This window comes from Mytilus edulis, chromosome 5 (assembly GCF_963676685.1).
Source record: "Mytilus edulis chromosome 5, xbMytEdul2.2, whole genome shotgun sequence".
NCBI classification, from domain to species: domain Eukaryota; kingdom Metazoa; phylum Mollusca; class Bivalvia; order Mytilida; family Mytilidae; genus Mytilus; species Mytilus edulis.
In genome coordinates this window covers 38082649-38201438 of record NC_092348.1, presented here as the reverse complement: position 1 = coordinate 38201438, position 118790 = coordinate 38082649, and the positions used below count along the sequence as shown (strand labels likewise).

The 118790-nt window shown below is 31.5% G+C and overlaps 6 protein-coding genes across 11 annotated transcripts; 2 read left to right on the top strand and 4 right to left on the bottom strand.

Moving 5' to 3' along the window:
• Positions 1 to 4515: 4515 nt before the first annotated feature.
• LOC139523610 (fibrinogen-like protein A) lies at positions 4516 to 9634 on the bottom strand. Its single transcript, XM_071317756.1, has 4 exons — positions 9288 to 9634; positions 7324 to 7445; positions 5793 to 5889; positions 4516 to 4814 (listed from the first exon to the last, which is right to left on the bottom strand). The coding sequence occupies exons 1-4, from the start codon at positions 9574 to 9576 to the stop codon at positions 4618 to 4620; spliced, it is 705 nt and encodes a 234-aa protein (XP_071173857.1). The 5' UTR covers positions 9577 to 9634; the 3' UTR covers positions 4516 to 4617.
• Positions 9635 to 10528: 894 nt separating this feature from the next.
• Positions 10529 to 14878, bottom strand: LOC139523614 (fibrinogen-like protein A). The gene is made up of 5 exons (XM_071317765.1): positions 14505 to 14878; positions 14264 to 14376; positions 13022 to 13118; positions 12086 to 12250; positions 10529 to 10923 (listed from the first exon to the last, which is right to left on the bottom strand). The coding sequence occupies exons 1-5, from the start codon at positions 14809 to 14811 to the stop codon at positions 10676 to 10678; spliced, it is 930 nt and encodes a 309-aa protein (XP_071173866.1). The 5' UTR covers positions 14812 to 14878; the 3' UTR covers positions 10529 to 10675.
• A 4520-nt stretch (positions 14879 to 19398) lies between these two features.
• On the bottom strand, positions 19399 to 82070 carry LOC139523612 (deoxynucleoside triphosphate triphosphohydrolase SAMHD1-like). Of its 6 annotated transcripts, none has more exons than XM_071317760.1 (22): positions 82005 to 82070; positions 75723 to 75827; positions 63480 to 63747; positions 61015 to 61081; positions 59775 to 59841; positions 55514 to 55674; positions 49929 to 50044; positions 48927 to 48997; positions 37558 to 37701; positions 37121 to 37147; positions 34901 to 34948; positions 33391 to 33555; positions 32749 to 32840; positions 29171 to 29227; positions 28441 to 28633; positions 27836 to 27925; positions 27142 to 27246; positions 26384 to 26515; positions 23474 to 24303; positions 21437 to 23206; positions 20362 to 21359; positions 19399 to 20219 (listed from the first exon to the last, which is right to left on the bottom strand). In XM_071317760.1, exons 3-19 carry the CDS (start codon positions 63730 to 63732, stop codon positions 24178 to 24180), a joined length of 1914 nt encoding a protein of 637 aa, XP_071173861.1. In that variant the 5' UTR covers positions 63733 to 63747; positions 75723 to 75827; positions 82005 to 82070; the 3' UTR covers positions 19399 to 20219; positions 20362 to 21359; positions 21437 to 23206; positions 23474 to 24177. The 6 variants fall into 6 exon arrangements, with proteins under 6 accessions (XP_071173861.1, XP_071173859.1, XP_071173864.1 ...); XM_071317758.1 differs by lacking the exon at positions 75723 to 75827 and adding an exon at positions 25246 to 25284 and having other exon boundaries at positions 82005 to 82030; XM_071317763.1 differs by lacking the exon at positions 37121 to 37147.
• Positions 56838 to 57968, top strand: LOC139522588 (uncharacterized). The gene has a single exon (XM_071316052.1). The coding sequence runs from the start codon at positions 56838 to 56840 to the stop codon at positions 57966 to 57968; it is 1131 nt and encodes a 376-aa protein (XP_071172153.1).
• A 3494-nt stretch (positions 82071 to 85564) lies between the features above and the next one.
• On the top strand, positions 85565 to 93909 carry LOC139523609 (V-type proton ATPase subunit d-like). Its single transcript, XM_071317755.1, has 9 exons — positions 85565 to 85775; positions 87061 to 87232; positions 87744 to 87922; positions 88689 to 88768; positions 89594 to 89671; positions 90507 to 90683; positions 91574 to 91651; positions 92420 to 93113; positions 93244 to 93909. Exons 1-8 carry the CDS (start codon positions 85646 to 85648, stop codon positions 92579 to 92581), a joined length of 1056 nt encoding a protein of 351 aa, XP_071173856.1. The 5' UTR covers positions 85565 to 85645; the 3' UTR covers positions 92582 to 93113; positions 93244 to 93909.
• Positions 93910 to 102528: 8619 nt separating this feature from the next.
• LOC139523608 (cystine/glutamate transporter-like) lies at positions 102529 to 113783 on the bottom strand. Its single transcript, XM_071317754.1, has 10 exons — positions 113166 to 113783; positions 112061 to 112186; positions 110487 to 110586; positions 108439 to 108483; positions 106147 to 106270; positions 105581 to 105684; positions 104784 to 104880; positions 103791 to 103940; positions 103226 to 103403; positions 102529 to 102710 (listed from the first exon to the last, which is right to left on the bottom strand). The coding sequence occupies exons 1-10, from the start codon at positions 113635 to 113637 to the stop codon at positions 102658 to 102660; spliced, it is 1449 nt and encodes a 482-aa protein (XP_071173855.1). The 5' UTR covers positions 113638 to 113783; the 3' UTR covers positions 102529 to 102657.
• Between the last annotated feature and the right edge of the window lie 5007 nt (positions 113784 to 118790).

Genomic DNA, 118790 nt, shown 5'->3' with positions numbered 1-118790 from the left:
CAAATAAAAAGAAAAAAGAAAAAAAAACCAATATAATAAGGAATAATAATGAAACAACTAGACTGAAGTGAAAGGTTGTAAAGTAGAAATTTAGAATGTTAATTGACTGCTTTAAATCTTTGTGTTATTCTGATATAAGATTGTACGGACTCAAAATGTCTTTGTTTTGCTGAAAAGAAAGGTCACCGTCACCAGCTAAAAGAAGCTCAATGGATACAGCATAACTTTCTAATTTTGAAAACAGTATTTCTCTGGCTTCGTTGTGAAGAGCGCACTGTAAAAAATAGTGTATACTATCCTCAACAGGGTGGCCATAGCTGCATGCGGGACTGGGTTTAATATTAACACGATGTAAATCTGAATTTAAAGAACTGCACATATTTCTCAAACGTGTATGAATGATATTAATTTTCTATCCCCACAACTAAAATAGGAAGGTGGCTGTATCAATTTGGACTTCATCTTTCGTTTAAAAATATTTATGTTTTGGACGTACGTATGTCGGGGGGAAGGCTATTCCATTCAAAAGTAGTGGATGGGAAAAAGGATTTTCTAGTTATGTCTAGTCTATAACCGGGTACTACATAATTATTACTGTTTCGCAAATCGTAGTTAGATACTTGACCAACAAGCGGGGGCATTAAATCACAGAGATAATCAGGGGCAGTCTCATTATGTATAGAATAGAACATATTGAGCATTCTGGATTTTCTTCTGTTCACAAGCAATTGCCAGCCAGTTTCAAAATATATAGCTTCCCGACTAGCAAACACGGGCAACCCAGTTACTAACCTCCCTGCTTCTAACTGAACATGTTCTAAATTGTCGGCTTCTTGTTGAGTACAACCATCCAATAACTCACATGCATATTCCATAACGGGTCTTATAAAAGTTAAATATATACGAGCAAGATAATTTCTATTCAATACATATTTCAATTTTTTAAGAACATTTAATCTCGTGCTTGCACACTTTAAAATATTTTCTATATGTGTATGGAATTTATCATTGGAATCAAAAGTAATCCCTAAGTGTTTATGACAGGAGACAAATTCTACTAATTGGTTTTGAAATTCTATTTCAATATCATCTGGGGAAGTATGGCAGGAGAATATCATAGCCTTTGTCTTATTAGGGTTAAAGTTAATAAGCCAATCTTAAGACCATACTGAAATTTGTTCTAAATCGCTGTTTAAGACATCCTCTATAGTGTAAGGGTTATTGCTGGAATAAGAAAGAGATGTATCATCAGCAAACAATCGAGTTAGACTTGTCAAATTATCAGCTATGTCATTTACATAAATAAGAAATAGTAGGGGACCTAATACAGAGCCTTGCGGAACTCCTGCATTAGTATTATCAAAAGGCGAATAGGCATTTGAAACGAAAACGCTTCGTTTTCTATTTGAAATATAACTTTCAAACCATTTATACAGATTTCCATCAATACCATACGCTTTTAGTTTTATTAAGAGGCCACTATGCCATACCCTATCAAAAGCTTTCGAGGTATCACATAATATAAGAGATGTTATACAGCGATCATCAAGTGACATGCATATCCTATAATAAATTTCTATTAGCTGGTGAACCTTTTGATATATACATGTACCTGTTAAAGATACGGAAAATGAAGCAGCTGTCGAGACAGCTATTGTGGTAAGTAGATATTTTGATTTTTTTCAAAGTTTCAATGTTGTGTGCGCGTTTAAGTCCGTTTTTGTTTGTTTTTTTTAGGAAGGGGGAGGGGGGATTAGCTATATCCCATATCCCAAAAGTGCAATCCTTTCAATTCATTGCTCAAAATGAAAGTCACGTATACCACATTTTCATATGACATATATATGTTTTGCCTCCAATATCACGTTTATATTAAAATTCTGCGCGAAATGAACAAAAGTTTCCGTCAATAACTTTATAACTGCATTATCGGATTTAACAGTTGATACCTTTATCGGTAGATATGAGTGTTCATATTTCCCTTTTCCTTATAATTCAATAAATATAGCCGTCCATTTTTTCCCCTTTGATTCCCTTTTTTCTATTTTATACTGATATAATATATGATTTTAAAAATTTACTTCAAATGTTTTGATCAAATACCCATGTATTTTAGGACGTTTCTTTAAACAGTGTGTATGGTAAAGGATCTAAAATAGTTACAGTTTATTGTTACTATTGTTTATTGTTACTTTTGTTTATTGTTACTTTTGTTTATAGTTACTTTTGTTTTTTGTTTTTTTTAGCCTTACCTATAGTCTTAATACGAAGCACTTGACGGACTGAAAAAAACACACACAAATATGTATATTGATAAATTACATCAGAAGGCATAACATGTACATCATCACAGTCGGAACTTGTTTAATTACAAAGATTTTTATAGATTTTACAACAAATATTTTGTGCTTCAGAAAAATACATGACAAATAGGTTAGGCTAATTTTTGTTTTCATTTAATAGAAAATAACTTATTGCGGAATATGTTTTATTTTATTCTCCACTTTGCAGTCATTCTTTGAATAAGTATTCCTTGTAAGACAATTTAAAGCCACATCAACTTCAATTCTTCATTTTCGGGCTTTTGGCCAAACTATAAGAGAACACAAATCCATGTTTGTAAAAGAACTCCACGTTACCTAATTTCATAATACACAAAAAATCCCAACCTTTCTCTATTCTTATATAGCATTAACTGTTTAAAGGATGTCATATTGTTATAATTCAAAATTAAATTTGTGTTGTTTATAGTTATTTTCTGAGATATCGAAATTTCAGTGACAGTCATGAAGTAGCTAAAATGCCCAAAAAATATGGTATGATTAACAACGAGACAACTTTCCACAAGAGACCAACATGACTCAGATATTAACAAAAATAGGTCACCGTACGGCCTTCAACAATGAGCAAAGACCATACGGCATAGACAGCTATAAAAGGCTCCGAAATGACAATGTAAAACACTTTAGACGAGAAAACTAACGGCATTATTTATTAAAAAAACTAAATTTTATGATATACTAGTATGTAGATATAGGAAGATGTGGTGTGAGTGCCAATGAGACATGCAACTCTCTATCCAAATAACAATTTATAAAAAGGTAAACCATTATTGGTCAATGTACGGCCTTCAACACGGAGCCTTGGCTCACACCGAACAACAAGCTATAAAGGGCCCCAAAATTACTAGTGTAAAAAAACAATAGCATAACATCACAACATAGAAAAACACACGTTAAAATATCAATTGGCAGACTTAACTCAATCAAAAAACATAAATTAATACACATATGTAGCTGTTTTCCTAAGAACTGTTAATAATATATGCATAAAAAGAAATGTCATAAGATGTTGGAACGTTTCGTAAATAATTCATCGACATAACTTCATTATATGCTATTAGATATATGTTTTAAGTGTCAATATCAATAAAACACTTTCCAGTTACGATTATCTTTCCATTTTTAAATACCATAATTACGATTATCTTTTTTTCCGAGTTACGATTATCATCCCGAATTTTTCGACGGCAATTTTCAAAGCGCTTAGACTAATCCAGTGCACCTTTACGATTCAAATATGATGTACTGGTATAGATAAACCTTGCAGCTGAGTAACTATTGACAAAAGCATGCTACATTTAAGAAAAATGAGTGTAAAGATTTTACCTATATCTACCGTCGCCATATTGGGATAATCGTAATTGCAGTTACTATTATCTCTTTAATACCAGTGCAGTTGTTTTGACCAGTGTGTCGATTTTGTAACCAAAAAAATGGCTTACTGACATTTGAAAAAATTAAAAGGGTCTTCCAATTTCTATTAAAAGATATTGTATCCTATATTTGCATTTTTATTATTTGTCTAATATCAAAAAAATAGAATCTGCCAATATTGTGATAAATAACCTTTTATGAACTACTGAAGTCTTATGTGAAAAGAAAAATATTGTTATGGGGCAAAATATTTCACCTTGTATCATAGGAAAAAATCAGTAAGAAGTCCGAACAAATTCCTTTATCTAACATAAGTACATCCTAACATTTTTTTATGGAAATGTTATTGTAATTTAACAAATTATGATGTATAAAACACCATGTCGCTTTTACACCCAAATCATGAGGTAATTTGTATGTTGGTCATATACTAATAATATGTTATAGCGCACGACAGAAATTAACAAGATTAACAATCAGTCATGTTTTAGTATACAAGCCAGACTGATTAATAATCGAACGCATCATATTTATTTTAATTATTACTAAACAAATGTGCTGTTGAATATCCTGTTCTATTGTAACCGTGGAATATATCTATAGTCTACGAATCATCATAGACGTTGCCTTTAGTGAATAGTTATGACCTTTCCATGTATTCCAAATTACACCATTCCAAGTTCCAATCTCTGGAATTTCAAATTTATAGATACAAATCTGCTGTTGAATGAGAAAAAAAGAATTACGCTTTGGTGTTTGGTATTATTTGGTTACTTGAAATATAGAAAAACAACAATACAATGTTCATATAGGTGGAAAGTTAAAAAAAAAAACTGTTGGATTGTGCTTAATTCACAAACGAGTAAAATATTTCAATATTATTTTCAACAAGAGAATCTCCTTACCTGTAGAATAAAAGCTTATTATACCTACCCGCATTCCCACTATAGCCGTAGACATTTATTTTGTATTTTGACGTTTCATTGCCAATATAGAAATGTTGGTATTTAGCATAGGCTTCATTGTTGTCAAAGTCATAGAGGTCTATTCTCAATTCATATCTCCCTTGTGATGTCAAGGTGTGAATCTTGTCGTTACCTGCAATTAAATTTTGGTATTCACGTCTTGTATATGAATCTGGTGATATCTAGTGGATTAAAATACATGTCTTTCAATATTTAAATGGAAACTGTTAAGACATTTATTTATTTACTTAATAATTATTTTATTTTGCATGACGGTTCTTACCATGATGCATTCATGTGCAAAATATCAATAGCCTATGTGAATGCAAACCAAATTCCCAAACACGAAACTTATCATTTATTTTGACTCTTAATTCAAAGTTCAAGGTCACTGGAAAATTTTATTATAATTGGTTATCCAGCTTAAAACCAAACATTAATAGTAAACTTTAAATAATGGTTTGACTATGGCAAGATTACAATATTACTCATGTCGTCTCAGGGAATATATTATACCTATACTTGATAATAGCTACCTACCAAATACACAATATTTTTAATTTCATTATTTCAAACTCATTTGAAGCTATTTCATGACATAAAACCCTTTCTGTTTTTCAGTCTTTAAACGGTCAACACTTCTGCTTCTCTGGTACAACTGTACTGGTATACTTGCTTAGTAAGGACATAAAAAAAAAAAGCTGACTGGCAATTTGGGTTAAAAAAAAGCTTTCGTTTGGATTAGATATTAAAAAATTGCTTCATACATACACTTTTATTCTTTACTTTTGGCAACAAACTACATAAAATACATGAGAACGTGGATTTCGTTTTGATTCAACTAACATCAGTGAGAACTTTCAAACGCTTTTGGTGAAATTTCATGGACTGTTTAAAGATGTCTTTGATTCAAATTTCCATTAAAATATAAAGTACAATGCAAGTATACAATAAAGGTGTGTCAGGTAACATGTTTCCTTTTTAAACTGAATAACATCCAATGAGATTAAGGTATTTTTTTTGGAAGCCAAACAAAACCACTACTGATTTGTCACGATGATAGCATACGCGTTAAGCATTTAAAAAAGCTGTTAAGCAAAAACATACCTACCCAACCAAAATTCTCGATTAAGTTGACCAAATCCTGATTTGTATTTTGCCCATCCCAGATAGAAATCAAGATCACCACTCTCTCTTCTCTGTATAACCTGGTGAGTGTTTTAAGATATACTAGTCAACAAAAGACACGATACAAGGCAATGTATTTTCCACATATAATGGAATAGGACACACTGTACTGAGGTAGATAATTGCACTATAATTGGTCTAAATTTTACAGAGTGTTATTTTCTCAATTAAACCATTGATTTAAGGCCAAAATGCGAGAGAAAAAAATTAGGGTTAGTTCATTTTCATCCAAAAATTAAAAAAATCGATATAAGATCTTAAAACTTTTAAACCTAAACATGGTCTGCTACAAATGTTGAATGCCCATGCAAATATTTGAATACCTTATTCTCATCTTCAAAATTAATTATATGAGTGCTGACTTTTGTCATAAATTTCCACAACATAAATTTGCCTCCTGTGTTTATCCTATTTATCATATTTTATGATAAATTTTAGTTCAAACTTGTTTATCTTTTCTTTTGTTGACTAGTATATAATAAATAACTGCTAATTAATGTATGATTTATGATATAAGTTTAAAAACTATAATATAAATATTAACAGTGATTTCCAATTCAAGGCAATTTTTTGTCCGATGTAATTATCCATAAGGTTTCTTTACGTTTGTGTGTTTGTTCACTGATGGGTAATATATACTTATGAGGGGATTTATCAATGCCTCGTTTTGCATCAGATATATAGTTAATAACTATAAAGTTATCAAAAAATAAATGAATAATACATAGCCGAGACTGTGCAACAGCAGATTGTAACCCCGATAAAACACTGCGTAGCCATGAACAATAAAAGAACATCTCAAGATGCTCGCGATCGGCAGTACATGTACATGTAGATTTTAACAAAATCTTTTCGAAATTATTATACAGCAATACGTATTCATTGTTATGTTATTAAAATTGAACATGGGGAATGTGTCAAAAGGAAAACAACCCGACCATAGAACAAACAACAGCAAATGGTCACCAATAGGTCTTCAATGCAGCTTGAAACTCCCACACCCGGTGGCGTCCTTCAGCTGGCCCCTAAACAAATAAATATATACTAGTTCAGTGATAATGGACGTCATACTTAACTCCAAATTATACACAAGAAACTAAAATTAAAAATCATACAAGACTAACATAACAACCCTCTCCCTATACCTTTTTACACATTTTTAATTGTTTGTTTAAGTTGTTAAGTACGTTTACAACATGTACAATAGTTGGGTTTTTTTTAGAAATATTCAACAATCAAAATAGGATGTAAGAACATATACATTCATACGAAAGTAATGAATGTAGTGAGGAAGTTCGCGCCAGTTTTATTCTAAGTTCAACAGTTTTTAATGACGAAGTACAGAAACAGTTTACCGTTTATAAATCGTTCAGTAATGTTTAGTTCAATCCAATTCGAAGCACTTATTGTTATGTAAGACCCGTAGCAGTACGGATTATACTAATTATACATACAGTCCAACGGCCAGAGTCAATTGTCATCTCACAATAAACATCAAATGCTTCTGCTTTGTCTGGTTTTATCCTGTAGATACCACTTCGAAAATCCTTTGGAAGATCGCTGCAATCTCTAATCACTGAAACATAAACAAAACACCAATAATGTTTTACTTTTAAAACAAATTGGCAACAGTAGATTACCTAAATTTAAATATCATATGTCTATTTGGAATATGCCAAACACAAACATAATCAGTTATGCATTGCCAAGACATGATGTCATGATTAACTAACAACTATTGAGGAAAACGCATGATCGCCAACATTAACGAGAGCGTTTGTGTCGACAAGATTAAAGTTCCTGATGTAGAAGTAATCACATGCAATCTAACTCAAGAGAGACGAAATTGAATTAATCGGAAAATAAAGAATCAAGAAAATGGTTCTAATCAAAGAAAATGTCTCGCTAGTGCATTGCCCTGGTTCTTTGCCAATGTGTGTCCTCTTCTTGTTGGTTATTTCAGTTTTTTTTAAACTAAAAAGCCACTGAAAAAGCTGAAATAGTTATTTCTAATATAGGAAAACAGTTTCCCTGATGAGTCGTTTGTAGACGAGACGCGTGTTGACGTACAAAATTTTAATATTGGTATCTATAATGAGTGTATTGAATAGAAAATATAAGTATGCTGATGAGTTAGCAATCAAACAATACATATTCAAAGCGATATGTCTATGCAAAATGACAAGCTCGTGTTCATTCGCCTTGAGATAAGTATTAAAAGTAGTCAATAAATCACACAAAGACCCTAAAATTCATGCGCTCAGCATGAAAAATCCCATAATGACGAAATTAAATGAGGGCCAATTAAAACAACAACCACTTATCAGGTAAGGTAACTGACACCGAAAACATCACTCGATTTTCAACTTTTCAAACAATCTGATTTTAAACATGACCAGGTGTATAGTATTAATAACGTGGATCAGTAATATGTTGATTTTCGTAGTTATGTTTTATCTCTGTTCAATGAGAAAAACATAAATTATAAATAATTTACTCAAAACATGTGTGAGACTTCTTCTTTTGCAGGTCAAATCAATCAACGAATCGGAAGTTACCATTCCTTGTTTGACTTCTTTATCTAAACTTCTCTCCTTTATTTGTCCTTTTTATTTTATATTTTTGGTTCGAGTGTCACTAACGAGTCTTTTGCAGACGAAATGCGAGTTTAGCGTACACAATTTTAATCCTGTTTAGTGAGTTTATTCACACAACATGCTGAACACATGCGCAAACCAATCTATCAAGGTTACATGCTCAAGGACCAAAATCAAGTCGATGATTTGTCTTTGAAGACAATAATTTTGCTGCATCATATACTTCAAGATAACTTATTTTTAATTTCATAGAAAACAACAACAATCAATAGCAAAGCATAGCGTACCCATGCATGTTTGCCGCGATGAACAATGGCTGATTTCGATTGAGGAATTCATACGACAACACCTTTAATAGAACAAGATACGGGTTTGTACAACAAGAAGTATAAAGTGTACAGAATTCAATTCAACAAAACTAGGGAAATAAAATCTAATTTAATTTTCAATAAGACAATTAGCCTGTAGCCAATCACGTTTTTGTTGACTTTTTTTCATATAAAAAAATTTTAAAAAGAGAAATTTCACAGATTTCAATGCATTTAACTACTCGTTAAATCTTTTATAAATGGTTGCAGTTTGTTAATACTGTAAATAGCTAGCACTTAACATTCATGAGCCAAAACATTTTATAATCCATTCAAAATAATTTTGTCACTCAAATATTCATTTACTAGATATATTTTTGTTATTTGGTATTAAATGTTGTCGATAAAAATATCATGAAAATTGTCACCAATCATAACCGTTACAATATATTATATTGATTGAAAATATTATCATGTTCACAGAAATTAGTTCAAGAGGTTTTACTTTTTTACCTTTTCCTGTTTTAGTTCCGGTAGAAAGGTCTGTACTTTTTTCTTCCAATTCTTGAATGCGATGGTGAATATCTCCAAATTTCTGCTTGATTAACTTATCAACTTTTTCATTCAGTTGTTTCCCAAAGGATTTCAATATAGTTTGACTGATATCACTGGTGTTTAACAAAGCTACTAATGGTGCTCTTTGTGGGTCGTCTATCAAAGGTGCAATATACGTGCCATCTGGGTTTCCAAAACAAATGGAACTGATGGTGAGAACAATCAAATATCTGAATAGCATTTTCATTACAATTTTGCAACTGTGAAAGTACGTGCTTTTTGTTAAGGAAGATGATATTGAAGTAGGTACTTTATTGTAATATGAAACGGAAATTTGCTGTAATTGATATTGTTAGATGTTGTTGAAAACAATGTAGAAAATGTCAATTTCAATTTGTCATTATAATATGGATCGTAATTTTAACAAATTTAATGAACAAAGTCCACGACCTATACAGGAGTGCCTCTTTATTGAGTTCAATTTATAATCGATGTACTATAGTATTAATCAATTGGTGTTTTCATAATGTTCCTGTTATATGTACAAGGTGTCTTATGATGGTCGAGGATGTATGTAATGACATGAGTCAACGCCGAGGGACATAACAGCTCCCGATGCCAATATTACTGACCATGAATAATAACAGGTTTAAACACCCATTTGTTAAGTGGCAATGCGTAATACCTTAGTCCTCATCAAAGCAAATATTTTTATAGGAGAAATTGTATATACATGTTTTTAATAAAATTTTGTCTTAAAATCGTCAAATCTCTTATTCTACTCCATAGATTTTTCTTGAAGAAAATATATGTTGTTGATACATAAATTTCCGTGTTTTTTAAGTTTTTTTGTGCTTTCTATACAATATTCACCCATTTTGAAAGAAATCAACCTGCAATATTGCAGATAATTAAAGTTATGAATGCATTATTTTTTCAATTTACAGTTGTAGTTCAACAAGCCAAGGTTGTATGCAATTTTAGCTAAATCTGCGACAAAGCCCATTTACTGTTACTTGACCTTAAAAGAGTGTGATGGAATAACATGTAAATATAGCCATAGTTTAATTGTTGTCCTGTTCAGTGCAGCTATTCAAATTTTACTGTCTCGAGTGCAGATATTTCGTAACATACTTGTTGCAGTTTAGGAATCTTTGTTCCGTATTCATAAAAATACTATAAAATATATTGACAGCAAATTTGAGAAATTATTTTTATTAATCGCAGTTCTTTACTTATAATTCCATAATCATTCATTCTAGAAGACAAAAGAACAAAATATAAGTTTCGTTTAATTTTCCGTCCCATAATCCATGGTTAGTCTTTTTCAAAATCCCAACTTGAGATTACAGTCTTCGAATCATCATTTCAGTAGCTCTAAGTGAATGATTTGGACCTTTCCAGTTTTTCCAAATAATTCCCCTCCAAGCTTTTGATGGCGTCCTGATGAAATAGTGTCCATTGAGATGACTTTCAAAACAGTCTTGAAACCACCATGCACCAGTTACAATTTTGGCACAGTTCCCACGGTCTTTATCATTGTCCCTATCGAAGGTAGTGAAAGGCATTCCATTGTGGTAGTTCAAATTATCCCCTTTAATGGAAAATAGTGTTGTAAATAATAGGTATTTCTAATTTTTGTATATTTTAAAATATTCCCAATCTTGTTTTGTTACTTTTTGTCAGATATTCGGAATCCTCTAGTTATGTTTATATAGTATCAATAAAACAACTATTTTCCGCTAACTAATTTTTTCGTAATAACGTTGTGATGTATATTTTAAAAGTCATTTTTTAAATCTTATAAAATTCTTGTTAAGGTTTGTAATTTATATACAATCAATCATAAAAATCTCACAATATTGAAATTCGATCAGTTGATTTTTTTTCAAACTTGCTTCAATTAAATATTTGAAACATTCAGATAGAACTTAGTTAAGTCATAAATTAGTAGCATTGAATTGTTGAGAATTTTACTATGATATATCAACGGGCACGCAATTCTAAAAAATTGGATCACAGTTCAAATGGTTTCAATATTATGAAAATATTAAACAAAAAGTAGATACCAATAAAAGAGGGACGAAAGATACCAAAGGGACAGTCAAACTCATAAATCTAAAATAAACTGACAACGCCATGGCTAAAATTGAAAAAAAGACAAACAGACAAACAATAGTACACATGACACAACAAAGAAAACTAAAGAATAAACAACACGAACCCCACCAAAAACTAGGGGTGATCTCAGGTGCTCCGAAAAGTTAAGCAGATCCTGCTCAACATGTGGCACCCGTCGTGTTGCTTATGTGATAACAAATCCGGTAAATAGTCTAATTCGGTAGGTCACATTCATGAAAGGGAAAGGGATTGTAGTTACGACGTAAGGAACATATCCGATATCATTTGTGAAACGGTTATTCCATAACGGTCAACCAACTCGTGATGGCGTCCATAAAATTTACGAAGGGATGATTTCAACTTCACCATTTAGAACTCTTGGTTTAATAGCTTCCTTATGAGCATCAACCCTCTATCAAGAAAATCATGGTAGGAAATGCAAGCACGGGAATATCGTATCAATTGGGAGATATATACCCCGTATGCAGGTGCTGCTGGAATGTTGCTACTTAGAAATGGAAAGTTCACAATTGGAAAGCTGAAATCATCTCTTTTGTCGTAAAGTTTTGTTTTCAGCCGACCCTCATTGTCAATTTCAATAAGTAGATACTAAACACTTTACTTATAATACCTACCAGCACTACCACTGTAACCGTAAACATTGATTTTGTACTTCGATGTTTCATTGTCGATGTAGAAATGTTGGTATTTAGCATAAGCTTGATTGTTGTCAATGTCAGCGAGACCTATTAGCAGTTCATATCTCCCTTGTGACGTCAAGGTGTGAATCTTGTCATTCCCTGGAATTGAATAGTGCCCAAAATATTACACCTCTCTGGTATATTTATTTGAAAATCGCGTAAGAATAAAAACTTGTAAAAATTGGGGTAAAGCAATCTAAATCAGTATTAAAAAAAAATAACAAAGAAACACAAAAGGTATTTAGAAAACGCCTGATAAATCGAAAATAAACAGACAAAGCCTGGCTAAAAATGAAAGAAACAAACAGACAAACAATAGTACACATGACACAACATTTTATAACTATTATGATAATCAGTATCCGATGAATACAACGCCCGCTCTTACTTACTTGACAAAGCTGTTTCATAGAGGGAAATCGTAAGTTGTCATTTCATGCAAATAAGATAATATTATGGTTTTATAGTTCGACATAAAAAAAACATCTTTGCTTTTCAAAGTCAAGGATCAAGATCAGAAGTCGTCTTCCGTGGTACATGTTTAAAAACTTGTAAATGACATTAAACCCAGTTTAAGAAAGTTCAACAGACCCGCAAGGATCATTAATTCCTCGTCTTCTTATGGCACTAACTGTGTAGCTGCTGTTAATTTTAGCTAAGGTTTCTTAAATAAATTATGATATAAGTACCAAAGATATTTCTTGCCTAAAATCAGTAAACAACAAAGATTTGTCAGATTTCATTCAGTTTAATGAATGTAACTTAGGTATTCCATTAATGTGTTATGCAACGATACTTGTTTCATATTTTGTAAGGATGATTTCATGATCACTAAACAAGGTTCAATACAGTTAATCAATACATACTCACCTAACCAAAATTCGCGATTAAGTTGTCCAAATCCTGTCTTATATTTTGTCCATCCTTGATAGAAATCAAGATCACCACTCTCTCTTCTTTGTATAACCTGATGAAAATGTATCATGTTTTCTTAAAGATTTATATATTATTCTGCTATTTTACGTATGCTTTATTGTCCTTTTTTAAAGATCAATAGTTTGAAATTTTGAATTAAGCATTAAATTTTAAAACAACTAAATATATGATAAACGTATTAAACTGAACAAACCAGCATCAGTCCCTTTGCATAACAGTGCTGAACAAAAAAAAAACGGTAACCTCTTTGAATCTCAATGTAGAAAAATATGCTTTTGTATCATTCACTTAGTCATGGAAAATGCTTAACTTACCTGTGGGTATATGTAATAAGTTTTGCAAACGACCTGAGATTATTTATCCTGGTAAAGAATGATGATAAAACAGAGACAAAGTAGAATAGACTCTGGTCAACTTGTTAATCATTTATGTTTCAATAATACAGGGTTTATTCAGCTACTTATCAAAATTATTCTTATTCTCTTAGATAAATGAGGATGACCTTGCGTAAGTGTCTTTCTCGTTATTATACAAAAGGAGACAACCGAGAAGACCTATTGTCATTGTCAATACCATGTCATCCTCAACCGCTATACAACATATTGAAATGACCTCAAGTAATTTATAATAATAGTCCTGAACATGGTTGTCATAGTTTAAAACATACTCAAACAATCCATGACCAAGTCAGTTGTGTAGGTAATAAAAAAAGGCATAAACAGACTTATTACAGTCCGGAAAATGTCTCTTTTTTTGCTAATCGGATTGATAAAAAGGATAATTAGTCGTATTTAATGTGAACAGATTGTGGAAATCGGAGAAGAAAATAAACAAATCAGTTACCATGATGTTTATTTGAACTATACTTTTTTTTATGGATAACTGCCAATAATTATTTCGCCCATTACGCAATAATACGGAATCATTGTTCGGTAATGGAATATTTATTTCTCTTGAAATTAAAACGCCTCGGTTCAATCGTTTTTTAATTGCATGTAATCCTTTGCAACTGAAGAGGATATCTTAAAGATTCTAAGACGAGAAAGTGAAAATGAAATGAAATGTGTTAGATCTAACCTTCTTACAACAGGCAGGCTTGATATTTTAGTTAGACTTTGCACTCATACTATGCAGCAGAAGAAAAATGTATCGTGGATTCATATCTATTATACATACAGTCCAACCACCGTGATCAACTGTCATCTCACAATATACATCGAATTCTTCTGCATGGTCTGGTTTAATCCTGTAGATACCACTTCGGGAATCCTTTGGAAGATCGCTACAATCTAAAATGTATTACCTTTAATATTTCACCGTACAATTACATGAAAACTGTCAGTATACGGTGTATCATTTGATGTATTTACTATCATAGTCGGAGAAAATATAACAGTAAAATGAAATAATTGTTTACCTTTTCTATTCTCACTTCCGGATGAACGATCTGTCTCAGTTGTTTTACAATTGTCTTCTACCTTCTGTATGCGACGGTGAATATCACCTAATTTCTCATTGACTGAATTGTTCACTTTTTCGTTTAGTTGGTTCCCAAAAGATTTCAATATATTGTGACTTATATCACTTGTGTTAAGCAAAGCTACTAAAGGTGCTCTTTGAGTATCATCTATTAGTGGTGCAATATATGTGCCATTTAGGTTTCCAAAACATATCGAACCACAAAGGAGAACTATCAAATGTCTGACTAGCATCTTCGTGACCATTTTTGAACTGTATGTTATTTTTGTCAAGGAAGATAATATTGGAGTAGGTAATTTAAATTTGTATTTCCTTCCTCATAGATTTCAGAGATTTCGCTTGTGTATTTAATACACGGTGTTTACAAGGGTTTATCGTTATTGGCATCGGCCAATGTAAGACGACATTTGTTAAATATTCAAGGTGAGCCATGTTCTTTAGAAGTGTCAGATATTCGGTAGGGTTACACAGTCCAACAATGACGTAATATGGTATTCACACGCTTATCAAATTTTTAATTTGGATTCGAGCTTCTTTCTCATCCATATTAAAATTGATTTGTGTATATATACCATATAAGGTCACTAACGATCTTTGTAATATAGAGTTGTGTGAAACGGAAATGCTGTTGAAAATCATTGTATCATATACCGATCGATATTGTTACAAAGTATTTACTACAAAATAGAAAGTGTAAATATCAGTTCGTTTTATGACATGCATATGGGAGACATTTTCATAAAATTTATGAAATAATGCCAATAGACTTATCCAGATGTACCATAACCTTAACTGTCATACCAATTTCAATACACCATAAATTGAACTTTTAAAATATCAATTGTATCTTTAATTTAATACTCAGACATTGTATTAATTGGTTATATGTATTTTCGTAATCAAAGTTTCAATTATTTGCATTGTGCTGGTTCTGATATACTTGCAGTCCCCTTGCATTATTTTGCTATTTCCAAAGCTTATACAAATAAATACTATTGTCATATTTCCAATAACATATATGTCATATGTCCAAATGATGAATATTTATCTTGATATGCCAACTTTGGTATGCACAAAAGGAGTTATTCTGCAGAACTAAGAATTAATCTTACACATGGAGAGTGCAATAAAATCTAAATGAGAATAAACAATAAACAAATTAATCATCAACCAAACAGTCACCACAAATTCCAATGCATTTGATTAAGATTGGTTGACAACATTTATTTAAGATCCTTCAATAGGAGCGAATAACCTTCTAGGACGAGGAATAGCAAATAATCCAAGATACTCTTAGGAAAACGGGAACACGACGATTATAACAGAACCCAAGAAAATCCGAAATGTTTACGAATACCAAGTGGGAACATGTGAAAGACGTTTTTCATAATACACAATCAACAACTATATACGTGTGGACGCAAATGAATCTGTAAATAACAAATGGATCTTTTTAACATTACTAGAAGACAATATTAATAAAAGCATACCAGAAAACTGCTTGAAAAAAGATGGATGAAAACGGATTTCAATAAATATATGAAGGCTTTAAAAAGAACTAGCAAGAGAAGAATATATCTGGAGATAGAAATGTGGTGTCGCTAAGGTATAAAGATATGAAATGTAAAACCATGAGATACATTAGAACGTCTGGTTGGTAACTCCTAGTAACACCAAGATGTGAACCCGATTGAAATGCTGATTGTAACGCTTTTGGACGTAGAGAAAGCACAAATGGTCCTATGAATAACGCCCCGCAACTGAATTCTAAAGGCTACACAAAGACCCTTAAAGAGAGCAGGAGCTTACCCTAATTCAACAGTTGCAATGATCTTTTACCTGTAAAGACTTTAAAATTTAAGTCAAGATGCATCAACAGAAAACACCACTCAATATTATAATCACCATGGAAGGAATTACGGTTCTTATTGGTTAGTCTAAGTTTACTTTAATTTGCGATTCATGATATTTCGTTTACATAAGAATCATCAGTGACGCTCAAATCAAAACAGTTATTAAGCCAAACAAGTACAAAGTTGAAGAGCATTGAGGACCTAAGATGTCTGGCGTATTAAATCATAAGCCTGGTACCTTTGATAACTGTTCCCCTCGAATCATTAAGAACTTAAGCTTGCAGCTGTAATAACTCTTTAATTACAACTGATCTGTAGAAGATAATAGAATATTGGGAAAACACAATTAACGTGGAAAACAGTTAATGAGTGTCTTGTCTTTGAATTAAGATAAATGATCGAATCAGTGAACTATATGCCAACATAAGTTACAGAAACTAGAGGCTCTAAAGAGCCTGTGTCGCTCATCTTGGTCTATGTGAATATTAAACAAAGGAAGCAGATGGATTCATAACAAAATTGTGTTTTGGTGATGGTGATGGGATCTTTCTTTACTAAACAGTCTTGCTTCTTACAATTATCTCTATTTATAATGAACTTGGCCCAGTAGTTTCAGTGGAAAATGTTAAAAAAAAATTACAAATTTTATGAAAATTGTTAAAAATTGACTATAAAGGACAATAACTTCTTAGGGGGTCAATTGACCATTTCGGTCATGTTGACTTATTTGTAAATGTTACTTTGCTGAACATTATTGCTGTTTACAGTTTATCTCTGTCTATTATAATATTCAAGATAATAACCAAAAACAGCAAAATTTCCTTAAAATTACCAATTCAGGGGCAGCAACCCAACAACGGGTTGTCAGATTCATCTGAAAATTTCAGGGCAGATAGATGTTGACTTGAAAAACAATTTTACCCCCATGTCAGATTTGCTCTAAATGCTTTGGTTTTTGAGTTATAAGCCACAAACTACATTTTACCCCTATGTTCTATTTTTAGCCGTGGCGGCCATCTTGATTTGATGGACGGGTCACCGGACACATTTTTTTAACTAGATACCCCAAAAGATGATTGTGGCCAAGTTTGGATTAATTTGGCTAAGTAGTTTAAGAGGAGATTTTTGTAAAAGATAACTAAAATTTACGAAAAATTGTTAAAAATTGACTATAAAGGGCAATAACTCCTAAAGGGCTCAACTGACCATTTCGGTCACGTTGCCTTATTTGTAAATCGTACTTTGCTGAACATTATTGCAGTTTACAGTTTATCTCTATCTATAATAATATTCAAGATAATAACCAAAAACAGCAAAATTTCCTTAAAATTACCAATTGAAAGGTAGCAACCCAACAATGGGTTGTCCAATTCATTTGAAAATTTCAGACCAGATAGATTTTGACCTTATAAACAATCTTGCCCCATGTCAGATTTGCTCTAAATGCTTTGGTTTTTGAGTTATAAGCCAAAAACTACATTTTACCCCTATGTTCTATTTTTAGCCATGGCGGCCATCTTGGTTGGTTGGCCAGGTCACCGGACACATCTTTAAAACTAGATACCCCAATGATGATTGTGGCCAAGTTTGATTTAATTTGGCCGAGTAGTTTCAGATGAGAAGATTTTTGTAAAAGTTAATGACGACGGATGCGGACGACAGATGAAGGACGACGGACGCAAAGTGATGGGAAAAGTTCACTTGGCCCTTTGGTCCAGGTGAGCTAAAAAGGATAAGTTATCAGATCTTCAATGTGTCATGCAGTATATGATCTACAAAATGGATTTGGAAAGAAAATGTCATTTAAAAAAGCCAAAAGCCTTCAAAATGGATTTGGAAAGAAAATGTTATTTAAAAAAGCCAAAAGCCTTCAAAATGGATTTGGAAAGAAATTGTCATTTAAAAAAGCCAAAAAGACTTAATATCTGATAATATATTTCTCTATTACATTTGATAATGTTCTCGAAAAGGAAACAAGTATCAATGCCTGTTTCAAACAAGAGTGCACACGCTGAAATGTTTTGCCTGCTTTACTGACCATTGATATCATGTAGTGGGTTGTATTAAAAGAGAAAGGTTTTACTACAAGTATCAGAAAAACATAACATTTTTAAATATTCATTGCATGGAAATCAAGGTCAAACAGACATGTATACCTAACAATTATTCAATATACCAAATATAGTTCACATTTTGCTTATGGTTTATTGAAAAAAACACAAAAACTAAAAATTGTTAACGAAGTCGTTGCAAATTGTTTTTCAGCAAGGAGTTAGGCTCAAATCATACCTAGGGGCTGTCTTAAATTTGCAGTAAGGTGAGTATTGCTCCATGATGCAGGCCTCACTGTGAATTTGAGATAAAAAAAAAACAGCGCTGACCCTTTATTTTTTCTGTGAGTTTTATGTGTGCATGTATTGATTTTGTGCTATGACAGTATACCCCATTTCAATTTTTTTTCTTTCTATTATCCATGTAGTCATTGTTTTTAAAAGTGATTCTTTACATGGCCATTCAATCATAATTTCCTTAGTTAGAAATTGGGGCTGCATCCAACATATTCCTTTATTTTGATTTGTTAACCTGTAAATACTTCAAAATGGAGGGACTGCATGAACTTTAAAATGGAGGGATTGCATGAACTTCAAAATGGAGGGATAGCATGAACTTCAAAATGGAGTAAGTGGCATAATATTATACGGGTTTTATTTCTGTTTTTTCCAAAGATTTGCATCAGTAGCAGTAACAATTTCAAATTAAGCATAATACAGTTTGAACCTTTGTTTATTTATTTTCATATAGTATGAATATACACTGAGGATGCAGTATACTTTTGTAACAACTGATCCATCCAAAGATTGATAAAAACAAACCAAAAGATCAAAATAAAGATAATGCTATGTATCTCATAAAAGGCACATATATAGATGAAAGTGCAAGTGTAAATCAGGTTGACAAAAAACAACAAAAAGTTAATGATCTTAATAACATTTATTTAAGAATAACAATTACACACTAAGTTTGAATTGTTTTGCAAAGACTTTCTTATTCTTTATAAAAAAAAGCACCATCCATCTTTGCTTACAATCATGCAATAACTAGTTTTATAATGCTGTTCATTACAAGATTAACATAAAAATCTTCTTCTTTTTTCTTTCACTATTTAATAGTTTTGAATCACTGTGTACTGAAAACTTTTTCAAATATGTAAATGGCAGTGTAAAGTTTACTGACGTAAGCACAGAATTGAACATTTAAGGTAGATATTACAAGGGAGCACTTAATGTAATCAAAATAAGCACTTGATACATATACATTTTAAGTAAAACAAAAAGTAATTCTACACATGTCTACTCATTTTCTCCTACTGTGGCTTTCTAACTTTTGGACAAAAAGTCAGAAGAATACCCATTTCTAATACTGATCATTCTAGTTACATAATAAGACGGAAAACAAAGCAGAAATAAGTTGTCTGTTAAAAGCAAAATCAATAATGGAAAGGAAAGATGGTATTTATATATAGAATTCAAAATTCTTGATTAAGACTACAAAAGTATTGTAGGGGGAAAAGGTAAGATATATTCAATATAATATATTCACCATATGATCATAAATGACAAACCAATCGGGTGTTACTATCCATATCATTTATACCAAAAAGAGTATTTTCATGTATTTTTGGGTATAAGTTAACCATAAATAAAAATATCTGAATATTACTTAAATTTAATATTTAACAAAAAGTATAAAATTTCTAAAGCTTTGAATGCAGACATTGGCAAAACCAAGACATCAAATATCTAAAAACAGTGGCGGATCCAGAAATTTTCAAAAGTGGGGGCCCACTGACTGCCTAAGAGGGGCCCACTCCAGTCACGCTTCAGTGATTCCCTATATAAGCAACCAAATTTTTTCCCAAAAAGAGGGGGGGGGGGGGCGTGCCTCTGAAGAAAACAAAATCAAAGAAAATTTGTATTCATGAGAATAAGTATTCAAATGCAATAAAATGAATTTCCAACTAAGAAAATTAGGACGTCAAATAGTCTAGTCAATACTTTAATCACATTAATAATTAAAACTTACTGAGGATTTGAAAAAAAAGTATGAACTATTGCTTGATTGGTATAATAGGAAAAAAACAAAATAGCAAAAATATAAAATAATACATTTTATGTGAAAAAATTCAGCAACAAGTGTTTTACTAAATAAAACAGGCAAGAGACAGATAAAATACATTCAATTGAAGATTTTAGTACTGGCTTATACACAACTGAGTAATATATGCAAGTTAAATGTTTTTAAAATGACTACCTATAAAGAAATTAGTAAAATATATATACTGAAAAATTGGATTTTCTTTGTACAAATATTGAATACAGCACCAATACAATAAAGAAAATCAGAATTGCAGATAATTCTTATATATTTCTCAACAGATAAATGAAAAAATAGTCTATATACTGTGGATTCATTTATATTTGTGGGTACCAATTCACGTGAATCATGGAAGTCTTACATGTTCGTGGATCTTTAAATTCTTGGTTTAGCAGAAATCTGCATAAAATCCTATGGAAAATCTGTTATTTGTTTAACATATTATTTCGTGGTATCCAACAAATCATAATGAATACACAGTAGTCTATTGAAATTCATTAACTATTCATAACTCTTAATATTAAATTTTATTGAAAGACTTAACAGAACCAGTCCCCATTGGTTCATCAAAATTTTTGATTTCTACAATCTGCCTTAGCTCTACTAATTTCTCTTAATTACTTCTAAAAGGAGGTAATATAATAATTGCATGTGATGATCAAAGCACTTACAAAGTGACAGTAACCTAACAACAAAAATACCCATAAGACATCTAGAGGTCAATATACGCTATAACAATAGTCAAAGGTATATATAACACGTCCAGCACTACATTATTAAGACATCTAGAGGTCAGTACTCAGTATACGCTATAACGAAAGACAAATGTATATATACAATATGTCTAGCACTACATTATAACATTAGTATGTCATTATTTCTATTTATAAACCTTGTTAAACCAGTGGCTGATATAGTAATTCAAAGATATTTAAACACTACAGTTGATTCAAATTTGCTTTCTGAATGCCCACTTACAAAAATTATTTATGAAAAAAAATTTGTCCTGAAAGTTATTTAGCACCTCTTGATTCAAGTAAATAATGGATTTCAGTATGGCTTTGAAATATGACTGATATAGAATAGTATAATCATAAAATTATGAGATCAGAGGAAAGTTTATTCCTTGATCATGTCAATAACAATATATAATAATAAGCACCAGTAAATGAACAGGTTTTTAATAATATAAATGCTGTTTTGATATCCTTTGTAGATGCCATTGTATCCGCCCTACTTGACGTTTTTTTCAATTGCATATTCTAAAAACTCAATTAGAAACTGATTATGTATAATTGCAATCTACTTGTACAAGCTATTCATGTATAACTAGTAACTACCTTGAAGTCAATAAAAATCTAGCCTTTTTGATTATGAGTATCAAACAATTTTAGACTTATTAGAGACAAAAAATAAACACAATCAAAATACTATACCTCCAACATCACAAAACAAACAAAAAATTCAAAAATACATGCAATCCCTACTCTAAAAATAACTAAAAAGTATTAAAGCAAAATAAATTAATAAAAGTGTTTAACTTTGTCAAGTTCAAAAACTCCTTAATGAACTATAGACTGTTGAAAAATGGATGGCAATCAAACCAATGAATGATCCATTATAATGCGGTTATTTTGTACCGATGGATTTGATTGGATAACAACTAGCTTAAAGTTCTCAGTACGTTTATAACTCAGAAAAGTTGCCTTTTTCTGGAATTTTTGGTTCACCTAGCTCTGCCACTTGTCCCATGGCAAACTCAGGCTTACAATACAATATGAATATCTCCTTATTATTACCAAATATCATAATTATGAAGATTTTATGATATACATGAAACTTTCCCAAAATCAAGTGTGCAAAATGGCAAAAATACAGAAAAAAACTCTTTCATTGATTAAATGAAATATTGAAAAATAATAACTATACTATTGAGGGTTCTTGAGAAAATTAATCTGAACAATTTTTTTTTGCTTTCAAGCATGAACTGTGTATGAAGGTGTTTCACACTTTGATCAGTGATGTACTATCTATGAGGTTTGATGTGCTTATCGATCTAGAGTTGAGGAATAAAACACAAAACAGCATAACACCTGATGCAAAGACAATCATGGTTTATCAAAAGCCACATTTCTGTGTAACATAAAAATGCAAGTAACTAAAACTAAACAAACAGAATGAAGAAGAAAACAAGTTTCGCCATGCAGACCTGCTGTTTTAAACATAGATATGCATAAAACATAACAGTTGTATAAATCTTTAAAATCATGAGTTAAAAATAGAAAGTAACAATATATACATATCACAGAAAAGCACATATTGGATTTCTATTATGATTAGAGATACAATACTAAATATATGGATATGGTATGTTAATTTGCCCCTTTAACAAGTGTCATTTGAAGATAAATACATTAAGAATTTCCCCAAATCCTTTATATCAGCACGGACATTTGAGTTAAATATGAAATACAAACTACTTACAATTTATCATTAACAAAAACAATTATAACAAACATATCAAATTTTACTCATAAAGTCATACTAAATCAACAGTTCTTTAAATCTACTCATTCAATTTCTTTGCAGGAGAAACTTTACTTCATAAAATATAACCCAGTAAAACCTGCTCCTTAAGGTGGTACCTAACACAATAGGGAGATAACTCTGTAAAATCAGCAGAACGTTTTAACGACGTTGTGTTCTTAAGGGAAAACTAAGCTTCACAGTGATCAAAATAAGTGTTTGTCAATCTGCTATATAACCAGTGTAATTTTTCTGATTAAACGATTGGTTCAAATTTTTATATTTTTGTCAAAGGGTAAAAGTAAGTACTTTGTCAAAATTTTAAGAAAATTAAATGAGCCAAATTAATTTTAGTTAAAGTGTTGGATACCACCTTAACATAGTCTAAAAAATATGCTTTTAAACTTTGCAATATTATGCCCAGATATACTTTCCTACATCTATTTATCATTTTAAATATGTTTCAACTAAAAATAAAGCTAACTCTCATTACTAAAATGTTTCCTTAAATTCAAAACAACTAGCAAATTACACAAAACTTGCATTAGCTTTGCATTCTATTTCAAATTGTTTGAAATTCTACAGTTGTTTGTCTAGCAAACTATTACTAAACATAATATTATCTTGTCAAATTAGATATTAATCAAAAGTAAATTTCAAATCAAGTATGAAGCAAAAGCAGTTATAGGTTCTATTCACAAAAAAAAACTGTCTACATCATAACAATGCATAAATAGATAAAAGTATAACACAATGATTTTCAGAATGCATAAAATTACACATGTATAAAAATTGTCATATTCGTTTACAATGCAAGCACTTCAGATTTTGCCACATATGGGAATTCTGATCTTATTTAAATTAGATTTCTGTTCTGTTTACACATGAACAAAAAAATTATTACAAAAGAAAATTCATTGATACAAGAATTAAATATACATGTGTTAAAATATTCACCAAGTATGATATACTGATAAACATTCTATCCAGCAAAGTTCAGGGCTTAAGTTGAGACAGATCAACCTTGTTAAATAAATCTGTATAACTAAACAAATGCACTATGTGTGATATCCTATGTTAAAAAGACAATCTTTGTTTGAACTTTCCAGCAGAGACTGGTGTAGATTTAGATTCTGTGGATGTCTTCTTGTCTGGTGTTTCCATACCATTCATGTTTTTATCCGGTGTCAAGGAATCCTGTTTCTGAAGAAAAAGAGAAAAAAAGATAGTTGAGTCTTAAATTTACAAACCATATATACTCTGTTTTAATTTGTTAGAATATTGACAGTAGCTTATAATTTAATTTTGGATGTTACATGTCTTCTGATTGGCTGACCTTATTTTGTTATCAGCCCATAGACATAATTTAGTCATGTGACCGTGACGTCATCAACGTTTTTTCATGGTTTTCTACGGTTTAAAATGGAATTTAGAATTAAATTATAAGAAATGACTGTAATATTTTTCTGTCTATTCGAAATAACATAAAAAATGTGGTGCACACTGTTAAATAACCCGCTACGGGTGTTTTTTTTATGTTATTTCTTCATAGACAGAAAAAATATTACAGTCATTCCTTAAATAATTCTGTCAAAAAAATTTGTTTTTTGAATATCCAACATTTGGAATGATGGTTAGCTTTTTGAAATTTGTTTAACGTAAAAAAAATCGCATTCATTCAAACATTCATCAGGAAAAAATGCAAATAACATATTTAAAAGAATCATCTGAGGAAAACTTGTTTATGTGCATATTGGAAACACCTGATTTATCTCATTTAGGTATTATCCAGTAATATTTACATGGAATGTGTATTTTCTGATTCCCAAACCAAACCATTATAAAAAAAAATCAACTGGAAATTTTCTGACTTGCCCCAAAAATTCACAGAAATTTGAGCAGGAAGTTTTTCAAAGACCCATAAAATACCAAATTGTTTCATGGGTGTTTTTTCTGTTTGTTTTTTAACATTGTTATAGGGATGCAGATGAGAGTAATTTCTTATGTTTTGCCAAAAAAAATACCTTAGCAAAATAATTATTTGTTAATTCAACTAATAACAAAATGTTCATGCATCATGCAACAAAATGTTCAATATAAACATAAATAATTAAAACCAAACAAATATGTGAAATCATTAATTACCATATCAAGTTTATGCAGGGACTTCTTGATATACAACAGCTACAAATCAAGCATTTGAGTATTAATAACTTTCTATCCCAAGTCAAGAACATTGTCTTTAGTTATATCAAATTGCTTTTTTTTTTTACATTTATAGAATCAAGTACTCAGTTGCAAATACATATATGAGGAGGGATAGGACCATTACCAGGACTCCAGGATCGGGTGTTTTAAAGCTCGGGATTTCGGGATTGACCCTTTCGGGATCTGGGAATTCTTTTTTTTTGAATTTCGGGACCTCAGGATTTCGTGTTTTTAAGCCCAGGATTTCAGGATTTCATGTTTTTAAGCCCATGATTTCGGGATCAGCACCCCTCCTATCCCCCCTCATATATAAATTTGTAATAGACTTCAGTTTAACTTTTGTAGATTTTATAAGGAGATTTGGAACTGACATATTGTTAGATACATGTCTTTTGTTGAAGATTGTAAGTTGACTTTTATATGTCTAACATTTGACAAAATATTTAGTTATGAAAGTTCTTTGGATTAACAAAATTATACATGTTTGGCATGACACATTATGAGTACCTTGTACATGTTTTGAAGAGACTGAATAATTAATTGATTGAAGGAGGAGAGCAGTGAATAGATCTGCTGTTGGTGCCATCTGGTAACAAAGATAAAAGTTAAGGATGTACTTAGGTAAGGTTTTGGAATTTGTGTCAGATGTTCGGATTCCTTTGTGTTTTTCCATATATGATACAAGGTTAAACATTTTGCCCCATAACACTCATTTATCTTTTCATATAAGACTTGATAGCTCATGAAAGGTCATTTAACAAATTTTAAGCAGATTCTTCATGTTTTTTCTTTTGATTTGAGACCGTAATAATGCCAATGCAAATATAAGATAAAAGTCGGAAGTCACCCTTTTCCTGCCATATTTTATAAATCAAATATCTCGAAAAGGAGCTTCATACCCTATCAATATTTTTAGCTTATTTTGAACCTCAACTAATACTCTTCCAGCTTATAGTATCAATTTTAAATTTTTGAATTATTTAATTTCACCTAAGATCACCTAATAAATCGCCTAAGATCACCAAAGTATATCATTAAGAGTATACACATACAGTATCAAGACAGTTACACCTACCGAGAGAAGTCCTTTATCATTACACCATTTCTGAAAACAATCCCTGGCTATCTTTAGACTTTCTTCATCAGTTTTCTTACAATATAGTCTTATCAACTGTTCAGCAAAGACTCCAGGCAACATAAGTGAAACCTAAAATTCAGTAAAATTATGAAATGATATAAAATTGAGACTGTTTATCTCAAAGAGGTTGATGATTATAATAACTCTTGTAAAACATGTGCCATAAGAGAAGTATATGTTTAGTTTTGTCACCATCTTGGAAGCAAATTGAGTCACCTATCAAAGCTAATATTTGCTATTCTGAAAGTATCTCTTACTCTGAATAATAATGATATCCCATAATTTATTTTTATAAAATGATTTACAGGGGCAAAATTAGCCCAAAATGTACCTCATCCATTGAAAGACATTTAACCCTAGAGAGGCACATAATTCTTACAACAAGGTGACCACTTTTTCTTACTTCTTTATGCTATGTTTGATGGAGCAGTAAATACAAATTGAAAAGTCAAAGTGTGCATGTTAGCACAGAGTTTGATGTGACTTTAAAGTAGATTTTGTGCCTGTAATAAGTTACGCTATCTAATCCAGTTGTTGTTAGTTTATGAGTATAAATTTTGGAGGTTTTAAATGTTGGCGGTTGGTGTGCTCTGTTGCATTATCCTCTATTTTGGTTTTCATTTTTAAAGTATGACCAGAATATCGTTACCCCAAATCATTACTTCACACTATAAGCCATAATACCCTATACTTACATGATGTTTGTCTAATATAACTGCTTTAGTTACATCATTCTTATTATAGAATCTGACATTCTTAATGGGGTTTTCTGACTTCATTCCATAATCTAAGTACACCAGCTGTAAAAACAAATCAACAAAATAATAATACTTTTTGCAGTTAATTTTCCCATATGACAGTAAGCATCAGGTTGGCTTGGAAAGCAAATTTTGCATTCTTCAATCACATTATTTTTTTTATTCTCTATCAATTCTATCATTTAAATTTATTATTTGAATAACACATATATTCATCAAAGTTCATTCTGAATATGTTTGCATATATGGTGTGTCTATTCCAAAAGTAGCAAAGAAGGGGGTAAGAAATTATGCAGGTTTGGAAATAACTTTTTTTTTTATTTTTCCGATCATTTTTTATTTCATATTCCATATCTAATTTTGTACAACAAAGAGATGCTAACATAACTTGTCACATTACCCATGTATTTTGACATAAATATGGCAGACATAATTTGCTACCTGACTGCTTCGTCATATTTGACACAACTAACATGTATAATGACCTATATAATATTTTTATGGTTTTATTTATTTTAAATAGTGTACAAAGAAATATTTCACATGTACTCTTTTGTATATCAAATTTCCAAATAACAATCTCTAGTTCAACTGAAATATGTGACTGTATACTGACTTTAAAATAACTTACATGTACAACCAAGTCATGAGCTTGTAACATTTCACGTGAATCCTCGTCAACACATGACATAATCTCTGCTTTGATTTTTGTTACATCATCCTGCAAGAAATCAGACAAACAATAAGATAAAATCAACTCCAATAAGTCTCTAAACTCAACGGCATGATTAAAGCTATTTGTATAAATTATCCCAGCATAAACAGTTTCTTTGTTTTTCTTGTAAAAATAATTGGAGAATGTGTCCATGGGAGATGAGCATCCACTTGCATATACATTATAAAGCGACATAACTAGAATACCCCAAAATGAAACCATTCAAATTCAATCTAATCTTTGTGTTATGGTAATAAGCATTGTGTAAAGGTTTCTAAAATTTATTAGAGCCAAACTTAAGTTAGAAAACAGTACCAAATTTAGGGACATATGTATGGACAGACAAATGTGAGACTAAAATCCCCCATCGCCTAGCCATGAGGCATAAAAGTCTGTATTTAGTAAGATAGACTAGTGACCTTGTAGTTTTAAATAACCAAGCTATGAATTAGGAATCAGAGACAAACCATTTCTTCTATAGTGGTGTCAGATAAAAAAACATTTTTTATATTCATTCATACCTTTGTTTTTCCTTCAGTTGGAGTTGTTTCCCCAACACATTTGTATAACTGTCTACGCTCAATTCGTTGTAATATTTCTCTGGACTTGGCCAGTTCCTTGTCAGTGGACATTAGAATCACATGGAAAATACTGTCATTGAGGTTGGTATAGGCTACAGGGTCATCTATACAATCAGATAATCTTACAAGTTCTCTGCAAAATAACAGAGTAGTTATAGATTATCGTTGATCATCTCAACAAGATTGATTTTCTCACTTGCGAAAGCGAGAAAAGCAATCGAGTTGAGATGACCAATGATAATCTGTTTATCGCTATTTTACCTATGACGACGTTGTCAATTTCATTAGCCATGCCACATGCCTATAGCAAGTAGCATGATATGAAAAATTATCACAAAAAAAGATCAAAAGGAAAAATAAACTAAATAGCGATACTGTCAAATGAATACATGTAGCTGTAAGAATACAAATATCAATAAACCGGAATGGCGTTGAACTCTGCAAGGTTAATGAATAATTATAACAGAATATCCACAAATCATACAATTCATGAGCTTAATTTAGGAAATACCCTATGGCAGTAACTACTGTAGGTTATGAATGGGTATTTGTATTTTTAAAGCCAATATTTTGAGACAACCATTACAAATGATAAACATTGAAGGCATAAACAAAGACAACCCCTAAACTGATAAAAGATAAAAAGGAATTGATAACAAAAAAGTCATACCCATCTTTCCCTGGTATAATCCCTTTCTTATCTGCATGAATGAAGGCATCTGTTATCCTGAAATAAATCATATATAAATATTTGAGTAACAAATATTTGTTACAACATGATTTGTTGGTATTAAACTTGAACTAAAGATTGCAAAAAGTTAGAACAAATACAAAGGAACTGAAATTTGGTGCATTTTGTAGAATGTAGCTAGAGTTTGATTCTTCAATTTAAATTTGATATCAGTACCCATCATTTGAACTTATTATGATGACTCACTTTTTCAACTCATTATTGGTTTCAGTGCATATTTTGTATTCTTTATGTATAAATCAGATTAACTTAAAAATAGCTTTCTGAAGTATAAGGAGAACAGTAGTATATTTTCAACAACAGCGATCGGGAAGGAGGTACGCACTGCGCCTATAGCGCATATCGAATAGAAATGGCGCATAGAGTGTCAAATGTAAGGGCCCACGTGGCGCATGATATTTCTCACTTCATTTTCGTAACGTTTAGATATCGCCAAATGGATTTACGATCGTGTTTCGTGCCGCCATGTGTGTGCACACAACTGTGTAATGTTCCTCCAATTATAGGAGCCCCTATATATTTTTGGGACGTCTCCGGTGTTATCTGATGGTAATAATAGAACCATGCAGTATAACTGATTACCCGAAAAACGTAATTAACCATCATTCATGATATGTTTTTTAAAAACAACTTTAAATTTGAAATTTGGCTAGTACAGACGAGATTTTTCTCTAATCATAATCTTTTAGGTTAGCTTAGCTTACTATTATTTCGATTGAAAAACCCTAAAGCCTTTTATGATATAGTTTTTGTCTCCATAAAAGACGCTTATAACTGTCCTGGTCATTTTTTGGTCTTCAGCTGGTTTTGACATTTTGTAAACATGCCTTCAACAAATTGTCGTTTTGTTCTATCAATTAATGATATTCTCTACTGTTATTCTTGTCATTGTGATGATGTAATTTTAATACATTACAAGAAGTGCAGAGGAAATGCCAGAAACGTCCACTAATACGGAACGTCTGGAATAAGTATGGTATCGACGAAGACCCAAATTTATTGAAAAAAAACCATGAACATGAACAAGGCAACAGTACCAGTTTTAACATAGTAAATAAAGGTTATCTTAAATATTGTCCTGTTTGGAAGAATTTATTGTATATTCATTGAAATTGAAAAATATAAAATCACAGGAACAATATCCAAGATATTAATTAGAATCATAAGGGTAGGTACCACCACCTCTTAGCTGAATATATACACTTGTTTTACTGTAGTCAATTCAAATGGCCCACTCATTTGACAACATGGCCCATAATTTTTTTAAATTTTAAATTGGACATTTACCTATTATGGTCCAATATCCAAAATCTAGATACATGGTTAGATTCAGCACATCAAAAAACCCCAAGAATTCAATTTTTGATGAAATCAAATAAAGTTCAATTTTGGACCCTTAGACTTCAATGTGGACCAATTTGATAATCGGGCCCAAATAAAAAAAAATGTAAATACATGGTTAAATTCAGCATATATATCAAAGAACCCCATATATTCAATTTTGTTGAAATCAAACAAAGTTTAATTTTGGACCCCAATTGGGACCAACTTGAAAACTGGGCCTATAAAAAAAAATCTAAATACATGTTGAGATTCAGCATATCAAAGAACCCCATATATTCAATTTTGTTGAAATCAAACAAAGTTTAATTTTGGACCCCAATTGGGACCAACTTGAAAACTGGGCCTATAATCAAAAATCTAAATACATGTTGAGATTCAGCATATTAAAGAACCCCAAGGATTCAATTTTTGTTGAAATCAAACAAAGTTTAATTTTGGACCACAATTTGGACCAACTTAAAAACTGGCCCCATAAGCAAAAATCTTAATACATGTTTAGATTCAGCATATCAAAGAACCCCAAGGATTCAATTTTTATTGAAATCAAACAAAGTGTAATTTTGGACCACGATTTGGACCAACTTGAAAACTGGGCTCAAAATCAATAATCTAAGTACATGGTAAGATTCAGCTTATCAAAGAACCCCAAGAATTCAATTTTTGTTGAAATCAGACAAAGTTTCATTTTGGACCAACTTGAAAACTGGGCCCATAATCAAAAATCTAAGTACATGTTTAGATTCAGCATATCAAAGAACCCTAAGAATTCAATTTTTGTTAAAAACAAACCAAGTTCAATTTTGGACCATTTGGACCTTAATGTAGACCAATTTGAAAACGGGACCAAAAATTAAGAATCTACATACACAGTTAGATTCAGCATATCAAAGAACCCCAATTATTCAATTTTTGATGAAATCAAACAAAGTTTAATTTTGGACCACGATTTGGACCAACTTATTCCCTAAACTGTTGGGACCAAAACTCCCAAAATCAATTCCAACCTTCCTTTTATGGTCATCAACCTTGTGTTTAAAGGAGTAGGTTCAGTAAGACCACTTTTTGGCCCCAAAATATAGCAGTTTTACAAAATTGTTAAAATGTAAACCTTTAGTTATTTATTTGACAGTAGAATGCTTCTGCTACATAAATATGGGCTGTTTTTGACAATACAATGCACATATATCATGTACTAGCACCATTAAGTCATGCTAAATTACTGAAATCCTCATAATTCTAGCATTTTAGTTAAATTTTAGACGATTTTCGTGTAAAACGAAAGTGGCCGCATTCGTGTTCATCCTTAATATTGAAATGTAAGTTGTATTTTATGATAATACATAACATATAAAGGTTGAGGATGAACACGGATGCGGCCACTTTCATTTTTACCAAAAACCATCTGAAAAGTGACATTTTTCAGCATATTAGGTAGATTTTTCATATTTGAGCTTGAATTGGACCGTTTTTAATGACTAAATCTGTTAAAATCTTTCACATAAACTAATTAATTCAAATAAAATAGACACTTAAGTGTTTAAAAAGTGGTCAAAATCTTTCGTCAGATGAACCTGAAATTTGAGGCCAAAATCGGTCCTTACCGGACCTTCTCCTTTCATAGATTTCTATTAACTTATACTAAACTCATGGTGTGAAAACCAAGAAAAATGCTTATTTGGGCCCCTTTTTGGCCCCTAATTCCTAAACTATTGGGACAAAACTCCCAAAATCAATCCCAACCATCCTTTTGTGTTCATAAACCTTGTGTTTAAAATTTCATAGATTTCTATTTACTTATACTAAAGTTATTGTGCGAAAACAAAGAAAAATGCTAATTTGGGCCCTTTTTTGGCCCCTAATTTCTTAACTGTTGAGACCAAAACTCCCAAAATCAATCGCAACCTTCCTTTTGTGGTCATAAATCATGTGTTTAAATTTTATAGATTTCTATTTACTTAAACTAAAGTTATAGTGCGAAAACCAATCTGTCTTCGGACGACAACTACAACATCACCAATATACGACCGCAATAATTTTTGCGGTCGTATAAAAACTTATGTTTTCAAATTTGCTTCGTTTGATATGAAAAAAGGAAGGGAAAAAAAATAAGGGAATATGAATTCGACAATTCTCTGTGTGAAGCTACGACTTACATTGTTTCTATTGCATTGCAGACTCTATGTTGGTAAGCCCTTCTATGTAATGTTGCTCTAATCTGAAACATGCTGTAAAGTGTATCTGCTTCCTGAAAATATATTTAAAAACAATAATTTTAATTGGACAGGAAAAACAAATAAAGAATGCAAAAAAATGTGGCATATAACATTATATGAATATGACATGAACCATGTTATGGAAGAAACATGTTCTAACATTACAGATACAATTTTTAATTAAGTTAATTTTTAGTTGTTTTGGTTTTGAAGTTGTTCTGAAAGGCACAGAAATGTAATGGAGATTAAGTTCAGCCAATAAAAAATAAAAAGTTTAATGGCTATTCATGAATGTTATACTTATCTTTTTCTGCTATTTTCCAAAATTTAAGGCCTTAAACTTTTAATCTTTCTGAGCTAAGGATAGTGATAAAATGACTACATGTTTTGGATCTGAAGATATCGGGTAATAACTGCGATTAATGAAGGCAATACGGAGTATACATCAATGAGGCAGCTACCTAATAACACAAAACAACAAAAGTGACAATACCATTTGTCAAGGCTATACATTGTTCAATTATAAACCAGTAATAAATATTGGTCAACATTTTTAATCAAACATCAAACATATATTGTTACCTTATCTCTGGAACAGATCTGTAGTGTACCATCAACATTCAACACCCTTGAAAATTTCATAAATCTGTGGTGATCAAAGTTATTCTTTATCCCAAGACCATGACAGTCCCTGGCAAAGTAGTCCCATTTATCTACATCTATACCATTTCTTTTGTTTGCTACTATCTGTAAAACAATAATGGGTTTAAAATAAGTTATTAAGACCAAACCTATATAAATCTGGTTTAAACTTTTTAATACTTTTTGAACAAAAACTGCTAAATCTAGAATAAACACATCATGTAATGCTATAATTGCAGCTGTAATGCTTATTTATAAGAATGTGCAACCCATTCAGAACCCTTAAGGATGTATTCTTCTAACTTTTCAGTCTCAGTCAGTCTCGTTGAAATCTTGTTCTTAAATAATTTCGAAAACATGTGATACAAGTGGAAAATATCAATGAATTTAAAAAAAATTATAATCAAACATAAGTCTTTGAAAAAATTGTGTATTTACAATGAATGGTTTTGAGTAATCCACATTTAAAATTTTACGACCAATCAAGTCAGTATTTTTAGCAAAAATTTTGAGAAAATGGGTGAGGGATACAAAAAATGATTTTACAAGAATCATGTACATCCCATATCATTTTGGACTTTTTAATTTTCTTAGATATGTATTTTTTCAATCATTTATAACAAAAAAGTTGAAATAATATGCATTTTGTTTTTAAAACTGAGAAAAATCACAAAAATACAAAATTGACAGCATGTTAAATTTTACACAAAAGAGCGTCAAAATATGATGAAACTTTCTTATATTAACACCTACCTATAGTTTTTTTTAAAGTAAAATATATTCAGATTGGTCCAATTCATCTTTAGATAAAGCATGAAAAAAAAATTAATTGTGGAACTGTGATTTTTTCACGATAATAGCCCAAAAACAGGTAAAAATAGATGAAAAATGGGAAAATCATCAAAATTGGTCATTTTCAAAGGGCCGTAGCAAAAAAAGATGTGCACCACCATATGATTTTTTCTTCAACAATTAATTTATTAGTCTTATAAACCCAAAAATCAGGTAAAGAAAAAAAGTTTTAATTCTAGAAATTTTTGGCTCCTCAGAGGTGTTCATCTTGTATAGTTTCTTCTGAAATTTGATGCTCATCCTTTTGAGCAAAATTGTGCAGTAAGAGCTGTTCTCCAACCCATCCTATTTAAAATATGTCATTGTGGTTTGTATGTTATGTATGCAATGATGATGTGATGGTTTGTAAATATTAATAACTTTAAAATATGTGTGCTGCGGTCTTCTGTTAAACTGTAATGTGCATGGATCTCAAAATTATAATATTACTGGTCCCTTTCACAAATATATGTTTACAAATTAACTGTTATTAAAGCTAATTCCACATTCTTGTTGGCGTATAATAACACCATTCAACAAATATACAGAAACTTAAAACAATATGTTTGCTAGACAATGGTGTTGCCATTTTTGGTTGAATTAATTTATCCACAATCACCTCATACAAAAAGCCTTTCTTTTCTTCTCTACCTTGATAAGGCCATTCCTATAAAAACAAATAAAATAAACAATTACATTTCAAAATTCTATTACAATTACATCAAATCATCTTTATAGTCGATTTTCTAAAATCATATTTTACAAAACAAAAAAGTGCCAACAAGCACCCTTCCCTGAAAACAGATCTATGTTTGGTGATAATAAGCATTCTATATCATTTTCATAATATTTGGTTGTGGCAAACATAAGTTTATAAGTGGGACATAACTCTAAAACTTTGTCACACCACATAAATTCTAACTTGATCTGTATTCGGTGGTAGTAAAGTATTGTACTAAAGTTTCATAACATTAACTAAAGACAAAGTAAAGTAAGATTGCAATAACGATCAAATTGTTAATTTTTCCATTTATAAAGGGACATAACTTGATCAGTGTATGGTGGTATTAAAGGCGTATACTAGTGATAAAACATTTGGTTCATGAAAACTAAAGTAAGTGAATAGAAACTCAATTTTGAACTTACACTCAAATGTACAGACACTTGTTTATAAATGAATGGACGTACATAGAGAGAGTTAAGGGTTAAACTTTATGCATTCTCTATCACTGCTTATTAAAACAATTACAAAGAACATCTGGGAGATCTTTTTTTAATCTAACCCAATAAATTATCACATTCAATTAAATCAGTTTGAACACATGTTTAAAAGAACATTCATGTACTATGAAATCATATATAAATGTGTATACCAATTTGTTAATGTTAAACATTGACTTACAAGCTAGATTTAATCATGATATTCCAATACATCTCTTATTGAATTAAAACAAAAGTTTGATTTTGAATAATGAGTTTTGAAACACTTGATGACTTTTTACAATATGACATTGCAAATTTAAATAACATGGAAATCAGTCCTTTAAAGCAAGTAGAATAGCCAGATGTCTACCCTTAAAAATTTATAATTCTTATATGATTTGCATCTCTAAAAATACTTGAATTGGATTGGTCAATTAGAATTTATCTCTAAGTTTACACTTCAATAAACCATGTTTCCGAAACTACTTTTGTAATCTATTCATGCGCGATACACAAGCTTGCAGTGATCCCGGGATTTTCAGCAAATTGATATAAAAACAATTGCATAACAGTTGTGACTATTCTAGTGCATATATAACCAAAAAAAGAAAGAAATTTAATTCACTAAAGCTTCGAAAATGTATAAAAATAAAATTTAATAAAATTCCGTGAAATTTCATGAAGGATTTGGCGAATTTACGTGATGGCAAAACACGACGTCATACGAATGGAAATTTTCAAGGGAAATATTATTTCATTACGTGTCCGCTTCAAATTCGGATAACATTTATGAAGTTTTTGAGGTAGGTGCTATTTCATTTAAGATTCTGTTGTATTTATCGGACATTTATGGTTTTTAGAAAGTCAAGATGGCAGCGTACTCCTTAGTTACGACTTGCCATTGTGCTTTTGATGGTAAATATATATAGTAGCCATCAACAAAAAAAAATATTTATTAAATATCACAAATGTTCGGCTGAGGAATTATAAGGATTAAACACATTTTTTCTAGAGGTTATTGATGTGTAAACCGGGGCTCTTACTCACAAACTCAACATAAAAGTCCTTCGGACTTTTATTCAGTTTGTGAGTTAATCGCCCCGGTTAACACCTCAATAACCTCTAGAAAAAATGTGCTTAATCCTATAATAAGGGGTTGTTCAGTTTTCACCTTAAATGTCTAATCAATGCAATAAATTGTCATTGTTGATAACATGAATATTACTAACACAAATAGACCTATCCCGAATTTTCAATCTTGCCTTACCAGTTCTTGAAAATGCATTTGGTTAAAAAAAAAAAAAGAGGAAAAAAATGATAAGAATAAGAAGCATAGCCATGCAATTTAGGTCTCTACAAATATTTGATCGGAAAAAATAGGTCTGTATTTTAAATCTTTTAAAAAACAAAGTGCACCAGCTAACAGTTACCCATAAAATCAGAGCTAACCAATCCTTAATTTTTAATAGCACTGAAACTTCAGGTACTTTCATACATTGGAAGTGAAATTTAAATCAACATGAAGCAAAATGAATATAATGTTTTAAGGATGGAGAAAAAAGCAAAATCTTATTGATACTTTTTAGAAAGTTGCATGAATGTTTAAGCTAAAGATTTGTTTATGTTTTGTACTCACTTCTGTAACACCCTGTAACAGTTTTTCCTGTTTAAGTGAGCATGGAAAATGAATTTGTAATTAATTTTAAACATATATAATGAAGTGTCATACAGTTAGGAGACAGTAAATATTTCTAACCTTTATCATCTTTTTATGTGTTTACTTGGGAATATACCCAATTACTTCAGGACGTTTCCCTGAAGAAACTAAGAATTTTGTTGAATGAAATTACTTGATTTTAGTTTTTTCTTACTTTTAGCAATCAGGAGAGGTTGCCATTAAAAAATGTGTAATAAGCTTGACAAAGGAAACTTAGATTAAATTGGACAATAAAAATAACAATGAACAACAGATCAGTCTAACAAAGGAATGTTAAGGAAAATAAACTAAGATCTGAAATTTGTAATCATATATATATAAAGCAATGTACTACAAGAATGAATTAACAATCTTACATTTTTATTCTTCTTCAAGGGACCTGCAATCTGTTCCTTAACAAATGTTATATCCTGTTCTGTCAAACCGAATCTCTCAAACTCTTTTCTCAGTTCATTTTCCTCGATCAGGTAATCAAACATTTTTACAGAGGCATCTTCATGCTAAAATAAAGTCATTTAAGTTTCTAATTATTTGATGATAAAAGTATATTACCAACATATACATACTGAACTTGGGTATGGACTATTTTATAACAGGTCTTTTGGCTGTCTTTAGTTTAAAGTTTTAACCTCTTTTTTTTATCTTTAACTTCACAAGATTTTTTTTAACCATTTAAATAACTTGAACTATTTCACATTGATTGTGTTTGGCATTTAAAAAAAGTTCAAGATATACAACAGATTTTTAAAAGTAGAAAATAAACTAAAATTTAGTCATTTCTCATATTTTAAAGCATAATTTTGTTAGTTTTTTACTTGTAAATTCATAATCAAAATCACTTTTTTTTTATAATAGAAATATTAAGGACAAATATAGAAATAATGTCTACCATGTGTCTACAAACACAGCAAATATTAGAACGATGAAAAGTCTGAAAAATTTCTGGTTTAATAAATATCTTCCTTAATAGTCCATCAGCTAGTTTTCAAAAGCGCTCTAGTTAAGGAGTTTGTGTTACACCCCAGGGTACCGCGATTTTTTTTGATAGAATTCAACTTCATTATCTTATTGATAAAATACAAGGTGTTAGACTAAAAAAAAAGTGTCCAAAAGAGGTTTAAAAACGCCCTTTTAAATGGTACCTTCATTTAGTTTTCACGACTTAGTAATTTATATTTAAATTTTTTAATATAAAGCGATTAAAAAAAAATAAAGTATAGGTATAAACAACAAAAACAGATATGAAACTATCATATTTAATGTAACACTGAAGATTTTTTGTTTAAAAAAAAATTTAATTTACATTACAAACAATCAGATTTTTTTAGTTAAAATAAAGGCATATTTTCTCCTTTCATAAAGAAATTCGTAATTCAATTACCCGTATTTGTGAAATAAACTTAAGAATTGACCAGTATGCAACGTTTTAACTATTTGCAGTATTTATTTATCGTCTAAAATATGAATTATTCAATAAAACCTATGTACGTGCAAATACTGGTGAAATACCGGAAATCATCACATTACCGTCTTCGATTCAGTCGACAATCTATTCATACCTGAGTGCACACATTAGAACTTTAAGGTTATCAATTTGCAACCAAAAACAAACATTAAATTGTCGATTTATGATATTTTTGTGAGTCAAATTATTTTATAAAGTAAATGTGTAACAAAATATTTATGAAAAAATGACAAATTGAGGTTATTTTTTTGCATTCTGAGAAAGGTGCACTCTATCGAGCTCAATAAGGGTGTGTTTGATTACATTTAGTGTTTTAGCTATGTGGTGATTGAGTTAAAATTGTTCAGTCATTCAATCGACAAACATCGCTTTGAACAAAGGTCAAATAGTCAGTTGTTGAATTTGTTCAGACTTTTTACTTTCTTTAGCACAAAATTATGTCGATTTGACATACAATCTGCAGCTGGTTTCTTAACAAATGCTTTTCGTAATGTTTACATTGTTCTTCATTTAATTGTGTTTTTGATTATTTTTCTTTCCTTCTTACTTGTATATATTGCTTCACTATTCAATGAATTTACTCTTGTTTTATAAATTTTGTACATACTGTCAACTTATTTTGTTGCTTTGTTTGCATTCACTTTATTGATCTCTATTCTGTATATTTGTTGATACGGAGTACAACAAGGTTTGTTGACACTGTTCTGTTACCTTTGGAATTCTTCATTGTTTTCATCATTGTTGTGATAGTTATTCCTGTTTTTGCAGGGATAAATGTTATAGGTCTTTTGACACATTTTAATTGTTTTCTTTGTTTACAACTGTTACTTTCTTGTTATATTGATCATATTTCATGTTTTTGGCTCTTATTGGCTGTTTATTGCAAATTTGCATATTTCCCAAAGTTGTTCTGATATTACATAACATGTATGTTGGTATTTGTATATAGAATTGAATAGTTATAAACTGCTCTTGTGGTCTTTTAAGTAAATTACTACTTTTTTGATATATTGTTTACATTTTTTTAAATTTTTGGGTTTAATGAATAAGGGAAAATATGACAGAACAAACTTTTGTTTTAAATCCTAAACAAAACATTTATTTTAGTTGGGATAAATGTCTCTGTCATCGATCAGGTGAAAAGGGGAACCTGAAATCCTTTTCTGATAAAACTTGGACTACCTTTAAAGCTGCAGCAGAGTCAAGAAATGACAGAGTTTCAGAAATAATGAAAGGTAAATGGATAGATGGCCCTAAAGGTGTATACCACAAAAAATGTTATCAACTATACACAATGAAGCGGGACATAAAATTAACCCTGAAACGAAACACTTGTTCACAAAAGCGCAAACTTGAGTCCGATAGCGCTACAAAACATGCAATTAATGTTCCAGCGGCCAAGCTCCCGCGTAATTTTGATAAGTCAAAGTGTGTTATTTGTCTTCAGGACAAAACATCATTAAAAGACAGAAGAAGGTTAGAATCTCTAACAAAATGTCTCACTGATGAAGCGATAGAAACCATGAAACAAGCTTCTACACAGCAGGACACCAACCCTCTATTAATTAAACGCCTGGAATCGGGCTTTGACTTCTTCTACCATAAATCTTGTTTTAGGATTTTAACATCAGTTCTGTATAAGGAAAATGAAACACAAGTAGAGGAAGAACCAGACAGATTTACGTCTGCTATCGATATTCTAGCCAAGGAGGTACAACAAAACATTATACATGGACTACAGGTTTCAAATCTGACGGATTTATGCTCTCGTTTTAGAGAGCTTCTTTTAACTCAAGGTGTCCATGTGTTGAAGTACAACCCCACTAGACTAAAAGCCCGACTTGTAAATGAATTTGGTGATAACCTGACATTTTGGAGATCTGGTAGACAAAATTCTTTGCTTGTATTTTGCAGTTCTGTACCAACTGGTCAGATTGTTCAAACTGCAATAGAGTCTAGCACTCTGGTTCAAAGTAATGATACTTTTAATGCTGCAGTGGGAAAGGAAGATATTGTGACAACTGTTTTTTATGCAGCAAAAGCGATTCGTAATGTGATAAGTCTAGACTCAAAGTCTAATATTCCTTGGCCACCTACAGGAGAGTCTATAAGTGAAGATAATATTGTAATTCCAGATTTACTCTACAACTTTCTTGCCCTGGTACTTACCGATGATTCTACACATGCTTCCATTTCACCCTCAAAGCTTGATATTAGTTCAGAGGTGTTACATCGTCGGATAATGTCGCTTGCTCAAGACTTGATCTATTCTGTAAGTAAAGGCTACACCAAAACTCCAAAACATGTTGCCCTAGCAATTTACTTAAAAACTCAAACTGGGTCATCAGAAATTGTCAAAATCATCAATAGATTTGGCCATTCTGTGTCATATGATCAAGTTGAAGAAATAGAAACAGCTATTGCAGAAAAAAATGATCATGAATACTGAAGATGATATTTTCATTCCAAGTATCATAAGAAAAGGTGTATTTTCAAGTTTCTGTTGGGATAATAATGATCTGTGTGAGGAAACATTATCTGGCCAAGGTACTACTCATTGTACGAATGGTATTGTCATCCAAACAAGACCAGATTGGTGTGAGAATGAAGACGAAGCAAATCAAACGCCCCTCCAAAGAAGTAAAAACAGGTCCTTGAAAATCGTAACTGAAGAACAACCTGTTCATATTTATTCGAAAACACGGGTTGGCCCGAAAACAAATTTTAGCAAGCAAACACACAACAGCTTTCAATCTCTAAGCTTAGTATCTAGGAAAAAAGATTTCTGTTTTTTGCTCTGTCGAATGTCACTTTTAGACAATTTGTTTTTGCTTGATATAGATGTTTCCCAATGTATACCTACATGGACTGCTTTCAACATCATGACTGACCATACTAATGTCCCGCGAGCAAATAGTATTGGGTATTTGCAGGTAATTGACGCAAGTCCAACTGATTTAAACACCGTAACAACCGTACTACAGAGATCAGTAAGCGTTGCTGACAAACTCGGTCAACGCGATGTTGTCATAGTATTTGATTAGGCTATATACGCAAAAGCACTGGAAATCATTTGGCAGAAACCAGTTGAATTCGAGCGTGTGGTTTTACGAATGGGCGCGATTCACACTGCATGTGCTTTTATAGCAGTTATTGGGAAACGATTTGGCGATGCAGGGCTTGGTGATCTCCTGTTGGAGTCTGGAGTTATTGGGTCATGTTCTTTGACTGGTGTATTAGAAGGTAAACATTACAATCGAGCGCTGCGATTGCACAAAATTGTATTTGAAGCTTTTGAACGATTACGTTGGGAAGCATTTGGTTCTTGGCTTAATTCAAATGATGAGAATGAATTTCTCGATCCTAATTTTCAAGCATCTGTTCTGCCAATCTTAGCTCAAATCAGGCGAAATTTAACAGCAGACAACTTAAAAACCTTGCTAATGTCACCTTATGTTAGTAAACTATTTGAGGCATTTAGTGCATATTGCAATGTAAGTGAGGGACCAATGAAAAAGTTCTGGAATTCTTTCATAGAAATGGTTGAACTTTTATTGGTATTTATAAGAGCAACAAGGGAAGGTAATTGGGAACTTCATTTGGCATGTGTTGAAAAAATGCTACCATGGTTTTTTGCATATGACCGTCAAAACTATTCCCGATACATGTCAGTCTATTTGCTTCATATGCAAAATCTGCCAAATACACATCCTGATGCCCATGCATATCTTTCATCAGGTGGCTTTTGTGTTCAGAGAAGCTCTCATGGATTTTCTAGATCTCCAGTTGACCAAACAATCGAGCAAACGTTGAACAGAGATACCAAAACAAGAGGCGGCATTGTTGGTTTCAGTTTGAATAAAGGTTCTGTTAAACGTTGGTTGTTAAATGCACACGAAAGAGCTTCAATATCATCAAAATGTCGAGATTTGGCAGGAATGGTTAACCCTGAAACATCCACACAAAAAGAACTTGGCAAAACTCGAATGAAACGAGATGAAACTGACGTTTTGAAATTGGTTCAAACACTGCAAAGCTGGACAAATCCATTTGAGACATCTGAGCAGTTATCAGGCTTGTCCTCGGGTACTGTTGCTTCTTCTGAATTAACGTGCGACCTTCTGAACGCGTATGAAAAGGGAAAGTTGGCATCAGACAATTTCATCAGTGAACGGCTTGTTCAAAAGTCAATCGACATTTTCAAACCAATCAAAAGACAATCATTGCTTACTTTCTCAACAAAGGAAATAAAAGGTAAGCAGTTAATGGCTGATAAGAACAACAACGCATTGAAAGCAGATAGAAATCTTTTTGGTCGCCTGCTTGTAATAGCCCAGACAAGACAGTTGGATATGCGAGAGGTCCTCCAGTTTGAATTAGGTCCTCTTCCATGGTCTCTAGCAAACATTGATGGTACACCTGTTAAGACAAATAAATCTGTCCTGGCTGGTCTTTTAGAAAAGGGCGTTGAACAAATGCAAGCTATTCCTGAGGAAAGCATGTGGATATTTGATTGCATGGCAGTCATTCAATCCATCACAAGGATACCAAGTACTTTTTCTGATTTGGCAAATGTTGTTTTTAAAACCATCCTTTTAGTTTCAAAAAGAGCTCCCCGCATTGATTTTGTCACTGATCAGTATCCCACAATATCCATAAATCAAAGAGCTGAAAGCTCTGAAGAAAAATGACGCCACTGTCTCTAATATTGGGATAGTTTTTATGCAAGTCTTGATTTTCACATACCGTAATTAGTTTAACAATGCAACATGTCTCGTAAGCATATAATTGATATTCGTATATGTGTGTGTGTGAAGTGAAGGTGCCAACTGGCTGGTTTTTTTTTTAAGACAAATGAATAGGTCAAGACTACCTGAATTGTACAAATAAATACCGTAGAAAGGCTTCTATATTTCTCACTGGTACATAGGCTGAATCCGGGTCCGTTCGCGCCCATTCACGTTTGCACCAACTCATGTTCGCCCCCTTTCACTTTCACACCCTACATGTTCGCAACTAATCTTAATTGGTTTTGTGTTTAATAACTCTGTAAGCAAGTGTTTTCTTATAAGTATAATTGTTGTCATTGTCTCAAAATAAAGTGAGACAGCATTTTTTTTTTGTGTTGAATAAATCTTAATCATGTTTTGGATAGCGTATTGTTAAAGATAATAATAATCGTTTCTAAATAAAGTGGTATTTTGTCAACGTTTTATTTAGCGTTGAATAACTCTTAATCATGTTTTGGTTAGTGTATTGCTATACTTTGTTTCATTGACCTCTTTCATAATGAAGTGAGATTCTGACTATTTTTTTTCTGTGTGTTGAATAAATTTTATCATGTTTTGGTTATAATAGTGGATTGCTATATTTTGGTTCCTATATTTTATTGTTTTGTTGTTTCAGATCAAAGGGCTTAAAAACAATTATCTTTTGTGTTTTTCCTTTAAAATCTTCAATGTTTTACTCATACCAAGCTAAAAATACATTCAGTATTTACACCAAAGCAATTTAAAACAACAATCATGATTTTCCAATTATTCAACTTGAATTTGAATTAAAATTGGGCGCGAATGAGTAGAGTGCGAACGGACCTTGGGTGTGAACGTGCGAGGTGCGAAAGTGTATTGGGCGCAAACAGACCTGATACCACATAGTCTGAACCCCCTTCTCCCACAAAATATAATGTAAATTAAAAACAAATTGTTCAGAGAACAATTGAAGTCTTTCCACTAGAAAAGATCTATTTTTATATTGATATATGAAAAATCAGTTTAAAATGTTAGTTCCTATGGCTTTATGACGTCCTATTAACCTATGACCTTGACCTCAATTTTAAGGTCACAAACCATGGACCTTGAATCAAAATATCCTAGGTCTTTAATATGTTTGGTTAATGAGTACTACCACTTGACGCGTAATTTTAAATGTAAGATGGACAAAAACTCCCTTTTATTGTATGCGCAGCCTTTCAACCAAAATATACAAGTAAGGACATGTCGCAACTAATAATTTATGAAAAATTATTTGTCAAAATGTCATACAGTATTTGAAAAGAAGTGAAAATAAGCCAAAATCAAAATTTATAATATGACCTTGACCTTTGACATTGACCTCATTTTCATTTTTAGTACCAATGACCTCATGAAGACCCTAGGTCTCTATCAGTTATGGTTTACCAGTTGAAAATGCATATCGCTTGAATCAAATGAAAAAGGGGGAATAACTCTCATATGGAGTCCCCATAGAGCTATGGTTCAAACGAATATTCTTATCCTAAATATGTAACGAGCAATTTGGTAAAATAAAATCTTTTACGGTTACGAAGGAGAGGTGGCCACAAGAAAAACAGTGTTTGGGGAGATAACTCTTACAACGTAATGTATTTTGTTATAATTACATTTGATATATGTTTCATTATAATACTTTATTCTGATTGGCTAACTGCACATCACATGTTATTCCTCAAGCAATTGCATCACTCAATAAAACTTTTCATTCATGATAACACGTGGTCCCACAATAAAGTGCACAGATGAATTGAATAAAAAAGTTATAAAATTCGTGTTTTCATGATTCTAGCTAAAAAAAGTAATTATAAGTATTGAATGTTTCTTTTTGTAACCTCATAGGGTTGCAAAAGCGTTGACCGTGTGCACATTTTTAGAATGAAGCGCTTACGCGCTTCATACAAAAAGTACTTCGGTCAACGCTTTTACACCTCAATGAATTTACAAAAGAAAGCATTCAATACTTAAATGCAGTTGTAAATTTTTAAAGCAAAAAGAGTTAATACTAACTTTCACTTTTTTGGATGTTCATGTACATTTTGAATGTATTTATTTTTCTCAACTACATGAATTTTTTGGTGTATTTTTAATGATATATATGAGTAGTCCAAATAATTATTACGTCTGGCAAGGCTTTTTAAATTTTATTCTGGGACACCTTCCTATGACCACAAGGCTTATGTTAATTTTTTTCTGGGACGCCTTCTTAGGAAGCCTTCCTACGAACGTCTTAGGAAGGCGTCCCAGAAAAAAATAAAATAGCCTTATTGGATATTTTTATGCATTTTAATTTAACCAGTTAAGTCTTTTACAGGATTGTTTGTTTAATGCTGTTTAAACATTACTGAAAAAAAAACACCTTAAATTTGCTAATTATTTGGCATGAAAGTTTGATTTATTGAAAGGGACTCATAGTTTTTCATTTAATTTTAATAATTGTCTAATGGTTAAAACAATAGCTTTGTTGTTTACTTTTATACACAACAACATATTCACTTTGGTCTCGTTGTTTACCTAATATTCACTATGTACTTGGTAACAGTTATTAATTAATTGAATAGAAAATATTATAATAAATATTATTGGAAGCCGAATTGACGTCAAATAGGTGCCGATTTGACTAGATGCCAATTTAACCAGGTGCCGACTTGACTTGTACGTTTCAATTCCTCTGCGATCGTTTGCGGTATTTTCTTGAGAAAGCCTATTTTCCATCATCAAAGAGAAGAAGAAACTGCTTGAAATGATTCCTGAACGCTTCGTGATTGTTAAAATAAGTTTAATACACTCATAAAACAATTTTAAAACTTGCGATGTTTAAACAGGAAGTTTCAAAAGCACGTGTAAAAGAAGAAATTAACCGGTGAGAGTGGAAATCCGTACATAACATATATCACTATAGTACGACTTTTAAAGCAAAACAGTTTCATCCTTTTATAAAACAGTCTTTAATATACCTATCACATTAATGTTTGAAGGGTCTTAAGCTTATTCAAACCATATAAGTCGGTATGAAACACCAAAACGGAATGATAATAACCGATTACGTTTTGTAGTTTACAAAATTCTGGACTGGTTCCTGTCAAACTACAACACTTTCTTCGACTGTAGTGGAATACAAACAGAAACCAGTTAGTTTGTAAACTGGTTCCTGGCTGATTACTACACAATGCTCATGCATAATGATAACACAAGCACATTCCTCCAGTTTGTATTGAAATTAGTAAATACGAAACCAAGCGCGGTAGGCAGAGAAATCAGGTCGGCAGTTATGGAACAATGACTGCGTCATTTTCCAAAAACTTAGAACGGGATCGCAGGTCCTTGGGAGGGCAAATCATTACAATAATTTCGAGACCATCGCAATCGTGTCAGTTGGTAGAAACAAAGTTGCTCTTGTTGAATTTTTTGTGTCGGAATGGAGTAAACAATCCTATAGATTTGCACTTGAAGGAATTGACTTATTTGTTTCACATGGAAGTATGTGCCACAAAATTTCTGTTGAAAATGAAATAGTGACAAGTGTAAAATGCACTGAGCTTCTAAGCAAACAGGAAGAAGCCGACACAAAAATGTTTCTTCATGCAAAACACGCAGCTGACAAAGGTTACGATTCCATTGTAATAAAATCTCCTGACACTGATGTGGAAGTATTGGCCTGCTTTTTTCAGAATTGCATCAGTTCAAATATTATTATTCTGACAGGTACGTCTTCCAAATGCAGATTACTAAATGTGCAATCAATGTGTGCAAAATTGGGGGAGAATGTTTGTAGAGCACTGCCAGGATTTCACGCCTTTACTGGTTGTGATTCAGTTAGTGCTTTGTCTGGTAAAGGAAAAAGCAAAGCATTCGGTGTTTTGACACGTTCTGTGGAGTTTTCAGAAGGTCTATCCCGTCTTGGTGAAACTTTTGAAGAGGTAGGCGAAGAACTGTCAAAAACACTCGAGAGGTTTTTGTGTGCTACATATGGGTACGACAATAATAACATCAATGAATTTAAGATTCAGAATTTTTTGCAATGCAAAAAACATTCATTGTCATCTACTGCCCCCAACAAAAGATGCAATGTTAAAGCACATCAAACGAGCCAACTATCAGGCAAAGATTTGGAAATCTGCTCTTCAACATAACACTGTTCCATCACCAAACAACCATGGTTGGATTGTTAAGAACGATTTGATCAGCATCAATTGGCTAGACCAACCGCCAGCCTTAGATGCTTTATTGATACTGATAAGCTGTTCATGTAAAGCTGGTTGTGCCACCAAAAGATGTTCATGTGTTCGACAAGGTTTATCCTGTACAGATGGCTGCAAATGTACGAATGCTTGTAGCAACAAGCATAATCAAATCGTTGATATAGCTGACGATGACGACGAAGATGGTGAAGATGATGGTGATGATAATTCGGTAGATGCCATTGACGAAAATGAAGATGATTCTATGGATTGACCTTCTTCATGACCTTAAAATGTGGTGATTCTGCTGTTAAAAGAACTTTAATATAGATCTTAAAACCTTGGCAGTTTTTTATTTTTTTAGTACTATGTGTGTTTTTAATGACTGTGATGTACATTACTTATGTTTGTGTTTGTCATTGATTCCATGTTTTCCCCCTTTCTTACCTTTGAATTTTGTTCAACTGCCTTTAGTTACTTGATGCTCTGTTTCAATGTAAAAAACTATACCTTTTTCATCATGAAAACTAGTATGTATGCTTTGTTTCATTCAAAATCATGAATTGTTTATATTACCCTCCCCCTTTTTTTTCTTGGTCCTATACGATATTAAAATTAAATAAAAAATAGCCTCCGTATTAATAAGATATGATTCGTTCAATTTAATAAGAGAAATAGTACCGAATACTTGGTTATTTTTTCTTTTTTCTGTATATATGTGTTAAACAAAATTTTTGATATACTCTTAAATAAGATCCCTTTTAACCCCTTTTGGACACTTTTTCAAAAGTCTAACAACTCTTAAAATATTCTTCAGACATTACTCTTTAGATTTATCCAAAAAAATTGCGGTACCCTGGGGTGTAACACAGAACTGAAATTTCACCTTACCAGCTGATGGACTATAAGGCTTTACTCTTTCAACATTCTTTTCCAGATTTCAAATTTCTTTAACATTTACCTCAGCTTGAACTATTATCCTGAGGTCTTTTAAAGTTTGCTATCTGTTTTTATGCCCCATTTATGGGCATTATGTTTTCTGGTCTGTGCGTCTGTCTGTCCGTACGTCACAGGTTAAAGTTTTGGTTAAAGTTTTTGGTCAAGGTAATTTTGATGAAGTTGAAGTCCAATCAACTTGAAACTTAGTACATATGTTCCCTATGATATAATCTTTCTAATTTTAATGCTCCAAATTAGAGATTTTCCCCCATTTTCACAGTCCACTAAACATAGAAAATGATAGTGCGGATGGGGCATTCTTGTTTTTTGGACAGCTTTGTGGTACTTACCTTCCATTTCAAATCTGGCCTTACAGTTGGTATAAATTTTCCATCAAATAAATGTGAAAAGGGTCCATGACCTGCAAATATAAATTCAATCAAGCTTTAAAGAACCAAATGTTTTGTACAAACTAAACCTTTTTTATAATTGTAGATTTGTACATGTTATATTTCCTGTACATTTTTATTATACATCACAGTTCACAAAGTATCATTCCATATATACTCAAACCATATGTTATAATTCAACAAAAACAATCTGTCAAGACTCTTTTCAATATGTCTACATATATATTTTGTTCCTTTATAGATTGGCCTTTATCTTTGCAATACTTTATATTCGCAAATGAGATCACCATCCATGAAAACTAAAGATGTGAACAACAAGCAGTGGCGGATCCAGGGGGGGTGGTTCCGGGGGTTGGAACCCCCCCTTTTTTTTTTGGAGGATCAATGCATTTCAATGGGGACATATAGTTGGAACCCCCTCTTTGTCCTGGGTTGGGAACCCCCCTTTTTTAAATGGCTGGATACGCCCCTGAACAAGTCACCATATGCCTTTAACAATGAGCAAAATCAATACCTTTCTGTTCAGTAAGCTATATTAGCCCCATCATTATAATGAGAAAAATTCAAAAGATTAAACCTATATAATTGGCCTCATTTTGACATTACTTTGTGGTGTTCTTCTGTACACTGTTGAATATTTGAGCCATTTGATGTCCTGACGTAAAGTGTAGCATTGACAGTACATCAATTGAAAATGTGCAACATATAAGCATACAAATACCTGCATTAAACTCTAAGATCTAAAACCAGCTGTCAGAAACATGCACACACCAACGTACTGGTTTTAACAATGTGGTTCTGTCTATTTTTCCTTATAAACCCTATTAGCGGTACATTTTAAATTAATCATCTTAACATAATCATTCATATTCAATGTGTTTACTTATACAAATCATTTAATTTAATATATATAACAAATACAAAGACTTCTTAATAAACTACCTAAATCATGACATAGGCCTGCTATTTCTACACACAAGACATCTTTATTTGTTATGTCTAGTTCTGGCTGTCTTTTCTTCAAAGTTCGTGCTAACTGTCCAGCTAGATGACAAACACTGAAAAGTATAGATTAATACTCACTCTTAAAGAAATTGTATTAAAAAGTAAAAACATTCAAGATAAAATATTTATAAGTTGTCATCAACAGATGTATGTATACCAAGCAGGGTTTCCGCTGGCAATTTGCGAAAAAATAATAATTGTGGTGATTAAAATTCGTCATTGGCGAAAGAATTTGGCGAAAGAAATATATAAAACGATTTATTTTCAGCCATCTTGTTTATTTACTTTTTTCGGGTTTCTCTGACTTTACCGATCAGACAATACTCGGAATTCACCTTGAACTCGTTAAGATTTTGACAGAAAGTCAATAATCAGCTGATTGCATTCATAGATCATTCGTAGCTATCGACATCAAAGGACTAATTAATAAAGGTGTTGATTGTTATGATATAACAAAATGATATGATTAAATGGCTTCTGTCACATGTCACAAAAGGGAACTATTAACCACTTTGCGACGCACGTGTTTGAAGCAAAATTTTTACGCTGCCTCTCCTTCTTTTAATGATAGTCCAGAAAAGAAAATTGTTGTTATGACGAAAAATGTTCAAAAGCAAGAAAGGTCTCTGATTTAAAACTTTATCATTTAACTTTCATATAGATCATTGATTTGAGTGGGTACTCCAAAGTCGTTTCAGTGACACACTTGTTTCAAGCATATGGGCGTTTTTCAATAAAAGCGTATATTTCAGACCTAAAAAAAATGGAAAATCAACTAGTCTAAAATTTAATTTCAAGAGTTATTTCGAATACCTCTATTATAGACCTGTTTGTAAACAAAAAGTGCAATCTTAAATATTCTTTAAAATGATATTATTTTCATAATTTGTGTACTGTTTCGTAGGGGACTTTTGTCCCCTACGAAACTTCTTCTAAACACATTTTTTTTGCAATTTTTTAATGTTTCCTATAGACATTCCAGTTTGTTTACTTTAAATACTAGAAAAATCTCATTTTGTTCTGAATTGGAAAACCATTTTTATCGATAAAGATTAGACAGTACTTCACATATGAAGGTACAACTCATGTTACGTAGTGGACATTTTGATGCGTTTCGTAGTGGACAAAACCGTTTCGTAGTGGACAAAAAGTTTCGTAGTTGACATCAACCCTATTATATGTTAATAAAAACATAATAAAAGTTACATGAAACTAACCCTTGTTATTTGTTTTGCACGAATATAATTGAAAAAAGATTTAAAAAAGACTGCATGGTTTTTCTCCCAAACTTGTTTCGTAGGGGACCGTTTCGTAGGGGACGTATTCGCATGTTTTATTTTTTTCCCACAATCCCTATATTGCAATAGTTACAAGACTGATTGTATTCATCAAAGCATTTATTAAGCTGTACACTGATATTTTTTTCATAATTTTAAAACCAGATACTGATGTAGATTTGACCGGTTTCGTAGTGGACATTAACAAAAATACGGTATCACTCTGGTCCATTTGATGTGCTAAATTTTTCTTACCAGCAATTTAATTGCTGTTATAAAAGCATCACTTCTTTTGTAAGACCCTAATGTTTATATCTCTTGCAATCAAAAATTACATTGATTTTATAAAACTGTTTATTGGCAAATTTTAATGACTTCGTTTCGTAGTGGACATTTGGTGAGGGACATACCTTCTGAAATTAAAAATCCTTTATTGAAAGCTGTTTATTAAAATATGTTGGCTCTGAACATACTTTTGAATTATTAAAGAACTTATGTAAAGTAAAAATAACATTTATTTCTTCATTTTTTTACGATATTTTAGAGTATGAATGTTGAACAGACGGTCTAGGGACATGCCATTTTGGTTGTTTTGGACCATTCAGGAGTCAATATCTTATCAATCCCTCTATAAATAAACTGTTTCTTTGCTTAAAAATGTTAAATCTAATTCAATGTACTGACTGCACAAAAAATTACTTGCAAAGATCAAACACATTTTTTTTAAAGTGGCTGGGACAAGAAAATACGTTTTTATTGAAAAACGCCCATATAGTTTTACTTATTTACGATGGTCTAGAAAAGAAAACTGTCGTTATGAAGAAATCTATTCAAAAAGTTTGGCATGAGAGTAACCCTTCAATGTAATGACTACACCTTACAAGAGGGATCAATTCTTTATTTGTTTTGTTGTAAAAACGACTTCTTATTTAGGGGGGGGGGGGGGGCTGGAAAAAAGGAAAATTTTAAAAGAAAAATATATTGTGTTACTTGGCGAAAAAAAAAATAAAGTGGCGAAAAATATATTGTTTTGGCGAAAGAGGTGGCGAAAAAAATAATTGACCCAGGGGAAACCCTGATACCAAGTCTTTTGAGAACCTCAAAAATCCTAAAAATTATGAGACAATGAATTGTGGGTGGAACTTTGTGATATTTCCTGCCAATATGTTCTTGAAATTAAAGCCAGCTTTTTATTTGCAAAGGGTCTGTCCTTTTATTGTATTGTGGTGATAGAAAACTTTTAAGGGGGTAGTTTTGTACATATGCTACAGCCTAACCTAATTTCTTTTTATCTGTTGGATGCTAAACATCAACATATATATACATTCATCCATAACATTGATGGAAGCATTTTAGTCCATGATCCATTTTAGATAGCTTTTTCTGGACCACATGTCTAATAAGATATTTCAAATTCTTTTATTAATGTTTGTTATTTAATTTATTTACAGTTAAATTTTGTTTGGACCAGTTATTAGTATTATTTGTGGTACTCTTGTACAACCTATGAACATAGTCAAGTAAGAGAATAAAAACCAGATGCTCCGCAGGGCGCAGCTTTATACGACCGCAGAGGTTGAACCCTGAACGGTTGGGGCAAGTATGGACACAACATTCAAGCTGGATTCAGCTCTAAATTTGGATTGTGATTAAATAGTTGACACAGCATAGGTTTCTGACACAGAATGAATGTGGTCTAATGAACTTAAAAAAAAAAGTTTGCCTTTGAGCAATTCACTATGCTGTTGAATATTAATCCTCTCAAAAAAATGTTTGAAGAAATTTTCTTTTATTTATGAAATCTGAAATGAAAAAAATTGACCCTCCAATTTTTTTTTCACATCCCCCTTTCCCTTATTTCAAAACTGATCTCAATTCAAATTTCTAATGAAGTTTGCAACAATAACTACTCATTTAAATACATCATAAAATATTAAAATGTAAAAAAAAGTGCTTGTTATCACTGAATGGTAAAGATTGCTTTAATCTATCAGTTGGTAGTAAAAGTGAATATACATTGTATATTGTATAAAACAATGATTTAAGTTGATTCAACTACTATTCTGGACAAAGAAAGATAACTCCAATTGAAATCCAATTGGAATTTCTTGCTATTGCACAATATTGTGCAATTAGATATTTCTTGCTATTGTGCAATACTGTGCAATTGAAAATATTTGCTATTGCACAATACTGTGCAATTGAAGATTTCTTGCTATTGCACAATACTGTGCAATTGAAGATTTCTTGCTATTGCTGAATACTGTGCAATTGAAAATTTCTTGCTATTGCACAATACTTAATATAATAATTTTGGATCCTGATTTGGACCAACTTGAAAACTGGGCCCATAATCAAAAATCTAAGTACATGTTTAGATTCAGCATATCAAAGAGGCCCAAGAATTCAATTTTTGTTAAAATCAAACTTAGTTTAATTTTGGACCCTTTGGACGTTAATGTAAACCAATTTTAAAACGGGACCAAAAATTAAGAATCTACATACACAGTTAGATTTGGCATATCAAAGAACCCCAATTATTCAATTTTTGATGAAATCAAACAAAGTTTAATTTTGGACCCGATTTGGACCAACTTGAAAACTGGGCCAATAATAAAAAATCTAAGTACATTTTTAGATTCAGCATATCAAAGAACCCCAAGGATTCAATTTTTGTTAAAATCAAACTAAGTTTAATTTTGGACCCTTTGGACCTTAATGTAGACCAATTTGAAAACGGGACCAAAAATTAAGAATCTACATACACAGTTAGATTCGGCATATCAAAGAACCCCAATTATTCAATTTTTGATAAAATCAAACAAAGTTTAAATCTGGACCCTTTGGGCCCTTTATTCCTAAACTGTTGGGACCAAAACTCCCAAAATCAATACCAACCTTCCTTTTATGGTCATAAACCTTGTGTTTACATTTCATAGATTTCTATTTACTTATACTAAAGTTATGGTGCGAAAACCAAGAAAAATGCTTATTTGGGTCCCTTTTTGGCCCCTAATTCCTAAACTGTTGGGAACTTAACTCCCAAAATCAATACCAACCTTCCTTTTGTGGTCATAAACATTGTGTTTAAATTTCATTGATTTCTATTTACTTAAACTAAAGTTATTGTGCGAAAACCAAGAATAATGCTTATTTGGGCCCTTTTTTGGCCCCTAATTCCTAAACTGTTGGAACCAAAACTCCCAAAATCAATCCCAACCTTTCTTTTGTGGTCATAAACCTTATGTCAAAATTTCATAGATTTCTATTTACTTAAACTAAAGTTATAGTGCGAAAACCAAGAAAATGCTTATTTGGGCCCTTTTTGGCCCCTAATTCCTAAAATGTTGGGACTAAAACTCCCAAAATCAATCCCAACCTTCCTTTTGTGGTCATAAACCTTGTGTTAAAATTTCATAGATTTCTATTCACTTTTACTAAAGTTAGAGTGCGAAAACTAAAAGTATTCGGACGACGACGACGACGACGCCGACGACGCCAACGTGATAGCAATATACGACGAAAATTTTTTCAAATTTTGCGGTCGTATAAAAAATGTGAAAAATATATAAACATGCTGAAGACATTTCGCAACCATCATCTTTAGAAACAGCCAAAATCACACAAAGTTTAAAAGACCATTGAAAGTCTGATATTTTCAAATATCACCATAGCTATATAATACACCTGTCATCAGGTTATAATATCTAAGGAGTTTCTAAGAATGTAATTCATTAACAAGTGTTCATGTGGGACATTGAAAACCATGCACATAGGACAATAGAACATTGTTTAACCACAAATATATCATCTTGAGTTAAGTCTGCCAATTGATATTTTATCGTATGTTTTTCTTTGTTGTGATGTTATGCTATTGTTTCAGAAAAAGGGAGAAGGTTTTGATCCATTAAAACGTTTAATCCCGCTGCAAATGTTTGCACCTGTCCTAAGTCAGGAATCTGATGTACAGTAGTTGTCGTTTGTTTATGTAATATATAAGTGTTTCTCGTTTCTCGTTTTGTTTATATAGATTAGACCGTTGGTTTTCCCGTTTGAATGGTTTTACACTAGTAATTTTGGGGCCCTTTATAGCTTGTTGTTTGGTGTGAGCCAAGGCTCCATGTTGAAGGCCGTACTTTAACCTATAATGGTTTACTTTTTAAATTGTTATTTGTATGGAGAGTTGTCTCATTGGACTCACACCACATCTTCCTATATATCTATCTTATAGTTAGAATTACTTACCCAATACAATGTTCAAATCTGTTATGACCAGCACCTGGATAAACAAAATAACAAGCACCTAATTGTTTCAAATATCTCAGCCTCTGAAACTGTGGTGTATCAATTATCTTTACACATAGTGGATGGATTTCTGTGTGACCATGGACGGGATCATTAAATACCTGCAAATATAACGTGAAATCACTAAAAAGATTTTACAATATTAGTATTATCTTTCTTTTATCACATTCAAGACATAATTAATATATTGCATTAAACTGATAGTATGAGGATCCTTGGGAGACTTACAGAATGTATAATAAATCAGCAATTTAAAATTGAACTAAAATGATGGTGCTTTAAATCACAACAACTTGAACATTTCAAATTGTTTCCTGTTCTTGTCTCCATCTTCAAAAAAGTTAAACACAAACTTAGGGAGTTATACAAATCCCCAGAACTGACCAATAATTAATTATGAAGTCCATATGTCATAGGTGTATTTTCCCTTTCAGGTTTTTAAAACTATTTTTAGCATTCTTTATCATTTACCTATTTTAATTTTTAATCTTGAATAAGTTTGTAATCAAAAGATTGTATTCCATTATGATTATATTTATTTACAGTTTTCTTATTTAATTCTTATTGAACTTATCTTAATTTAATTACCTTCAAACTAATTAAAAATATTTGAATATGTTGAATATGTTTTTGAGAATAACAGTAATTGTTCAATTTGTTAATTAGGCAGACAGAGGTAATTTGATAACTCATTTTAATTCTTTAATTGTAATCTTTAATTAATTTATTATTCATATTTTAACTTTATCATTTCATGTTATTACTGGAATCAATTAGGAATTTACTTGTCACATTGAGCTCTTTTCAGTTTTGGTATAAATAGTTCGTAGAAATTCTAATACGGCACTAAGTCACAGTCACCGTTACAACAGTTAGAAGCGTGAAGGAGTTAGAGAGATCCTGCAGAGTACCGTCTTGTTCCAGTCTTGGTTATTCAACGATCAGTAATAACAGATTGCCTAGCGATCATCTGAAACATTGGAACGCCATCAACCCGACAACAAAGGAAAGACCAACAACTCATCTGATCAAGACCTTCAACCCTGGATCCAGTTCTATCTAAGAAATATAACTATTTGGACAATATCATCTTACAAGTGCATTTCAGACAATTCCAGCTAGTGATTATACAAAACTGATAAGACAATTCTTACGAACAGTGACATTTAAATTCTCTAGTGCATTTGTTTTGATTATTTGGAATTATCTTTGGCATATAATGTTATTTATTGCACAGGGAAAATAGAAAATAGACTAAAACGCAATGTATGCAAAGGATTTACATGGAAATATTTTGAATTCAGGGGGATATAGAGCCGAGATTCAAAGCCCGTTGACAGTAAAACCATCAACACGTCAGCATGTTCCACATTACGCAAAAATTAAAGAATACACTAGGTCCCATAAATGTGCTGATTGCGATAAACTTCATTTTGAGATTGAACAACTACAAATGCAACTTGAGGAGAGGTCCAGTAGAAGAACCAGGCTAGCAATGATTGACACAAGAGAATCAGCTCGTTCGGGTGATTACAGACATAATAATAGTTGGGAAGCCTCCTGGGCAGACACTCCAGATCTTCTGTCCACTCACAATAAAGGAAGACCAAGAGGTCAACAAACTGATCTAAAGGAAGAAGTAAAGAGACTGAATAGAGAACTACACCAAAGGACATTGGAAGTGAGGAATTTACGTGATCTACGTACAAAAACACCCACTGGTTCTACCTTACCAACTGATTTAGATGCAATGGTAGACCCTTTACCAGTTGATAGAGTGTCATCAATGTATACCGATATTTATCGAAATGATTGGGTAACAGCAAATAAAGCTCTACAGAAGGATAAGTTGAACCCAGAGCAAGCTGCTCAAAAACTGCTGACCGTGCTGATTGATGCCTATACCTACTGTGATAAAGTTGCACCACAACATTTAGAGGCAATTCTCAAATCAACCATTAAAGTAAAAATTCAGGGCACAACTAATGTTCCCAGCGGTAAAGACCATGATGCTGACATACACCAAGAAGCTGGATTTTTTAGAAAATCTATTGCTGAAAAAGTAGCACTGAATATAATCAAGAATTTTCGATATGAAGTTTTCATGAGGAAAAACACTTTTACTCCCAGACAAAAGCTGAATATAGACATTACTTCATATGTAGATAAATGTGTTGAAATCACATGGTACATGGCGGTTCAAAATTATCCAATCATTTTAGATGACAGTGTATCACGTGATAATCATTTTGAATACGCACACTATGACTCTTTCAACGAGGAAAAAGAAGTTAATGGAGCTGTATACCGTTATCTAATTTGGCCAGCTCTTATCAATCCAGAAAATAATGAACACCTTTGTAAAGGTGTTGCTGAAAGATCAAAATCATTTTAATTTCCCATGTATTGTCATATAGGAATGATTAAATGATGTTGGTACCTCTTGTCTCGAAAGACTTGTAAAAGAAATGTAATGTTATTTATTGTGCATAATTTTCACAGAGGTGAAAGTACTATCGATTATTTGTATAGAATTTGATTAAAAGATGCAGTAATATTAAAAAAAAAAAAAAAAAAAAAACCCACACAAGTCAGTCCTTACTATATACCATTAATTTATTGTTGGACATTCATGTACATAGTTACTTAGATATATAAATCATATCAACAGGTCTCTATTTTTGTATTGGTCAATTTGTTATCTTATCTTTTGGTTGATCATTATAAAGTATGGTCACATCAACCAGACTTTGTAATTGATCATGTTCTAAGTAAGCCTGATGAACTTATTTCAGTACTTCCAAAATTATTTTCAAACCTCTTTTAAAAATTGAGTTTCGCATAGTTCAAAGACTTAGATTTTATATTTTTAGATGTATATATACATGTTATTTTGCTTGCATATCTTTACGTTCATTGATAAAATAGATATTAATATAATGTTTGAGGACAAACATTTTAGAGTGGGGGGAAATATGTCATAGGTGCATTTTCCCTTTCAGGTTTTTAACTATTTTTAGCATTTTTATCATTTTCCTATCTGAATTTTTAATCTTGAATAAGTTTGTAATCAAAAGATTGTATTCCATTAGGATTATAATTATTTACAGTCTTATTTAATTCTTATTGAACTTATCTTAATTTAATTACCTTGAAACTAATTAGAAATATTTGAATATGTCACATATGTTTTTGAGAATAACAGTAATTGTTCAATTTGTTAATTAGGCAGACAGATGTCATTTGATAACTCATTTTAATCCTTTAATTGTAATCTTTAATAAATTTATTATTCATATTTTAACTTTATCATTTCATGTTATTACTGGAATCAATTAAAGAATTTACTTGTCACATTGAGCTCTTTTCAGTTTTGGTATAAATAGTTCGTAGAAATTCTAATACGGCACTAAGTCACAGTCACCGTTACAACAGTTAGAAGCGTGAAGGAGTTAGAGAGATCCTGCAGAGTACCGTCTTGTTCCAGTCTTGGTTATTCAACGATCAGTAACAAGATGGCTATCGATCATCTGAAACATTGGAACGCCATCAACCCGACAACAAAGGAAAGACTAACAACTCATCGGACCAAGACCTTCAACCCTAAGGAATATAACTATTTGGACAATATCATCTTACAAGTGCATTTCAGACAATTCCAGCTAGTGATTATACAAAAGTGATAAGACAATTCTTACGAACAGAGACATTTAAATTCTCTAGTGCATATGTTTTGATTATTTGGAATTATCTTTGGCATATATTGTTATTTATTAAATTGTTAAAAGTTTTAGAGTATTAATTTTGTATTAACTTGTCTGTCGTAAGTCTATTTATGGACTGACCCCCTGTCCCTTGGACCAGGCATACATAGTTAGTCCCCCCTAGCAAAAAGCATGTCACACTGGCTCTCGGTGACACATATTGAAGGGGCAATTATCTACTGCTGCATTAAATTATTACCTCTGACTTGTACATGCCTCTTCAGAGATTGGCAAGATTATATTTGTATGACAGAGATTTCCCAGTCTAGCTCTCTTTCCAGTATTAATTTTTTTACAGCTTAATATATAGTGAGGGCTTTTGAGCAACTCTCAATATGGAAAAGAGCCAAAGTAACAAGGCTCTTCAAAAGTATTGGTTACCGGTACTTCTTTGAATTTCTGGTAAAATAGAATGTAATGATACAAGTCAATCATACCTTTCTCTGATGCTCTTCAGAAATACCTCTGATGAACTTCAATACTTCTAACCTATCACCAATTTTACTGAAAAATAATTTAAATGTGTTAATTTTTTTTGTTGTCATAAACTAGTTATGCTTATATGACAAAGTTCATTGATTTTGTAGTAATAAAATGAAATTTAGTAACAGAGTAGTGTGAAATGAAAGCGCAATGATGATCCTGGGTGTTTGCTTAGCTACTAGTGGAGAACAGAATGCACATTCATGACGATAACATGCTAATAATATAAAATGAATTTTAACCCTGCTTTCGACTAGATTGACAGACTGAGCTTGATTTTTAGCATACTAGTTCAAGAGGTAGCAGACTACAGCAAGACACATTATTCTTAACTCTTCAAACATACTATTGAGAGTTCAGAAAACAAATACTCACTCCCTGAACATCTGTACAGAAAAACAATCAGCCTCTCAGAAATTTCATATGTAAACTAAGTGCTAAACTACAACTGCAAAGAATTTGTTTTTGATTACAGGAGAAGTCTTCAGGATAAACCTTTAATTCTAATGCAATTAGTTTGTAACAATAATTTTCATTGGACATTGAGAAATATTTTGAGGGGTTAGATTCCATGTTCTACCAGTCAGTAACTAGGAAAGCCACCATTTTGAATTCTGATTTTTTTTTAGGTATGTAATTTCTCAAAAGATAAATAAGATAGTCACATTTTGAGCCTCAAAATCATCTTTTTGTCTAGATATCGAAACCATTCTGAAGCGTACGAAAAAGTAAAAATACAATTAGTATTCATGTTGCTACTGTATTTTAAGCTTGGCCTTCGTAAAACTTGATTTTACTGTAGCAAATAACTGCTAGGTAAACTGAATTTGTGACAGTAAAATCTACGTTTTACGAAGGCCAAGCTTAAATTACAATACAGTTATCTCCTAAATCTACAGGCCCAGACTTCAAATTTTGCAAAATTTTTCTGTCATGTCTGTTGGCTTGTATAGATGTGTAACAGGCCTAAATGGAATTTTACCAGCCTGCACTGCTAGGCCTGTGGTTCACCATGAAGACTGCAGAGGGAACTTTTATAACATATTTGCATGTATCGCTTCATGTTAATTTCTTGCAAAAACTTTTAACAACATATTCAGCTATAGTTAAACACAAGACACAAGTCACAACCTCAGGTCAATTTCTAGATTGTCACAGAAACTTACAACAAACCTTGAGGTAAATTATACTTACTCTATACCCATAGCTGTCAGTTTTTCTTCTGTAATCATGTCTAATACTGCTCCAGATATGTTTTGTTCTATAAAATCACAAAATTACATTACAATTTACTGCTTATATTTTTAATTACATAAAATGAGAATGCTGCAAAATTGAAGAATATATCAAACATGTAAAATTCCTTGATCATGTTTATGCAAAGATGGTAAAAACTGTTTTTTAAAATCACACTTGCACTAAAAATTGTGAATTTGGAGCATAAATGCCATTAAAGAACTTATGAAATTGTAAAAAAAACAATTACTCATATACATGTATGATGTACAATGCATTATATATATAACAAATATAACTACTTAGACAAATTCTAATCTATTGAACACATGAATATTATAATCAAAGTGCTTGAAAGCACTGAACGGTAAAAATTGCTTCAAATTTATCTGTGGGAAGTAAAATTAAATATTGCATCAATTTGGTTGTTGTTGATTTAAAAGCTATTCTAGACAAAAGAAGATAACTCCAACTCTAATTTTTAAAGATAAGGTTAACAATGACATCATTTATAATTTTAGAACAGATATTAGATACCGGCACCTTGCAAAAGTTATGTAGTTTTGTAGACAAGTAAAACATTATTTTGTGCCTTGAATATCTGAGCATATATTATTACATCAATAAATTTCTGGAAATGTTCATGGGTAGTATGTATACAGTGCTATGATCAATGCACAATATTTTGTGTATCAAAAAAGATAGTGATCAACCTTGGAGGATTTAGATATCAAATCAGTCCAATAAGGTTTTGATTGCATTTTATGCAATATTTTCCTAAAACCAGATGCTCTGCAGGAAACAGCTTTATACAACCGCAGAGGTTGAACCCTGAACAGTTGGGGCAAGTATGGGCACAACATTCAAGCTTGATACAGCTCTGAATTTGAATTGTGATTAAATAGTTGACACAGCAAAGGTTTCTGACACAGAATGAATGTGGTCTAATGAACTTAAAATATTTTTTTTTTTGCTTTTGAGCAATACACTATGCTGTTGAATATAAATCCCCTCAAAAAAATATATTTGAAGAAAAATTCTTTTTAATTTCTGAAATCTGAAATGAGAAAAATTCCCCCCCACCCCTCCCCATTTTTTTTCACCTCCCCCAATCCCTTATCCCAAAAATAATCTCAATTCAAATTTCTAATTACATTGGCAACAATAACTATTCATTAAAATACATCATAAAGTATTAAAATATAAAATAACTTACAGTCATGGTCAAAATTAATATTAATTAACAGTTACTTCTAAAAATAAATTTACAGCTACACATCTCAAGACAGTTATCACTTCCTTTAACCTAATTTTCAAGCAATGTAAGGGAGGTAATCAAGTTATCACAGTATTCTTCAAATTCTAATTGGAATTGGATTACCTCCCTTTCACTGCTTTTAAATTGTCTAAATTGTCCTTTAACCAGAAAAACCCTGGTTTTCCCCCCTTTTTTTGACCCTAATTGCTCAATGATTTGATTTCTTACCCTCTCTAATCATCCCTTTGTAGTATGGGAACTTGTGGTATAATTTCAGAGAGATTAAATATACACTTAAACACAAGTCATTGACTGAAAACTACAAAAATGCTTATTTGGGCCCCCTTTTTGGCCCCTCACTTATTGAAACCCCTCCCCCCCCCTTGAAACAAGAACCCCCAAGACTCAATTCCAGCTTCTCCTTTGTAGTAGGAAACCTTGTAGAATAATTTCAGAGAGATCCATACCCTTAAACACAAGTTATTGTCTGTAAACTAGAAAAAAAGCTTCTTTTTGGCCCTTTTTTGGCCCCTTTTTCCTAAATGTTCAAGGATATTAACCCCAAACTGACACCAAGCCTTCCCTTCATTATATAGAACCTTGTGGTACAATGTCAGAGAGATCCATACAGTTAAACATAAGTTATTGTCCCAAAACTTCAAAAATGCTTGTTTTTGGCCTTTAATTCCTACTCCTAGACTGTTTGCCCCATAACCCTTCAGGTAGGTCCCAACCTTCTACTTAATGGTATGAACATTGTGGTACAATTTTAGAGTAATTGAAATACATGTATAATATACACAACTTATTGTCCTGAAACTAGATAAAAGTATGTTTTGGGCTCCTTTGGGCCCCTAATTCCTAAACTGATGGGACCATATAACCCGCAAAATCAATCCCAACCTTCCTTTTGTGTTTATAAACATTTTTTTTTTGTGTTTTAAAATTTTATTGATTTGTATATACCAATATACGACCAACCGCAAGAATTTTTGCGGCCATATAAAAACTGGACACACCAGTTTTTAAGAACCTTGGACTAGAAATAACTAATAATCCATGCACTCAATTGCTCTTAATGCTTAATAAATGTGCCGCAATAATATAAATTATAATCACTAAGATTCTAGTACAAAATGTAAATAATACAATTAGAGATACAAACCTCTAAACTTGTGGGCTACTTCACCTAAACCAATTTCCTCCAACTTCTGAGCAAGATGGTCTGCTGACCACGACTGCTCTCCTGTTCCACCATAGTTACTCTCCTGTGTGGAGGGAAAACCATCCAATATCAAATCGTTCTCTTCCACAACAGGCTGGCCAAGTGAGACTTCAGAATTATTTTTCTTCAGAACATGCCCTCCATTACCGTTAGTAAAGGGGAGATCTTCTGCCTTTCTTTTTCTGTTATTCATTGTGATATATAATATCTGTAAAAAAAAATCAATTTATAAATAAACAGCTGCGCCATGAGCGCATGATACGCCCGACGTCTTGTGTGGAAGTTTTATGCAATAATCATAAATAGTTTCTGAGAAAGTTTTAAGCAATAACCATATATTGTTTTTGAGACACAGCGGGACATATGAAATCCCCAACCCTGTTTTTTTTTTACAAAAAACTAAATTTCACTAAAATAAAATTTTGAATCAAAACCAAAAAGTATACAGATCTTTAGATTAATATAACAAAGAAGTGTGTAAAGTTTTAAGCAATAATCAAAAATTATTTTTGAGATACGGCGCGACATGTAAAAAAAACCTCCCCTGTTTAACAAAATACTCAATAACTCCAAAATAAAACTTTGAATCATCACCAAAAAGTATACAGATCTTTAGATTAATATAACAAAGAAGTGTGTAAAGTTTTAAGCAATAATCATAAATTGTTTTTGAGATACAGCACAACATGTAAAAAACCCTCCCCCTTTTTTACAAAATACTCAATAACTCAAAAATAAAACTTTGAATCATCACCAAAAAGTATACAGATATTAAGATTAATATAACTAAGAAGTGTTTAAAGTTTTAAGCCATAATCAAGAATCGTTTTTGAGATACGGTGCGACATGTGAAAAAAAACACACCCCTGTTTTAGTTACAAAGTGCCGTAACTCAAAAAGTTTTAATCTTATTTTCACCAAAAAGTATACAGATCATTTGACCATCATAAGAAACAACTATGTTAAGTTTCATGAAATTTGGATAAGTCGTTCTCAAGTTACAGTGCGACATGTTTACGCCGGACAGACAGACGGACAGACGGACGGACAGACGGACAGACAGACACACAGACAGACAGACAGACAGACGGACAGACAGACAGAAGGACACCGGACATTTGTATACCATAATACGTCCCGTCAAAATTTTGACGGACATATAAAAATCGGATGCTGATTCATGGTTTCTAAAAATAAAATTGAGAAAGGAAATGGGGAATGTGTCAAAGCGACAACAACCAGACCATGTATTTTGTCAATTTTTCTTTCAGGTAACATATAGGATTTTAATATGGCAGGCAGTTGTCTCTTAGGCAATCATACAACATTTTTCTTAAATGTGGCATATCTCCTCAATCAAAGCTTAATTTTTACTAACACAAATTCTTCATCTGTGATTTCAAAGAATTATAACAATTTAACAACTTGTGGAAGGAATTTATTGGTGTATATATAAATTTGACAAAAGCACTCACAAATATATTGAATTGGTCAAGTGTTAATGTTATATACTTATAAATTCCTTTCAAAAATGTTTGATCATATTATTCATAGCAAAACAATAAAATAGAAACATAAAATGTTATTAAGGCCACACCAATTTAATTTCTTGTTCTACGGATTTTTGGACTTCAAAATTTGGGGCGAGCGAGCGATTTGAAAATTTAAATAAAAAAATATTTAATTTGCAAATTTTTGAGGCGAAGCTTGAAAAGTAGAGGCGAGCGATTATAATTTTTTTTTGTAAACATAAAATAGTAGGTTTTGACAATTTTAAAGCTTGATTTATCACTTGTACTTTGACATTTCTTTAATTTCTGAAGTATTTTTCCCTGTTCACCAAGAAATAATTAAATCTGGTCTATGTATGACATGTATGTGTGACTGACAATGAGACAATTCTCCATCCAAGTCATAATCAGTTTGGGGACAACCCTTTAATGTTATAAATATCCCTTTTACATGTTTTATGAGGGATCAATATAAGTTATAATATGTTATAATATATTTGTTTGTACAAAAGGGCTCATATTTTCTCAAAGAACTATATATCTATCTGGTATTAAATGGTCAAAACATGTCCAAGAATTTTGTAATATTCCTGGACTTTAACCATGTTATCACATTTACTTTAACAGTTTAATATTATTCAAAATAAGTGGACCCCTCTTTTAGAAAAAGTTGTTTAAAATATGATGTAACTCTCCTCTTTTTGAGTACAAAATTCTAAGTTTTCAAAGGTTTTGTATAAAAGAACTATACAAATCCTTGGTATTTCTATTTTCTTTTCTACATCAGTAAAATGACCCCTTGTCCATGTTGTCTGAGGGAGGGTTGTTCTCAACCTGATATAAATAACAAACACAGGTCAAAGTACGGCCTTTTACACAGAGCTTTGATACAGACCAAACAGCAAGCTATAAAGGACCCAAAATTATTAGTGTACACAATTCGAACAGGAAAACCAACGATCTAATTTATATATCATGTATATCCAAACGGGAAAATACCAATGAACAACATTACCAAACGATAACTGCTGAACGACAGGCCCCTCAATCAATCAGGACAGGTGCATAAACATGCAGAGGCTATGGATAGTTTTGTTTCGCCAGTATACAATATAATTGCAGTTGAAGGAAAATCCTTCAGAAGTTCTTTGTACTTTATTCTAACAACGAACATGTTTTGATAGGGAATATAAGTAAGGGGGAAGTAACCAATTTTTTGTTCTTTACTACGGTATTTCCGCTGATATAGATTTATATCGGAGATACAAATCCTTGATCGGAGCACTCCCGCTTTGGATAAGTAGGTTTCATGCTGAAACAAATATTCTCACAGATATTTACAAAGTGTGCTGGGGTGCTTTTATGTTTAAAATCGTTATACAGGTTAGACTGTGATTTTAAAAACAAATGTTGATATCTTTTTATAATGTTTACAAAAAAAAAAACGGTGCGGGAAATGGACATGATTACATTTCCGGATGCGGGAAGCGGGAATATAAAAAAAATAAAAAAATTCTGTTTTGAAAAAAATAGGTGCGGGCGGGTCCGTCGAACAAGGAATCAAATTGGTGTGGCCTAAAATTAAAATTTATTTAATTTGCCATTTGAAACACAGAACATATCACATGCTCCTTATGTGAATGTAATTAATCATTTCATATTTCAAAATTACAACTCATCTGCAGGTATAGTTATGTGCTTAATTTTACCTTATATCAGAATTTTAAATTCATTAAAATATACCTTAAGTTTATGTATCTGCTCAACAGTTGTAATTTCAAATAACTCTTTTGGTTATTTTTTCTTATTTTTTTTCTTTCAGAATTACCCAGCATATAAAAGATAACTTAAAAAAATAACCATTTAAAGAAAGGATCCTTTACTGTTTCAAACTATCAAACTGTTCAATATAAACTTACAAATTCAATAATGAACTATCAACATCTGCTCCAAATGTGAAAATGATCATGGGGTGTATTTAGAGAAAGTGGATATAGGTCACTCCCTCAACCCAAAAACAAATCTATAGAATGGGGAATTCCAGATTAATATCAATATTGACATAAACGATGGTTCATTAGTTTCTGAACTAATTCCCACAAAACTGCACCTAAAATGTGAACTGTCAGAACATGTGTAACAAGAATGTGTCCCAAGTACACGGATGCCCCACTCGCACTATCATTTTCTATGTTCAGTGGACCTTGAAATTGGGGTCAAAACTTTAATTTGGAATTAAAATTAGAAAGATCATATCATAGGGAACATGTGTACTAAGTTTCAAGTTGATTAGACTTCAACTTCTTCAAAAACTACCTTGACCAAAAACTTTAACCTGAAGCGAACGGACGCACAGACGAACGGACGCACAGAGGGACGAACAGACCAGAAAACATAATGCCCCTCTACTATCGTAGGTGGAGCATAAAAAGAAACATGACTAACAGCAATCAACGTTCATAATGACCTTCCACTAAAGAATAAATTTTACATACACTTAATATTAATAAATCATATAATTACATAATTCTTTATTTAAAAACAACAAAATCTCAGGGTTATGACATATATCTAATGTACTCTACATTTATCCTTAAATATAAATCTTTTAATTCCATTACAAATGTCCAGTTATATAATATTGAGGACACTATGAAAGTTAAAAGCATTTAAGGACAAATCTCTTTAAAATCAAACCACATAAATCAATGTTTAAAGAAAACACAAATTTAAAGTTTTGAATGATATTTTAACTAGACTTTAGATGTAGGGCAAGCTTCTCATTGTGTGTTTTTTTCTGAAATTGTTTAATGATTTTAAAAGATTTCTTGGAAACTGAAGCTCAATCTGACATAAATGATAAGGTTCTTTCCAAAAATTGAAGTTCAGAAAAATTTCTTGAAAATTAAGATTCAAGAAATTATAGAATGGAAACAGAGGCAAAATTTTAGATGCATGTGTTTTTTCTTAAAACATTACTAACAGATTAAGTTACGTACGGTTTAACTTAAAGAAACACTTTAAAAAACTAGATGTGTGACAGGGCCCCGACAAAACGACACAAATGGCCCTGTCTCAGAAAGTTGAAAAATCTGCAATTTCATTAACACATGTGGACACAAACATGATGGTGATGTCACATATCAAAATTCAGCTCAAAATCTGGAAGTGTATAGAAAAAAGTCTGTTTAATTGTGATTTTCAAAAATTTAAAATAGTCCAAAGCCTGTAATTTCGGCAAAAATTAGTGGAGTGGAAGTAAACTTCAACTTGATCTGTAACACATCTTGGTTAACTCACATGCAAAAAATCATCCCAATATCAGAAAGGGTTTAGAAAAAAGTCTGTATAACTGTGATTATCAACAATTTAATTAAGTCCATAGCCGTTATTTCGGCAAAAATTAGCCGAGCGTAACAAAACTTAAACTTGATCTGTAACACATCTTGGTTAACTCACATGCTAAGAATCATCCCAATATCCCAAAGCGTTTAGAAAAAAAGTCTGTATAACTGTGATTTTTAACAATTTAACAAAGTCCAAAGCCCGTAATTTCTGCAAACATTAGCAGAGCGAAACATAAACTTGATATGTAACTCATCATGGTTAACTTAGACAAACAAAAATCCGCCCAATATCTGAAGGCGTTTAGAAAAAACTCTGTATAATGGTTTGTTGCGGAATGAAGGAATTACGGAATTTGGGACAAGGGTAAAACTACATGTATATGGAACCGACAACTTCGTAATTAAAAATCTTCAAAAGGATACAAAAATTTACAGCAATCAGTTTAATTTTATAAATCAAGAGACAAATAATGACCTTATCATAACTTTTACTATTTCCTTATTTTCACTTTGACTAGCTACTGGTACATATTTTATGAAAAATAATTGGCCAAACACAATGTATTGATTTTGTCATAGATACTCTCGGTTTATCTATAAATCAGTTAATTAGTATTATAAATATATGTATATATGATTTATGTTTATTAGAGCATGATCAATATTGTTTATATACTATAAGCATGATAAGTAACATCTGCCACCTATCCAGTTGACAGATAGTCTTGTTCTCCAGGAAAAAAAAGAAATTTCCTATCACAATCAATTTTGCAGTTTTTTTCTCTTTTCTTGTTTATTTATTTTTTCAACATGAAATGTCCAAAAGTAAGGATTTAACTTCACCCTTTTACCACCTGACTAAGGTGTTACAGAGTTATAAGAATATAACAACAAAAGACTATTCGTTTAATTAGACAAACTAAATTATGAATTAATTAGAAATCTCTTTTTGTCTCTCTGATTCTCTCTCTTCTTTTTCACAATCTCTTTATACAAAAATATCTATAGACAATTAAATAGAATAAAAATGTGTACATGTGCTGTGTATAAATATTGCATATCGGTTGCAGTCAAGTTGACATATAAAACAAAAAACTTTTAAAAAAATCTATATAAAATGTAGTACGATATCAAAAGGAACAGTTAACTTATACATATAATAATTTGTTTTAAAAGTTCCATAGAAACTTGAAATCAAAGTTGACAGAATAACAAAATACTGCACCAAATAAAAAAAAAATATTGTTAACTTACATGATTTACAAACTCAATGTATAACTTCAAATGTGAAAATGGTTAGTATTTAATCCTCGTGTATTTAAAGGAAATGTTTAGGTCACTCCCTACGTACTGACTCAGTATATTTATAGAACAGGGGTTTTCCAGACTGCTAGCATCATCATAAATTTTGACATAAGCTGGTTTAATTAATTAACTTAATAAATAAGAATTCCTGTAAATAGAAGTTGCAGGTGAAAGAAAATAAGATGCATGTGTATAAATTCACAAAAAAATACAGGTATTAATTAAAAACCAATTGTTCAAAGAACAATTGAAGGTCTTTCCACAAGTAAAGATCTATTTTATTATCAAAATATTAAAAATCAATCTAAAATGTCAGTTCCTATGGCTTTATAATGTATTTTATATGAATTTAGAGCAAAGGTCAAAATCTAGAACGTCCAAATTACCTATGACCTTGACCTTAATTTCAAGGTCATAAACCAAGGATCTCAAATCAAAAGACCCTAGGTCTTTATTATGTATGGTTAATGAGTTATATCACTTTACTCATAATTCTAAATATAAGATGGGCGAAAACTCCTATTTATTGTTTACGAACCCTTTCAACCAAAATTTATAAGTAACGGCATGTCGCAACTAACAATTTAGTGAAAATAAGATGTTGATATGTTATAAGGTTTTGAAAATTAGTAAAAAATAAGCCAAAATAAAAATTTAGAATATGACCTTGACCTTTGACCTTGACCTAATTTTAATTTTTTTGGACCAAGGATCTCAAATCAAAAGATCCTAGCTAGGTCTCTATCACTTATGGTTTACCAGTTAGAAATGCAAATCACTTATATCAAATACATAAGGGGGAATAACTCTCATATGGAGTCTCTGGATAGCTTCGGTCAAAACTAAACTCCGAATCCTGAAGATATAACGAGCAATTTGGTAAAATAAATTTGTCGTAATCTTTTACGGTTGCGAAGGAGTAGTGGCCACAAGAAAAACAGTGTTTGGGGAGATAACTCTTACAACGCAAAGTATTTAGTTGCGCGGTTGTCAGTTTTAAAGCGTATAAACTATACAATATCATATTTCAAATATCTAAGTGACATCTTTTGAAACAACAAAATTACGCAAGAAAAAAATTAGGCGGAAGAAAAAAAAAAAAATAATAATAATAATTCTCTGAACAATTGAAGGTCTTTCCACTAGTAAAGATCTATTTTGATATGGAAATATGAAAAATCAGTTTAAAATGTTAGTTCCTATGGCTTTATGATGTATTAATATCAATTTAAAGCAAAGGTCAAAATCTAGAACGTCCTATTAACCTATGACCTTGACCTCAATTTCAAGGTCACAAACCAAGGATCTTAAATCAAAAGACCCTAGGTCTTTAATATGTTTGGTTAAAAAGTAATATCACTTTACGGGTAAACCTAAATATAAGATGGGCAAAAACTCCCATTTATTATTTGCGCACCCTTTCAACCAAAATATACAAGTAAGGACATGTCGCAAATAACAATTTATGAAAAATTATTTGTCGATATGTCATACGGTATTTGAAAATCAGTGAAAATAAGCAAAAATCAAAAATTAGAACATGACCTTGACCTTTGACCTTGACCTCATTTTCATTTTTTTGGACCAAGGACCTCAAATCTGAAGACCCTAGGTCTCTATCACTTATGGTTTACCAGTTAGAAATGCATATTACTTATATCATTTACATAAGGGGAAATAACTCTCATATGGAGTCTCTGGAAAGCTTCGGTCCAAATGAATTGCCTAATCCTGAAGATGTAACGAGCAATTTGGTAAAATAAATTTGTCGTAATCTTTTACGGTTGCGAAGGAGTAGTGGCCACAAGAAAAACAGTGTTTGGGGAGATAACTCTTACAACGCAAAGTATTTGGTTACGCAGTTGTCAGTTTTAAAAGCACATACACTTTACGATATCATATTCCAAATATCTAAGCGACATCTTTTGAAACATCAATACTACGCAAGAAAAAAATTAGGCGGAAGAAAAAAAAAAAAAAAAAAAATAATAATAATCAGAACAAATTCAATAGGTCTTTCCACGGAAAGGTGGAAAGACCTAATAATCAGAACAAAATCAATAGGTCTTTCCACGGAAAGGTGGAAAGACCTAATTAACATGTACAGCAAACAACATTTTAGAATGTAAGATATTACAGCTTTTACATTAATGCTAGCAAGACAAATCTTTGTTTGGCTTGCTTGCTTTGTTTGTATCAATGTTTGCTCAAGCATGGTAATTAAGATAGGCGGGGTTTCAGCTTGTATACATCATACTTAAATTTTATTGGACGTTATGTTTGAGGTTAAGAACACTAAATTTTAAAACATCACATGACAAATATTCTCACACGTTTCCTTACCTGTAAATATATAATACAGTCAGGATTCTACTTCGTCAAAATTATCTCCCCATTACGGCAGTTCATTTTCAGGATATAACGTACTAAATGGTGGCCCCGTTGCCGGCAATGCTATTTTTAGCAATTATCTCCTTAAAAGGCGTTTTCATTAAACTAATTACGGAAAATCTGTTGTTTTCTAATTGAAGCTCGATATCTATTTGTGATTTTACCGCACTCAAATATATATGGTCCCATGGCTTTTCTTGGTGAATTTTGGGGTTTTTCACGATACCTGACGATTTCGCAGAAAATTTTCCCTAATTTTGAGCAACATAAAAAAATTATTTTCGGCATTTCATACTATACATTTAAGGACAAATTTGTACTTGCATGAAACTTCATTCATAATGCTTTCCAGAAGAAAAATATATAAAAGATATAACAACCAATCACAGAGAGCCATCTATTTTTATCTCTATGTCATGTTCCCTTCATAAAATGGCTGCGCCCATGTAATTTTATTTGGTACATTGTAACCTTCACAATCGTAAAAATGGAAACCAAAATTTTTTCGAAGATATGCATTTTCATCATCCAACTTAAAGATTGTCGTCAAATACTTTAAGTAAAATAGCTTTTCGAACACACCTACTCTGATTTTTTGATTCATTGGATAGGTATTTCACTTGACCCCTACATTTCATCTTTTAGTATTGTGATTTTTTTATGTTATAAATTCAACCTGTAGCTTTGCTATATAAAAATGATAGAATCTGAAGCGAGATGATGTATCAAATACTCTTCCTTTGTATGTTTTCAAGACAAAATATTCATCTCAAACACACCCTAACATAAAAAAAAGGTGCACTCGATTTTCTCTTTTCGATACAATTGTTACCCATTTAATGGATTTTTTTCTTGAGTTACATAAATGAAAGGGCAGACACGGAAACAACTGAACTAATAGATTGATATGTTATAAAAAAAAAACAATATTAAGTTTATATTTTTCTTTCATTGACCAATTATTGTATTTTTACAGGTGAGGAAACATGTGAGAATATTTGTCATGTGATGTTTTAAAATTAAGTGTCCTAAACCTCAAACGTAACGTCCAATAAAATTTAAGTATGATGTTTACAAGCTGAAGCCCCGCCTATCTTAATTGCTATGCTTGAGCAAACATTGATACACACAAAGCAAGCAAGCCAAACAAAGATTTGTCTTGCTAGCATTAATGTAAAAGCTGTAATACTAGAATTTAGGTCAATCTTTCCATTGTGCTGTAATATTAAATGGCTAAAATGTGTTAAATAAATAAGACTTCTGGGAAATTGAAAGTGTGCGTCATGAAAAAAAAATTCCAGCTCAGAAAGATTTCCTGAAAATTGAGATTAATGAGCATAATTTTTTTTTAATTCAAAATATTGTCAAACCAGGAGGTGCTCAGTTTAAAAAACCCAACCACATTGCAAGACATCTCTTTAAAGCTGCAAACCAAATATGAAGTAATTTTTTCTCTAAGTCTTAAATGGAAATAGATACCCAACATTTGTCATGCTTTAATTTTCAAATAACATATGGCCATTTTGGTGACAGACCCCCTTCTTTAATCACTGGAACTTAAGTCCACACTTAAATATACAACAAGAATGTGTCCATAGGACATGGATGCCCCATCCGCACTATAATTTTCTATGTTCAGTGGACTGTGAAAATGGGGTAAAAATCTCTAATTTGGCATTAAAATTAGAAGGATAATATCATAGGGAACATGTGTACCAAGTTTCAAGTTGATTGGACTTCAACATGTTCAACTTCATCAAAACTACCTCAACCAAAAACTTTAACCTGAAGCAGGACAGACGAACGAACAGACGGACGAACGAACGAACAGACGCACAGACCAGAAAGCATAATGCCCATAAATGGGGCATAAAAATATTTTGGTTTCCTAGAACCCTACCAAAAGGGTACTTGGGAAGTTACATTTTGGGCAGGCATTTTCTTTTTTTTCAGCAAAGAGAAATTAAAGTGTCAAATGTTTTTTAGTCTTCATGGTCTTTGTGCCTATCTGATTAAAAAAAACTTTTTCTGATCAGGACAATAAAAGATTTTCAGTAGGCAGCTAAATGCTAGCCAATTGTTTAGGTAGGGTTAGGACAAGCAAACATTTTTTTTATAGCCCTATCATTCTGCTAGCATTGACAATAATATCATTAATATCTTCATGTAAACTTTTCAAAGTAACTTTAATTTATTAACATAATTAAAAAGAGTAATAGATGTATAAAATGATTTTGCTTTCAATGGTGAAAATTTATGAAAAAAAATCAGAAATAAGTCAGAGAAATCTATGTTTGACAAATTTCTACCAAATAGAAAATTTTAATTATAAACTTTAATTTTGGTACATACATGTATATATGTACTTGTTTTAGAACTATTCATTTATTCCAAAAATTATGTAAACATTGAGTGACTGTGCCAATGCCAATGTTCTGGCACGGTTCAAGTGGTTGATCAAGTACTTTTATCTCATTTGATTGTGAAAGCCATATGCATTTTAAAAATCATTATCAAAATAAATACTGTCTTCTTAAAAAAAGTTTTATTCTTATTCTTATTTTTATGCAGATCTATATTAGTTGTTAGATACTGCTCTTACCAACAAGGTTGTTATCTAATTAATCTTTAGCCACTGCAGCAGAAAAGAAGATATAAATGGAAAATCTTTAAATGATGCTTCCAAAAAGTTATGTTCCTATCTGCAATGGCACATCATTGTTTTAACTACCCATGTCATTACAGCAAAAGGATTGGGTTTTACCTGATTTTTATATTTATTTATATATATATATATATATATATATATATATATATATATCCCGTCGAGGGAAGAACAAAATATTTGCAAAAGCAAATTTACAGATCTAACATTGTTGGGTTGATGTTTAGACATGTTAGACGAGTTGTATATACATGATACACAGCCATGTATCACAGTATTTCACCATCACTGCTGGTGATCCGATGGATAAATCTGTTGTAGAGTTGTCACTGGTTCAGACGTACTTATAAATATAATTATTTCTGTGACTGTATCTTACATTAATTTGTAGGATCCTTTACTATAGATAAATTAGCTGATCTGTAAAAAATAACATCTTCATGCCTTGTATTATATCATGTACTGTAGTACGACGCTAGATTAAAACTGATGTGGAAAGTAAAGGTAACACCCTTTCACCGAAAGCTTCATTTTTATGAAGCCCAGGTGGTCGTGTGGTCTAGCATGCAGTTGTGCAGGCGATTTGGTGTCACGATATCTCAGTAGCATGGGTTCGAATCCCGGCGAGGGATGAACCAAAAATTTGCGAAAGCAAATTTACAGATCTAACATTCTTGGGTTGATGTTTAGACGAGTTGTGTATATATAATGTACACAGCCATGTATCACCATCACTGCTGGTGTTCCGATGGATAAATCTGTTGTAGAGTTGTCACTGGTTCAGACGTATTTATAAGTACGTCTGAACATATATATATATATTGGGGTTCTCTATATGCATCAATCTTGTTCAAAATACTTTGGTTGAGTGAGCAAGCATTTTATAGAAGAAATAATGCTGAGCTCATATGAGTGGTATTGGTACTTAAGGTAAATAGGTACTATTTTCAGGAAGTCATTCTACCTCAATTACAGCCGAGGATGTAAAATTATAATAAATTATAAATTACTTACGACAAACAGCCACTATCCTTAACCTAATATATCATAATCTTATCTGTCTCTACACCTACAATGACATATGTTCTGGTTAGCTACAAATTATATTAAAATTTAATCATCAACAAAATGTCTTGCATCACTGACACAGAATTTAAAGTTTGTAAAAAATGTTACTATCTATAGCTATGTTTTGACAATTATGTAAAAGTTTTAATTCAACATGTTATGCATACTTTGAAGTCAATTTACAAGCACATTTTTGTACATTTGTACATGCATATTTATAGATTACTATATCCATGTATTTCCTCTTCATGCTCCTATTAAATTGACAACCACACTATTGTACATATAAATTTATAGATTTCTAAATACATCATGTACATGTCTCTTTGATTTTTCAAATCAACTTTAAAAGTTCCTCCTTGATTTAAGGATAGTGGGGACTGACCCTTAAATTAAACAAAATATAACAAAATGTATAATGTTCAATGCTAACATGTCCACAGTGACATGCTATAATAGATAATACAATATCAAATTTAAAATAGATAAAAGTGTATAGATAAAATAAATTTAAAACTTGTTAGACATGTTAAATGATGATATTTATATTAGAATTTAAATCAATATTTTCTTTTCAAGTTAATGTGGCCCTAAAATAAATTACATGTATAAACATCTAATGGTGACATGTCCAATGATAAAAACTGAAATTTGAACAGTCATATACATCTTACAGTCATGACAGTATGTAATGATATAGAAATATGAAGATGTAATTGTTGTAACAATTCTATGTCTGTAGTCAAAACAAGTGATAATCTGAAATTTATACTCCAGTCAAAATTTTGAACAAAATGTTTTTCATTCAGACTTTAGAGTTCAGTGCTATAATTCACCTCTTTCTTCTCCGTGTTTTTCATATTATCAAGACTTTTCTAATTTCAGTATACTACATGTATGCAATACATAGATATAAGAAGATGTGGTATGAGTGCCAATGAGATAACTCTCCATCCAAGTCACAAACATGATTGTTATGTTAGAAATAATATCAAATAAATTAACAACCAGATGCTCCGCAGGGCGCAACTTTATATGACCGCAGAAGTCGAACCCTGAACAGTTGGGGCAAGTATGGACACAACATTCAAGCTTGATACAGCTCTGAATTTGGATTGCGATCAAATTTTTGACATAATACGACTTTCTGACACAAAACAAATGTCAAGATCTTACAAATCTATTGCGCATTATTGTGCAATTAAAGATTTCTACTTTTAACTTTTCAAAAATTAAGAATTTGAGAAATTTGAAAAAAAAAAAAAAAATCTACTGCCTCCCCCCCTTTTTTTGTAATTAGTCCAAAACCTGACATTTCTTTATACATAATATACAAGTAGTGTAAGGGAGGTAAATCGAACATACCCAACATTGTATGTTAAATGTTTTAGAATTACCTCCCTTTTACTGCTTTTAAATTGTATTAATTGTCCACTGACCAGAAATACCTACTTTTTCCCCTTTTTTGCCCCTAATTCCGAAACATTTTGAGCCATAACCTTCCATTGTCAATACTAACCATCCCTTCATGGTATGGAAACTTGTGGTTTGATTTCAGAGAGATTCATACACTTAAACATAAGTTATTGTTTGAAAACTATAACAAGAGGCTGTCACAACGACAGCAAACCGGATTTATTAACATTTATTTGTGTCCTGGCAATATCACAAGAACCATTACTGATGAATGGTGAAAGTGAAAATCGTCAATATCAAATTTGACCTCCATTTTGTCATCAGTATCAACATATTAAAATTTCAAAAGCTTAGATTGAATGGTTCATGAGTAAATGCAACAACGTGAATGGAAACGCCATTTTACGATCTTTCAAGAACCATAACTCCTGAACGGTAAAAGTCAAAATCGTCATTATTGAACTTGACCTCTATTTTGTCATCAGTAACAACATATTAAAATTTCAAAAGCTTTGGTTGAATGGTTCATGAGAAAATGCACGGACACGACGGGAAACACCATTTTTCAATTTTTCAAGAACCATAACTCCTGAACGGTAAAAGTCAAAATCGTCATTATTGAACTTGACCTCCATTTTGTCATCAGTAACAGCATATTAAAATTTCGGAAGCTTTGGTAGAACAGTTCATGCATAAATGCACGGACACGACTGGAAACTCCATTTTTCAATCTTTCAAGAACCATAACTCCTGAACCGTAAAAGTCAAAATCGCCATTATTGAACTTGACTTTCGTATAGTTGTCAGTAATAACATATTAAAATTTTAAAAGCTTTGGTTGAACGGTTCATGAGTTAATGCACGGACAACATTTGATTGCCGCCCGATAGCCCGACCGCCCGACCGCCCGCCGTACATATGTACATCCCCAAATCAATAACCGACATTTTTGTCACAAAAATCCGGTTAAAAATGATTATTTTTGGCCCCATTTTTAGTCCTTAATTCCTAAACTATTGGGACCATAACCCCCAAAATCAATCCCAACCTTTCTTTAAATGGTATTGAACCTACTTGTAAAAAATCATAGAGATCCATACACTAAAACACAAGTTATTGTCTGTACACTAGAAAAACGCTACTTTTTGGCCCTTTTTTGGCCCCTTTTTACTACATTTTCAGAAAAATTAACCCCTAACTGATTTTCAGCCTTCCCTGTGTTATATGGAAACTTGTGGTACAATGTCAGAGAGATCCATACAGTTGCACACAAGTTATTGTCTTAAAACTAGAAAAATGCTGGTTTTTGGCCCCTTTTTGGCCCTTAACTCTTAGACTGTTTGCCCAATAACCCCTTAAAATTAATCCTAACCTTCTACTTATGGTATTAAACATTGTGGTACAATATCAGAACAATTGAAATACTAATACACAACTTTTTGTCCTGAAACTAGATATATGCTGTTTTTGGCCCCTTTGGGCCCCTATGTCCTAAACCTTTGGGACCATAACTCCAAAAATCAATCCCAAGCTTCCTTTTGTGGTTATGAAGATTGCGTTAAAATTTTATTGATTTCTTTTTACTTATTCTTATTCAAAAGTTATTATCCGGAAACAATCCGTCTTCGGACGACGCCAACGACGTGATACCAATTGATATATACGACCAAATTTTTTTTTAGTTTTGCGCTTGTATAAAAATGCATGTTTTTTGTAATATTTCTATGGATAGAATTTTTAGATTATATATATATATATATCACATTATAGAGGTCGGCTTCTTTTCACTGGCCAAATAATAAAGTCAATTCATATCCAGTTTTGCAATTTTGCCAGTCTAATTTCATGTTGTTGAATTTTACTTCTAAAACTTGGGAGCTATTTTTATTATAATGTTAATAAGAATATGAATTTAATATATGCAAGCATAATTGCTTATAAAATTAAAATTATATGTATATTTCTTTTTTAATAGAGACTTTTTATATAAATGATTGTTAAAAAACTTTGAATTACAAAAGTGAAGCAAGGGATAGTAAACAGAACCTCCAACTCATTGTAATGTAAGGGCAAGTCGACGCCAAGGCAAAAAAATTAAAAAAAAGACAACAAGACAATAGACCACTTTCGAGTTCATCTGTTACCAGAAAAAACTTGTCAATTATGCGCGACTTTATGACATCATTTACTAGATAGAGGGGATGGCCTGTATCTCTGCACTATTAACGTTCATCAAGCGTCTTAGTGATCGTCATTGTGCAGGATAAAAGAGAAATAATGTTTGTTTTGTAAGTACTTAATTACAATTCAATAATGACAGCAGTGCTGATTGTCAATTATTAGAATTTAATTTGCCGAATAATTCGTGCAATAGAACATTATAGGTTTCCCGTCCACTCGCTCAACATTGGAACGAAAGTGACGATGACCCTTAACGCACGAATGATGTTCACTAAAACCAGAGTTTTTGAAGGAAATGCATCGAACTCGAAAGTGGTCTATCAGCTCAAAACACTTATTTCTGAGCAATACACATGGTGTAGAATGGTACATGTTACAGACTTATAGTGGTTTTTTTTTGCTCTATTTTAATTGATCAGGTTCCTCAACAGACTTATTGCCTTTTTATTCAAAACAGCATGACACTCAATGAGCCAAATAGACGATAACAAGTTGTATGTGTTTGTGTTTATATCAGATAACGGAAGTTACAAATGATCTAAGTTTGTAATATTCTTCATTTCACTTTGGTACCACTAATGGCCATTTCAAACAGCTCCACACTAAATTTAAAGAGGACAACTGGCCGAACCCAGTTACCAATGGGGTAGTTCATGTTCAAATACACATTTTATTTTATATTTTTTGTTTTTGTACATGTATGCACTCTAGTGTTTCCAATATTATATGCACTTTCAATTGCATATAATAAAAAAGAAAAAAAAGTCTACAATTATATACTGTATATGATCCAAGAATCATTGACATCAAACAACAATCACTTTTCTATCATGTCTGTTGTGGCAGCAAATGTTTTCTGTTACGATGCAAAATTTTACAGGAACTTTTGTGATGTCCATGACTCCATGGATGTAAGTTCCTGTAAAATTTTGACGTCGTAATAGAAAACATTTGCTGCCACAAGAAACATGATAGAAAAATGGCTGACAAATAGAGATAAGGTGTATACAATTTTCTACCAATGCCAATATGGGCATAATTTCCAGCCTTGTGTCCATGAATTTGTTGAAAATAATTATGACTTCTTGGAAGGCTATTTTAAATTTTTGATTTAACGCCTTCTTGTCGATGTAAGGGGTCAAAGAAAAAAATACAATAACCTTTCAAGATGTCATAATTATTTGGACTAGGTTCTAACCATATCATATGTCCCCATTACAATTATACAACGGTAGGTCTTTTCACAACCGAACACCACCTCACACCGCTGAACACCACCTAACACCCCAAAAGTTTATTATTTTGTCTTTTATCGTTATAAATGTGACTTTAATATTATGTTCAAGTTATTAATTCAACAAATCAGAGGATTGGGAGTCCAAATTCATGTATCTACAGAAAACAGAATTTCTTTCATTACTTTAATGTTTTAAAAAAAATGTCAGTTTGAAAGTTGAATTGATGACGTCATTTTCAATGTTCAAATATTGTGGCTGGTTTTCCCCTTCCCAATGTACGTGTCACTGTCAAAAGCAACGATTGCCTGAAACAAATGCCAAAATGATTGTCAGAAAGGTCAACCAATTCTGTTTGGTACGTTTTGGGTTCTGTTTTGCACCTTCTGATTTTGCAGTTGTTCCACCCATTACAATGGGTTTTGGCAATCATGCGGTTGAAACTTTAAGGCTTTAAATGTTTTTCTTTGGCAGTTCAGTTAATGGGAAACATTTATGACATAAATCTGTGCAAAATGGCATTCAGCAATTTAATAAGCAGTTAACTTTGAGGCTGTAGACCTGTCTCGCAAATGGTGTTGCTTTATCAAATTCTTTTGACGTGGCATTGTCACTCCATGTTAATCTGGTCATTGATGGTCTTCAACAAATCCCCATCTACCGGTATCATTGTCCAAAGGGCAGTAAAACGAGTTTCTGACGTCAAATTGTCTGGTTGCAGCACGTTCATGTTTTCCAGTTTGCAGTATTCTAATGGGTTGATTCAGATTGTTATTCCTTAGTCTTGGCAATATGGAGATGAAACATTTTTAAATGATTATAAGTGTGTTCAAGGATTGAAAGAACTGTTTCACAAAGAAAAAAAAATGAAAAAAATCTTTTATTGGTTCCAAATTTCGCTTTCTAAAATTCGTATATAGTTTTATTGTATAATATCACAGTTTTTCTTAGTGGTTGGTGGTTTTGAAGGTGTTCGGCGGTGAAAAGACCTACCCATTATACAAAGCATTGATCCTTAAAAAAAGTAGGATTTAAACCCCCAGAAGCCCCTTTCCAACACTAGACCGCCACTGGGGGGGGGGGGGGGGGGGGGGGGGGGCAGCACATATATCAGAAAGTATGCATAGTAAGAAAACATATGACTTACGAAAACATATGATTAGAGCTGTCACATTCTGACCATATAAACACCGAGGAAATAGAAAAAAAAGGGGGGGTATGTGACCTGATACTGATAGGAATTAAACTTCTACTTTGTTTCGTGTATGCGACATTGTATCAACAGACATAATGTTATAAATGAAGTAATTACATAAAACAATTGAGTTGTGAGATGTAATATGTACCTCTTTGTAACTTGGCGCTCTCTTCCCACATCACTGGTTCAGTGGTTGCAGTCGTCTTCTTTGGTTTGACTAAAATGAGGATCTCGGTTCCGGTCGCGGCAGTTTTTAGTCGGTACCGACGTTAACCATGTTAACTCGAATGAACCCAAGATATGATGTGCAGTGTACTATATGTTACAGTAAATAGGTGAAATAAGGAATTTACATGTAATTACTAAAATTTAGGAATTACAGGTAATTCCCGATGCACTTAGTTAATACAAGTAATTCCTTAAACGGCCCAGTTATTACCAGTAATTACTAAATTTAAAATGAATTTTTACACCTATTTACTGACTGCTAAAACAACCATAACTTTTGATCACCTGACCATAATACAACATTGTTTTAGCTGTGTAATACTAACTAGAAGATCAGTTAGTACTCTTAAAATTTTGAATGGTTGATATGTATAAAAAATATCTTGAATAAATCCAGTATGGACTTTCAAATATTTGGTTAAATCAGAGTAACTTTAATCCAAAACTGGTTTAAGTTGAGCATTATACAGATAATTTTTGACCAACTTCAGCAGACATGGAAATCAGAAATGGAAAATTCTCCCAAAGCATTATGTCTTAACTTTTTAAAGAACTCTTTGAATTTGAAGAATATTTAGACTTATTACCTTATAAAGATAAGATAACGTTATGTAGGTTAAGAACTGGAATGAACTGTTATGTGCATTAGCTTCAAGATAAATAAAAAAATATATATTTTTTTTGTTGTTAAATCATTTATAAAAATGATATAGTAAAATTATAATTCACTGTTAGTAGCCATTCTGGTTTTATTTTGTTAAATTAGCTGAGAAACAAGGTTGATGAGTTGTGCACTTGCAAGTGAATATTTGGACCTCATTGAATACGTATTCATGTGACCTTTAAATCAACCCCTAGCTGGAGATGGGTTATCGATGTATTAAGCTCTTAAAATTGTAAGGGTTTTGCAGAACAAATAGTCTCGGCTACTTTTGCTGTTAATCGCAGACTCAACAAAAATGAGGAAAAAATATTAAAATTTTCCTCTAGATACTATCTTTTGACTAGTACTGTAAGAAGCTTCAGTCAAAATTGGGTAAAAATCCAGGATGGTTTATAAAATCTAATGTTTTAAAAACTTTAACTACAGAGTGTATGTAATGTTAACTGGAAAAAAACTAGTCCATTTATAAGTAATATACGAAAAAAAGGAATTTTTTTTCAAACTTTACTTTTGGATATTATTTTATGATCATAAACATTTAGCTTCTGTCCAAGTTTGGTAGACATCCAGGATATTTGGAGAAAGTTTTTTTTTAAGTTTTGAACCACAGTCCATGATGGAGATTTTAGTTTGATTTTGGATAGATATCATTGTCTTGCATACATATATTTACGGAGTTTCAAAACCTATAAAACAACCATTTTCCAGTTTCAATTCACAAACACTAAAGAGTATACTATATGAACTTTGGATGTGCATTATATTCCTACATCCTTAAGTTAGCGCCCTTAAAATCCCTACCCCTTTACTTTCTTATTCGGTATCTTGAATTATGTTTTTAATTTTAAAACAAAAACATGAAGTTAGTAAATAGCTGTAAAAATGACAAAAAAAATCAGTGATTACCAGTAATCATTGAAACAACTAGTAAATACATGTAATTACTTAATTAGCTAGTAATTACAGGTATTTACTGAAGTGTTTAGTAATTACGTGTAATTCCTAATTTCACCTATTTACTGTAACATATATAAAGTGCGAATCCAGCTAGTTCATTTTCACTATCATATGCGAGTACGTCTATTGAACATAGAATAAAGGATCATGGGAAAACTGTATTTGTTTACGTTTTGAAAATACCGATTTGATGGTAATTTTCAACATATCTTCATTGTGATATATATATATATATGTCTTTTTAATGTACAAAAACAGCATTACACTTCAAATATTAAAGTGTTATAAAAGCAACATAATATAGCATATCGATTATTGAAAGGTATCCACCATATTATTGGATGTACACACTAAATTTAAAAAGTTTTTTGAGAACTTTTCTGCTTTCTGTTTCTACTACTACTAAATAGAGTTTAATGGCGACTACCCTTGCGGGTATTGCGCCAGATTACCTTATATAAAAACATTTCAAGTAAATGTTTTAAATTTATCATTATTTAGGTGTTAGTCTATATTATATATTCATATTATAGAAATTTTGTGAGTTTTTTTGTTTTTTTTTCCCTTAAATTTAATTAATCTTGTATTTAAATCTGAGCTATAGTGTGTATTTTAATTATCTTGATTATCTATTGGTTAATTTATATTACAGGTTACAATATAATGGAGTATCCCAAAAGTGTTGACCTTTATATATGTTTTTAGGTATTTACTCATTATGGCTTGCGTGCACACGCTGTTATGTTTGTGGCTTTTAATATTAAAACAATAAAATATTGTTTTCAAGTATTGTGTTGATTTAACAGATGTAAGGATCAAACGAGAACACAAGCTGCAAACACAAGTTATACACTTTTGATCTTTATTGAAGAATTATTAGATTTAAACATAAAATACTGATTAATGCATAACTACAATTTAATTGTGATTTAATTATGATTCAATTAAATAATGTTTATTCAAACAATAACGATCAACAACATATCTAACAATTAATTAAGATTTAATTATGATTCAATCAAAATTCAATTAAATAATGTGTATTCAAACAACAACGATCAACAACATATCTATAACAATCAATTATGATTTAATTAAATAATGTTTATTCATACAAACATAATCATTAAGAGTTTAATTAAATGATGATTATTCTTTTTGTAATGCATATTTTATATACAAATTATAATATCTATGCAACAATTTTTGATAAAGAATTTATTTTTAAAAACGAGGTCTGGATTGTCTTGGTGCCGATTTGTCCGGATACCGATATGTCAAAAATGAGTGCCGAAATGTCTTCGGACTTGGGTGCCGATTTGTCTGGGTGCCGATATGTCTTGTTACCTTTTTTAGTAACACAATACATCGATAATGTACTATTATTTAATAATCAATGTTTAAAAGTCACCAATATGTGGCTAATATTAAAATTTCAAGTGTTATTCGGTCATTACAAGTGTTATTCAGTCATTACAAGTGTTATTCGGTCATTACAAGTGTTATTCGGTCATTCGAGGTACCGCTATTAGTGCGTGGAATTTTCGAAGATGCGAGGAATTTTTATTGTAGATTTAGAATCTATGTGACAAATGGACTTGCAACAAAAGAAAAAAATAATTGATAACTTTAGTATTTATGATATTTTCAAATTGAAATACAAACTCCTCATTCATTTTCATCAATTTGCAGGTATTGTATATAAACATGTGCTACTGTTTTTTTAATTTGGAGAATCAAACCCGCATTTTCTAAATTTCCGATATTTTAAAAGATATTAATTAAAAATATCCGTAATCAGTGTTAGCAATTTATACAGACCAAAACCGCTCTGGAGTTTTCCATATTAATTCCCGATTAAACTTATGGATTCCGAATAACTCATGTGACTTCCGCATCATCATAATTTTATTTTGTATGAAAACACTCATTGATCCAAAATGTATTCCATGCCAGAGATAACTTTTAACATTGACCATGGCTATCTTGAGGGCTTAGTGAGAGGTTTTAAAGCTGGTATTCTTACGCAGACAGACTACCTGAATTTAGTGCAATGTGAAACTCTGGATGGTAAAAAAATTATACTGTCTAACGTAACGATTTGTCCCATATTTCATATTTGCACTTCAAGAATTTTGACCATATTTATGACATGAGCCAGGTGTTACCTGTGAAAGAGTACGAAGTTTTTTTCATTTGCTTGATATAATTTGGTAAATCAGATATTTAAATGTGTGGGAAATTTTTAGCTTTTCTGCCTTTTGGCTTTGCAGCATAACAGCCATGTCCAAATAATTATATGACATCTTGAAATGCTATAATATGAGGCAGGCATTACCTGTGAATCGGGACGAAGTCTTAATGAATTATTTTTTTCGTATTAAACTTACATAATTGTTTAAAAAAAAGAAACGGAAATACCATAACGTTTCCGATTTTGGTTCTGTTGTTAGGGATTTTACTTGTGACGTTATTTAAGTTATGATGTCATGTTCAATGTAAACAAAGAAACGCAATGCATCAGGTAACATTAATTCATACCAAAGACAAAAAGTTATTAAAAATGAAATATTGGTATTGTGTTCCTTGAAACGTTGAGTTCCTATATTTTACTAGACTACTCAAAGTCTCATGACAATGAGACTGGAAGAAGGAAGTAGATTTCTGCGTTCTGCGCAAATGCAGGAATAAAAAAAAGCGACAAAAAACTACATGTATTTATATGCCAAAACTACTCTGTGTACAGACTTACCTGTGCAGTTTGGAAAGTTTTAATGCCTGGCATCCAAGTTAGATATATTATTAAACATGTAAGATTTAAATGCATTTTATGATTCAGGAAGATAAAATCAGTTGGTACATTGACTTTATCCCCACAACAACTTCAGATAATTTCTGTCTCGTTTCCTTGGTTAGATACAAATGTATTTGGATTGGATCTTTTTTCCAAATAACGCATGCTTATACATAGGTATTTCTGTATTTTGAAAATAAAATTATTGTGTGGTCAATGAATAAAAATTATATGTGTTTGTGTGTCGTTTCTTTTTTTTATATAACAAAATATATACTAGAAATAATTGTACAAGTTATAAGTGAATTTTAGTCTAATTTTGTACAAATTGTAATTTTCACAAGCACTTTTTGTAAAAACAACAATTTGTACAAAGTCAAAATACAAATTATAATTTGTACATTTTTTTGTACAACATGATAATTTGTACACATAATACATGACATATATATAATTATATATATATATACCTCACTTTAAAACATATATAAAATGTATGTATATACAAAACAAATGTATGTGTATGATGGAAAAATGTATATTGTTCTTTTTTTTTTACAGATTTAAAGTTGCACTTACAGGGTACAGATTATGGCAATTTTCTGGCCAATGAACCAAGTCCATTGACAGTGTCTGTTATTGATGATAAACTAAAAGAAAAGATGGTTGTAGAATTTCAGCATCTGCGGAACCATTGCTTAGAACCTTTGGCAACATTCCTTGATTATATTACGTAGGTTACTCTTAAACAGGAATGGGAAATTGTATTCCAATAGTATAAACTAAGTTTGATTTATTTGATTTTTTACAGATAATTATTAAACCAGTAGACACAATACTATCTTTAGATATTATCCTACAAAGTCATTAATGCTAGGGCAACAGTAACTCCAACAATGTACTAGATTATAATTAGGTCAGTTTAAGTGGAAACCCTAGTGGTAGGTCAATGATATTTGGTATAAAGTTGTGTAAGCAGTGGCACATCTCATTTCTATGGAGAATATTTGGTCTAGCCCCTTCAGTCATGGACTACATAGTCTATGGACACATTGTTTGCTTAATAAATACAATGTATGTTATTGCAATGAAAATTGTACATATAGTTTTTTCTATGAACACACTATGTCTAATTCTTGAAGTTTTCAGTACACTTTTTTCAGCATACATGTACATCTTAAATCAGTTTTACATGTAAATATGCATTGTCTAGTATTTTATTTTTATATTCATGATATTTGTAGCTATAGTTACATGATAGATAACATAATACTACTGATTACTGGGACATTACATCAACGTCCACTGAGTGAACTTATACCAAAATGTCATCCTCTGGGAAGTTTTGAACAGATGGAAGCCATTCATATAGCCTCTACACCTGCAGAGCTATATAACGCTGTATTGGTAGACACACCATTAGGTTTGTTCATTATCTGTAGAGTTTAAGGTGGTACCCAACACTTTTAACTAAAATTAATTTGGCTCTTTTAATTTTCTTAAAATTTTTACAAAGTATTTACTTTGACCCTTTGACAAAAATATTAAAATTTGAAAAAATTTGAACCAACCGTTTTATCAGAAAAATTATACAGGTTATATAGCAGTTTGACAAACACTTATTTTGATCATTGAGAAGCTTTATATTCCCTTAACAACACAAGGTAATTAAAACGTTTAGCTGATTTTACAGAGTTATCTCCCTGTAGTGTTAGGTACCACCTTAAGATATCCGTAAAAAAAAATTGTGAAAAAAAGATGTGGTTTGAAGGAAATATTGTGGATTCTTTTATTTCATGGATTTACAAAGAAGTTGATTTTATAGATCCAAGGTCTTGCAGCTATGATAGATTATTCCATCTAACCATAATGAATCTGTGATTTGTAGAATCACTAATACCTGTGGTTCATTTATACTTTTGTTACACAAGAAAATTAGAAAACCCCAAACGTTATAATGAAAATATGCTTAAATACTTAAAAGTTAAATATAATGTCATTATAAAAACTTTTTCTCCTGTTTGAATTGTTTTTTTTTTCCAATTAGTTTAATCAAAAGCAGGATTCCTTTACTGAATCTATCAATTAAAACATTTTTCTTCGAAACTTGCATTTATTTAATTATACCTTATTATTTTATCCTGTTTATAGGAAATAAATAAAGATAGTTTTTCTATCATTAATTTCAGCTCCATATTTTATTGATTGTATTCTGGAACAAGATTTGGATGAGATGAACACAGAAATCATTAGAAACACTTTATATAAGGTAAGCTACACTAGAATAGGTTTTAAGTCTTTAGACTTACATAAATAATTACATTAGATGTATGTTTCATTATAATACGTTATACTGATTGGCTACACAGAAATCTCGCGTTATTCCTTAACTTCATTACACAATAAAATTTATCATTCATGATCATGATGACACGAGGTCCCACAATTAATGCACAGGTAAATTAAATAAAAACTTGATAAAAATCGTGTTTTGATGATCCTAGCTAAAAAATATAATTATAAGTATTGAATGCTTCTTTTTGTATCTTCATAGGGTTGTAAAAGCATTGACTGTGCACACATTTTTAGAATGAAGTGCTTCATACAAAATGTACTTCGGTCAATGCTTTTACACCCCAATATAGTTACAAAAAGAAGCATTCAATTCTTAAATGAAACTTGAATTGCAGCTGTATTAACATTTAAAAAATATAGCTTCAGGTTTAGCAATATTGACACTAAGGCCATTGGTTATTTGTTTGAATTGTTTCAAATTTTGTCATAAAGGATATTTTTATAATTGGTTTTGCTCATTGTTAAAGGGCATACAATGACCTAAAGTTGCTTAAATCCACTTCATTTTGACTCGTTTGTTTCATTGGCAATCAGACCATATATCTCTCCTTATTTTACACTTAGTACTTTTAAATTGTAATATTCTATAGAAATATTTTGCACCTTTACTGAAAAGTTATTGTAGGGTAAATACAGGTGCATTATATATCAATAAATTATTATCTTATGTTAGTCTACATCACTCATTGTATCTTCTTGTACAATACGAAAGATCCATATTTATGTTTTTTTTTTTCAGGCATACTTGGAAGATTTCTATGCATTTTGTCAAGAAACAGGTGGAGCTACAGCAGATGTCATGTGTGAAGCTCTATCTGTAAGTTGTTACTATTATGATTGACTTTATTGGGAGGAGCTGCAATAAGAAATTGGCATTAAGGAGGAGCTAAAATTTAAATAATTGATTTTAGTAAGAGCAGCTCTGCATAGTTGTATCATAGACATATGATATAATGCAAATTTTTATTATTCTACAAAATTGTGATGTCTGATTAATTAAAGGCCTTTTATATCTATCTAATAAGTAGGTAGTGTGATATCAATTTGTCACTTACCGTTCTAGAGTTATGCTGCTTTATAACTTGGAAAATTGCATCAAATGCTCTCAAATAGAATTTTCACGTATTACAAGCAAGCTTGAACAGGAGTATTTGTGTCCTCACATTATCCTTTTATTATATAAATTTTGAAACTATTTTGCATTGATAATTTTTTTCCACAAGATATGAGTTAAAAGAATTGTTTGGATCAACAAAATAGTCACCTGATAACCAATGAATGACAATTACCAAATTACCAAATATATAAAAGTAATCAGTAAACCATATACATGTATTAATTCTTTTTATGCCCCACCTACGATAGTAGAGGGGCATTATGTTTTCTGGTCTGTGTGTCCGTTCGTCTGTCCGTCTGTCCGTTCGTTCGTCCGTCTGTCCCGCTTCAGGTTAAAGTTTTTGGTCGAGGTAGTTTTTGATGAAGTTGAAGTCCAATCGACTTCAAACTTGGTACACATGTTCCCTATGATATGATCTTTCTAATTTTAATGCCAAATTAGAGATTTTACTCCAATTTCACGGTCCACTGAACATAGAAAATGATAGTGCGAGTGGGGCATTCGTGTACTGAGGACACATTCTTGTTAATTCTAGTTTGAGGCAGACAGAAGGGCATTCATCATAACAATCAACTCCTTTGGTACAGAACTTACAAAAGACGACAGATCCAAGCTGTACCCACACTGTGGTAAACTGTACCCAGCAGGACTGGCCAGACTAGCACTGGCTGATGACTATGACCAAGTTAGAGCAGTAGCTGATTGCTTTACTGTAAGTTGAATTGAGATGCACTACAATGATTTTGTTTTGCTTTTAGCCTACCAAAGGTATATTTAGCATTTATGAAATTGGCCTTCTATTGTTTGTTTTTTTAACTGTCCACTATAAAACAAAAGTTCATTTTAAAATAAAAATAACAGTTTTGATTTTTAGATTACCTAAACCGTTTTTCGTTATACATGTAAATGTACATGTAATTATATTATAAGACTAAAAAAAAGACATTGTATATATGAATATGTATTGACTTCATCTACTGAACACCAAGTCTCTGAGAGACAAAGAACATAAAAATATAAATGAATAAAGAAAATCTCTCACAAAGTTCCTACCCTGACAGCCACATGAATATGTGTTGACAGTGCTAGATATATTTTTGCGGAGTTAAAATTTCACTATACATATGTATCTATATTGAGTGCAAAACCAGTTCACCAGGTTTTATTTTCCTGTAATTATTTTCTTCTATTAAAACAAAGCAGTATGAAAGGGCTTATTTCTTTTAAATTTGTAAAAAAATAAACCTGTTGCAGTAATTTCCTACTTTTGAGTAATACAGAAAGAACCGCCGTAACTCTGTGATACAGATAAGACAAGACCCATGTTTCTCACTTTATTTACAAAAAAGTATTTTTCTGTTATGGTGGTCACATGATCATTCCTATTTGGTGTAGAATATAAATACACTTTGAATACTGTAATATGATTTTGAGTTAAATTTTTGTGATATTGGTAAAGATCCTTTGGAATTGAAATAAAAAAATATTTGTAATACCCAATGCAGGCTATATTCTTTTTAATATTTATCACATGCAAAGTTTGGGTTTTTAAACCAATAACATAAGAAACTGAATTCAATTGTCAATCTTACATTTTTCCAGGAATACAAAGAATTGTTTGAAGGTGCTGGAACCAATCCAGGAGACAAAACATTGGAAGATAAATTCTTTGAATATGAGGTAAGAATTGTGTAAAAAAACAATTGTTAACAAGGTTCTAGACAAACACACATTATATGTCAGAGCTGCATCGGATAGAAATCAACCATATGCAAATTTAAATGAAGTTAACTGTTTGAAAAATTAGTTGTTATGACAACCCTACAAAAATTACTAAAATATATCTTTTACTGCGTATTTGAATGAAAAAATCAATCAACCCCCCTCCCCCACCCCCGCCTTTGTCCTGGGTTAGGAACACCACCCCTTTTAAACTGGCTGGATCCGCCCCTGCAAAACAATGATTTAACTTAGAAGTCTGAATTAAGTTTGATTTTCTCTGGTGTGGCATTTTATAGAGATATGTTCTTTAATTGTTTCAAATGGTAAATTTTCTAGACAATACCATTAATTTGCTTTAACATATATAGAATTTTTTCTTTAATTACTTTTAAAATATTTCTTTTCTTTCAATGTACCTTTCAGAAAGTAATTGTGCTAGCATTTTACCTGCTACAAGATGCAATAGAATTTAAAATTTATTAGAAATAGAGTAGCATCAGGATGTATTTAGTGTAACAACATTTCAGTTACACAAATAACAAAAGATATCTTGAGGTCAGCTTGTTTTAATACTTCCATTATCAAAAAGTTGTGTACCCAACTAGTGAAAATCTTAAGGTTGTAGTTTACCACAAATGTTTCTGTAAAGAATATATATAGGTTTTGAAATATAACTCAACCTATTACATGTATTGTTTAAAATTGTCATTGTTTGTATAATTTCAGGTAAAACTGATGAAAAATGCCTTCATGCAACAATTCCACTTCGGTGTGTTCTATTCCTACGTAAAACTGAAGGAACAAGAAAATCGTAACATTATCTGGATTTCAGAATGTGTAGCACAACAACACAGGGCCAAAATTGATAGTTACATTCCTATATTTTGATGAGATCTGAACACAAGGGAGACAATTTTTGAAAGAAAATAAATTTCAGGGGAAATAATTCAATTTTACATAAAACATTCCTCATAATGAATGAAATAGTTTGTATAGAATGGATGTCAAGAAATATTACTAAGATTACTTTAAAATAGGCTATACTACATGTGTAATAGAACAATATTACTTCTCTCTTGAAAAACATGATTGCATGATGGTTGTACAATCTACACTAATAGTTATTTATTTCATAAAAAAATGCTACAAAATGCAAGTAGTTAATTGATTTGTAAAGTTTTATTTATTTTTGTTTAAGGGTTGAGGAATTATAGGGGAAAAAAAGTCATGAAATGTTTATTAAATTTCTTAATGATGTAAATTTATTGTAAATTTTTCTAGTCAACTCATAAATATAATGCTGATATACAAAACTATTCATATATGAAAGTCTAGCAAATATAGAATATATTTTTTGTTAATCTGCAGAAAAAACAATGGTAAGAAAACATTTTTAATTAGAAAAAAAGTCCTATTAATGGTTGCTCAATTTTCAATCTAATTAAAATTAAATCCTTTAATTGCTCCTGTTCTGATATGTCACTCATCAAGGATCTAACGATGCGCAACATATCAGAACAGGAGCAATTAAAGGATTTAATTTTAATTAGATTGCTCAATTTTATTTACACAAACAAAAAAAATCTTATGTTTGTCTGCTTTGTGCATTATTTCCTTTAAAAAGAGGTGGCAAATAATACAAATCATAGTTCACTTTTATGATGTATTAAAGTGTAAATATTAATGATGATTTGGAAAAAATAACAATATCCATTGAATTTCAAAGGTATAAGTTAAACATTCTGATTTAAGTAATAAACATATTTGTTTGTTTTAAGTCAGATTTTTTTCATATTTTTTTTTTTTGTTAAGTGAAAATGTATAACCCACATCTTCTTTCATTCATCTTAGGTGCATGACTCTCGCTTGATAATGATGAATAATTCCTATTTCTAACTTGTTTCTACAAAAACAGATCTTGATCATACATTTTTCAAAAACATCTGTTAACATTATATTGTATCATCTCTAATAGTGCTACTTGTACATGTATTACAAAGATAAATACAGTATAGAACAATTTTTTTTTATGAAGTGATGTAAAAAAAAACCTAATATACCATAAAAGTAGATGCGAGTTAGTACCTATTATTCAGATGTTTGGAAAATAAATATTAATTTATGTGTAATGATATTAAAATGTGATATGTTCTGTTATGTAAATATTGTTGTGCATTAAAGAGAATAAATAAATGGTCATTAAATCATTGAAATCCTTTTGTCTTGATTATCTGTTCTATATTTTTTTTTATTTGCTCATCAGATTCAAGGACTGCATCATGCTGTCATACTTTTGTTCTGTTTATAATAAATGAGGATTGTTTTAGTCGATCTTCCAAGCAGTTTTAGAGAAAAAATGTGAAATCAGAAAAGTTTTAAAATAGAGACAATGACAAAAGGAAGCCTAGCTCAATTACATCTCTACCAGAATATTTCATCATACAGGGAAAAAAATCTTTCTAAATGTTTTGTTCTAATGTTTTATCTTACAACTCTATGTACCTGTCATTATTTGGTCATGCTAAGATAAAAAGGAGAGGTTTCAGTTCTCATAACTATTTCAATCCCAACACAGATTCAATTGTATGTCAAATCTAGGAACCTTAACCAATAGAAAAAGAAGAAGATGTGGTATGATTGCCAAATAAGACAACTCTCCATAAGAGACCAAATTACACATATAAATTAACAATTATAGGTCACCATACTGCCCTCAACAATGAGCAAATCAACTACCTCATAATAAAAAATTACAGGCTCCTATCTTGGGATGTCTCTATTTTTGAATATAAATGCTTTTGTACAAATTTAGGCGATGGCAGATACTAATTACAGCCATTCTAAAATTTAACAAATTTTATAGACATTCATTTATTGCTAAAAAAAAGATGTGGACTTATAGATTTCTGGTTTTTATGTTGCTTTATAAATTCAGCAAGAACCTGTAATGAAAAACACAATGTAGAGCATGTAAGTCCCCATTGGTTAATGGCGGAAAATTGAGAGTGAAGTTAGTATAATACCGGTACTCAAAGTATCATCAAACTATAAGTGACTGCCCTGTCAATTTGGACACAATACAATTCATCAATATAAAGTTGCAGAAAAAATATCAAATCATTCCTAAATTCTAAAAAAGATGAGTTCCACATGTACATATTTGAAATGAGAATTTTGGACAGATGGACAGACTCACAAGGTGATTGTCACTCCACGAGTTGGGTATAGAACCAGCTGGAAAGGAATAGTAATTCTGATACTTCTGTTATCTTAGTTGAAATGATTTTTAATAGTTGCAGGTGAGCCATCCCCAAAAATAATCAAATATATGACCTCCTTATGTATACATGCTTCTACATAAAGCACTGGTGTGTGATTTAAAATCAGGAATTCAAAACAATATCTAAAGGTTAAAAAGTATCTTTGTCATGATTACATAATTTTATTCAAGAAAAACATGTGTATACATTTGAATACAAAAACAATGTAAAACTTTATTAAGAAAATATTGATGATTAAAATATTTACGCATAAAACAAACCATTTCAGATATGATTTTTTTTAACATTGCTCAAGGTGACCTCATAAAAAGCAACTAAGGCACTTCTCTTCATTTTCTATACTTCAAAGACAAGTTGTATATATCTGTGTGAAGTCAAGGGAAAATGTCCAGATCATAAGGCTAAATTTTAAAAAAAGATGACCAAGACATTAAAAAGATATGGCATGCTGACTAAAAGGTATCAAGGAGCCTGTATGCCTCACCTGGATTTTTTACCCATAAAATTCATACAATGTAGTAAGAATAATTCCAATAATCATAAAACCAAACGGAATAAATAAATAAATAAAAATTATCATTCATGGGTATTAACTCATAGAGGCTTTGCTTGTTCTGATGTTTGCCTTCACTGCTACTCTTTGTTTATTAAAGATTCCAAAATAATAGGCATAGATATAAAAAAAAAATATATATGATAAATCATTCAAAGTCATTTAACAGTTTTGGTCAAAATGAACAAAAGGTTGATCTTGACATTTTAAAGATTTCTGTCCCTTTAATTTTCTATGTATCTAAATCAAATTACAAGATGATACACAAAACTTGCATTCTACCCTGTGTTTTTTTCATAGCATTGTCAGCCATTTTGGTTGGCAAGCAAGTTTAAAGGACACATGTTTAAAAAAACATTGATTCCACCTCTTAATATTGGACCAGTTTGGCAAAGAAGTTTCAAAGGAGAAGATTTTTGTGAAAGTTATGGAGAACAAAAGAAGACTGATACAGAGTGATAAATAAAACTCACTTAGCCTTCCAGCCAATGTGAGCTAAAAAGGAAATGTTTACAAATTATATCAAGACAATAACCAAAGCAATTTGAATCTACCTCTGGTTAAATAATTATTCCAAAATCAAAAAATTAAACAAACAAATTTAATACAAAAGCAATGTAAAACTGTACTTAAAAATACCAATAGTCATCAAAAACTTTGTCATAAATATAACAAGTCATGTCTAGTCTAAAATCAAACAGTCAACTGCATTTTTTTTATTTTTTGTATTTTTATCAATACTTTTTTTTTAATTTAGAGCATGCATTAATTTATTTTTTTTCATCAATAAAAAGATATTATTGTAATTATTTCTTTGCTAAAACATGAATGATAAATGATCAAATTGTGATACTAGTATCTTAAAAGCTGTTGTGATTAGAACAAATTTTGGAGAAGATGAACAGATTATTATTTTTGTGTCAAGTCTGAGCTTGTTTATAAGTAAAACATACAAGTAAACTTACAAGTAAACATACAAGTAAACTTACAAGTAAACTTACAAATAAACTTACAAGTAAACATACAAGTAAATGTACAAGTAAACATAAAGTAAACTTACAAGTAAACCTACAAGTAAACATAAAGTAAACTTACAAGTAAACATACAAGTAAACGTAGGAGTAACAAAACAAGTAAATGTACAAGTAAACATACAAGTAAATGTACAAGTAAACCTACAAGTAAATGTACAAGTAAACCTACAAGTAAATGTATGGGTAAACCTACAAGTATATGTACAAGTAAACTTACAAGTAAACCTACAAGTAAACTTACTAAAGTAAACGTACAAGTAAACATACAAGTAAACGTACAATTAAACATACAAGTAAGCATACAAGTGAACATACAAGTAAATGTACAAGTAAATGTACAAGTAAACTAACAAGTAAACGTACAAGTAAACATACAAGTAAATGTACAAGTAAACATATCTTATAATATCAGCACTAAACAGTAAAATCATTAGAGCACCAGATGCTGATATAAACAAATAATAACAAATTATCAAAAATATTCATGTGATTTTCAATGTTTACAAAAATTACAGTTAATTCAAAAACAAAAGAAACAAAAATACACTCAATAAAATCAAATATACCAGTTACTGTATAAATATACACTCAATAAAATCAAATATACCAGTTACTGTATAAAAATACACTCAATAAAATCAAATATACCAGTTACTGTATAAAAATACAAATCCTTTTGGAGGGACCATTAACTCAAAACATAATGATATTTATTTTTGTAGCACCAGATATGCATTTCTACAATTAATCAAATTTGTTTTGTCATGTTCAAAGTTGAGTATATTGTAACTGAAGTCTGAAGATAAAAAATACAATAAGACCACTAAAAACTTCCCACTTCTGTCAATAACAGAACATTTTTTTTACCATAACAACTGAAATGTTTTAATGTTAATGACTATACAGCACAAACAAACAACATACTAAAATAGATATCTTCAATCAGTGCTGTTGCACAAATCTTTAGACTTCAATATATATGCACTTTTTGTACGTATATAGAGTCTAAAAAAGGACCAATCTGCAAGGTTGACTAATGGTACAAAATGGCCTAAAATATCAATTTTATTATAGAACACCAAAAAGGCACAAATTGGTTTGTAAATGGGTCTAGTTCAAAAGCATTTATGCTAAATAAATCAGTTCTTTTCATAAAAGCCCAATTTTGTCAAAATATGATGATTTTGTTCAAATTTCATACCTAAAAGCTTTAGAAAAACCTTGGCTGCCACCTCAATCCAACATGTTTAATAATCAAAAGATTAAAATTTTGATTTAGTATTCATCAGCCAAGGCCATGGTAAATGATGCCAAAAACAATTAAAATATAGGGAAAAAATGACCAAAATTGACCTTTAAACAAAAATGATGTTTATTTAAGGGGTCATAGCTTCATAAATTGTAAAGGAAAGTGCCCAAAAATATATTTTTGTCTAATTAGGATTATCACAAGTATTTCTATGTGACATTTGTAATTTTTTGGCCAGATTTTGAAAAGATACTTCCGGTTCTTGGCGAGGTAGCAGCACAAAATTCCGCTCTTCCGAAAACGCAATACTTTTGTGCTAAAACTATTTTTTGTATACAGAAAACTTGCTTGGATGCAACTGTATGAACATTTCACATATCGGTAAGAAAAATTTTGCAAACAATTGCTTAGAAAATGCTTTTTCCAACAATTTAAAATAGTTTATCAACTTTGCTACATTTGCCACTGAGTGTTGCCATAACGCAACGTCATAGACACAAAAGAACAATACAGAACAAAGGAAACAGATAGCAACCGCCCAAAGAAAACAAAATGGACGATATAACCGAAATATTCGATCTACAAAAGATTAAGTCAACACTAGTAGGAAACACCGATCAGATCGATACAAAAACGGTGATGATTGCAATATTGAATACTTTACTTCATCTTAACGAAAAACTCGAAGTAATCGAAACAGATGTAAATAAAATAGAAGACATCAACACAAAAATGTTATCGGTAATAGCAAGAGTATCGGAACACGAAGAGCTGTTAAATGACATCCAAATCAACAGCAAAGTAGTAGAGGAAAGTGTAGAAAGTATAGGAAAAATAGTCAATACTGCGCTGAACCATTGTGACAGAAATACAGAGGCAAATCAGAACAAAAAGAAACAATCAAACAAATGCAAGACACGATCACGGATTTAAAATGCAGAAGCATGAAAAATAATTTAATCTTTTCCGGACTAGATTTCCAACAAAATGAAATATGTGATGCAAAAATTCAAAACTTCTTAGAAGCGGAACTAGGCATAAACTACCGCGTATCATTTGGAAATGTTCACCGCTTCGGCAAACCAGGCCTAATGGAGTCCGCCCTATAGTGACACGCTTTATTTATCGAAGAGAAATGGAACACGTCCTCAGCCGAACTTATAAGTTAAAAGGCAAAAAATTTGGTATTAGCGAACAGTTCCCACCAGAAATTGAAAATAAAAGAAAAGATCTCTACCCAATTATGAAAAAGGCAAAAAGTGAGGGCAAAAAAGTGAAGCTTGTCCGAGACAAGCTTTATATAAATGGAAAACCATACTATAACAGAACAGCCTCCAACGACCAAACAAAAGAATATAGGGATGTTCTTCTGAGCAAAAACCCTCCTCTAACAATTACTGGATCCCCGCCAATACCACCACGTCGATTTAAACGCTCAAGAAATGACTCTGTCGAAGACGAAAACGAGGAAATTACTTTGTCAACCCATATGTAGGATGAATCTAGAGAATCCTTGAATGAGGAAGTCCATATAGAAAATGAGCAGAACATTTTAAATATACTGTGTATTAACTGTTGTGGTCTAAAATCAAGAATCAATTATCCCGAATTTAGTGAACTAATTTACAAAAATGACATTGCTTGCTTTGTAGAAACTAAAACTGATGATTTGGATGACATTCGGCTTAAAGGGTATAAATTTATTTTGAAAAATAGGAAAAAAGTAAGTAGAATAAAGTCCGGGGGTATAGCTCTGTGTTTTAAAGAACACCTTCATGAAAATATTGAGGTTATAAAAACTGATTGCAAATTTGTTTTGTGGTGTAAAATATCAAAAATTATATGTTCTAACCAAGATGTTATACTAGGTATTATCTATATACCACCGGAATACACATCATACTCTTCGTCAAGTGCTCTCGATGAAATTGAAAACGAATATTTAGATCTCTCAAGGAAATTTGAAAAAGTATTTTTTATCGGTGACTTTAACGCGCGAAAGCAGAAGACAGAGCCTTTATTTATGTTAATGAAAATGATATATGTACTTATGATGAGGGTGTGACTGTAAACATGGTGTGTGAATTAGACGAAAAAAACTTGACCCGGAAAAGGAATAATAAAGACAAATGCAAAAACCGTTTTGGGAATCAGTTATTAGATTTCTGTAAAGGTAATAATCTTTTTATCATGAATGGCAGAACAACAAAAGATAGGGAAGGTAAATTAACATGTCGAAATGCTAGCGTAGTCGATTATTGCATCAGTAATGTATCTTTTTTACAAAATTTTTTAAACTTTGAAATTTTAGATTTTTCCAGTTTATATTCCGACGTTCATTCCCCTTTACTGCTTTCAATTAAGTGCTTAATTTCAGATAAGGAAACAAATGATGGCATTGATAATGGCAAAGATGAGAAAATAAAGAAATGGGACCCTTCAAAATCATTGCTTTTCCAAGAAAATATTGATACTGAAATGATAGCCATCTTAATGAAAGAAATTGAAGACACTAAGAACTTGACCCAATTAAGTATAAACTCAATGGTACATAAAATAGGAAAAAGTCTATTAGATTCGGCTAAAAAGACTTTTGGCACTAAAAAAAACTTTCTAAAGCTACCATTATAACAAAATCCCAACGAGGCACGCAAAAAAAACCTTGGTTTGATTTAGATTGCTCAAAGGCAAGACAAGAATTTCGGAAATTTAAACGCAGAAAAAAATCTGTCTACACATTACTGCAACCTCGCAAAAGCAAGCGAAAAGCAATATAAAAAAGTAATGAATAAAGCGCAAAAGAAATACAGGAAAGAAATCAGAAATAAAATGAATTCACTGAAAAATAATGATACGAAAGAATACTGGAAAATTTTGAATAACCGTGATGGTACAGTACAACCAAATATAGATTTTGAAAATTTGCTTACATTTTTTAAAGAACTAAATACAGCTAAAGAAAATATAAACGATACAAAAGACACTTCTCAAGCTCATTGCGATTTCGATAATAACATCAATGAAAGCCTTAATGTGCCAATAACTGAAGATGAAATTTTAAAGTGCGTAAAAAAGCTGAAAAACAACAAAGCCTGTTCAGATGATAAAATTATCAACGAATACATAAAATCTTCGCTTGGTCAGTATATGGAACTTTATGTCAAATTGTTCAATCTTATCTTTGAATCGGGGACAATTCCTGAATCATGGGTAATTGGGACCATTAAACCATTTCATGAACCTTCTCCTTTAAATAGTACTGGATAGTCTGAAAAGGCAATACTGCCCTGATAAGGAACAAATTATAAATGTCTAAAGATTTGCACAACTGTATACATAATATATATAAATATATCTAACAAAAATGTATCTTTTAATAATAAAATGTTTAAAAATCAATATAAAAAATGTCATGACAAGAAGAACAGTCACATGGTGACTAATATTGCAATAGATTAACACAACAATTAAAATACATAACACATTTATTCAAAAAAATGAAAATTACTATTATGATGTATAAAAAATATATCATAAGTATAAAACATCACTTTAAAAATGGCACAATACTCTTAATGTCTCATATCTGTAAATTAATACTGAATAAACATTAACAAGAGGCTGTCACAGTGACAGGTCAGCAAACTGGATTTTCCTGCAGAAGTCGAACCCTGAACATTTGAGCAAGTATGGACACAACATTTTCAGCTTAAAACAGCTCTCTCTGAATTTGGATTGTGTTTGAATATTTGTTACAGCATAGGTTTGGCAAGTTGTCTCATTGGCATTTATACCACATCTTCTTATCAAATTATCAATTTCTGTTCAAAGGGCAATAACTCAATCACATTATAATTATAAACTTAATTTCTGAAAGGGTATAAAATTCAAGAACAGGAAAATTGAACTTGACCTTCCTGTCACATACAGGAAACAACATATCTAAATCTGCAAATTTTTATCTTTGCTAAATTATTAAAAACTTATCAGCTCACACTTTTTCAAAATTCAAAAACAAATATTGCAAAAAAATCAATTATTTTTCAGTATTTTTTGACTGAGCAAAGACATCACATTTTTATATACTGATACATGTTTCATTGCATGTAAAGCAATGTTTTTCTAAATGATATGTCATTGTAAACAAATAATGCACACAGAGGGGGGATGGTAACATGGGATGTTGAGACAACACTAGCAGCTAGGATTTCAATCCCCTTCATTCTTATATGAAAGACTTGTTAAATCAAGATCTAAATATAATTATATAAATATATATTTCCATGGAAAAATCATAACCCATTCATATATTGCTCATTTATCACATATACAATTTTTGACATCTTAATTTGATATAAAACAATAAAACAACATTTAAACAAAAATCTAATAGAAATATATGAAAAAAAACTGACCTATTGAAATTTTACATGAGTAAAATAGCAATTTTACCCATTGATATATATATATATTTGATGTATCAAAAAAGAGACCCATTCCAGTGGCATAACCTCTATATAGGGAGAGACTCCTGGATAATGGCCTACTCAGAAAAAAAAAACCATCACACTAAACACATGCCCTAAACCGAATTACATATGTAAACATATGATGCCCTAATCCGAATTTTACATCAAAGTAAACATAATTGTGATGCCCTTATCTGAATGACACATCTCAGTAAACATATGGTGTCCTTGTATGAATTACACATATCCATAACATGTGTAGCCATACTTTGAATGACACATGGCTATAGACACATGTAGCTATACTCTGAATGATATGTAACTTTACGCATATGTTGCCATAACCTGAATGACATATCGCTGTAAAAATTTGGCACTTCACTCTGCCTTCCCTAGTAAAAATGTCTTCTGTAATATCACTGTTGTTTTATCTGGAAATATAAATATCGGTAGATAACAGAAATATTATGTACAGCAGTCATTGATTGGTTCAATTATCTTAATCGCATATTTTACTTATTCCAATTCCAATAATTGTACATTTTAGTATTTTCTTTCATTAACTTATAAATATTTTATGGTTTTAATTATAATAATTAATGCTAGCTTTTACATCATTTGGTCTCTTGTGGAGAGGCCTCATTGACAATCATACCACATCTTCTGGTTTGTATACTGAAAATGATCAAAACCATATTTTTTTAGAATTTTTGAGCAATTGATGCAGTGATCTATTTGAATTATGCTAATACTTTCGAAAAAAAGTAACTAACATAAAAAGACATTAAAAAATCTCTTGCAACAATATCCATTCAAAATTTTACTGGCAAATTGAAGCATTTTTCTCAATAAGTAATTCGGATCATGGTTATAGTTTTACCACAAAATGGTCTAGACCTTCTACTGGTATTCTTATACCATCATTATAACAGGTACTGGTACTTACACATTACATCGTTGAACGATTTAGGTTTAGATTTCCATATAACACCAAACAGATATACTGGTACACCAGTGAAAAATAATACTAGAGCCATTCCTGTCCTGGTGGGCTCTGTTATAACACAGATTAGTAACATCACAAAGTTTATCACTAACATAACAATAGGAAGAGCAATGTTCACCTGAAATTATAATAATAAAAAACAATTGTTTTTTTGCATGAGAGTTGTTTTCAATACTTCACCAGTCTTCAATGGACAGGGCACCTTTGAAGCAAAAAAAAAAAGAATGATTGAATGATCATGCTAAGCATATCCCCACTCCTCATTTAAAATATCAACAAACAGGAATTTAAGTACTAGGTGTTTGACAGTGTAAAGCAAATTATTATCCTATTATATATTGTCCCCTAAGACAATACCTTAAATAAATGTTTATAGGTTGCAGGTTAAATTTGTTGGTGTAATCTATTGTAATCAATATTTGAGAGAGAAACTTGGTAGAAATGATTTCCTATACTTCTTCTATTAATCTTATCAATTAAACATTACAAACTTTAATGTACTTACTTTATAAGGCCTTTTCATATCAGGACGGTATCTTCGCAGATACAGTAATGCTGACAAAACCATTAAAGTCATTATAATAGAGAATACTTGTATATACTCAATAAACAGTACTAATCCACCACTAAACAGCAGAAATAATGCTAGAAATGTCTGAAAAAAAAAATATGATATTCAAATAAATCATCAAAAATGTTGCAGTGCTATTTAATTCAGTTAATTAACTTTACATGTGTTAGTTTATGCATTTTTGCATTTTTTTTTGGTTTTTGTTTATCAAATGACTGCCTGTTGTCTAATGAACAGTCCCATTTTTATTTTATTTTTGTATTATTGTTCAATTTCAACTTTTTTCCAGTCCTGTTGAAAGACACTTGCTTTCTGATCATACATATGGTACTGGTTTGTGCTCTTTGACATTACTGAAGTCTGTACATTCATGACGTAATTAATAGATTTAATTTCACAAACCGTCACTTTCATTGATTTTACTCATTATGTATGTACAACTTATCGCTACTATCAGCAGACCCGATAATCTGTCCTGCTTGAACTATTGAAGTCATGCACCAATCACTTTTCCATTGTGGCTTCAGATATTTTGTATTATTATGACGTCAAAATTTTACGGGAACCTGTGTGATGTCCTGTAATGGTGTACAAATAGCGATAAAGTGTATTGTGTTATAGACATCTACCAGTATCTTTTCAATTTAGAAAAATATTATAGGGCATTATACAAAGTCTAGCAATGTCATTAACCATAGTAAATGATCACTTTTTAAAAATGCTCATTTTTATCAGATAATAAATAAAAACTAAGGTGATGCCATTATATGAACTTCAATTCCAGTCTTTAAAGCAATCATAATTTTATATCTATTATAAATTCAATAACCTATAATATTATACTGTTGACAAGTTAGTCCAGTTCATCTCTGCCCATAGATCAGGGTATATGAACAGAGTATATTCTAATTGATTACCAAAACTTACTATTGCTAAGATAGCTGCCCATGGTGTCAGAAAAGTGGTTTGTAATGTCCCAAATATAGAGGGAAAATGTCCATTTCTAGCTCCAGCAAACAAAACCCTGAAATGTTACATATTGTATGTAAAATAAATATACATCAAAATATAAAGATTGATTGATGTTTGCTTTACATCCAGTGGCAAATATTTCATGCATGTTCAGGACCATCAAAATGAAAATATGTTTTGGTTGAATATCTGTTGTTAATGTTGCTGTTTCAAATATCAGATAGAGCTTTAAAAGTTGTTTTTTTTAATGAGCACATTAAAAATTTTTAAATGAAAAAGATGTTTCTTTTCGTAGAAAAAACAAGAATGTGTATAAAGTACACGGATGTCCCACTGGCACTACCATTTTCTATTTCTATTTTCAGTTGAACATGAAATTGGGGTATAAACTCTATAATTTGGCATTAAAATTAGAAAGATCATATAATAGGGAACATGTGTACTAAGTTTCAAGTTGATTGGGCTTCAACTTCATCAAAAACTATCTTGACCAAAATCTTTAACTTGAAGCAGGACAGACAGACAAACAAACGAACAGATAGACAGACGACATAATGCCCCTCTACTATTGTAGGTGGGGCATAAAAAAGCGTAAGTCATATGAAAATTTGTGCTACATTTATTTGATTTTTTTTTTTTAAAATGCATTAAGTCACCAATGAAAATCATAACATTATAATGATGATTGAGATTCTAATTATAACATATCTTATGCATCAAAAAGACTTACAACATAGAACTTTATTACCTACCTTGAATGTCCCATTATTGATGCATTAAGTACACCAATACAACATAATCCTACCAATATCGTTATCACTGGGGTGAGAGGTCCATAAAAATTCTGCATAAATAACTAAAATACAAGAAAATATTGCTCAAAATGAAAATTTATATGTTGAATTTAGAATTTAAAACTGTATATATTTTCATAAATTTCGTAGGTAAAAATGTAACCTTTTCTACATATATTGTTTGGATTTCATGTGGTCTGTAATAGTCTGTAATGTAAGAGTGGAAGTCCATAGTGCCAAAAGAGAAAAATTGGTTGATAAAAAGAGCCGGAACACAGGAAAGATTACAGATGAAGAAGTTACGGGAACTTCATTGACCTAATCATATATTTTTGATAGATTTCCTGACCTATTCACTTATTTTCAAACTTGAAAAGGAGACTTATTCCACCAGCGCGTCCTAACCCCTTGTATAAAGGAAGTCCCCCTGATGTATTGAAGACCCATTGGTGGCCTTCAGCTGTCATATAAAAGTTCTTTCTATTTCCTCCTTTTTTTTGTTAACTGTTTTATAAAAAACTTACAACAGCAACAGCATCAGATCTCAGTAATTCTGTTGGACTCAGAACAGTAAAGAAGGCCACATTGGTTAATATATACACTGTCATCACAATAAAAAATGTGATATAAACTGCTCTGGGTAAATCCCTGTAAAAACAAAATTATACATTTTTTAACAAGAATGTGTCCAAAGTACACGGATGCCCCACTCACACTATCATTTTCCATGTTCAATGGACCATGAAATTGGATAAAAAATATAATTAGGCATTAAAATTAGAAAGATAATATCATAGGGAACATGTGTACTAAGTTTCAAGTTGATTGGACTTCAACTTCATCAAAAACTACCTTGACCAAAAACTTTAACCTGAAACATGCACTTTCATTTTCTATGTTCAGTGGACCGTGAAATTGGGGTCAAAAGTTTAATTTGGCTTTAAAATTAGAAAGATCATATCATAAGGAACATGTGTACTAAGTTTCAAGTTGATTGGACTTCAACTTCATCAAAAACTACCTTGACCAAAAACTTTAACCTGAAACATGCACTTTCATTTTCTATGTTCAGTGACCGTGAAATTGGGGTCAAAAGTTTAATTTGGCTTTAAAATTAGAAAGATCATATCATAAGGAACATGTGTACTAAGTTTCAAGTTGATTGGACTTCAACTTCATCAAAAACTACCTTGACCAAAAACTTTAACCTGAAACATGCACTTTCATTTTCTATGTTCAGTGGACCGTGAAATTGGGGTCAAAAGTTTAATTTGGCTTTAAAATTAGAAAGATCATATCATAAGGAACATGTGTACTAAGTTTCAAGTTGATTGGACTTCAACTTCATCAAAAACTACCTTGACCAAAAACTTTAACCTGAAAAACTTTAACCTGAAACATGCACTTTCATTTTCTATGTTCAGTGGACCGTGAAAATGGGGTTAAATCTCTAATTTGGAATTAAAATTAGAAAGATCATATCATACAGAACATATATACTAAGTTTCAAGTTGATTAGACTCCAACTTCATCAAAAACTACCTCGACCAAAAACTTTAACCTGAAGCGGGACAGACGGACGAACGGACGAACGAACAGACGGACGAACGGACGCACAGACCAGAAAACATAATGCCCATAAATGGGGCATAAAAATCAAGTTAAAATTAAAAAGTTGCATTTCTGTAAATATAGACAATGCAATTTCCCATAGGAACTCCTTTTACGGATAAAACTGCCACTTTTACTATGAAGATTCATGAACATTTTTATCCTAGAATGGAAAGTTGATATGCACTACTATTTTATTCAAATGTCAAAACAGAGGGCTGTGCAGAATATTTTCAACGTTTATATGCCCCAAACTTCTATGATGTTAAACTTGTACTTAAATTCTGTACTACCCCTTCCTTTACCGTAGGTATTTCTCATAATTCAAAATTCACCACATCATGTGTATTCCTGTTAACATGGTTAACATTCCAAGTTATGTCTCTATGAGATAAAACATTGAGATCATAGCTGGGAACTAGTTCATAATCAAAACATAGTATCTATGAATACAATACATCTCCCTCACTACAGGTGTCAACATTCCATGATTTTCAAGTGAATGGTTGAAATAGACACAATATTCACTATTTGAAATCTATACAACATTAGAGTGTGTATAGACGAAAAGTTAAAATTCTAATTATATCAGCATTTTTATCCCATGTGTTGCTCTCTGTAGATAAGTGTTGATAATCCACCAGAGTAAGGCTGGACATTTTTCTGAAGTTGTGATGCTCAATGATGTCCATAGAGACAAGACATAAACATGATATAAAAAGTTTTAAAAAAAAATTGCATGGCCAAAATAGTGAGTCGATTAAAATCCTTATTGTGAACTCTGTGAACACCAAACTTGTATAAAGATTGAATAGACAACTTTCGATTTCGATGCATTTCCGTCAAAAACTCTGGTTTTAGTGATCATCATTCGTGCGTTTAAGGGCATCGTCACTTCCCTTTCAATGTTGAGCTAGTGTTTAAAAAACTATAATTCTATATTGCACGAATTATTCGGCAAATAAAATTCTCATAATTGACAATCAGCACTGCTGTAATTAGGGAATTGTGATTAGGTACTTACAAAAGAAATATTATTTCTAGTTTATTCTGCACAATGACGATCACGTAGACGCTTGATAAACGTTAATAGTGCAGGGATACAGGCGATCCCCTCTATCTGGTAAATGACGTCATAAAGGCGCATCTAATTGACGAGTTTTCTCCGGTGACGGATGAACTCGAAAGTGGTCTATTAAACTTACCTTGCTGGATTTTTGGTCTCTTCCATTAAGCTACTAATAACCTGCCTGAAATGTAAAACTGATATTTAGAATTAATCAAAGAGCAGATTGTTCTGAGGGATACGATTGCCATTGTTTTCATTGACACATGTATACATGTAGCTGGATAATATTATTTTCAAAACTGTAATCAACTGCACATGTAAAATGTAATTTACATAGTATGAATAGTTACAAAGTAGCCAATCCCGGTTAAAAGTGTATGAACAATGTACTTAGGCCTATTGAGTTTTATTTTTGAACTATCAATTCCAAGTTTACTTTCCACAGCAGTCACTGAGACTCAGGGTGAGAGAAGTATTTCACTTCGTATCTTATCACCTATTTTCCTACCTTAATTCTAGGAGGAACCCCAATCCTAACTCTTTAAATATTTAATTTCCTTTGGGTCAGTGATCATGACTCCTTTCCGTACACATTCCTCGGTTTAAATTGCAATCGTTTTTAATATAATACGACGTTTATCGACAGAACGAGTTAATTTTTCTGAACGTGTTGTTTTGATTCCGAATTCACGGAAATGACTTCCGGAAGGGAGACAACTCGAAACGATAATATGGAAGACTCCATTTTGCCTGAAGGGGTGTTGAAAGTTTAAAATTTTACATTTATTTTAATTTAAATGATGCATATGATTTAAAATTATGCAACAACAATAACCCTCAATAGCAGACATACATGTACATAGAAAGGATCCCATGAGTTATAAATTAATCAATTGAGTGGGGAACCCAGAGCAACCATTTAACCTAGTACCCCTTGAAGTCAAGAAAACTATATGCATGCGCATAGTTCTTTTACATGTTATATGACAGAAATAGATTTATCGGAATTCAGAGAACTCTCGCATTTTTATCACAACTGGGGAATTCCCTCTGACGTGTTTCTAAATTTATAAAAACACTAAATATAAATACTGCTTGATTCTGATTTTCTGTGTTGTTAAAAACACGCATATAAGTGATCAAGGGAAATATCAAACATGAAGATTATGAAAAGAACATTATAGGAAAGTTGTTTAGTTCAATCCCTTTGTTTGTTTTTACCTTTTAAACCAAGACAATCATTAAAATCTGAGATGGTCCTTAATGTTTAGAATAAAACGGTTGATGTGAGGGCATTGTCCTGAGCCACTGGTATAAGTCTACAGATTGCTTGAAAGCAACAGGATCCCAAAAAATTAACTAACAAGAATGTGTCCATAGTACACGGATGCCCCACTCCCACTATCATTTTCTATATTCAGTGGACCGTGAAATTGGGGTCAAAACTTTAATTTGGAATTAAAATTAGAAAGATCATATCATAGGGAACATGTGTACTAAGTTTCAAGTTGATGTAACTTTAACTTCATCAAAAACTACCTTGACCAAAAACTTTAACCTGAACTTTGCACTATCATTTTCTATGTTCAGTGGACCATGAAATTGGGGTCAAAACTATAATTTGGCATTAAAATTAGAAAGATCATATCATGGGGAACATGTGTATTAAGTGTCAAGTTGATTGGACTTCAGCTTCATCAAAAACTACCTCGACCAAAAACTTTAACCGGAAGGACGAAAGGAGGCACAGACCAGAAAACATAATGCCCCTCTACTATTGTAGGTGGGGCATAAAAACAGAGCTTGAGATGATTCAATCTTAATTTCACCTTATCATCAAAATAATAAAGCCTTGTGAGAGTATTGGTTGAGCTATGTATTTCTAACGTATAATTCTAAGTAATTTTAATCAACTATTATATCATTCCTAACTATGTGTCTTTTTTGGAAAAATTTGCAGTTAGCAGCGGATATATTCAAATGTAGGGTTTCGGCTGGTGCACTATTGCATTTGGCACCCAACAATTTTTTTATTCAAGCCCTTTAAGAAGACAGGAAGTATATGATAAATGGATTGAGCCAAATCCCAACCTGCTAATGCATTGGATACAAAAATAATCATCTGACATCCACAAAAAGTGCTTTGGATTTTTTTCCAAATTAAATAGGTTTCAAAATACTAACCAACCTCCATATGAAAATGTAGAGAAGAATGCAGCAAATGATATACTTCCTAAGTCTGTCTTAGAGTTGGCCATGATGTTCTCAAAATGATCTGTTTCACCTAGTTAAAAATAAAGTCAATGCCATTTTTATGATTTGGTTATTTAGCTTCAATGAAGTTTTTCCTAGCTGGACCCAATGACTTAGGATTCTGACAGTTTGAATTTAACTGGTGACTAGTTTGTGTAGGTTAAATTATATTACTGAAATACTCACTAAATACTGTTAATTCAGAAATTATTGTGAGGTTTTTATCAATGCATATAATGTGCCTGGGTGAGTATTGCAATAATAATAACTTGCATTTTGATATCTGTACATATAATCTACATGCAAATTTTTATGGAACACAATAATCAATCTTGCATTTTTGTCCATTCTTCCAAAATCGAAATCATAAATGCACCAAATAATTTCTGAATTAAAGTATCCTTATTATTGCTCTTAAACATTGTTAAAGAGAGAAGTTCAAATAAGTGTCTTATTTCCATACAGCATATAATTCATAGCTTTTGAAGTATTTATGTTTGTCAGGCAATGGGGCTAACAGACTGGTTACCTTTAACTTTTATATGAGCCAGTCCATGCGAAAAGGACCTTCAAGGTACAAAAAGTCCTTTTGATAAACTTTACAGGACACGTTATCAAAGTTTGTTATAATATTTTTGAAAAACGATTTTATCCGAAAAAAAAATACATTAATGTAAACATTCATAAGATTGTCATTCTATCCCGAATTTGTAAATTAAAACAGAAAAAAGACATAGAAATATCTGAATTTTTGGTATTTGAGCAAGTGTAAAATCATTTGTGCCCCTCCCTGGACTAATGCAATACTGACCAGAAACTTAAAAATTTACGACACTACAGAGACAAAAGTCAATAATACAGAGATAAAAGTCTAATTTCTGTCAGTTCTACAGGTTTAAAGAAAGTAAGACAACATTAAAACATGAAGGGAAATACAAAAACTATGACATCTTGTGTTTTAGAAATTGAAATTTAAGTAAAGTTATTTAATATTACATAAATCAACCGTCGTTGCACGGGTTGCCCGGTTTGATTGCATTGATATCAGCATTGTAAGTGAGAGCCTTATCCCCACTGCTACCGGGGGGTAACATTATCACTTGGCAAATCAAGCCATTTAAACTGTACTTTGAAAATGACTGAAATATATGAAATAATTCATTAAAAATCTTGATAAAACTAAAAGGGGGGTCTCAACACTTGCAGGCGTGTGTAGCTCACAGCTTAATGATATGAGAAGAAGTAAATGTGTTTTATAAATCACAAGTCTACTACCAATAATTATGCACACTTTTTAGAATTTCGTAAATTTTTCGTTTTTGTACCTTTTCGCATGGACTGGCTCATATATAATGTGTACATAATCAATTGTCAATGGTATTTCAAAACTTAGTGTAAATCAATTCATGAAGGTCAATGAGTTAACAGATCATTGTTGTATGTATAATTACTTTTTAGTTAATATACCACATAAATTAATAAAATGTTAATACATGTATAGTTACCTCGTACCAGCTGTATAACTCCACAAACGACAATTAAGAGTAGTCCTATCACCTTGGTAGATGACAGAAATGTCTGTACTTTGGTAACATACTTCATATAGACACCATTTAAGGCCACAAATGTCACTGTAGGAAATAAACAAAATAAATCATATTATACTAATACATATCATGCATGTCATGCAAAGTGAACTATTAAATACCATGGTGTTAGTATAAAAGTATTGTCATGCTCTTGGATTTTTTTAAAAAGTCTATGCAATATGAAAAAAGGTGATTTTGGGTTTTCATTGCAGTTTTCATTAATAAGACAACAACCCAACAACAAAAAATTAACCAAAATTCATGCATGACAAATAGATGGCAACATAACAGCCTCCAACAATGGATAGATATCTCAATTTTAAAAAAAATGCATTTGAGCTAATTAACATTAAATATTGTCAATATCAGAAACCTTTTAATTCTCTGACAGCTATCCTCAATCATTGTCAATCATGAAATCAACCATTTTGATCTTTAGACTTAAATATAAACTGTGTATGCAGTTCATTAGTTCTAATAAAAATGTCTGCTTGTAAGGATTTTATATGTGTTTTACCGGCAGTTAGACTTTCTATAATATGTATAAAGTCATAACTTGAAAGCCATTTTTTATTCTGGATTTGCCCTCCTAATGATAATAACACAAATGATAATAATGTGTACCAATCTTATTTATTAAGTCTGTACGACTACAACATGTACAATCGTAACTTATTGCGGACCTTGCAAGACCCTCATTACAGTCCTGCAAGTGATGATCAAGACAAAACAATCAATCAATCAATCTTTTTCAATATATATGCAAAAAAAAAAAGAAAAACACATTCAACATGTTCAAGAAAAATATCAATAATAGCCTTGCATTGAAATTGGATGTCATTAATATTTTAAATGGCAATTTGTACATGCTGACAACTTGTACATGTCTACTTTTCTCAAATTAAAAACACTATGATACACTATCATGGATAATCTTATTATGGTTTATAATGTTTATCAATTGTTTATAAAACATGTATAAAAATAAAGAATAAAGATTGTAAAAATATAATCCAATTACCTAATATCCATCCTCCTAAGATTTTAACACCTATCTCTGGTGGCCTACACGTGGGAAAGAATGGTTGTAGAATGTAAACAGAAGCACCATATGAGACAAAGGCCCAGAAAGGTCCATTTATGAGGAGAAAATATCCCCATAACAACATGAACGCAGGAAGTGGCCCAAATACATTGAGAATGTAAACATAAGGACCTCCAGAAACAGGAAACATTGTGCCAAGTTCAGTGAAACACAATGCCAGACTTAAATTAATAAAACCACCCACTATCCACATAATTAACGTCAGACCAACAGATCCTGTATTGGCTAAAATCATTGTTGGAGATATGAATATTGACACATGTCCAGTTACGGCTACCAAAATAGCCGTGCAGTGTAAAAGATTAATGGATTTCTTCATCTGGATTTTTTCTATGTGTATTCCCACAGCATCCTCGTCAACCGAGATATCACTTTGGGGTCGCTCCATTGGAATCTGATTTAATGACAACTTAAACAGACACCTGGATTTTGATGACCTGATATGTAAGTGTTAGATAGAATATTTGGTTCAATGCATTCTCTGTCCTATGTGCATTAAATATAGAAAAGGAAACCTCTTCTTTGTGTTTCATAATTTTTTTTAAGAAACCGGAAATTACTAAACTAAAATCTAAATCATACCGATTTAGATATATTAATATTCCGGATATTAGCTTACAGCTTACTTTTCAAGTTGACCGGGGAAATGGAATAAATCAAAGAAGATAGAGGGTGGTAAAGGGGGGGGGGTGCTTGCACGAAAAAAACGTGAAATAATACATAATTTCACGTTGAACGTGAAATAATTTCTGTAATGAACGTTGCACGAAAAATAAATACTGAGTCACTGCCTTCTTGCAGAGACATATAATACAATAATTTACCTGACCATCGAATAATTCAGTGGCGGATCCAGAGGGGGGGTTCCGGGGGTCCGCACCCCCCCTTTATTTTGGCCGATCAATGCATTTGAATCGGGACATATGTTTGCACCCCCCCTGCACCCCCCCTTTGCCCTGGGCTAGCACCCCCCCTTTCGAAAATTCCTGCATCCGCCACTGTAATTCAAGCCTAATATACATGTTACACTGTGAAATTATGTCTCCGAGACAGGTGTATATTTAATAGAAACCCATTGTGAAAGTATCAAATAAAATGAACTCTGATACAATTTATAAAGTGTTAATTATTTAATATTGGTTGTTTTTAATTCAATATCAAATTATGTCTCTTTTTCAATAATACAAATAAAAATTAAAAGGACATTGAAATAAATAATTATGAATGTATGAACTCAAATTATTTAATTAATATGTTAAATTTAACACTGAAACAGTTAATTTATGCTTAAACATTCACCATTACCTCGAGTACTTTTAATACTTTGATAATAACTCTATTACCCAAAGAGATCTCGCGAGGTTTAAATGTGGCCGTGTGATATTACGGGATTTCGCCGAGTTGCCAATCTCTTGTTTTATATGTCTCTGCTTCTTGTATATATTAACTCTTTGTTTTACTTGATATTCCCGATTTAGTATACACATTTATCAAATTATGATATAATTGGTTTACGCGGCTTTTAAAAAAGTATTTCTTGACGATCCCTGCCAAGTGTTTGAATTTTATTTAAAAAATACCGAGCACGCAAAATAAGACTTTGAAAATCACGATGCACGTAAAATTAAATAAGCAGAACACGTTGAACGAGGCACCCGTCTTGCACGACTGAACGTCAAATAAAAAAGTAAAAACACGTTGAACGAGAAATAAAAAACGGCGATCACGTTGCACGAAAATAACCCTTTACCACCCTCAAGATAGCTTCCTTTCACCCATCCCAACAATTTCAATATGTACAAAACTTTATCACTCTCACCACTCTATATATAAAAACACAAGAATTTAAAAAGACAAAAATGTGTCTCTAGTACACGGATGTACCCGTGACTTACTAGTTCTGCATTCGATGCTGTTAAACATGCTGGGCTTATCAGAAGATTATATCAAATGAAAATTTCGGAACAATCTATTTTAATTATTGATAATCTATATAAAAATGCTGTTTCTTGTGTTAAATGGAATAATCAAATATCGGACACTTTTAGAATAGACTAGGAGGGACTCTTTAGTGCAGACTTGTACAAAATCTATATAAATACACTTTTAGACATTTTAGCTGATTCAGGATATGGAGGAAAAATTGGATCGATTTCTTGTTGTGCTCCTACTTGCGCAGATGATTTAGCCATTCTTAGTACTGTCCATATGAAACGCAAATTTTAATTGATATGGCCTTTGATTTTAGTAAACGTGAGGCATACTTACTACAACCAGCCAAAAGTTGTGTTATACAGTCGAAATCACGTCATCATGAGAAAGTAAATGAAAATTTTTGGAATTTAGGCAATTCTGTTCTTCCAACTTCTAATAAAGCAACACATATAGGAATATGTCGTACAGACGATGATTCATGTAAAGCTACAATAGATGAGAATTTAAAGAAAGCAAGAAGGACACTTTATAGTTTAATGGGGGTTGGACTTTATGGCGAAAATGGACTAGATCCACAAACCTCAATGTCAATTATGAATACTTATATTATACCAATAATGTTTTATGGATTGGAAATAGTGATCCCTAGAGGAAGATGTTTAGAAAATTTAAATATACAATTTAAGAAGTTCTTGAAACAATTGTTATCTTTACCAAAAACAGTAGCAGATCCTGCTATATATATGATTTCTGGGATGTTACCTGTAGAAGCTCAAATAGATGTAAAAATTTTAACTTTTTATGGAAATATTACTAGACAAGGAAAAAATTCTATTGAATGGCAACTAGCGGAAAGGCAATTAAATGTTAAAGCTATTAATAGTAATAGTTGGTTTAGTTTACTGAGGAAAATATTTTTGAAATATGAACTTAATGATCCTGCACAATATTTAGTTAATCCAATTAGTAAATGCCAATGGAAAAGGGAAATAACTTCCAAAGTTCAAAAATTCTGGATTGAGAAGATACTGAATCAAGCAAAACTTTATACCAGTTTAAAATATTTATCGTTGATATATAAACCAGGACAATGTCATCCTATTGCAAATACAAATACTATGAATTCAAGGGAAATTATTAGAATTCCTACAAAATTGAAAATAGCTACTGGGAGTTACATTTTGCAAACAGTTAGAGCCAAATTTATAAGTAATACAGAACTGTCTATATGCAAACTGTGTAATGAAACAGAAGAAACTTTACCACATTTTTTATTAACGTGTAAAAGCTTAGAAGATATTAGAAAACCAATTTTGGAAGATTTAATTAATTCCTGTAGTGAAGAGTTAGCTGTCTTTAATATGAAAGATGAACATTTTGACATTTTACAACTGATCATAGATCCCTTTACTTACATGACAATGTTAAGTTTTCCTCAGTTAAGAAATGAAAAAAGTTTTTAAAGTGATACAGAACATTATAGATCCAAAATGTAGACGATTATGTTACAATCTCCATTGTGAAAGGTATAGACTGTTGCAATTAGATGATATAAAGAAAAAGAAAAGAAAGTAGATAATAACATTTTATGAATCCTAAGTGACGATTGGTTCTTAAACAGTGATATCTTTTGATAAATATTTTAGATTTTAAAATATTTAATGAGTTGATGATATTGACATTAAGCCCAATTTTATCGTCAAGAATAAATTGTACAATGTAAATAGTGTATAGTGATATTGGTGGAAGATATTTTTATTCATATTGTGAAATCCAATACTCGGAAGAGGTGTGCCTACACTGGCAGATTACAGATTACAGTTCAGTGGACCGTGAAATTGTGATAAAAACTCTAATTTGGCATTAATAAATTTCAAAGATAATATCATAGGGAATATTTGTACTAAGTTTTAAGTTGATTGTTAATCAAAAACTACCTTGACCAAAAACTTTAACCTGAAACGGGATAGACCTGGGAACAGTCATGATATCCAGAGACATATATAATACATGTCTCTGGTATATCTAATACATATGTTCCTGGATAGACGGACAGACGAACAGACGAACGAACGGACGCACAGACGAACAAACGGACGCACAGACCAGAAAACGCTCCTCTACTATCGTAGATGGGGCATAATAAGAAAATGTTTATGATTGCCAATAAAACAACTCTCTACCAGAGACTCAATACAGAAGGTGGCAGGGTTGAACTAGTATGCTGGCGCTGACCCCCACCCCTAAATGTCCTTATGACACAGACCAGAAAACATCATGGCATGCTCTTCTTCTTTAGGTTTCTAGCGATCCTTCAATAATTGAAGATTATTCGCCGGGTGTCGACTATAAAATTTATAATTTACACTTTAGTAACAAAAATCAAAAATAACAAAATAAAAAAATAAAAAAACGTATGTACATTTGAAAAAAATAAATTGTGATAAAACTATATGCATTTGATAAGATCTTGACAACAGAATAGTTAGGGATAGAATATGGGGATGAGAGCATATTCTGAGATCATACTCTTGAATCCCTGTACTGTACTGCATGATACTATTTGTTGTGGCAGAGTTATGCCTCTCTACTATCGTAGGTGGGGCTTAATAAGAAAATGTTTATGATTACCAATAAAACAACTCTCTACCAGAGACTCAATACAGAAGGTGGCAGGGTTGAACTAGTTTGCTGGGGCCAACCTCCACTCCTAAATGTCCTTATGACACACGTTCTTGTTTCGGTGTGTATGCTATATATAGCTATTATCTATAAATGCAGTCTTCTGTTCTATCAAGTCTATAACTGTCATAACTAGTGCATTAATCGCGGGTCATTTTTAGTGAAGATTGCAACCAGGAAGTAGACTTGTCAATGGCAGCAACTATTAAAATCCTGTCTTAAGGATTATGTACTCTTTTGTTTTTACGATGCTAAACTTACAATTATAAAAAGAAGATGTGGTATGATTGCCAATGAGAAAACTGTCCACAAGAGACCAAAATGACACAGACATTAACAACAATAGCTCACCGTACGGCCTTTAACATATATATATAAGGCAACTTTATAGAAAATCCACAGCCTCTCCCCGTATACTCTTATATTTGACAATTATGCACTAAATGGAAAGTCGATTAATGAATGCAGTGCTAGCAATGATTACCATAAAACAAATGTTTAAAATAAAGATATTAATTAGTTAATACGAGTACAAATATTAATGTTCAAAATGTAATCCTTGGCAGAACTGATGTTTGCAAACATAAAAACAAAAATGAAAACACCACAAATTTAAACAAAAACAAATCAAATGAATAAAAATATATTAACTAAGAAATACCTCAAGGAAACTACGTCAAGCTGCTTTGCATTGTTATAACAAAAACTTAAGTACCTAGTATCCATCCTCCAAGGAGTTTTACACATATTTCCGGCGGTCTGCAAGTTGGAAAGAATGGCTGAAGAATGTACATTGACGCACCATAAGAAACAAAGGCCCAAAATGGACCTTGAACAAGTAGATACGTTCCCCATAATACAAGAAATGCAGGTAATGGTCCAAAAACATGAAATACATATGTATATGACCCTCCTGCAAATGGA

Excerpts from the sequence above, each read along its gene's own strand:
- LOC139522588 (XM_071316052.1), top strand. The coding sequence starts at position 56,838 with ATGTATGCAAAGGATTTACATGGAAATATTTTGAATTCAGGGGGATAT.
- LOC139523614 (XM_071317765.1), bottom strand. The coding sequence starts at position 14,811 with ATGGTCACGAAGATGCTAGTCAGACATTTGATAGTTCTCCTTTGTGGT. Across the intron at positions 14,377-14,504 it reads CGGAAGTGAGAATAGAAAAG|ATTGTAGCGATCTTCCAAAG; the intron begins GTAAACAATTAT and ends AATACATTTTAG. Across the intron at positions 12,251-13,021 it reads TAATCGCGAATTTTGGTTAG|GGAATGACAAGATTCACACC; the intron begins GTGAGTATGTAT and ends ATTCAATTCCAG.
- LOC139523609 (XM_071317755.1), top strand. The coding sequence starts at position 85,646 with ATGTATTCCATGCCAGAGATAACTTTTAACATTGACCATGGCTATCTT. Across the intron at positions 87,233-87,743 it reads ACATTCCTTGATTATATTAC|CTATAGTTACATGATAGATA; the intron begins GTAGGTTACTCT and ends TGATATTTGTAG. Across the intron at positions 91,652-92,419 it reads ATAAATTCTTTGAATATGAG|GTAAAACTGATGAAAAATGC; the intron begins GTAAGAATTGTG and ends GTATAATTTCAG.
- LOC139523610 (XM_071317756.1), bottom strand. The coding sequence starts at position 9,576 with ATGAAAATGCTATTCAGATATTTGATTGTTCTCACCATCAGTTCCATT. Across the intron at positions 5,890-7,323 it reads TTGACTCTGGCCGTTGGACT|GTTATACAGAGAAGAGAGAG; the intron begins GTATGTATAATT and ends AACACTCACCAG. Across the intron at positions 4,815-5,792 it reads TAATCGAGAATTTTGGTTGG|GTAACGACAAGATTCACACC; the intron begins GTAGGTATGTTT and ends ATTTAATTGCAG.
- LOC139523608 (XM_071317754.1), bottom strand. The coding sequence starts at position 113,637 with ATGGAGCGACCCCAAAGTGATATCTCGGTTGACGAGGATGCTGTGGGA. Across the intron at positions 108,484-110,486 it reads ACATTTTCATATGGAGGTTG|GCAGGTTATTAGTAGCTTAA; the intron begins GTTAGTATTTTG and ends TTTACATTTCAG. Across the intron at positions 104,881-105,580 it reads TCAATAATGGGACATTCAAG|GGTTTTGTTTGCTGGAGCTA; the intron begins GTAGGTAATAAA and ends GTAACATTTCAG.
- LOC139523612 (XM_071317758.1), bottom strand. The coding sequence starts at position 63,732 with ATGAATAACAGAAAAAGAAAGGCAGAAGATCTCCCCTTTACTAACGGT. Across the intron at positions 61,082-63,479 it reads AGTAGCCCACAAGTTTAGAG|AACAAAACATATCTGGAGCA; the intron begins GTTTGTATCTCT and ends GTGATTTTATAG. Across the intron at positions 50,045-55,513 it reads AGATTTGAACATTGTATTGG|TGTTTGTCATCTAGCTGGAC; the intron begins GTAAGTAATTCT and ends TATACTTTTCAG.